The sequence below is a fragment of the Eleginops maclovinus genome, chromosome 15, assembly GCF_036324505.1.
Source record: "Eleginops maclovinus isolate JMC-PN-2008 ecotype Puerto Natales chromosome 15, JC_Emac_rtc_rv5, whole genome shotgun sequence".
NCBI lineage: Eukaryota > Metazoa > Chordata > Actinopteri > Perciformes > Eleginopidae > Eleginops > Eleginops maclovinus.
In genome coordinates this window covers 8,543,719-8,673,528 of record NC_086363.1, presented here as the reverse complement: position 1 = coordinate 8,673,528, position 129,810 = coordinate 8,543,719, and the positions used below count along the sequence as shown (strand labels likewise).

General features: G+C 40.6%; 2 protein-coding genes across 4 annotated transcripts in view; both read right to left on the bottom strand.

The window, feature by feature from the left end:
• Window positions 1–10,969: 10,969 nt before the first annotated feature.
• Window positions 10,970–90,307, bottom strand: stxbp5a (syntaxin binding protein 5a (tomosyn)). Of its 3 annotated transcripts, XM_063902493.1 has the most exons (28): window positions 90,096–90,291; window positions 89,827–89,971; window positions 87,676–87,773; window positions 59,652–59,733; window positions 58,300–58,400; window positions 51,038–51,172; window positions 43,597–43,660; window positions 42,975–43,058; window positions 35,306–35,429; window positions 33,505–33,583; window positions 32,867–33,021; window positions 30,491–30,563; window positions 30,102–30,249; window positions 28,567–28,634; window positions 27,378–27,418; window positions 26,838–27,058; window positions 25,275–25,438; window positions 24,800–24,925; window positions 24,233–24,384; window positions 22,205–22,267; window positions 20,179–20,232; window positions 18,255–18,304; window positions 16,885–17,167; window positions 16,315–16,684; window positions 15,452–15,617; window positions 15,077–15,188; window positions 14,747–14,967; window positions 10,970–13,805 (listed from the first exon to the last, which is right to left on the bottom strand). In XM_063902493.1, the coding sequence occupies exons 2-28, from the start codon at window positions 89,962–89,964 to the stop codon at window positions 13,764–13,766; spliced, it is 3,414 nt and encodes a 1,137-aa protein (XP_063758563.1). In that variant the 5' UTR covers window positions 89,965–89,971; window positions 90,096–90,291; the 3' UTR covers window positions 10,970–13,763. The 3 variants fall into 3 exon arrangements, with proteins under 3 accessions (XP_063758563.1, XP_063758564.1, XP_063758565.1); XM_063902494.1 differs by lacking the exon at window positions 20,179–20,232 and having other exon boundaries at window positions 89,827–90,307; XM_063902495.1 differs by lacking the exons at window positions 18,255–18,304; window positions 20,179–20,232 and having other exon boundaries at window positions 16,885–17,124; window positions 89,827–90,307.
• Window positions 90,308–100,652: 10,345 nt separating this feature from the next.
• Window positions 100,653–129,810, bottom strand: part of adgb (androglobin) — a 36,988-nt gene continuing 7,830 nt past the window's right edge. The window contains exons 7-35 of the mRNA XM_063901754.1: window positions 129,792–129,810; window positions 128,013–128,152; window positions 126,222–126,298; window positions 125,155–125,329; window positions 124,676–124,769; window positions 123,925–124,078; window positions 121,418–121,463; window positions 120,295–120,406; window positions 120,065–120,128; window positions 119,798–119,899; window positions 118,901–119,009; window positions 118,555–118,693; window positions 116,596–116,710; window positions 115,952–116,119; window positions 115,307–115,445; window positions 114,964–115,098; window positions 113,064–113,157; window positions 112,160–112,291; window positions 111,767–111,920; window positions 111,240–111,427; window positions 110,845–111,011; window positions 110,068–110,156; window positions 108,633–108,744; window positions 106,336–106,493; window positions 104,973–105,128; window positions 104,726–104,816; window positions 104,508–104,610; window positions 101,349–101,532; window positions 100,653–101,183 (exon numbers count right to left, since the gene is read on the bottom strand). The exon at window positions 129,792–129,810 is cut by the window's right edge and continues 68 nt beyond it. Of these exons, the coding sequence (XP_063757824.1) occupies window positions 101,001–101,183; window positions 101,349–101,532; window positions 104,508–104,610; window positions 104,726–104,816; window positions 104,973–105,128; window positions 106,336–106,493; window positions 108,633–108,744; window positions 110,068–110,156; window positions 110,845–111,011; window positions 111,240–111,427; window positions 111,767–111,920; window positions 112,160–112,291; window positions 113,064–113,157; window positions 114,964–115,098; window positions 115,307–115,445; window positions 115,952–116,119; window positions 116,596–116,710; window positions 118,555–118,693; window positions 118,901–119,009; window positions 119,798–119,899; window positions 120,065–120,128; window positions 120,295–120,406; window positions 121,418–121,463; window positions 123,925–124,078; window positions 124,676–124,769; window positions 125,155–125,329; window positions 126,222–126,298; window positions 128,013–128,152; window positions 129,792–129,810 (3,599 nt within the window). The 3' untranslated portion in view covers window positions 100,653–101,000. The remainder of the gene's footprint in view (window positions 101,184–101,348; window positions 101,533–104,507; window positions 104,611–104,725; window positions 104,817–104,972; window positions 105,129–106,335; window positions 106,494–108,632; window positions 108,745–110,067; window positions 110,157–110,844; window positions 111,012–111,239; window positions 111,428–111,766; window positions 111,921–112,159; window positions 112,292–113,063; window positions 113,158–114,963; window positions 115,099–115,306; window positions 115,446–115,951; window positions 116,120–116,595; window positions 116,711–118,554; window positions 118,694–118,900; window positions 119,010–119,797; window positions 119,900–120,064; window positions 120,129–120,294; window positions 120,407–121,417; window positions 121,464–123,924; window positions 124,079–124,675; window positions 124,770–125,154; window positions 125,330–126,221; window positions 126,299–128,012; window positions 128,153–129,791) is intronic.

The window sequence follows — 129,810 nt, the reverse complement described above, 5'->3', positions numbered from 1 at the left end:
AACCTCAATTATTTTCTAGTGAACATGTATCATATCATCTATACACCTATGATGTTGTTGTTGTTACAATAGCCTCTTGAAAATAAGCTACTGAAATGGTAGTAAAACACTTTTATGGGCACTGCCTCTGCAAAGCATCCATTAGGAGCTGGTTGGAAACATGTCATTAGATATGGCAGGTATAAAATATTCATAATATTACATCCACACACATGTCATAAGTTCTATTTTAAACAGATCACTGTCGTCAAGACTAATCGACACCGCCTGCGCTTGTCTCAATTAACAACATCTTATTTCAGTCTTTTAAGATGTAATGGCACGTCTTTACTGAATGTATACATTAATCAGTAGCTATAAATCCATTTGATAAACCATAAAATCAAACAACATAAGTTCGTTACGTGAAGAAAGCTAATGAACTCTTTTGTAGATTTGTAACAGAATGACATTTATGATACATTGACATGTCATTAAAGGAACCAGAACAAAATTATAATTAACATAATTACAAACCTTCTTAAAAATAGCATGAACGAACCTAGGGCTGTATGATAAAAGCATGTTGGCAGAACTGGTCAATGAACAACTAGATATTAAAAATGCCAAGCTTAATCAAATAATGTCATATTAACAATCAATATACTGAAGGTGCTGCTAATGTCTGTACTTTTAAATAAATGCAAATATTTCAAACACTAACACACTCGTGTCAGTGTTTTTTTTAAACCGTAGACAATCAAATGTATACATGTTATGATTATCGTATTGAGCTATAAATGAATATGACATTAGATTCAACTTAGACTAACAAGCCAAATGCTTCCAGCCATACAATATGTCAGACTAATGGTGACTTTAAATGGCTTAATTTTGGAAGCCATGTTGGCAGCCAAGAGGAACATGATCACACGGAGTGTAATGGGAGTGTCAAGGCAGACTGAGCACAATGGAGCCATAATGACAGCAGTAATCAACAACTTGGAATAAAATGTGTTATAAGTTAAATAAGTGCCATATAATGCAAAACATTGCTGTACTTCATTACTGTTCATTTCACGCACGTTTCATCAAATTGTTCATTAAAAGAGCTGCCTGATCACGAAACAGTGATCAAAAGGCATACAAAGTGCAGGATGACATCTGCCTCAATTAGCCCGAAAGCACTGGAAGTTCTCTTTATTTATCACACTGCCACTGCAACTCTAGAAACCAGCGAGCAGCCTACTACTCTTAATGGAATCCCGACAAGTCAAGCAAAATGCAAATTAATATGCCTCACCAGGGTGAAGACTTAATAGAGGCTTATGATTGACCCACATTTAACCAAAACTCTCGCAGGGTAAAATGTATCCCTGTGGCAGCGCTCAATTTTCCTCGCCGACAGCCACCATTCAAACCCCTTACCCAAATCACACAGTTGCCTTGGAAACACCAGCAGCTGCCAGGCAGTGGTTTAAAAATTCTAAAATGAAGCGCCTGGAAATTCCAGCAGGGGAATATCTTCAGCCAAAGACACATGGGTCCAAGGTGGGAGGAAAAGTCATCGCCACATACTGTTAATTTGTTTTCCAGGGCACCCTGTGTTGGGAAACAGCGCATTAAACAATTATCAAGCGTGATGTGAAGTGACACAGAGGAAAATTGAAGAACGACGAAGCAGGGCTAAGCTGTGTATTTAGTGGTTTGTGTTTTATGGAGTCCTTCTTTGCTGCAGATCATATGCCCTGTGTGTGCATGCATTATGCTGCGCTGCAGTGTTTGTTATTTCTATTAATTTATTTTTTATCACAGCGCCCAAACTGCTGTTGAGGGAGAACAGGGCAATTTACTGGCCAGACATGTTAATTAGACCCTGTGTGCCAATAAAACAGATAGGAGAAGTAAAACTCCCAGTGTGTACAAACCCTTCTAACTCCATATTAAGGGGGTCGGTCTGCTTAACAAAACAAATATACTGTTGAGAAAAACTTGAGGACCTTATTTAAAACAAAAAACAGGAACAGTTGAATATGCCGTAACAGTTGGTGAATAGAGTCTACATTTTATATCCAACAATAATAAGAATGCATTTGCCCACAAACCTTCAGCAGTGATGATCCCGTGTAAGGTTGAAAGCCATCAAGCATTGCAATAACAAAATGACAACATTTCTTGGTTTATATAACTCAAGCCACAGTTCAACTAAAGCTAAACGTAGGAAAGATGAAGATACAGTAGAAATACAATTACTTTAAATACAAATATCTAAATGATATTTCTTCATACTGTAAAGGTAGGGTGAAGTTAAAGTAAATCACCATTAACACACCAGAGCTAAAGCTCTCACAATACTTTCATCCTCCCCAAGCTTGCATATCAACTCGCCAGGTCCATTATAAAGGTTTGGCATGGGAAATATGCTCAGCAGATTTGGCTCTTCACACCTACAGCTCTGCCCTTCAGTAGTACTGTATGAAAATAAAGCAGAAGGTCAATACTTAAATCACAGCCAGCCTGTTTTTTTCTGCAGAGGCTGAAACCTAAATGAATGCCCAAGCCAGTCAATCACAGAGGGATACAGCAAGGCCTCGACTTGTTGTTGCAGCGTCAGAGAAATTGTTACAAAGGATGTGAAAAAAACTTTAACCAATATTAATTATATTTACACTGGTATAAAAACATTTGTGAAATGTAAGATTTGTATAAAATGGCCATCAATGTTAAATTTCAGCCCTCCTAGCCCTTCCTTACTAAAGACAGGAACATAAACTGAACAAGTGTCACAAATCCACGTTGTAGAACATGACCAGTAAATCTGACGGCAGCTCTCTGGTTGTTTCACTTTAACCTCAGACCACACCTCTACAGAGACAGGCCTGTCACCACAACACATTGAGGCAACAAGCCATACGGCTACAAATGATTGCTTATACTGCATTACTGGAGAAAAGCAAAGTCTGCAGTAATTGCAGCTTTTCTTAACCTCAAAGACCACAGGTTGCCTAGAAAGCAAGTTACTATCCAGATTTGGAACAGCCTGTCCTTGTGGAGACAATATTGGACAATGATGTGTTCCCTCCCGGTTGCGGATTGGCTTTACAGCATTTTGATTAAAAGGCACCTCTGACAGAAGAGGTCAGTGCACATGTTACCTTCCTGGATCACTAATGCTAGTGCATTAAATATGCCCCTCCTTTTACAGAAAGTGGTCTTTTAAAGTGGAGGTTCTGTAAATAGTCTTTGGTCTAAGAAAAGTTAAGTTACTTAGAGTTTGCACCTGTATCATTTCATCATTAATGGCCCATGCTGCAGTAGCTCACAGAAGAAAGAAATGTTCCTTAAAACAGGATTGTTCATCGTTAGATATTTCCGCTCTAGACCGAAAGGTTTGTGTGAAAAATGATAGCCTCTTTGTCAGACAAGGTTTCAAGGTTTCAAGGTTTCAAGGTTTTATTTGTCATATGCACAGCAGATACAGCGTATATGTTGGCAATGAAAATCTTATGTCGCGTGCTCCTCCAACAACTCAACATACATGGTGCAAAAGATAAATAAAATAGTGAAAAAGAGAGAAGAATATTTACAATATCAACAATACAGATTTGAGGATGTGAAATATATACATATGTGGAATACATTGAGAGTATTTAAATACTTTACTCTGTGGAATGAGGAGGTATGGACAGATGCATATATTATGTATAGCAGATGTATATGGCAGATATGTATAATATATAGATATGTTTACTATAAACAGATATGTATGGCAGATGTGTATAATATATATATATATGTCTGTGTGTACTATAAACAGATGTGAGTAGACATTCACACAGCTCAGGAGTTCAGTAGTCTTATAGCCTGTGGTATAAAACTGCCTCTGAGTCTGGTGGTCTTGGTCCGGATGCTGCGGTACCGTCTGCCAGACGGCAGCAGACAGAACAGATTGTTGCTGGGGTGATGGGGGTCCTTTAATATCCTACCGGCCTTCTTCCTACACCGCTGGGTGTAGAGGTCCTCCATGGATGGCAACTCCGTCCTGGTGATGTGCTGAGCAGTTTTCACCACCCTCTGTAGAGTCTTACGGTTGAGGGCGGTGCAACTGCCATACCAGGCGGTGATGCAGCCAGTCAGGATACTCTCGATGGTGCACCTGTAGAAGTTGCAGAGTATCCTGGAGTCCATGTTGAACTTCCGCAGCCTGCGGAGGAAGAAGAGCCGCTGTCGAGCCGTCTTGGATATGACCCTGGTGTGATGTGTCCATGTCAGGTCCTCACTGATGTTAACCCCGAGGAACCTGAAGCTGCTGACTCTCTCCACAGGAGTCCCGTCGATGGTGATGGGTGTGTGTGCTTCTCTCTGCCTCTTCCTGTAGTCCACAATCAGCTCCTTTGTTTTGCTGACGTTGAGATGGAGGTTGTTGTCCTGGCACCAAGATGTCAGGGCTCTGACCTCCTCTCTGTACGCCTTCTCGTCGCCGTCTGTGATCAGGCCGATGACGGTCGTGTCGTCAGCAAACTTGATGATGGTGTTGGAGCTGTGTGTGGCCACGCAGTCGTGCGTGAACAGGGAGTAGAGGAGAGTGCTGAGCACACAACCCTGAGGGGCTCCGGTGTTGAGGGTCAAGGTGGAGGATGTGATGTTCCCCATCCGCACTGCCTGAGATCTGCCCGTCAGGAAGCTCATGATCCAGTCACAGAGGGCGCTGTTGAGCCCAAGGTCCCTGAGCTTAATGATGAGCTTGGAGGGCACAATGGTGTTGAATGCTGAACTGTAGTCAATGAACAGCATTCTCACATAAGTGTTCCTCTGGTCCAGGTGGGAGAGGGCAGTGTGGAGGGTGAGGGAGATGGCATCATCCGTGGACCTGTTTGCTCTGTAGGCAAACTGCAGGGGGTCCAGTGAGTCAGGGAGGGAGGAGGTGATAAAAGTTTTGACTAACCGCTCAAAGCACTTCATGATGATGGAGGTGAGTGCAACTGGGCGGTAGTCATTGAGGCAGATGGGTTTTGTCTTTTTGGGGACAGGGACAATGATGGACTCTTTAAAGCATGTGGGGACTACAGACTGGAGCAGTGACCTATTGAAAATGTCTGTGAACACATCTGCCAGCTGAACTGCACACACCTTGAGAGCACGGCCAGGGATGCCATCAGGTCCCGGAGCCCTGTGTGCGTTGATCCTTTTCAGAGATCTACACACATCTGCACTGGTTAAAACCAGTGAGCAGGGATCCTGGGCCTTTGGTGCCTCCACAGCCGGGGGCTTCTCAAAGCGTGCATAAAATGTGTTCAGTTCATCTGGGAGAGATGCAGACACTTCCTCAGCACCACTCGTTGTCCTTTTGTAGTCTGTTATTGTTTTTAGTCCAGACCACATATTTCTGGCGTTGGAGCCCTTGACAGGGTCCTTGATAAGGACCATGGGTGTTAATTACTCCCAATTGACCCTTTTGACTGCATGTTGTACTGTAGGTCCCCCAGAAATATTGAAAGAGACTTAATTATTTGCTACTCTCCACAACTTAGTAGCTAAGACACTGTCATTATTTTTACATTGGAGCATTTGAAGCTGCTGTGCAGCAACAAAGAATGTCCTTCTAAATGTTAACCTCAGTTAGACTGTATCTTGTTGCCATACAGGAAATATAAACAGATACCCTGCTGAGACTGTTAATTATTGATTGGGTGCAACCGCTAGATTAGATCTTCTGGTATGATCAAATATGCATTATGGCATTTAGCATACAACCTTGATGAATCTGTTCTGGTAACCAGGACACATCAAAGTGGTTGCCAGATGGTGCGGTGCATGTGGCTGGGATTGCACCTCCGAGTGCGTTTCACCTGAGAGACCATCAGTTTTTAAAATCTGATTGCATTCACTTTGGAGAATTTGCTCCTTTTAATTATTATCCACTATAAGTCATAACACAACATTGAAGCAATCATTAAACATTAAATTACAAACAAAGAAAACAAAGTAATAAGGAATATTACATACATGAATAAAAAGAGACTTTCCAAACTCTCCTGATTGAAGGCTAATGATGGAACAAACTATCTCATGCAGTCGAATGATCTGGTGCTAGACACTGCAGCTCTGAGGCTGCCTTAAAACTGGCCATTAAAGTTTCATTCCTTTTATGCAGAATCATGGCATGTCTTGCATATCGAAACGTTCCCTCTCCAGGACAAGCCAAGTCACTGTTAAAAACACTCCTACATTGTAATAAATATTTTGACATAAAATGTTCAAGGAGCAACATAACAGAAGGCTAGACATGACTAGTGTACTATCATCTCATCATCTCTGTCTAAAAACATGTCTTCAATTCCTTAGTCATGGCTCTCAGAACCAGACTGATTAAACTCCACTTCAGGGCCTGTTGTAATTACACACACAAGACCTCAATTTGTGTTTATTAGTGCTGTGGTATTTCAGAACCACATATTACAGCAAATTGAAATTGCTTGCACAGGCTGAGGGTTTGGATGGGGGCCATTTTGTTTTAGTCGACCATCCATGACGTTGTAAATGCATGTGCACCCATTTCCTCTCAGATAAACGCGCATACATTGGTCTGCATTTTTCAAAGCAGTCCATTTACAGGCCTGTGAGCAAAAGTACAACACAATAAAAGACAGATATCATAGCCCGTTGGGTGTCTTTCCTCAAGGGCAGAGAGGAGAGCTTTTGACTGAGCAATCAAAGGGCAGCAGGTCACAGCTCCATCACTGAGCTTTCAAACTCTATTCACTCCAGCAGGAAGAAAAGTACTGGTTCAAGCTAACTTACAATTACAAGGTCAGAGTTCCAACCACACCCATGTCTCACACACACACACACACACACACACACACACACACACACACACACACACACACACACACACACGTTAACCAAATAGAAACATATGTATTTAAATGAGCCTTGACTAACAGCTGAAGTTCTGCCGCTTTATTATGAAAGCACCTTTTCAGCTGCAACTGGAAATTGGTTTAAACTCTATTTTCATTCTCCTTGTTAGCTTGTAGAAATTCATCCTTTCTGCTTTAGTATTGAGTCATATGAAGTAATCATACTCATTATGATTTTCCAAACTAGGTCTTCAAAACAGTATTTTGGAGCAGGCAGAGGCTGTAGCAGTGATCCAAATTGTAAAACAGGGGCTTGGCAGGTATTTGCAATTATGATACAAATATCAGAGCAACATGACTAAGACATGCTTGTAGAGGGTGTGGGACAACGGCCACGTAGAGTTTTCCCACGATGCTTGTAGCCCATTACTGGGAAACGAATATGCGAACATGTGCTAGTCGTCCGGTTAACATCCCTGTAAAGCCAATTTACTGTATACAATATTACCCTCTACTAACTTCCGAGAATGAGCCAACGGGACACAGCCAAACAGCCAGGGGAAATATGTTGCAAAAACAATTCAGCTCATAAACATTCATTACCCAAGCTACGATTCCTATTTCATCAAATCAACACCAAGAGAGCACCACGTATTTGTGCATGCCAATTTGCCATAAAAACGTCAGCAACGACAATACATAGACAACTGCACACAGGATTATAGCAGCAGCCTAAAAGCTACATTAAGCAGCCAACACCAGCAAAATCCATAGCTAGCTAAGTCATGCTAACCTTGTTATTGTGAAGACGCCATAGTACTTCAGTAGGCCACGAGAGGTCCAATGCTAACAGGATACTCCAACTTCTGGCTTGAAGGTTTTTTTTAAATTATTATTATTTTTACCACAACTAACTAATAATGTGACGAAAGGGGACAGTTAAAAAACGTTTTCCAGAGCAGACATTTGATTTAATTGTCACAGCCTGAAAAGCACAGGTGTAACTAATTTAGTTAATGATGGCTGGGTTCAATTTAGTGTCCCTGGAAACGCACCACTTAGCAACCATTCCCTATAGCAGAGCACAGACTTTGGCTCACATTAATGGGATGCAGCCTTAATTATTGTGATTAATTACACCTGTGTTATTCCTGCTAAGGCAAAAGTCAGACTGGCTACGGGTTATTTTTACACAAAGCACTCTTAAAGAGCAGCATGATGACGCAGAACAGATGAGCTTCCTATATGCTAAAGTGCTGAACTAAATGATAAACGAATTACACCAGAGTTTGTAAAGTGCAAACACACTAAGCAGGCAGGGCAAGTTTAAATAGACCGCCCTCTTGGAAAAGGTGTGTTCGATTTACTGCGGCTTGTAGTTAGTCATTCATACTTTTGAACCACTCTTGAATTGTCTTCCAGGGCTAGCTAGCCTTTTATCCTTTTATGAGCCCTTTGAACAGATGGTAAAATGTGCTATAGGCTAAATAAGATATGCCCCATATTAAAAGTCTTATATGTTATGCTACTTAAGAAAATAAGTAGGTTGGGGTCATTTCAAAAGCATATAATCAGGATACATAAAAAAAGTGACATCTAGCTAAATGGATGGTCCATCTGTCTGATCTAGGGTTAACCATTTTTTGCTTTATCTTCGGTTTCAACATGTCAGTATAGAGAAATATAAAAGGCATCCAATAACAAATAACGCAGGATATCCAAGCTTGAAATTGAACAGCCCTTGCCAATGAATTAATTGGGATATTATTCAACTGAAAAGTGATTTTTGTTCTTACAAAAATGATTGGTGTCATCAAACTAGATTGCTTTTGGTATTTCGCACAGGAAACTTAACATAAAAAGCAGATTCAGCTTTCTGTAACAGTAAACATCAGGTGACAGTTCATGCTGAGGTATTCATAAGAAACCTGCCGCCATAACCTGTTATTAGCTACTCTGTTTTTAAACTTATACCTTCTTAAATATTACACTGTGAAAATGAAAACACATGCAGCTTCTTATGTTTCTGACTACGGGGATGGTTTAATCAAGCAAAGGCAGTTTGTCCATGCTGCTCCTCTTCCTCCTCTTGTTACTCTCAGGTGTCATACTGGTTTGTGCTGCGCAGACATGGCTCTGGTCATTCATGTTTCCAGTCACCACGGCAACAGTCACAGTGACGTATCATTCGCTGAGCAGTGTACTCATCATCTAACCCTATACATCTGTGTGTTTGTGCATGCTCTAACAGGGTCAGAAGTTCAAACAGTATGCATCAACAAACATTCCTCCCCGGTGACCTTCTCTTCGTGGCTTCGGTCAAATTGAACGAATCAACATGAGGCTTTTTTTCATCCCCTACCCAATCTCCTTCCCTGTGTCTCTGTCTCTCTCAATCTCCCCTTAACTTACCCTTCAACCTCTCACAAGCACAGAACCTATTTATTTTATGAAAACACAGGCGTTGTTCGTAATAAAATTATGACAGCACTCTGTTTGATCGTTCTGTTTACATAAAAGGAGGGATGATGACAGGCCACAAGGCCATAGCCCCAATTCATTGTATGTGTTAAGATAATAGTACAAAGAATGGAGGCGGGTTCATGACCATTTCCTGTGTTCATATTTTTATTAATTCTATTATTTATTCTGGTAAATTGTGGATTCAAAATAGGTATTTTGCTTATAGTCTTAGCAAACTGCAATTCATTATACTGTTTAGAAAAGGAGGGACAATGCTGCTGCTGCTGCTGCTGCTTATGAATTTGTAAGCACAACTGTGATTAATTTTTTTATTACTTTGACCGACTTGGTTAAACAAAAATAGTAGTATAGCTGTTGGTGTTAATCATACAAATAACACATTCAATCATGGTCTGCTTTACACCGCCAGCCAGCAATCAATATTTTTATTTGCAGAAGGGTTTGTGTGTGAGAGTGAGTTTGAGTGTGTTGTTTTATGACTTATTCATTTGTTTCAGATTGTCATATTGTAGTTACTGCACAGAGAAGAATAGTTGTTATGCTATTGCTTTCTCTTTTCAGTCATAGTATATGTCTTTACTTAACTATGAGTCACCAAGCCAATGTCAGGAAGCAATGAAAATGTTAAGTTAAAATGTGTAAATCTTTCTCCAGAAAAGGAAGTAGTCAACCAAGCTGCTGCAGCAATTTATCCACACTTTGTTACTGCAATACTGTGCTACGTGAACTCAATGACCCAAATGTGAAGCTAAACTGAGATCGTATCTCTTATTCAATAATCTATTCCTAATAGCAGTGGTTTATTGTAAGGCAGTTAATTGGAAAATACAAGAGAATGCTTCCCAGTGTAAGATAATTACTATGTTCATTGTGAACTGCACAACATTTACCAAAATCACGACCAGGGTCACTTAGAGGTACTTTTGCTATTTCCTGTCTTTCAAGTACCAAAAGCAGAACAACCAGTAAAAAAAAGTATACAAAAAAAAAAAAATCCACAATCATTTCCGGAACTAAGGTGACCTTTTTGATCTCCACTGACCACTTCGTCTTCTGTGTCATGACTTCAGAGAAACCAGAGAGCACATTCGGAAGTCACTTAGTGTGATCAATACAGGATTGTGTTGCTCTAAGAAGGTGAGCAATACAGTAAAAGCACACAACAGATCATAGGGTAACAAAATGACCAATACAGTGACTATTAGAAATGCAATATTGTGTTTAACTGAAAGTTAGAAAATCATTGATTCCTGCTTTACAGTTGAATTTTATGACCAATGTCTATTTCATTTATACATTTATTCTAGTGAAATATTATCTGGTTGGATAACATAATGCTCATTTATATGATAGCAATATTGCATTGTTTTTTGTTGAACGATATATATTTTCCCTACTAGCTTTTAGAGACAACCATGTGTGTTTGCTGCCATCTAGTGTACGCATACAAATAGGAATACATTTGTTTTCAACAGCCTCATCTTCACAAACAGTATTTGTCTTAATATGGGCATATGTACAGACACTTTGTACACAATTGTAATTTCTGTCTTTCGATCCTTTCTATGTTTTTCTTGCAGCAGTATCTTTCCATTTTAAATCCTGTATACGACTCTTTTAAAGATGCTTTAGGACAAAAAAAATACATTTTCCACTTTTATTTTCCATTGCACAGTAATCTCTATCTACATAATTTTTAAATTTGTGTGGCAGCAGATAAAGTCATAAACATCCATGTGAAAGTTGCATAAAACTGTACAAGAAAATCGGCTACAATGAGAAAAATACTGCAACCCACTGATAACAGTTGAATCCAGGACAGAAGATGGCATATGGCAGATAGACAGGACTCCCTCTTGCTGCTTGAGTGTGTGGATTGTATCGGGTAAGAATACTGCATACTGTATGAAGGGACAAGGAACAAGTCACACAGAGATGAAAAACAGGCATGACATTGTACAAAATAAAAAAGTATAACACACAAATAACAGCTGGGTTGGAGGGAAAGACATTGAACAAGTTTATGGGAATGAACTCTAGCTAAAACTACTTATTTTTCCTGAAGTTGTTTTTTCCTATTCTTTACCTTGGGGATTAAAGACAGAGCTATCTACCAACATCCACACAATAATGCTTTACTAAACACAGAGAAGGCCATATCTGTCGCTGTGAACCCAGAGAGTCAGTGGAAGACTCCCTGGAGGAAGAGAGAAAACGCAAAGACTGCAGTGGAGGAGAGTCGAAGCATGTGTGCAAAGACCAGACATGCGGCATTTAAATAAAACCGGATTTTTAGAGGTCATTCTCTTATGCTCATTATCATATGGTTATCTTTTTATCACCATTGGTGGCTTTAGTTAGTGTGGCAGACACTCAACTGAACACGGCCTGCTGACTTGTACATCAATTATTAAACAACCAATATCCTAAATTATATCACCTAATTTACATGATCACACTCTGACACAGAGAGACATAGAAACACTCATTCATGAACACACACACAGATGAATGGTTTAGGTTTTTGTTTTGTTATCAACCGACAGTTAGGGCACTTCAAACATTAAACATTAGTCCAAAAGTTACATATATGACATATTGTGAAACCATAGTACTATAAATGGCTGAGTTCCATTGCACATTTCTCCATTTCTTGAACCCTGAAATATGATGAATAATATATTTCTTAATGGACCTGATCCTGTCTGTATGTACGATACCGTCCGGTGAAATGACGAGCCAAATCATAATGCAATGGAAAAGCTAAAGCAACTCTTTGGCGTCAGAAAAAATATGGCCTCTCTCCTCTTCTGCTCGAGCAACCTCGACATCTACTTTCCAGTTGGTCTTAGATTGTCAAACTATTTACTTATATACAAATAAAGGTTAAAAGCCAGGTAGACAGAGAGATATACCACATTTGAGCTTTACTGCAAATATGGAAATAGAAACAAGATAATAATGGAGGTGAACGTTTCTGACACCAAACACAACTGTCTTTTGCACCTTAATAAATAAATATAAACAAAGACAACTTTCTCATACAGACAACTGTCAGCAAAACCTGAAATGTGTTTTAAACATATGATTTTTAAAGGATTACACATCTGTATTACTATGATTCTGCATATATGAATACACAAAGATTTGTTTCTCCTCATGTGAATGTAATCGCCATATCGGTGTGTACTGCAGAACTTGGATACTCCACAAAATCTGGCTAGACTTTTGTGTATTTAACACTGATGTCCGTCAGCAATTGTACAGTCACACTCACAAACTATGGAAGCTTACGTCATTAGAGGTTGAGAGGCAGTTAACATCACATCAGGTAAACAATAAAAGTGTGTGGTTCATACGCACTTGCTTTAAAATTTCAGAGTAAGTAAATCAGATGTAGCCATGTCAGTGAGCACTAAATGATATATGCCTTTTATATCCTTGCCCTCCTTTTTAGATTCCAGCCCTTTTCATAAGGAGAAATTAATTTGAGTTGTTAGATAAAAGCCACAAAACGTATTTTTTCAACAAATCAAATATCATCCACTTTCACAACCATAGAAAAATAAGAGATTTTCCAATAATACAGACAGAGCAATAAACCCAACGAATAACAAATAGAGGAATGGCAAGAAAATAGAAATTAACACACACACGCACACTGTTGGTAACGATATGAAAGTCTGTAAGATACAGAGGAGAGTCTAGAGGTTGAGCGAGATGACAAAATACCCAGTGTACATCAGATTAAGTTGCTTTTATCCCTGTGACTCTCTGCATAGAGGAGGCATCACAGCCGCAGCTCTTCCTGTGGCTCTCCAACGCCGCCGTCACACGCTGCTCTTTCCTCTTTGATGAGTTTTCCTTTTCTTTTGTACTTGTCACTCGGAAGTGGATACAGTGTTGCACATTTATTAGATTTATGTATATATAATGATGTATTTAGATTCTTTTTCCTTCTTTTTACATTTTTAAGAATGTTTTTTAGTCTGTTTCTTCAATAGATACTTGTCTTTTTTTCAGTTATGTTCGTTGGTTTGACATGGCCCCGATGGGCTCAGAGTGGAGACAACATTAAACGACATTTTGGCAAATGAGTATGAAGAATCTCCAGGTGCGTGGGCCAATCGGCTACCTCGGAGGAGAAGTTGAACAGAGATAAACAAAGAGACAAAAACTTTAAAAAAAAGACACCGTTTATGTGCTCCCTCTGAGGTTGTCCTTCACCCCTGTCTACCCCTCAGTTCCACCCTAAGACTGAGGTAAGAACAGTATTCAACATTGTGCTAGGGAAGATAATCCCACGTGTCCCAGTGAAGAAGGCTTGGAGGGATGGATGTATGGACAGACAGATGGGTTGGGGTCACGGTGAGTCCAAATGAGCCAATGGAAGATGACAGTTGCGTCCACATAACTCTGCTCCTCCCCCGTCACCGTTCAGAACTGGTACCATTTTTTGTCTTTGCACTTCAGCATCATCTGGAAACACAGAAAATGTAGGAGTAAGAGCATTGCTTAAAATATAAAATAATATTTTCCAAACTTGTGAGTTAGACAAACCGTGATTCTCACAATGAATTCATGGTTTAAAAATGTCTAATTATTCTGATAACGCTTTGTTTCACCTGCTCAAATAACAAGCATTGCAGGGAACAGGAGACCTAACATTTTGAATCCATAGCTCTGCCTTTTATTATAAGAAAATCTTGAAGTAATACTGACTGTCTATATCTGAAAATAGACTCCCGATCCACAGAACTGCGTAATATACTGTATATACAGGCATATACTGCCCTCTGATGGTTAGTAAGTGTAAGTGATTAATATTTCTGGAAATCATTTTGGAAGACAGAGCTCAGTATTTAAGAATACATGAAGTATATCACTGCACTGCATCAAGTGTGTATATAATCTTCTTATACAGTGTGTTTAAGGAGGAACTGAATCTCATCTAATCATCATCTTATATATTTTAATAGACAAGCTTTTATTTGGTTGTTCATTGTTAATGTAATAAATTGAGCATCTGTTGTGATGCACAGATGACCCTCTACTTTTCAAATATATTTTATTTCACAAGACACCTTCCTTTTAAAATGAACACTAGGCCAGCCAAAGGTATTCAGTGCTTACATTTAAGAAAAACGTAATAAAGACCTTAGCCTTAACTCCATTGTGGTCCCTTAATAAGTCTACAACTGTTTGCAAAATATATTGGGACTAGGTCTGATGGTTGGTTCAGAAATCAAACAAATACAGCTGAAACCGGTTAATCCATATTATTAATTTTGTCTTCTGCCTTAGGAAAACTATTTCTCAGTTAACAATTTATTTTAGCAGACTTTTCATTCTGTGAGAGACTGTATAAATGTAGTTTCTTGCTAGCTCCAGATTTTACACTTGTAAACATTTTCTGTTACCTCATGAGCATGTTTGGAAAAGGAATCTGCGCTGGCCATCATGGCAGCTGTCCTCTCATCCAGCTCGCCCAGTTTCTGGCCTCTCTCGTCCAGCGCTATCCGGGCGCGTGCCAAATCTCCAACCACACCTGACGCTGCCCCTTTCATCCCTTCCAAGCCACCCGGGCCTGGGATGTGCTGGGCCAGACTTCGGGATGCCTTTCCAGAAGAGATCTCACCAACTGAGTTAGGATATGAGAGGAAAAGAATAAGGCAAGATGTGTAAGTGAGAAGATGACTCAACAAATGACTGAAGTACTGTAGATCTGGGCATGAGTAGGTTTGGCATACAAAGTTCCTCTCTGTCCAGCGACTGAGCTCCTCCGCCAAAAAGGCCTTTGAAGAACCCTCTGTTGGGGGCCTCTGGTGTCTCCACTGGTGTAAAAAGTTCCCCCAGCATCTCCTGAAAGACCAACACACATATCAACCTGCTGAATAAATTAACTATGTCAATAAATAAATTATAAGTTGTTGAAATAATTAACATATGAAATAGTGTTCTATGAATTGCGCTGTCATTAAAAAATAAATATCTACAGATGGGGATTATTGTGTAACCTACGTTAGTTTTGACCAATAAACACGTTGATATAATTGTGAAACAGTAGATAAACTGACTTGGTAAATCCACGTGTAGTTTTTCCTGTATGTTTAATGTTGACTGACCTGTAGGTTTTCACAGGTGTCCTGGCTGTAAGTGATCCTCTGGACCTCAGTGGGGGAGCAGAGGTACATGGCCTGACCCAGGTTAGTGAAGCAGAATGTCCTTGCTATCCGCATGTCAGTCAAAGGCAGGTAGTTTACGTCCATAAGCGGTCTCAGTCCTGGCACACTAGACAAAGACAAACAGAAAAAATGTATCTCATTTCTAAATACATTTTAAAGAATACCACAAGGCTTCCAATAAACACATTTTAAATTGAAGTCGAACACCCAAACACAAGATCACTGTGCTTATTTTAGTAACATTTAATTCCCTGAATGTGCAATATGTGTATGGCGGCATCTGTAACAACGTTTTACAACATAATTGAAAGTGATGTCTGTGGTCAGCTCTGAGTTATATTGATTTAAATGCTGTGAAATGTTAATAGTGCATCCAATACACTTCTCTCTCTCTGCAGCCTAATCCACTTTTCCATAATCCAGTTGTTTGCTCAGAAAGTCCCAATTACTCATATTGAGCCCAAAACAAGGCTCAAATGAGCTCAAAAGCAGGCACATGTTCCCCGCCTCCCATTCCTCTATTGGTCAGAGCCAATTTAGCAAAGCTCTCTTATTGGTTAAAATACACATTAATGCTGTACTTCTTTATAATCACTTTCTGTCCCTTTCTCAAGTATGTTAAATTAAAATCATTTGTGCGTTTGTCTTTGCAATTCTGAACCAATCTAGGCCTCAATTAACTTTGGTCTTAAAAACAACTTGCCTTAATACTGATCTTATGAACATGATAATTATAACATGACTTTAATTGATACATATGGATGAAATCTAAGTATTTCCGACTGATGCAGTCTGTTTCTCACCTGAGGGTCATGATGTGGCCATTGGCACAGAAACAGGCCAGACACACGCCTTGGCTCATCTGCACAACATCTGCCCGTAGGATGAAGGAGGCCTCTGTGATACTGTGTTTGTAGATGCAGGTCTGGGAGGGGAGGGACATGACTTTGGCCTGTTTCTCTGAACACACCACAGCATACTGGCTCTCGTTGAGGTCCTGGGAGGTGGAAGGAGACACTGAGACAGGCCGGCGCTTACGGACCTTCTCTCGTTCTTCCCCATCTGCTGTTACGTTGGGTTCAAACCAAGGCTCAAACGCAGGCGGCAGCATTGAACCTGTGGAGTCCAGGAGAGCCATCCGCATGATGCTGCCCTTCAGTCGCACCAACATGCCTTTTGAACGGAAGGAAAAGGCTTGTTATAGAAAATTGTATTTAATTTCAGTAGCTTAATCTTTCGTATATTATACAAACCATTGAACTCTGACTTAATAATAGAGAGTTGGCACACATACAATTATTTTTCATCTACTTCAGCATAATGCATCATTGTATTTTCCATCCCTTCTTTATTTTTGATGACCCATCACTCACCTGTAGGTGAAAGGATAACGGGCTGCAGTTGCCGTTGCTCCCCAGCAGGTGGCAATGTGAGCGCTAGAGCCAGCACGGTGCCCAGAGTTGTGCCCACATACAGGCATGGCGTCAACGTGCTGTCTCCCTTCCTGGCAAAGGTATCACTAAAGTGGAAGGAGCTGATGGCCTCTCGAGCTTCCTTGTCGATGCTGGTAACGCTGGAGGAGCGCGAGCGGCTGAAAGAATTGTCCCGATGGTCTAATGGGTTGGCACCCCGTGGCGGGCATACAGACAGGAGGACAGTGAGGAGAAAAACAGAGAGAGGTAAAGCACCTGCACAGCAGTCAAATCACAAGACATTCAACACAGATGTGGTGTCTGTACTGTACACACAAAGTGAAGCTTAACCGTTTTTGGCAGTCTTAGTAAAACAAACACTTGGGATGTAAAAGGTATTACATTTTACAACAAACTTAAGACAAACCAGTTGAGTAAAAGTCTTATTTAGTTAATCATTATCTAGTCAAGATATTAATGATGTAGAGTCCGTAAATTGAAAGAGAAACATTGGAGTATGGGCTTCCTTTCTTAACAGTTGCTAAATACATAACATGCTGGTCTAAAGTATCTCAGATCAGAACAGAGCACCAAAAAGTGACTTTGTTTTATACTGTACATACTGTATATATATTTTACAAGAGAAAAAAATGCAATGCAATACAATACAGGACGACCAACATTTTCAGATTGTACCACCCCAATCAGCAGTCTATTAGTATGGACGGACTGGTTGTCAGGCACTTTGGTTACATGTGTAAAACGCTGGAACTGCAAAACAACCATACAGGATAATGTATTGGCACTTGCACATTTTAATCGGACAATGTCGCCACCAATGTTCACGTTTTTTTAGAAGAATGTTGTGCACCCCTGAGGAAGAAAATGTCAAGTTCTTAGTGACAATAATTTTATTTGGACAATTTGTAAGGAATCAATCAGACTGAGAAAGGAAAGACATGAAGAACACAGAAGAGAAAGAGAAAGCTGCAAAAGTAACAGAAAGCGTTACGGTGAAATGGAGTTGCCATAGCACCACTGACCTCTAGTGGATCTCCCACCAAGGCCAAAAAGTGGGAGTCCGAGCACAGCAGAAGATTTTACACTGAATTTATTTCTGAAACTTTGCTTTAGCTCAAATGTTTCAAGTGGTCAGATCAGTGCTACTTTTGTCTCATGCAAACTTAAGAAAATGTCTGCACAGCTTGCCAATTTTGAGGCTAATAACCAGATCACACTGGACTTATTGGATGTGGTGGAGTCCAGTTGAAGTGAGAAAGATAAACTGCATTTCATACAAATTGTTTTGAGACACGAAGTCAAAGCTTACCCAAGTCTGGCTTTAGCTCAGTAGGCAAGCTTAATTTCCGTGACATCTTTGCTGGAAAAAAGAGAACATCCCTCTTTACAAACACACGTCTATGCTAACACACGATGCCATGCAAAGCTAGATAACTAGCATTGGGCGTGAATACACAAAAAAAGGACAAAAGGCTGTGGAACGAAGTGCCAGGGGGAATCTCTGACTAAAAGGAGCAAATATGCTTTAAACAGGAGAAGACACTGCGCAAAGACTCAGAGACAACTCTGTATATCACAGAGGCATGCTGTAGAAGACAAAACAAAAGAGGTGACCGCTTGTTGCACAATGCCCTGCAAGAGAGGACTGGTATAGTGAGATAGATCGAAACTGCACAGCCATTCAGGACCCTCATGCCACAGGAGCATGCACCAAGGAAAGGAAGGCAACAGGAAACAGAAAATACTGAAAAGGAGATGGAAGAAGACGGTGGAAAAGATGGTTACTGAAGTACTGCTAACTTAACTGTGGTCTCATTCTTTTAAAATGTATATCTTTTACTTTTTATATTAATAACTGTATTAGTCACAAACAGTGAACCTATAAACAGAAACGTCAATGAATGAAAAGGTTAGATGTTTTTTCCTTGTGTATAAGAGAAAAACTGTGTGATGAACAGGGGACATTGATCATGCATTCAGTTAGAAGTTAGGTTCACTAATGGTAGTCATGAATTAATTGCTAGCTAGCACATTTATACGGGTCCAAAAAAACTGACAGAAACACACCCTGACAAATGAAGAAAACCTGAGACATCCCTAATATTTACAAGCTAAAATTTCATTGGGTTTAACCCCCTGTTTTCCAGCCCTTCTCCATAATCTATGAGACATATCTACTGTTAACACATGGTCAACCCTTACCATCTTTCTACTTTAATGTAAGGCCCCTGCACTTCCACACAGGGGTTTTTGTTGGCTAATTAAACCTCTGCTCAGCTAAAAGTCTGGTGGAGCTATGGGAATTACATGAGGTCACCAAACCATTAAAATATAAGAATAATAAATGGTTTCTGACCCCAAAGGTGCAACAAAGGGAAAAAGAAGAATCTGGAAAATGTACTGAATATTTTAACACTTCAAATATTCAGGCTTAAAATGTTCAGGCTACTGAATTGAGGTCAGGCTAGTTAAAGTTATTTGACGTTGGTTTGAGAAGTACTGGTTTGGACAAGGTCAAAAATCCAGTCTCAGATGTGTCAGTCATTTGAAGATACCATCACCTACCTACTCATTGTCCCATGAATCAGAATGAGGGTAGGATGCAGAACACGCGACCCTCCGCGGACAAAGCACTTGATATTTAATCATATAATCAACACACACTGAAGGTACACAAAGACACAGTAGGACAGATGAGTTGCTCTCCACTCCGTGGTGTCATACTGTTACTATCATGTAACGTAAACAGGGAATCTGCTATAGGAGGTCAGGACAGATATCACACGCAGGCACGTTTACATATGACACTCGTGCTACATACATGTAGCATGCAATGTGTATCTAAGGCAGTTAAGCTGTATTTTATGTATACAGACAGCAAAATTACTGCCATGCTTCCAGGTTAGCCTCTGCTCCATGAGCTTTCAGCTTTCGGTGTATACTTTTCTAACCATATACTTGAGTACAGATGGAAAATATAAGCACCTTGTCATTTTAACCAAAGAAAAAAAAACTGTTTAAAATTCAATACAGTGAGAACCAAAAGATAGTGGAAGAGGAGCTAACCCAGAAGTGAAGCTGAACTTCGGCTCTCTATTCTCTAGTCTATTTCTTCTCACTGTGGTGACCATGACACGGAGGACAGAGACAGGGGTGGGGGCAACTAGGTGGACGACAAATCTGGACTTTGTCCTGCCTACACAGCCTCTTACAAAAGCCTTTGGCCAATCTTACCTCCTCTACCACCTCCATTGTAGAATTGCTGAAGATTGCTGTTTGACATCAACACTTTTGGTGTTGTAAGGGGGAAAGTAAAGTAGAGTAAATGTGCAGGTTAGAAACACCCTTTGGCTTGTTACTACACACAAGATATTACCCAAATAAATCCCATGTTTAAGTTCTGAGTAGAAAAACTGTCCTTTGATCTGTGGAGGATCGCCTTTGGTTTTGGAAACCCTGTAGAAATAGATTCCATGATGAATGAATACTGTGAATTATTATTAATATAATTGCCTGTTTTTTATAATAAAAACAATTGGCCAAGTAAATCTAATCAGGGGGAAGCTCTGATCCCTTTTCATTTTACAAATATCAAGGGTCTATATGTCTTTTTATTGTTTTTGCTGAATTAAAACCAATTAAATACAAATTGTAACTGTTTAAATCAGCACATATTCGACTGATTGTAAAGTACTTGATATTTAAAAAAGAACATTTAAAACACTAGGTTTAAGTGCGAGAAATAAAAAAAGAAAAAGGGGTCTTTGAAGCGGTGCTATCCTACTACTAATGTGTTTGTTATGCTGCCGGAATACATTTGCATAATCAAGTCAGTCTGTCCTTTAACTGTAATTGGTTAAGCATTGAAAATTACGAGCAGATAACATTTGAGTTATTTAAAATCAAACTTTTCCAATTAATGTCTTGAACAAAATGAGACTCCCCTGCTCCGATGGAGTCAAAATTCATCAAGCTGCAACTTATTTCAAGGTAGAACAGGTGGAACTGCATACAAAAATACATCTAAATTATTATCTTCCATTGGCAGACATTGTGATATGACAGGAAAAAAAAGCTCATCCCTAGACTACATGACTGGCAGATTTTTCAGCTGGGAGGCACCTCATCTCTTTCTCTGGCCTATGAATAATGCAGTGCAGACAGATGTATCAGACCACAGTCTGGTGGCACCAGGCGTGGGGGCAGGGACAGTCATCACACCTGCAGTAGCACTCCCGACTTTGAGATTTGTTTTTCTGTCTGACCTTCTTAAAAAGCTCCTTATTTTCACTGCCAAGTTACCACTAATGAGATGGATCTGGGCTGTTCCTTCTCCAAGCACCTTTAGCTTAAATTCTAATGACGTAGATTAAGACGGAGGCGAGTAAAAGAGCAAAAGAACATTTTTCCTGTTGCAACACTGTAATTATTTCTGTGGCAGTGGTGCATTATATGCTCAGTGACAACGGACTTTTTTGGTTTGCATTTGCTCATACTCGTGATATGGAAACTGCTTAATATTTTAATCTCCTGTACAGATCTGCTTTAGCACCCAGACTAATTTAAATGTTTAATTGAAATAAGATCCCTGCTCAAAATCCAAGTTAAATCACATCATATCGCAACTGATATTGCACATTTAACAAATAGGCAGTTACTGAGTATGTGAAAATACTGAAAGCCCTTCAGGTTGAATTTGTATTGTTTTAAATAATTCTAGGAAAGATGTAAACTAGTGGGTTTCTCTGAATGTTGTTTCATTCAAATCATAATCCTTAGACCTCACACTGTATTAGCATCACAGAGATTAGATACATTTACAGCCTAAAGCCCAGGTGTCAAGGATACGTGTTAAGATTAAAACAAATGTATTCCTGTCTATTGAAATCTGCAAAGTGGTTAAAGAATGCATGCAAAGATGAGAAAATATTCTCAAAAACCCATAAATGTATGGTAATAAACTCAAACAGCGCATTTCAAAAGACTGTGAGAGAATGAAATTAACAGCAAGACAATTTTATGGTTCAACAAAAACCTGTCTGTGTGGTTCCAGTTTGATGAGCAACAATTTCAAATAAAACACTATTAAAGGCAGAGGCTCTTTTGAAACACTGATCTCCCGAACCAATTATCTTTGTGCATTCAAATACATGGTTTAATAAGAATATATTTGAACTGGTTTACTATTTGGCTTTTACTTCTCGATAACACAAAGCCCCTGCTTCTGTTTTTCTGCCTTTAATAAAGAAGGACATTTTACCTGAAGTCGGGGACTTGCAGCGGTCCTCTGATGTGGCCGAGCCCTCGTTGATGTCGCACAGACCTACAGCAGAAATCACAGAATTCAATTCATACATCAAACAGCAAGAACCACTGAGGTATTCATTCACAGAGTATAACACAGCCCTTTTTCACTTTGTAATGAATCTCTGCAGAGAACTTAGGTATCAAATCTGTATTTCAAGGGAAGGAACTTGAACATACATACAGACATAAGCAGATTATGGCCATTTTGCTCGTGCACACAGACATATTAAAGGCCCAATCATTGTTGCCTTCATATCTTGCATCTGTTTTGTGTCACTTTGTAATTGTTGTCTTTACAGTTTTATTTTCTGTGGTTGTTTTGGCTATTTTTTCAGTGGCTTCTCTCAAAATGTATTTGGAATAATTATGTTGTGGTCTCTTTACAGCTCTTATGGCATTTTGGTTGTTGTCTATTCATGTCTTTGTAGTATTTCTGCCTCTCTTTCTCGTCATTTTATAACTCTTTTTTTGTCACTTTGAGTCTCATTCTAGTAGGTATGTGTCTCTTTGAGTGATATTTAGTATGTAAGGGCCAGGGTGGGGCCCTGACAATTTGGTCACCTTGACCTTATTCATTAGTCCATCAATGAGTACAAATAGAACATTTTCCACCAGAAACTCTGTGTCTGTTGGTTTTATCATATAAGAACATTATGTATCCTTAATGCTTCTTTCCATTTCTAAGTCGAAATCATTAGTTTACCGCATGGATTTTTGTCATTTTGTCGTGTGAGGCAGAAAGCCACGCACACAGCAGTCCCTGCTGGAAGAGAAACACAGCTGGACGCCTGATTACTGCTCTCACTCGCCAAGCTCTGACAGGTGCCAGCCCACTGCTCACAAGTCAGTGACACCAGATGCTCTGAGTTTATACACATTTGCACGTGCTTGTGTATTAGCCGGTGTTTTTGTGGTTGTGTGTACATTGGTTTTCCATGTGTGCCTGCATGCAAAGCTCATCGATGCTTACAAAATCACAAACATCAAAAAGAAATCCTTCAAAATCCACAGCTTACTAATTCATCCATCAAACTTTTGCTTAAGTATGGGCAGTGCATCGTCATGACACTGCGGCATCATCTACGTAGCTGCACTGCCATCATCTTACACAGGGTGGCAGTGTGTCCATAAGGTAAGTACCTTATTAGCTATCAGTGGTACCATGAGGCTGCAGTGGCAATGTGTGTAAAAGGGATGGGCTGTATGAGGGTGTGTGAATGAGAACGTGAGAGCGAGAGAGAGAAAGACAGAAGGAGAGGATGGACAGAGGAAGAATAGTGTGGATCTTAGTTGTGCATTCGCCTTGTGAATCATTTTAAAAGCATGTGTGTTGTTGCTGTATATGACTTCATTCATTGTCATATTTGATTCAGTTTACAGATCAGTTCAGGCCCTGTGGGGTTACTTATAATTAGTCATAATGTTTACTAAAATACTGATTATAATTCTTACCCAGAGCCTTGCTGAAAATAAACCCTTCAATACTAATTGTTTGTTCAATGCAATTTCAGTTCCAGGAGTTATTTTCCAAATATCCCTAAACCTGCCGTGTGTCTGTTGCTTCATATGGTTTTTGCTGAGTTTATTATGGTTGTTGGTCCCCCAATAGGTGACATTTGCCATCAAGACCAGAAGCAGGTTCTGCCTATCATGATTCATCTATCTCCGTATAGACTGATACCGAGACACAATTTCAACATAATGGCAGAAAGAATACTGAATAAATAACTGGAGGTGGGAGGGTAAACAATCATGTGAAGGACTTGTGGCTGAAGGATAAGCAATTTGAGCTAGTTGGGCTGGAAAAATAGGTAAGCAGTGTGTGTGTGTGTGTTTTATTGTACAGTATATAGATGTGGACTTCAAAACCTTGCTTTGTAAACGTGGGAAATAAAACAACAGCAATTTATGTCATGTGGCTGCAATGGTAAGAAAGCAAAAACAAGTTTATTCTTTTCTATTTTCCCTTTTCCCCATTTACCTCCAGAGGGCTGTCGTGTCTTTCTTGGCGAGCGGGGCTGTCTCTGGTAAGGGTCATTGGAGCCATAAAGCTCGACCGTCCCCAAGTTGAGCACTACCGTCTTCTGGACGTAGTCCACCACTGCCAGACCGTTACTGTTGCCAAACACCACACTGGGGAGGGGTGACAGAGCCGGAGACAAGTGGAAGAAGGATGTGAAGGAAAGGTAGAGAAAAAATATGAAAGGTCAGAGGGAAATGTAGAAGTGGATTTTAGATTTTTATATACAGTATGGTCATGAGATGTGATTAAGTCAGAGCTAAAAACACTGTAGTCAGGTCATAAACACAGCTGGAAACAACATTTTATTGGAATTCATAATTTGTATTGACAGGCCTGTTTGTCTCTGAAGCCTCGAGCAGTTGCTGCTTGAACTGCTAAATTACTTTTCCACTTTGCATATTTTGACTTTCTATTAGATTGCCTTTAATGATTTGAGTCATTTTATAAGAAACATAAGGACAAATAGTGGGCACTTTCAGAAAATACTTCTAGTCTTGAATAAGATGGTCCTGTATGCATACTTACAGACCGTAGGAGGAATTGAGCGCCAGACTTGTGATCTGCTGTGGAGGCTCTCCACTCACCCACACCAACTGGACCACTAAATCTACCTGGTAACCAGCAGACTGCTTTAAAGGAGTACTGCGCACTCTGGAGAGAAGATGACAGAGTGTAACAGAGAGTAGAGATAGCGAGAGATACAGAAAGGAGAAGAAAATGAGAGGAAGAGACACTTTAAAAAAGAATGTTTGACAAAGACAATACCAAGGGGTGCAGCTGCAGTTGTGAACCGTTGTGTGTTGAGAGTCTGGCATGAGAGGCTGCAAGGGGGATGACGGGGAGGCCGTGGCTGAGAATGCTTCAGGCGTTGACTAAGTCTTTGCAAGAGTGCTTGAAGCAAAAGCCAAGACTCTTGTGTGTATGAAAATGTGTGCAAGAGCTGCTGGCGCTTCTGAGAGTTTATGTAATGAGTGTGTGTGTACGTGTGTGTGTTTCATACTTGAGGCAGGGCATGTTGCCTCCGTCAGAGTTGTTGCTGCTGGTGGATGGGTGTGACGGTGGGCCGCTTGTCTGAGGGGAGGCACCGGGGGTGGGAAGCGCCTGTTCTCCACCGTCCGGAGACTCTATGTCGTTCAGCTCGTACTGCATTCGCACCTCTAGTAACTGTATGAGACAACACAAACACACATACCGAAACAGAGGTGCAGGTGTAAGAGCAAGATTTTAGCAGATTTTAGAAGAGAACCGTTTTTTAAACAACATTTCTTTATGAATTCCTCTGAGCATGATAATAGTAATGTGACAGAGAGTGACATCCACAGAGTCACTTTGATAATAGAGATTTGTTTGACGCGTGTGTGCTTGTTTGTGTAGGCAGATTGAGAGTCAGAGGTCCTCCAATGCTGAAAAATTAAGTTCCTTCTGAGTCCTCCTTCAGGCTACTTCTCTGCAACCCCCGCCTTCGCACAGCCACACACATAAACACACACACCACCTAAACTCACACATACACACAATGATGATAAGCTTCTCTATTTTGCATTCTGTCAGTCTCATTAGCCCCACTGACATGTGGGAGTGAAGAGTGATCAGAGCCGTTCTTCAGATTCTCACTCCCACCTGCCTCTGTCCTCCTCTACCTTCATTTCTGCGAGGTTATGGAGGTGTTTGACCTTGTGTGGAAGAAGGCTGCTCTCCTCATTACAGCTGCATGCAAGTGCATATCTAGACCTGATCCACGTCCCAGTCACACACTTGAAGCGTAGGAAAAAAAGCCTGAAATCTTCTCATATGCCTATGCATCAGCGCTCACTGGCAGTCATCCATAGAAAACACACCAACAGGAAGGTGGCTGATTTGAATCAGTCTACTGTTGCAAGACACTTGAACTCTACAGATTTTTGACCAATCTTTGCTGTGAGAACAATTTCTTTGGAAGAACAAAATAATCATGCTCACACATTATGGGCACCACCAGCTAAAACATTCAGATTCATTTGCAGACCTGCAGGGAAAAGCACATCACATCACTCCCACGCACTTTGATTGACAAGTGATCTCTGTCTCCAGAACATGGTGAGCATTAACACCATGGTTTGCGAGAAAAATGCTGCCAAAATTAAAGTATTTTAATCGATACCAATTTAAAACTTCACTGCTCTATTGAAAAGTATACACTCAGCATATACAGTACAGCATGCACGCACCTTCTCACTTCTAATATAGGAGCTGTGAGCAGCTTTCTCACGGATTAAACAGCATTCCTCTTTACAGTATGTCATTTAAAAACATCTCCCATCACATCCCCCTGAGCATTTACATCGCAATCAAGGCTGATTATAATGTAGCTTTGCTTGTTCACTGCTTCATCTGTTGGCATGGCAACCGTACTGCCTTTGACTAGGCAGATCTGACTTGGTGTTTGTGCATATGTCTCAACAGAAAAGCTCTAAATGTTTCTTACAATTATGTCTCTCTTTGTATCCAAACTTTGATGGTTGCAAGATTCTTACAATGAAAATGAGATGAGATGTGTTCACACAGATTATTCACAGTGACCCACCTGCACCACCTCAGTAGTTACTTCCAGTTTGCTGAAGCGGTAGATGATAATGTTAGCTGACACCCCGGCCACACACAGCATCCTGCTCTCAGGGCACCAGGCCATGATCTGAATGGCAAAGGGGTCTTCATCTGACGTCTCAGTGCTGCCCTTGTCCTCCTTGGACCTGTTTCTGTCAAAAACCTTGGCTGTTTTGAGTTTATAGAGCACCTGGAGCATTACTAGGAAAAAAAGAGAAGAGAGGAAGGCATCAGTGGCAATGCAGGACTACGTATCAAATATGAGTATACATAATATGAATTCAGAGTCGAAACGGTGGTTTGATATTGGAATAATTATTAATTCCGACTTAATCCAAGCAACCAACTTGTTTTGTTTATATTGACTGTGAAACTGGTGCTCCAGTTTAGTAAAGTTTAATGAAAAACACATTTCAATATTAGTTTTTAAAGTGGTTTCCTTTCCCTGAGCTGAAAAATACATTACAATATCTATAATTGTGTAAAGCATAAACATAGCTAAGCCAATGAGAGAACTCACTTGCAGAGGCATCCCAGAACTTCACAGTCCCATCAGCATGCCTGGGAATGAAAGAGAGGAATATAAAAAGACAATAAAGGTAAAGTACAAGAGTGAGGGGAATTTTCAATTTGTGTGCTTTTGTCTGTTTCCTTACTTTTCATCAAATCAGAACAAATATTAATTAACTGACACATTTTGTTTTGGGGGGGGGATTTACCTAAAGTACTTGTATCATTTTAGAAGGAGTTTTTACCAGTAGGTAACCAGTAAGATGCTATATGGCCAAAAGTATATTGACCTCCCTATCCACACTGCTTTTTCCATGATGTTGTCCTTTGACAATGTTGTGGAAAAAATGACATCCCGTCTCAAAGGTACAATGCCTACATGCACAATCAATGTGGAAATGTGTTCTCTCTTAAGTATTTGAATCTTAAAGCACGACCTTAACCCAATCAGACACCTGAGTTGGATCGCCAACTACAATACAAGCCTCTATGCTTTATCCCCCAACATCGGTGACACACCTCACTTAAGCTTTAGTGTGCGGATGGAAGCAAACCAATTCAGCCAGGATCTAAAAACATATTGGTGTAATGCTAAGATGTTATTTTTGTTCTGAGTGTTCATTGTCGTATTAACAGAACATCAACTTTGCCTATTTTCCTAAAAAGAATAGAATGTACTGAGGATTACTTCATAGTGGTGTTGAGTAGGGCAGCTTCTCCACTGGTGTCATAAACAAAGTGTATGTTAGTTGCCATTTTTTTTCCCTCAGTCCTTATCGGAGGTTGCCAATTCAGCTGAGTGGAATGAGAGAGGAATATTTGTTGTGTGCAGTGGCACTTTTAAAAAGAGAGAGGAGACCGTACAGAATAATAATAGGGGCATGTAGGGGTGAGGGAAGAGAGACAGAGAGGAAGGAGAGGAATGAAAGCCTCCTCCTGCCAAACCCATACCTCAATGTCACTTCTTCAGTGCGTGTGTTCTGTTAAAAACGCCCCTACTCCCCTTGTCGACAGCTTAGAGCAGAATAATAAACATTAAAATGGAGCGAAGTGCACATGATTGGAATAAATAAAGACCTACAGTAAATATTGTAAGACAAACCCTTTGCTGTGGAGTCTTGACGGTGCAGGAAAGGTGAAAGTAATTGAGTTGCAGCAGGACGATAATGATAATGCTAATGATATCAGAATTGTCTTACCCAGTGATGATGATCTCTGGGTAGCTCTGTGTGCCTTGACCCCAGTTTCCACCACTAATAGGCCATTCCTGGATAGACAGCAGACACACAGACAGAACATAAGAGCAAATGAGAAACCACAGGTAGAGAGTACTACAGCTATGTCAATAAACAACACCTCAACGGAGACATTGATTTTAGAAAGAGATGACATGATAAAGCTGCACATGGGTGAGTGTGCATAAAGAAAAGGAGGCAGGGATCCTTTGTGCCGCAGTGTCTCTTGCAATTATACATTATACACGTCAATGAGTGTGTGTTCGTCTGAGAGGGGTGTATGTGTGTGTGTGTTGGCGGGGGGTTTGGCTTTGAACACGTTGACACATACAAAGGTCATCAGGATGACTCATGGTGATCTTTATGTGAGAATGCCCCCCCGCAGCTCAGCCAGGCTTCTGCTTAACAAAAAAAGGGAGGAAATAGCAGCAGCCAGGCAGCCAGTTTGGGTCAGTACATGCTGACATTTCCGACAGAAAAGCTAGAACAAGGCGACAGGGAAAAGAACATAGGCATACATAATGGCTTAAAGAGCAGGGGGTCTGTCTTAGATAACATAGGAGCTGAAGAAGAGATGGGAGCAGAGAGGAGGTGTACAAAGAGAGGGCGTGATTGTAAGATGACACTAATATATTATAGTTTTTTTGGCTTTAGAGAAACAGTAAGTAATACATTTTAGTATGAAAACTATTAATGCTGCATGTAGCTAAAGTATGCGTGTGTATGTATGGGTCCTCTTCCAGAAACCTTGTTGTTCCTGGAGTACGGCAAGATGGTTAGAGGGTGTTGTGTGGGACATTTACAATTCTAATTTAGACATTTGGCTCTTATAAAACACTGCTATCCAGAACAACATTAAGAAAAATGTCACCCTTGGAGTACTTTACTGTTTTACATCATTAATATGCCATGAAAGGTATGCTGAAAGAGTTTTTGGATTGAGTGGTGATTACATTTTATTCCCAACCAAAAATTGTCTTTTGCTTAAGAAATAGTTTCAAAACAATGAGAAATATTAATTTAATTTGGTACAAACTATTGATACAAGATTCAAAGTCAACAGCCATGATAGCATCTGAACCTACAAATGGCACAGCAGTAATTTGAGCTAAATGCATCAGCATGCTAACTCGCTAATGTTTACCTTCACCTTAGCATGCCAGCATTTACTAGAAAAGCTCTAATCACAGCTGAGGCTAAAGAGGATGTCTTTAGTTAGTTTAGTTCTAGTAATATTGTTCAATTAGTACACCTAGTATAAATAACTTGCATTTCATTACCAGTGTAAATTAAAAAATAGTTCAAACTGAATACAACAGGTTGAACATGTGCCAAATGTGTCGACCGAAAATTACAATATTAGATTATTAATACAATATATTTTCTGGGTTTAAATTATGAATTTCTTTCCAATGGAACTATGTTATTACAGGAACATGTTCTATCTGATTTTAACCACTGATATAATAAATAGGTGAAATATATTTCCATATATTTACCTTTTTGCTGTAGCCCTGTCGTTTCTGCCGCGAGCCAACAGAGTAAAGTGCAGGTATGAGGTCCACAGGGCAGTCGGCAAAGTACTCGCAGCAGGTCACAGGAGACTCATGGATAGTCAGAGGATACGGGTTCTCGAATATGGGGTAACTGTTGGAGAGAGGGCACAGACAAAGTCACTCCTAATTCAATTAGTCTGTCTGCCAAGTATCAGTGCATTAATCTCATTCAGTCCTGCCTGCATACTAAAGAATAAGATTCATGAAGGTAAGCTATATAGACGCAATATATAAAAAGATAATGAGCATTAATAGGACAACTGTGACATTTTAGTCCACATTTAAGAAACAAAGGAAGATGAAGAGTTGTTTAAATTAAGAATAAGACTCACCCATTTTGTGCAAGGTCGATCACCACTAAATCCTTTTCTAGAAGGACCACCACAGCGTAAGGTTCCTGAAAATCTGCGAAACAGCGAGACAAGTCATTCATCACACTACGCTTCTACTGAAGTAATGTTGTAACTCATGAGAGAGAAATCCCCTAAAATCTGCAAAACCACAGGGGAAGAATTGCTCAGACTTTATATGGCAAATGTTATTATCATATCTGTGCCCTGAAGATGTGAGGGCAGGAACGCTTACTGCTTCAGACTCATTAATCTATTTGATTTATGTCTGTGGGGAATAATGCTCTGGTTAAATATTTGTCTGATTTGGGTAGAATAATTGTTTTATTTAACCTTGGGATGATTTTTTTCATGAAGTGGTTTTTAAACCTTTGTATTGAATGAAATGCTTAAACAAATTAACCAAAATGTCAAAGTTTTCTATTAGGAAATTGATATTTTTTGAGGTACAATCTCAAATACTGACTTGTAACCCGGCATTGTGGAATTAATCATTCTAAAAGTAACAAGTAGAAATAAAAGGGGACACATCCAGCAATACACAAAAAAACAACTAATAAATAGAGGTCAGGTGTAACAGAAAGGATGCAACATCATTCCTTACATCAGCTGCCCACTGCTCCTAGTACTAGGATGGGTTAAATGCAGAGGACCAATTTCACTGTGTGTGCTCTGCTGTGTGCATGTATGTGACAATAAAGAGGGTTTCATCCTCTGATTCTTCTTTTGCCCGGCTGTGTCTGTTATGTTGGCAAGGGTTAAATGCTTTGCTACGGATCACCTTTACAGAGGAAGAGCTACCCTTCTGACCTAAAATCCCCTGCAGCCCTATAGCTTCATCTCGGTCCATTGCAGTAAAACAGCACAGGCCTTCATGGCAGAAATTTAGACAGTAGCTACAATTCTGTAATATAAATTATAGATATATACTCCTTGTGTTTAGAGAACAATCTGTTGTATGGAGCAGCATGCCTGAGGCTTTCTAGAGTGCACAAATATTTAAACACTTTGACACCTGTTTTCACTACATCTCTCGTTGTCGTTCTCATGTAACTTCCCTGGCGCTGGTCTACAAGTGATTCACATTCTCTTTAGATCACAGTACAGTTTGTCCGTTTAGGCATTGGCAGCTGACAATAGCACAGCTTCATCAGTCGTACACCTGGCTTCGAAACGTTATCCTTTCACGAAAAAGAGTTTTGCCTCAAATAAATGTGCTTCAGTATACTTTGCACCAAATACTTGAACACTCTCCTTATAAATCTTAATGCTAGTATTGCGAAGCATTTGAAGCACCTCTTCCTTCATTGTAATAATGGCCAATTTCACGGCTGATTTACCTAAAGATACTAACTAATTACAAACAAGGCAATCAGCAAAACGAAAAATGCTTTTCTATGATGAAGAGATATTTTGGTTGCAAAAAGGGATTGGAAGTAATGTGTTGTTGTACGTTTTTCATCTCTTTCAAATGAATTTGCCTTTCTCAGTTTTCTCTGGGAAATCTCATCCTACTGAGGAACATTCTGAGACGTGGCTAAAAGCTGCAGACTAAAGAAGTAAGTGGACCTTGTCATGAGAATTTACTTATGAGTTGTATTCTGAATCTTTGTGTCTGTATTCTAAAGCTGTATGCTACTTTTACTGCCTGCCCTGCACTAGTATGTGTTAAGATACTTTTCTACAAATGACCTCCCATTGCAGCCAGATCATCATGGACCTTCCACCTCCACTACACTAACGCTGCTCACACACACATTGTTGGCCAGATATGCATTGTGTAATCCAAAGACCCAGTGATGTCCATTACCAGATGAAGTTAGTGGGTGGTAACATCAGGTTGCCTGTGAGAAGTCGTTAATATTACGTAACTGATATGTATACGTGCCGCACACAGAGCTTACATATTGGATTTAATACATACAGCATCCCATACCATTCAGTTCAACTTCAACTTGTTCTACATGTTGACTCCACAATACAGTAAATAAGATAATAATTGTATTTAGATGATAGGCGATTGTGTACAAGGAGATGAAAAGAAAATGTAATAGTGCGTGTGTCAGATAATGAAACTAGAACAGGATTCATCCCCTTGGGAAATTTCATATTTATTACAGAAACAACTAACACAGGGGAAAGCAATTCCACATAATTAAAAAGATAGAATGGTGTGTGTGTGTGTGTGTGTGTGTGTGTGTGTGTGTGTGTGTGTGTGTGTGTGTGTGTGTGTGTGTGTGTGTGTGTGTGTGTGTGTGTGTGTGTGTGTGTGTGTGATTAGATGACAACACAGATATAATGCTCAGACATGCACAATAAAATATGAGACTTTACGCAACTAGATAGACTCAAACTCACCGTTAGGGTATGGTGTCTCACACAGTGTGAGGAAGTCTACAATAGGATAGTCCATCTCCAGCACGGCGGTGCTCTTCCCATGCATTACTGTCAAACATGGCCGCCGGCCCACCGTGTCATAGGACAGACCACCAGACAGGATCATGAAGGGCTCACTGGAACATACACACACAAACTCAGTAAGTTAAACCTTTTACGGGCTTTTTACATATGCCATTCACAAACGACAACAGAAAACACAAGTTTTGATTGGTCTTCCGGGTATTCCTTGTAAATCTTTTACACCTCCAATATACTGTTTATGAGGCCAATTTGGCTGATTTCTCAGTTAGTATATAACAAATAAACAAGACAAGAAATTCAAATGTAATAGATTTTATCTTGGACTTAACACTGCCAAAAATATACAGAGGATTGGTGTTTTCTATTTCACGTTTTTTCCTTTAAGAAGATTGTGATATATACATTCTGGCTAGCTCCTTGTCTGAAGCATGTGTACATTTGTTACACGGTTCACGGCTTTTAACCCCTGCCAATAACCTTGATTTTGACATTACTGTGTTGTAACATTAGGCATATTAATGGTCATGCATGTGCGCCTGTGTGTTATGCGGTGTGTGTGGTAAGAGAGTGCTTACCCAATTCTAGTGGTTTTGTACTCTACTTTGAGAATGGGTTTACAAGGCTCTGGCTTCTTCCCGTCCTTGGGCTGTTTTCCTAAAATAGAACAAACAGAAGTTACGTTGGTTTGCCAGTTTATCTCTCTTCACCTCCTCTCTTCTTGTCATGTCTTTTTTTTCCCCTCTCTAGAAGCTGTTCAGAGCTGCACTTAAATAGCAGCACTGAACAAGAGCCAGACAATAACAGAAGGCAATTCATCACAGAGGATAAAGATAAATGCAGGGGCAGGGACATGCAAAGAGGGTGTGGCCATCAGGGTTGATTTACAGGACCTATTCGAACCTTTAAGGGAGGTCTGAGTGAAGGCAAATTTGCACATTCATCATATGTGTTGTTCTATGAATATTAGAAAGCAAAATAAGGGGCTGATTATCAGAAAACCTACTAAACAGCCAACAAAAGAACTTTTTTAAATACCTGCATCTAAATAACAGAGATCTAAAAAGACAATTAAAGGAGGACTTATAAGCCTTACTCAAACCTGTCAAATGAATTTGCATAATTGCCCATTAAATACCAAACTAATTAAGTATGCAGCAGTGGGAGAAACAACTAATTAAAAAGCCTGTGTGGTGAAATCCTTTATGCAATCCCCTACATACAAAACCAGCTTGAGCAACTGGTTAGACGATTCTCTTTCATTTAATTCCCTTCATTGTTCGTCTTCCTGACTCTAACGCTCTCTCGGTCCATTTGTGGCACTCTGTCTAGTTCTTCCAGGCCCTTCATCTGGGTGAGTTGTCAAAGTGCTCTGTGGGGTGAGTAGGTGTGTGGGCAGACAGCGGAGTATGGATTAAAATGCATCTTCAAAAGAGCAGACTTGCATTTCTGCAGGAAATAAACAGAGCATCGGCACTAATGTATGCGCGTGCAGAAACAAAGTAAAGCAAACAGAGGCAGGACATAATTGAACTGAGAATAATCCTCTAAATTAAATGGGGAAGCGATGAGGGAGCAATGTGTTGGGAGACTCTTGAAGGAGGGTTTATATGAGTAAAGAGTGGGTCATGTGACTGACAGAGGTAGCTAAAGGCATTGCAATCATGTATTGTACAACTTGTACTATACTCTAAGACCTCAAAGTAATCAGACAAGACAGAATTAGGGGCCTTTCTATGTTTTAAGCTAATAAGTAGTCTCTGTTATGAAATAGCTTTAATTACGCAGCACCTCCTTTACAAAAAATACATATTAAAAACAGATGCAAGAAATAAGAAAACTACAAACAGCAAAAATAATATTTCTAAAGAGAAAAATGTAAATAATGAAATAAGAAGTAAATAAATACTACTGGTGAGGTTATGAATTGATTCCAAATTGGGACATTTTACATGTAGCAGCATGTTAAACAAGTATTGCACATAATTAGAAATAAAAAAGAGTAGAAAAATAAACAATTATACAGGATATAAACATCTCAAAATGGGAGATAAAACAGAACCAAGAGAATAAAATATCTGACAAATAAAACCCTATTAAAGGGTTGAATTCCAATATTATTTACATTTAGTGTGCAAGCATGGCATATTAATTTAGATTCAAATCTAAAATGTACAGCGAGAAGTGAAATGGGAGGTCTAGTTGTGCAATAAGACCATCATGCATCTGGCAGTGTCTGAATCACTCCCTGTATATTGCACTATAGTTACGCTCTGCTGATTATATAAGGAGTATATGTTAGGGAGTGAGTTCAGACACAGCCTGTGTGCAGTACAGTATGTGTGTGTGTGTTTGTTTTTGTGTGTGTTTACTCCTTACCGTGCGGGGTGATTGTCTGTATGGGCTTGCCCTGGCCTCTGATGTTCCATATGGTCAGAGTTCCATCTGAGTGACTGCAAATGAACTGCTTGCCCTCGTGATGCCAAGCAACTGAGTGGATAGCCTAGGAAACGACAAGCAAAAAGTACAGAGGGAGGGTCAGTGTTTCAGCTAAGACTAAGCATCATGTGCCAACCATCTCATATCTCACTACTGCTACACGTTCATTGCATCACCACAGTACAATATTCATATGTGGGTTAAAAGCCACTGACCGGATAAAATAGTCTTGAACAGATGGTGAAAGTGAGATAAAAGAGTCTGACCCAGGATTTCAGATAATTTCCTGTGGCATAAATGCATATATTAGAAGAAGCTTTTATATTGCGATTTGCTGAATGTGAAGAAAAGCCAGAAATGGATTGGTCATTTTATTCAGGGTTGCCAGGAGCAATGTTTTATAACCATGGTTATACCTTTTAAGAAGTCTCTTTGACAAAGTGCAGGAAAGGAAAATCTTCAATATAATTGAAACATTCTGGTGCATTCAGGTTCATCCATTGTCATTTGAACGAATGGTTGTAAGATAAAAGCATTAAGTTAGGCTGTCAAAAAAAAAAAAGTAGCAGAGAGGGTGAACCAGAAACAGTCAGTCTTGAATTAAGCAAGTAAGTTTGAAACTTTGAAAAGAGAAAAACATTTCTTATATCTATAGGTGAAAGATTAAAAAAAATAATTAAAAAAAGAATCAAATGGATTAATAAAAAAGCTTGAATACAAATACTAAAATAAGGCAAGACAGGAAAGAGTTATAAAGATGGTGCCCTGGTAAGTCTGGCTCCCCACGATTTATCTACTGCCAAACAATCATCAAAAACACAAACGCATCATACAAAGTGTGCCGGTAAAGAGGACCATCCTATTGATGCCCTTTTCGTAGTTCATAATTAAACCTTGCGTACGTTTTGACATTAAGTAAATGCGATGGTGTGCACCAAATCTGTGGGAAGCTCGAAACAGCTTCCAAAGCAGTTTTAAGCGACTTGTCACAGGAGATTTCACAATGAACATAATCTCTGATATGATTGTTAGTAATAGGTATAACCTTTTCTGCAAACAGTGCTCGTTGGTAATGTTTATGTACATAGTTTGCACTTTTTAGTATTCAAGCTGAAGCGCCTCTTATTGTTTAAGTGTGACCTTGCCACTGGATTTCCTCATCCCCTTGTCTCACACCGCTCATCTGACGTGAATTATTTCCTCGCTGTCAATGCTGATGTAAGCACACCTTCAGGTTAAGTTAATCTCTCAAATGAAAGCTGCTTTTTTTAAGGTGTATATCAATTTTGCCTTTGGTGTGTCATTAATCATAGATGGTGCTTTTCAGATAAAAACTAAATGAGGCAGTTTGGGGAATGTCAGCGGGGGCTCATGTGACACCAGTGATAGGCTCACCACAAGGAATGTAACCGTATCTGTCCAAGATCATATTTTGATATTATTTAGGCCCATCAATTGATTGCTGGTTAAGTATTCTATCCATCACATACATGCAGGCTTGCTAGCCAGACCTTGAACTCACAAAGCGTAAACCAATGATTGGATGCTCTGAAGGACTTCCTGGGGTGGGTGTTTTCGGAACCTAGAGTTTTTCAAAGGTCTCATTATCCTGTTTTCTACTCAAAAGACTCCAGGTCACCATGAGCTTGATGAGACAGAGCTATGGTTATGTGACATCATGCTGCATAGACGCACAACTCACATTATCTCATTACACAGTTAATGACTCATTCCCTGTCACTCACAAAACGATGCACAAATGAAACATGACTTACGTTTCGTTTTTTATATATATTCTTTAGTTATGGAGTTTACTGATTTCCTGTGCATGAGTATAATTATCTCGGAAATAATTAGAGCCATATTCCAAAATGAGCAATAGCTTAGGTGTCTTATCTAAGCTGTTGGCGGATGTGAGTTCTGGTCGGCAGAGTGACAGGGACAGGTGGGATGCAGTTTGTCAAAGATTTGTTGCCAGAAGTGATTCACTGTGTGCAGTGCCAGGTGGCGTGGATGTAGTTACAGCAGGTGTGCTAAACGCAGTGTGAGCAAATTTAACATTTTGCAAAATCCCACACTGTTATTTCTTTATGTTGAAAGTATCACTTTCTTAGGAGTAAAAGCTGTCATTCTGTACATCCATTCAGAGAGGATTTGACAAACTTAATTCTGGAAATCTATCAGTGTCGATGTGACAGTACCAATAGGGAACAATATACTCTGCTTAATTGGAAAATGAGTAGGGTGATTGGAACACACGGTACTCATCATATCAAACAGTAGCAATTAAAAGACTAATTTCATGATTTATTACATTAGGTCAGTTTTCACAGATCGGTATTTTGGGGATTAGAGAATTACGTCAATACTGATTAGAGTCACACACATGAGCAAGTGTGTTCCCACACATAGAAACAAACACACTGCCACACATTCTAATTCAAGGCAACCAACACACAAATCAAGGCTGATGAAGGAAAATAGATATACACATAAATATGCACATTATGGTCCCAATTAGAATTGCTTATGCCAGCACCATGTCAAACTGGGACACAAAGTCAGCTTAGCCTTCAAGCGTCAAGACGCTCATGTTCTCAGAAAACTGAGAACACGAGAGTCTAATCTGCCAATAGATATATTACAAGTTTATATTTATTCAGATTTTAATATAAACCAGCAGCCTATGCATAATCAACATAGTGTTGACTTCTTATAGGCGAAAGAGTTAGTAGTAAAAGTGCAATCGAAGTGACTGAAGTGGTAACACATTAACCTCTTCAACATCTTTATTTCTGTTAGGAATTTTGTTAAGGAACAAAGAAAATGTTTCAAAATGAGCGTCAGGGAATCGCCTTTTCAGAACATTAGTAATATTAAAATCTTGATAGTAAGAGCCCCACAGAGACTGGCCATCTAATTAAGGAGAATGATATGCTATCCTTCAATGGATCTTGCACCAGATCAACAATGAGAAGTAAAGTAATCCATTTTATCAACATAAAATATATCTTTAGGGGTAAAAAAAAAAGTGTCCTTAATTAAGCCAGACTTGTGCCGGACAGAGTTTGCCAATAATTAAGCATTTGCTTTTAATCTTCTCAGACAACCAGATGGAAAGGATTTCCTGTATGCGGACAAATCAAATAGAGTTAACTGAGCTGTCAATCAAAAGAATACTTCAGGATGTTCATTCTGACAATGTATTGTCCTATGTCGGCAACCTCAACAGTTTAATAAAGTGCAACGGTCTTGTTTTGAAACTCAGTGAATCAGCATTCAAGGTTGCTTATTAAACAAATGTGTTGTTTAAATATGATAATAACTCAAACTCCTCCAGAGACAAAAGCTGTTATTTTTTGGTGTCGCTTTGAAACCAAGTTCTAATGCTATGGGATTATGGAAATAAATGTGTACTTTTACTTTGTTTTATTGTTTGCCTTCAAAATAGCTTTGAGAATTGTGTCTAGCTCAGACAAACTCCAAAGCTTTTGTTTTTTTGGCGTAGATTTAGACACACCATGTATCGAGCTGCTTTTGCACGCTAACTCTGCAAGAGAGTTACTGCGCTTTGTCAAAAAGCAGCTAGTCCCTTTCGATGATTTCAGAGATAATGAGAGAAACAAACAATAAAAAATAATATAATAATAATAATATAAGAGGACTTTAGAATAAATAAGTCCGTCTGAATAATAGGCCTTTAAAAAGTTTAGGATACAAAAATAAAATGCATTTAATAGGGCGAGAAAAAGCCAGCATGAGCCAAAGAGGAGAGGAAGGAAGGGAGACGAAAGTGATTTGGCTGTGATGTCAGCCATTCATCAGACCGGACACGGACCAAGGTGTTGAGTCAGACGGAGCAGAGTGGAGCAGGGTCAGAGTGACGGATGCTCTCTGGCTAGCCCTCACTGGAAACCCATACTGCTGATCCACAGCTAATAATAGACAATCCACTGAAAGACACAGAGTGGAAGGTGTGCTCTCTCAGCTCTTTGAAAGATTGTAAAAACAAAAGTTTTATCGCCTCTGCTGTTTGCCCAGAACTCTGCCAGAAACAAACTTTGTTGCTGCCTTTGAGCAAGGTTTAAGTTCCCGTTTGCTGACAATTCTGAAGGTTGACAGCATGTAGAACTGACAAAAGCAGCCTGTATCCGAGTCAACACCATTTAATTATTTCCCGTATGTGCAATTGCTGACGTTGTGTGAACAAGTTCCCAAGAGTTGTGCCAATATTTCGGAAGACAACATAACTCATATTCATCCAAGACCATTGTTTCCCTTTCATTTTTTTAAATAACCAATTTTCCATAGAACTATATGAATATTATTCAAGACATGCGTAATCCAGAGCCTGAATCCATCGAAGCATCGTCTGCTGTTGAAAAGGAGAAGAGGAAAAGCGTCCTTGTTCATTTCAGTCGACGACTTTCATACTTGGCATCAAGCTTCAAGGCAAATACTGTTTGAATGAAATCCCACAGCAGGAAAAAGAGAGCATAGCAGAAAGAATATAGTTTGCAATAGATGTAATAGCTGTGAAAATGTACTTCACCCAACAGGATTGTTAGCAGAAGCTATACAGAGTTTTTACACATTCACTGTGACGGCGAACATTTCCCAACTGTACCAACAAATCCTTGCGACAGCAACGTCTCATGGTTGATGTTAAATATATCTTTATTGGCAGAAATGGGCTAAGCAATGCAAAACATCTAATATCTATAAAATGAAGCACATGTTGCTATTCCAACCATCAACACATTTAGTTCTGCCACCGTCTCGTCAAATAATATAGCAAAACCCACCACATAACTCTTGAAATAAGATTTCCCACCATTGCCCTTCCATCAAAACACGATCAAAACATTCCTGCACACTGTAAAGTCGTTGAGTTATAGGAACAAAACACTATAAACTAAGAGGGAAATAGTGCACACTGTCAGTCGTGCTCTGTTTAATAAATTGACTTTGTTCGTGCATAAGGTAAAGTGTATTTGCCAAACATCATTGACACCGACAGTACTGCATATCACCTGAGAGCAGTCCACCAATAAGAGAAGGCATGACATATCTTATCACATCCATTTCAGCCCTTTCAGTTCCAAACAGGAGTTCATATCTTTACAAAGAATATTAGATCATTTACATCATATCATTATATTTACTGACAAAATGTTGTAAATTAATACAAAAAGTTCACAGACAGACCATACGTGTAGGAAAGAAATGTAGTTATATCAAGTTAGGGATAATGTGCAGCGAGGCGGTTATTGTGGGGAAAAGAACCCCCGACAGGCGGAGCAGGGAGCCCGACGCGAAGCTTATTACACGGCCAGATACTAAACAAACTAAGGATTCGTCTGCCAATATTAATTGAAATTATTTTATTGACTCAAACATGATCGTATTTCTTCCACGGTGCACTAACGGCTGGAACTTCGACAACAACAACAACTTCACGGCAGCATTGATTGAGGTTTTCTGTAACTGTTCAAGTCTGTTCACAGTTTCTGACCCACTCATAACTCCTTAGACACTGCAGAGCCCATACCGTGTTAACAATGTGTCACATATTCTGAAAGACCAACCAGAATCGAGTAATCAAGTAAGCCATGTAATAAATATTTATAATTACTTGTTATAGGTTTAATTATCAACTTAATACCATAACACCCTGATAAAAAGATATTCATTAATTACCTAATTTTGTCCATACCGTCCACCCTTTCCCTGGTCTATTTAATTATTGTTGACTACAGCTTTGTCAACATCGTTAACAACACAAAAAAGTAATAGGCTAACCACAATTCACTAGTGATGCTGCACAGGATCAGGAGGCTGGTCTGGGGCAACATTTAACTTGAAATATATCTTACTCCAATAACCATTTTGATGTTTTAGCCTGGGGAATAACCCCAAGACATTCCGAAAGAGAGCAAAGAACAAATGTGTGTCTCTTCGTCAGTGTAAATCACAGCGAGTGAAATGAGGAGCAGTCACCGCCCACTCAACCCCCGGTCTCTGGAGAGGTGTAACCGTAGGGGTTTGGAGAGAGGAGATGAGCTCCTCTGGGAGACTCAATACTAGAGACTGTAATGCCCTAGGAGCAGCGGGAGGATATTAGCTTATCTGGGAGAGGGGGATAGAGCAAAAGCAGCGAGAGAAGAGAGAGAGAGAACCGTGCAGATTGAACATAGAAAATCCACTCTCATTTTTGTGTCTATGTAGTCCTGAGTGACTCTTATCTCAGCGTGCTTACAGCACCACAGCACTGCCAATGAGGTGGGAAATAACATGATTGTTATAATAATCTCATTATCTTAAACCGCCAGTTCATCTAAGCACGATGGACACCACTGTATGACCATGAACATGTTGATCACGTGCGTGCATGTAGGTCTGCTTAAACCTCAATGACAGTCTACAGTATGAATGTGATGTCATAGTCACATTTAGTCATATAAGCAGAAACTACTGGATTAAATGCAATGATTGGGCTGCCACACATGTTGACACACCTCAATGATAGCAGCTAAAAACAATCCATAGCAATACAAAAGTGGAAATACATTTTCAAATAAAAAATAATCTGATAACAGACCACACATGCGGCCTAGGTTTGACACATGGTTCAGCGGGATCTAAGAAGCTCTGACACGCTGTCTCTTCTTTATTATTGTGTCGTCTTTTATTTATAGGCACTCACTATTGCCTCTGGGGAAGCCAATAAAGCCATATGACTCAGTGCTTTAGAAAGGTGGACCTTTAACAATGTGTTGCTTTTTATATGCAAGCGCAATCACCGTGCAACGCTGCAACATCAGTCCGGAGACATGAGCACAGGGCACTCCACTGAATGAATCATGACACTGTTAAAACAAGCATTTCACAATTTGTTGCTCTATGTAAATGGCACTGCTAATGTGAAACAAACAGTATCAGTTGTGAGTGAAACAGCAGACAAAGATTTGTTTTAATTTCTGAAGTGACTTTGATATCTTATGGATACATACTTTCTAAAAATGACTAATATTGTAGAACATTTTATGGAATTCAGCTTATTTATGACTGTATGTTAAACTTGAATCATTGCTTAGCATAAAGTCTGCAAACAGGTTGAAACTCAGGTGACAAATTCCATCTACAGGCGTCTTTAATTTACATATTTGCTGAGGAATTACTTTGTTAGGCCTTTCTTCTTCTCTGCAGTCCATCTTTATCTAACTGCACGTTAGAGCTGCTATTTCCTGTGCAGACTGACCAACTCCCTTCTTTATCTGTACTGAGATGGAACAGGAAGTAGATAGTCAAAATCTTCCAAGTCAGCAATCTCTTTTTGTACTATCATCGTCAGATCACAGACATTATGTGTATGTGCGTGTGTTTGTAATGTTCACACAGATTATCAACAAACAAGCCTTGTTATGTCATATTTTTAGTTTGTTCTAAAATAGACTCACAAACCCAAACACACACTATCATCAAGTTTTTCATGAATATGTGATTTAATTCCCAGTTTTAGTATTAGAAGATACTCTGTACAGACGTAGTAAGAAGAATGACTGAAAGCTGTTAGAGAAGAAAGGAAATAGTCTGTAGATTTGCCTACCTCATCGTAAGTGTAGCGATAGTCGGCCTTCTTTGATTTCAGATCCCACAGGACCACGATCCCAGACTCAAATCCAATTATAAGCTGGAGAGGAAGAGCGACAGGCAGTCAGTGAGATAGGTAGGAGAGATGACAGAGAGGAGATAGAATAGACCCCATGATGGGCGGAAAGAGGAGTAATACATTTGACATTCTCCCGCAGCATGAAAGGAAGTCAGGTGTAAGCTGACTGTGGTGGCCCAGGAAGAAACCTGCCCACCCTGGTTCACAAGAGATGATGATGACAGAAACATGCAACATTTATGTTTTAAGAGCATACAGTCTATGTTTCTAGGACTATGTGTGTCACTAAAGTAGATTAACAGAACACAAAAAGCTCTATTTTAGATGTGGCATGGGAATTATCCTACAAAGCTCTACTTTGTGTCTTTTTAAATGAGGCTGTATTCAAGCACAGTTTTATTAAGTCCAAGGTGATGTCTTTTTTTTGTTCTAGTCCGAAGCCTAAAGGTTTTAATTGACCTTGATACAAAACATAAAAAGCAGGACATCTCCATGTTTGAAAGGCTGAAAAATACAGTCATTATTTGCATGTGTGTTGACAAAAAGTGTTGTCCTTTACCTTTCCCTCATCCATGGGGTTGTCGCTTATGTGCACAACTGGTCCAGGGTGAGCCTTGGTTGACCTTATGAGAGACAAAAAAGAGACACATTTGTTTTATAATTAACTGTAATGCAGTACTTCTCAAATAAGGCAATACATATTTATCGTTCACATTGATAAAGTAGCATTTGCTGGATATGGTACATTGGTAGGGACATTTTCAGCACCAACTGAATTGTCCATAACAACATTATACTCCTTACAAACACTGTTTTATTGCATTATTACATTTTTATTCTCTTACAATAAATTAGGACATTTCCACCAAAAATGTATGCATACAAACTACCAGAATGCAGTACATGAAGGGTTTGAGGGCCAAAACGTCCTTAGGGAAGACTTCAAGACCCCCTACTTAATATTTTCCCCCTCCATCACTGGACTTAAACCTACGACCTTTGTGCACCTACATCACAGATTAAAGTACTGAGAGGGTTAAGGTCAGAAGAGTTAAAAGTGTCTTTGAACCTGCGGAAGAAGTCCATCGGGGGGGAGAGAGCTGCCAATCACTCCAAGGCTCTAAAAGGCTGTTCAAAGGCATAAGCTCACTTAAAGTTGTGATGGATGTCTCTGTCAGGCCAGACCGTCCCCAATGGCTGTGAATGTGTGTGTGTGTGTGTGTGTGTGTGTGTGTGTGTGTGTGTGTGTGTGTGTGTGTGTGTGTGTGTGTGTGTGTGTGTGTGTGTGTGTGTGTGTGTGTGTGTGTGTGTGTGTGTGTGTGTGTGTGTGTGTGTGTGTGTGTGTGTGACCATTTGCATGTCAACAGAGGCAGCACAAAATGCTCGGCTGCCCCCTCCTCTCCTCCTCCTGTCTGTGCTTTACCCTCCAGACAGCCTTATGTCAAAACCTCCTCTCTCTGTGCGCCACGTGGCTGCAGAATTTACCTAACTTTCCCTGCCTTACAGAGATGATGTGGACTGCAGAGCACCAGAGAAGGTCACGGCTGTAAAAGAGTGACTGTTAGCACCTGAAACATAACCACACCGAGCAACGGCAGGGATGCCTGACAAGGAGAGGACAAGGATGAGCTGCTTCCAAATGTAAGTAATACACAAAGGGCCCAGAGTTTTTTATTCATCTCTAAATCTGACAGTGAAGGACACGACATGCTGCAGATAAGATCAAGTTTTAAAACGGTATGTATTCCAATTGAAATACATAAGCAGAAGATTAATGTCAACTCAGTCAGTCAGAAGGGTTCCTCTTAAAAACAATGTACAGACGCATACAAAACAAAATCCCTTCCAAACATGACTTATGACCCGCTCGCACCAAAACGAGGGAATCTGGGGATATCTTTCACCCCCTGGCATGCACCCTTAACTGAAGTAATGGTGCATATGCTTGTGGTGTTTTTGAGTGGGTAGGTAGGGCCAATTTAGATTGTTGTGATTACAAAACTGAACTAACCAATCCTACTCATTCCGCCTCAGGTTTAACCCTGCACCTCTGCATGACGATATGTGCAAGCCAAGGGGCGAAAGAACGGAAGCATCTATGACTCTGTGTGTGTGTGTGTGTGTGTGTGTGTGTGTGTGTGTGTGTGTGTGTGTGTGTGTGTGCGTTGCCTGTGAGTGTGCGTGTGTGTGTATTAGAAGGTAGCAGTTAGTGGGCAGGCAGGCAGTCAGTCAGTTGTCTCTATATTTAGCCTGTTTGTGCCGGAGCCTTATTACCTAAGCTCTGCTGCAGCTGGAGCTGTTGATTTATCTAATCCCCCTTCACTGCCTGTCTCTCAGCAAACAGACGTCGTCCACAGCGGTGCGCACAAGTACCCACACACACTCATTTTCATGTTTCATGTCGGCACAATTAAGACACATCTTAACATCCACCCCATTAGCAAAACCTACATCCATAACAAACAATTACCCTCTCGCTGAATTACAAAATGAAACTTGCATAAAAGCTTCGCCGCCTGTCCCACGTGGTTTATCATCTCTCATTTCAGGATTTTGTGCGCCACGTTCTCCATCTCCCCCTGTGAGACTCCGCCGTAACAAATCGGTTTTGTTAAAACCTGTTGTTATACAGTAAACAAATGTGACACCGACACATTCACAAAGTCCACAAATACATGTTCAGGTTTGGAGATGAAGGAATCACCATGGCAACAGAGGCAAGATGGGCAGAGCGCAGACATGCTCCCAAAAATCCTCCATACCCTGCCACAAACCCGCCCACACAAACACAGGCAGGAGCGCACACACACACACACACACACACACACACACACACACACACACACACACACACACACACACACACACACACACACACACACACACACACACACACACACACACACACACACACACACACACACACACACACACACACACACACACACACACACACACACACACACACACACACACACACACACACACACACACAGACTACTTCAACACGCTCCTGTAAGCACACATCTCTGCCTACTGCTAATGACTCTGCGTTTTGCATACAGAGTTAAAAAAGGTATTCAGGGACAAGAACATTTGAGAGTGTGTGTGTGTGTGTGTGTGTGTGTGTGTGTGTGTGTGTGTGTGTGTGTGTGTGTGTGTGTGTGTCTCTGATAGTTAGTGCACTTTCAAACCAATAGATGCTTTAGTGTGCATGCATAACACACTATTTGTTTCTAGGCATTATTGTTAGACTGTGAGCATGGTTTTATCACTCACAGTTATGGGTATTACAGTCTCTTTAACTTTAAATGCCTCATTGCAAATATAACGCTTATTCGGTACGTCATCAAATCTTGAAAATGTTCGCCCCCTTGGCACCTTCACTTCTTAAAAGTCACCTTTATTGCACCGAATCCTTCTTTGAATATCAAATAGTCATCCCACCCAGTGATGCCCACAGTAGTACATAAAGAAAAATGGTCCATTATGTTGCAAGCACACACACAAAACTGAATGTCCACACACGCACAATAAAGCAAATGTCTGTGGGTGTGTGAATGACGCAGGGGGGGAGTTAGAGCAATAGGAAGGTTAACACCTGAGTTTGAAAACACACGCACACAGACACAAAATAAAGTGTATTTTCCAAAACTATTTCTGAATGTGTGTATGAGTAACACACAGGTTTTTCTTCAGCATACCTTTTCAAAGGCTTAACTACATAAACAAACACACGCAGAGTGAAATCCTGAACATCTGGTGTCACCACGGGCGACACTGTGAGGCAGCAGAGGCGCAGTCACCATGACGTGTCTCCGCCGCGACATGACTTGAACAGACCGTTTGAAGCAAGCCCATACCTCATGTGGCCTCAAGTCACCTTGGAACTGTGGACTGTGAAAGTGTGCGTGTCTGTGTGTGTTAATACATACAGTTTATTTTTGGGGATATTTGTTGTTTGTTTGAAGCTTGGTGGAAGGCTACAGTAGACCAAGGAAAGACCCATGACATTTTGGAATGGATTCAAAACAGGGGTGGGATACACACACTTATCATTATGGAAATAACCTTGGTGAAGGTCCGGCTTCTTTTAGTTTTTCTTAGTAGTCATACATAAGTTCTATGTATAGCCATTCTAGAATAAAAAAACATGTTCAAGATAAACGTGCTGCCCCAGCTGGACTGATCCTCCCAGCCTCAGTGAGCATGCACGGTTTTATGTACCGTACGTTAGTGAAAAAAAACATTCGTAGTACACATACTGTATGTTAGCTCCTGGTTAAAAGCTTACTAAAAGACAGAGCAAGAGCAACAGAAACTACCCTTAGGTGCAGTGTTGCAGTATAAAGAATTGTTAAATAATTTATGAAGTAAGCTTATTCACTTATCTGTCAGTTGAATATGAAGCTACAGTAGAAGCTGATTAACTTAGCATTGAGGGGGGAACAGCTAGCCTGTCCCCGTCATATCTGGCCCAAAATCCCAAAGTGTAAATGAATATCCTTCTTTCAATACGCAAAATGTTGTTTTTTGTCTGGCTTAAAAACAAAAAAGTAATAACATGCTAAATAGTGAGACTTAAAGGTTCTGCTAGGCAGATTTGTTCACCATTGGACAGAGCAAGGCTGGCTGTTCTGCTGCTTCCATTCTATATGCTAATCTAAAATAAGCTCAATGTATCCTGGCTGTACCTATCTTCATATTAAGGGGAAATATATAAGATGGGTATTGATCTTAACACCGTTCTCTTGGCAAGAAAATAAAATAACACTTGCCCTAAAATGTATTAATAGCCCTTTAAGTGTTTGATTTATCAACCTAAAAGAACCCAATAAACTATATATATAAATATAAACCTTATAACCTTATAACGTAGGCTTAGTTTTATGGCTAAGACATTTTTAAAGGCACCTTCCAAATGAAGATGCTTTCATTTCTACCCCTGCATGGGAGTTGGAAGGGTGTGTCACCCAGAAAAGGTCGCTACACCGGTCGACACCGGCAGCCTGGGGTCCTGGAGACACTCTAGATGGCTTTGAGGATAGATGAGGCTGTTATGTTTCCTAGTAGTGCAGTGCAGTAACAACTGAGGAGCTCTCATATGCATGAAAACACAGAATGCAGGAACATACGTAGAAGAAGCATGAAAAATTCAAACAAGTAATTACTGTAGCTCCAGGGTCCAGAGTGGGAAGAAATAAAAGAGGACAAAAGAGGCCTGAGGCCAACGCGTTCACGTGAACTATGTGTCATATAATCTGTTAACATTTTACCAATCCTGTCCCACTTCTCCACGGCTCTCTGTACCCAGCAAGCATCTAGCTGAATCAAATCAAACCCAGACAGACAAACGCTGCCAGGTACAAATATACAAATATAACACTCTTGAATACACAGAACATACATGAAATTATGCAGCATTTGAAAAACACAGATTCACACGTGGCCTTTTGGCAATGTCGTTAATGCCTGTGGAACTGAATGAACTACAGTGCCAAGCAGTTGGTTATGCACTTGAAGAAATGTCTGTCTAATAATCTGTACAGTAGCTTGGGCTGAGGTGTGAGTCATACAAACACACAGAGCATTGGGCCAGGCCTGGCCACTGGCACAGCTACTGCAGCTCGTCTCCAAATAGCAAGGCCCAAGGGAGGATGACCCTGGTACACATTTATGTATTTATGTATTTATCAGGGACAGAGCACATTAATCAACAATTCCACCTCAATGTGAATGTGTCAGAGGTAAAAAATAATGTAGCTAAATATCCTAGAATCATGACAGCAATCGTAGTACAACAGAGATGTAGCATCAGGGCTTAACATCCCGGATTTAATAATGCTTCAATAGTTCTACATGTTATATATACTTAATAGTAATACTGATGAACACAGAACTGCTCAGCTAACAAGACTAAATTATGATCTACTTTGAATATTTTTTATAAATTGTCGATTCATTTTCTATCTTCCAATTTAGATCTGGTGAATCCTCCTTCAGGTGAAAGCATCAGAAGGAAATACGGAGAGCACAATAGCTTTGGTATATGGACTGCAACCCTACCAACCCCACAGCTGGCAGAGAGACACAGTGCGAGAGAACAAGAGAATCCCCTCACACCTCTCTGATCTGCATCAAAGCAAATTACAGACACACACTCGTACGCTCGAACAGATATGCAAAACAAGAGCACTGGTAACAAATCCCAGAATCAATTCCTGGCACTGCCGCCATCTTCAAGACGTAGTATCCTACAGAAAGGGTGTGAGAGTGATTGAGACTTGAACCAAAAGATGAGGAAATGAAAGGAATGTACTAAGTTGGGCTTTACGTCGTTGTTATTCACTATTTATTTGGCACACAATATACTGTTAGTTGCTTGAATTTATACGTTTATGTCAATAAACTATTATATTGTTATTATGGACGAGCAATATAGGCATCAGAGAAGTTACTGCCATATACATTGTGCAATCTGTGATGTGGAGGAGGGAGCATTGAGAACATTTAAAGTACTACTTACAAGCTGTGTGACCTTTTGTTTTATGTAAGAGTGGCATAAGGTTATATTAATAATTCTAATACAAACTCAAGCCATTTGGAAAGGACTAATCTAGCTGTTAGCAACCTGCTGCCAGAGGCTATGTTTGATGTGGTCAATAGGATTTGTTATCTACTTGCGAAAACTACATTTTTAAACAATAACTGAAAGGTCACTTAATTAAATCTAAATGTATGAAACATGATTTTTTATTCCTCCATTTATTTGTTGATTTGATTTTGAATACATAGCAGCACATACACATATCGACTTGTTTTTTTATTTCATTCCAGAGATACATTCACTTTTGATAGGACAAAAAATACTTTATTGCCCAAAAATAGCTTGGGAATAGAAGTCACGTGTTGAGAATATGTGTTAATAACTGAGGTAATATTTGACTTCCAGGTGAAGCAAGGTGACAGGTACGGTAAAAGTGAAGCAAATAAAAGTGTTTCATTGTCCTTTGGTTAGGAAGAACTCCAGTATCTCCCTCTTTGTCTTATCGTTCAAATCTAACCTCTATCTTATCACTATCTCTCCCATACCTTCCTCTACTGCATTTTTTCTGTAATTGGAAACTCTTTTCCTTCTGCCTCTACATCCTCACTTATCTGCATGACTGCTGTTCTCCCCAACCCTCTGTTACCTGCATTTATCCCTCTGTCACCCCTCCATTCCTGTTCTCCATCACTCTTCCCCTTCTGCATGTCCTTCCCCTCAGGCGAAAGCCCTGTCTCATCCATTCGGCTCCAGTCTCCTCTCTGTCATACTCTCATCCCCCCTCCTCCCCTCCCGCTTCTCTCTCCCACCACTCACTCTCGCATTTTCTTCCCTGCAGCCCTGTCGAAGAGACGAGACGTCTGTGTGTACCATACACTGATCTCGGCAGACACCTGTTCCACCCCCTCCCTCCTTCCTCCCTCTTTTCCCTCCGTCCTCTCACACACTCACAGAAGGGGATGAGGGGGAAAGCGTGAAGCAAAACGCTCCAGTGAATAATTTAAGTCTCTACAGCAGGGAAGCAAAATGGAGCCTGTCACACTGATATATCCATTGAAACAGCGAAGAGACAGGTCGCTCACTACCTGGAGTCTGATACTGTGCCTCAGTAGATTACTAGTGATTGTTTTTCATTCTCTATATTTAAGAACAATAACCTTTTGAAAGGTACAATGCTCTTAAGACAGAAATACTTGCCTAAGTGCTGCAAGGGGAGTCAATAGTCCCTGGGATTAATGTTGCAGTGCTTGCAATATCAGTTTGATTCAGAGTTCAAACATTGATCAGCCATTCACTCCCCATCCACATGGCCAAAAAACCTGTGCTGGAGCTTGTTAAATTGTGCAGCGTTTGAAGACGAGGAGGAAGTAGAAGAGAGTAAAGGCAAGGAAGTTTCAGGGCATGAAGAGTGGGAGGCAGTATTATGGGGTGACAAGCAGGCAGTAACACTCACAGTTCAATGGCTTTGTTCCACATGATGACGTAGCCTGAGAGCATAAAGGACTCCACGTTGACGATGTGGATGTTCCCTCGTTCTGTGCCGATGTACAACCATTTACTCTGGAAGGGCAGGTGGCAGAAAGTTATTCTGGAAAAAAGAAGGAGAAGGAGAAGTAAGTTAAAAGAGTGTTAGAAAATGAGAAGAAGAGCGAGGCTGAGGCAGGAGGAAACGGGAAAGAAAAACACAGACAGGCACAAGGCAGAAACTTCACCAAAACACTCGATGTGCTATTATACCTGGTGACAAATTATGCAACATTTTGGGAGGATTGTTAAACACTCTATCAGGTTAAAGCAGTCAAAATTAGAGTGACTAATCAAAGGGATTTTTGAGACATTCAATCAGCCACCCTCTCCAGACGTACAGGACACATGAGGGCAAAGACACACCCATAGTCCTCTATTTTTCATCATCGCTCCCACATCCTTTTCTTTTCATCCATCCATCAGAGTTAAGTTTAATGAAAGGTTAGAAACCCTTCCCTTCTCATCCTTTTTTCATCTTTTTGTTCTTTCATCCATCCTTAAATTCAACCTCCGGTGCGTCTGAGGAATAATAATGTAACACCTCGGTAATCTAGCTTGCTAATATTTCAAGGTCATCCCGCTCCTCCAGTGATCCTTTTTCTTCTTCACGGTGGTTTGAGCAACACCTGTGGACTTTAGTGGCCTGGATATAAAAGACAACGCCTTCGGCTCATCAGCTGGGACACACCACCCAAGTTGTATCCATCTCTTTTGACAGCCTTTTCTTCTTTATCGCTATTTCTAGCCAGAAAGTCACACTGAGTATTTCCACTGTTAGATTAGTTAACACTCAGCAGTCAAATCACCTTGTTTAGGGAAGGGAAAACTATGATTCCCATGAGCATTACCACCTGTTTTAGTAACATAAAACTAACAAATGTAGGTTGCAGGACTACAAATCTTGTCTCGTGTAAATACTGGAGGAAATGCATGTGATTTGTACGTGCAAAGTGTAAGAATGTGACTCCTCCTGCAAAGAATTCAAAAATAATGCAATTGAATTGGATCGAATACTATTCCCCCTCAAAGAATGTGAGCTGGTTAAATAGAAACATAGTACAGATAGATATAGATATAATGACACAGGATTTGTGTAAGCATGTCCTTGCAGTGACTTTGAGTATTAATTCTTTTTGTTATAATGCTCAGAAAGCCTCTCTCTCCCCCCCCCCTCCCTGTCTGTTATCTCTGGGAGTCTCCCACTGCAACAGGGCTGTAGCATCTCTTACTACGACACACACACACACACACACACAGACACACACACACACACACACACACAGACACACAGACACACACACACACACACACACACACACACACACACACACACACACACCCCTTCTCTCTCTGCCCCCAAGCGCTGCATTAAAACATGAATATATTCATTTTTGGGAGGAAAAGAGGCATTGAGCTACTTGACATAAATCTTATTCACAGTCCAAAATGTGCACACGGAATCACAAAACAACCAATAAACACAGTGACATCATTTACATAAATACACACAGGATTAATGTCTGGGTTAATCAAATATGAGAGTGATAACATCTGCACATGCTTATTTAAGTCTCATCCGACCAACATCATTTTCTTGCAATGTTTTCTCCTACAAATGATTTTTTAACTAACGATGTACTTTTTAAAATACATTTTGACGGAAATATAATCGCTGTCTGCATTGCACTCACTGGCAAAGGTTTAAGGAAACCAGGAAGAGTCACATCTTTTTTTTAAAAGCACTGAAATATTGAAAAAACGTAAATACATTCTGTGATGTGCTTTAAGGCAGTGCATGTTGGGGTAAAAACTAATAAAACACAGATATGTTTAATACAAATGTTTGTTGATTAAAAACGTAATCCAGGCTTCATTGTGATTCCAACACATGTATTTGCCATTGCAGACGATGTGTTTTAGAAAGAGCTCGAGCATAATAATGTGGACGGTTAATCTTTGGGATGCGCACACTCATACAGACGCACTACCAATGAATAAGATTGACATGACAACTTGTGGCATCTTTCTATCCAGTAAGCAGACTGTCAACTGGATTAAATCTCCCTTTTCCATCTGCACTAACAGATGTGCCTCATCTATGAATATGAGGGCTGGAGTGTTTGCATGTGTCACGGTTATGATTTTGTAAACAACAAACTGTGTATAAACTTCTATTTGTCCCTCTATGAATGTGCCTGGACAAGTTAGATTTTGTGTACATTTGGAACATGCTTCAGCAACTGACATTAACTAATGTAATTAAATATGAACTGAATGTAAATGTATGTGGTGTATAAATGTTTCATCTGTGTCTGTGCGCACATAGAAGCCAACTGATTAAGTGTTCTGAGAGCCAGAATGAGAGGAGCCAACTGAGAGGCAGTGTCAGGAAGCATAATTATACAAATTTGCTCGCACTTAGAATTGTGTGTGTGTGCGCATTTTTTGTTGTGCTTGCCCCCGCCCAATTGTTTGTGAAAGTGTACTTATGTGGGTGTCATTGTGTTCACACTTGTTGTGCACGCACGTGTCTCCTGGTGAAATCTCGAGCTTGAAGTGGTCACGACACACAAAGGCAGCTGCCAGCTTGCAGGCTCAGGGCCAAATGTATTGCCCCGAACATGACAGACGCCTGCCACACACAACTCTGAGGCTGCACTGTGGGCTAGACATATAACGGCATGGTTCACTGCAGACGAATTGAAAAGGGGATACTTTAGGAACTCATCATTTGTATTGCATGGTTTATGTGATGTCCCCTTCACAGAAGATGATCGCTACAAATGGGCTGATATGTGCCTACTGTCATTAGGATGTCACCGGCTGCAACACTTTAATCTACAATGCCTTGATTTAGTAATACTTTCCTTTCCTTTTTATTAAACTGCCCTTGAGCAAAGCACTGACCACTGACTGCTAAATGGCTGACTAGACAATAATCAAGAAAAGGATATTATTAGTTTGCAGTAATGAGTATGTCACTGCTGAAGCAAAGCAGTAATAGGATTGATGATAGAACACTGTGTTTTAATATCATGCAAACATATTTATTAAAGAATTACATTTGCTGTGCACAAAAGTGGCAAAAAAAAAGGAACTGACAGAAAGAGAAGGGCTGGTTATTTAAAAAAAAGTACTTTTACTTTTTCTAATCCAATGCGGAAAACAAAAAATATATATATGTTATTCACGTTATCTTATTTTGCCAGAACAGAAATGATTTTTTTCAATAATTGGGAATACAGATCAAAACTAAGTCATTGATTGGAACTGTTGATTAGGTCCATGACAAAGCAGACAACAAAAAAAAAGGTGATTAAGTGGAGAATAGCCTTAAGATGTTGGAGAGACTTCCAATTAGTTTTAATTTAAAACAATTGAAACAAGAGAAATACTAATACAAGACCCATTTGGCAGAGCTACATGCCGGATGGTTGTTCTAATCTGAGAGGGCAGAGACCCTAATCTACCCCACAGGGTGTTAATTAGGAAGACTCTGATCTGATAACTGACTGCTCACACACACATCATCCCAGTCACACACTAAACACACACAAAGCACCTGTGAAAATCAATCCAAGCCAGTGCCACATAATTAAAACAATGCTGAATTAATTCCCCTTCACAGTTTCTTAATATACCTTTGCACGGTGAGAAGATAGTGTTGGCAACAAAAGGAGAACAACTTTTTTGCCCAGAGGCAACATAAATCAGCCAAATATCTCAGAAAAAAAGCTCTAATCTGCCTTATTAATTCAATTATGCAAAGGAAATCAAAGTTGCTACATACACTACCACTGTCGACAAATCAGGTATCATTTGTTTGTGTTTGTGGTGACCCTGGCTCCCCCCTCTTATTATCTCCCATCATATCATCCTGCATTAGAATAGCTTCCACATCTGCAGTGCATTCCTGCAAGGCCATGAGGTGACGAGAGCATCCTACGCCAGAATGACTCGGCAGGATTTCTTTTGCGCTCCCTCCATCCCCACACTCCAACCCACAGACTGACTCACTGCTCTCTGGCTGAGGCCCAGTCTGTCTCAACTCCTCCTCTCCTCCTTCTCTCCTCTCTTCTAGTGCCTATGATATGATGTGAATAGATGCTGACGCCAGAGGGCTTTCTGCAACACTGCTTTCCCCATCAACACAAATTCTGATCGGGGGAAGGAAGGGGAGAAGAAGGAAGGAAGGTGGAATAAAAGGATCTGATTGTAGTTTTGGAATTTGTTCCTAAGGTGATTGGAAGCTTAGAGATTTTAAAGGGTGATATAGTGCGGTGTAGAAAATAAATGCGTGAAAAAAGGATTTAGTGGGAAAAAAACAAACACTGCCTTTAGAAATTTAGATCAGCAGTGAACCAAATATAATCCTATCCTTGTTAGCCTAAACTGACTTGAGCCGTATTGTTCTCACGGTTAAACTGTTTACGTTAGCAGGCATGAAAAACGATATTGTTGCCAAAGTGAACACCTCCCAACAACAATAAAAACACTGAATCCCTTTCTGCTGAGAGTGAAGGGATAAAATTGATACTAATCTACTGTATTAGGAGGCTGTTGATATGGATCCAAGAGGTGATAAGACTATCTTAGCATGAAACGGACAGGCAGCCCAGCTCTAGCTAGAAAATAACAAGTTGTACTTTTTCAGTCTTTAATATTGTTGTTTTATGGAGAGTTACATGAGTGTTTCATCGTCTTGTGACATGTTGCTGTTTCTTCTTAATCTTTCGCACCCTGTTAGGAGGCTGTCATGGCATTTTTGCTTGGGTGACTGTCCTTTTGTTGACAAGAAAATGGCTGCCCTCTCCTCTATACCCTGAGAAATTAAAGTCAAGCTTTGAAACAAAAAGTCAACAAGGGGAAAACAAAGACGCAAAGGTCAAACATGTGAGGTGGGATGGAGTTGCAGTAGATGATAATTCAAACTGCAACAAGTATGTCTAATAAACAATTTACAGTTTCTGGTTTTCACCTCAACAAGCATTTTTACCTTCGGATGTCATTTCAAACTGTCATATACTTATAACCATTTGGAAATCCAACCGGCTGCTATTTCTTTTGACACCTACAAAAGGCCTTGACCCAAACGACAACCGTGTGTGCACACCTTTTACAAGAATAAACAAAGCAGAGAGACACTTTACAGCCAGAAACATTCTTAATAGCTTCTCAGGTGTTACATTATCCAGCATAACTGTGCGATTACATCCAAGCAGCAGTTTCACCAGATTCACATCCTCTATTAGCAAATCCCTGCTGCTGTTCTTTGACTGCTTTTCCCGTCTATATGACACATCCGGTGTGCAGCTATAGGTGTCAAATGATGCAACGATTTGAAGTACAATTGGTGTGTTGCAGAGTAAACTGATAAAAGATAGTAAACTGAGTGAAAAGGTGCAGAGCAGCGGCCTGGTGGGTAATGCACTCAGCATCCAGTTAGACTGTCTTGCTCATGAGGCTCAAGGACTATATTTGCATTTTCTGCTCTAGTCTCTATCTCCCACATTATGTATGGATGCAGATTGAAAGCCAGCATTTGTCCTTTTGAAATGTTAATGGGTTGAGGAAAAGGAATGGGGAGTTGGAAGTCCTGCTTGTGTTACTTCCATTACTCTACTTCTTTTTCCACTTCTTCCCACTGCTGTAGTTGAACTCTCTCTTTTTCCTGTTACAAATGTCTCATTTGACTTTGCAGCTTCTTTCTTCCCCATCCTGACGTCTCTTGCGATGCAGTGTCTCTGTTCCTTTCTGATGCCGTGGCTTGAGGTCATTGCGTTGGACGACGGTGCTTACTAAATGTCAGAGGCGGTCAAGCGCCTCCGCAAGAACACAACCCGCCCTTAAAGCTGCTGCCGGCCACCTGTCCATCAAATCAGCACCGTCACAGATCATCGACTTTGACGTTTAACCACTTCACCACTTGTCATTGGGACACATCACTGGCCAATGATATGATGGCTCTGATGGGTAAATGCTGCATCTGTGAGTGGAGGGGACAGGGGACAGGGGACAGCAACGTCCATGAGGTGAGGTGATTCTGCATATTGCTCGTCTCGTATCTCAGAACTTATTGGGAAGTAGAAACTTGAAAAAAAAAAAAGCTTTTCAGCCAAATATCAGTTCTTGGATGTCAAACCAAGGAGAGTTTTAAAAATGGTCTCAGGTGCCAACTGTGTGACCACGTTCAACTTTTGTGAAATTACAAACAGGAAAGAATGTTTTTAGATGTATCAAACGTTTTAGACTCTTGGTAACAGAGGTGGGAAGTAACTAGAAAGTACATTTACTCAAGTACTGTATTTAAGTACAACTTTGAGGTTCATATTTGACTATTTCAATGTTCTGCTAATGCTTCTATACTTTTACTCCACTACATTTATTTAATACATTTAGCTACTTTACAGATCTGGATTAATGATGTGAAATATAACCAACTCTTAAATAAGACTTTAGTCACACCTGGAGTAAATTCACAAACTTCCCTGTAGTATACAAAGTCATTACTTTTACTTGAGTAACATTTTGACTCTGGTTCATTTACTTAAGTACAAGATCTGAGTACTTCTTCCACCTCTGCTTGGTAACTTGCTTTTATGTCATATAATATTGTTCTGATGAATGTAAGCTGTATCTTTCATAAGGTTTATTAAACAATCGCAAAGTGTGTGTGTAGCTTTACTGCTTTTTTGTCTATTTTTCTGTGTTTGTTGTGTGTGCATGTTTCTGTTTGTTTGTTGCTGTGTGTGTTTAACAACCTGCTGGTGTAAACCTTCAGGTGTTTGGGTAGGTTCACACCTGTGCCCCAGTGATGGGTAAGCCTCAGAGGCAGAGTAAGTGACCCAAATAAAGCGTGTTAAGTAAGAGACCAACAGAGAGAGCGTGACAGAGAGGGGGAGAGCTTCTCTGTCACATCCTTTGCCCTGTGCACAGTTTTGCAGTCGAACAGACACAGTTGCCAAATGAAATGCCGTCTGTTTGCATACAGCATGACAGTCAGCGAAAATTAACAGTTCACACAGGCAGCAAACTGTGACACTAGCCCCTGCTCAGAAATACACAGTTAATGTTGCACCACAGCGAGTGTGAGGGCCTCATTGAGGAGAAAAAGAGAGTTGTGGCAAGACACATCGACTTAGCAGAAGGTATTTTTTCGTCATTTGCTGTATTGTGTGCCCCTCCTACCTCTCTTTGCTGAACTTGAGGGAGTGGAGGATGGCTGGTCTCTTCTGCCTCAGGTTCCACAGGTGAACACTGTCGTCAGCCAGAGCACTCACCAGCGCTCCCTGTCGGAGCAGAGGAGGGGATTTCATTTTAAATTTGAGGATAGGTAACATCGTTGGCCCACAATAACTGTGGAAACTACAATAAGCATATCGACAGGCTGCACATGCTCTCTGAGCATCACATGCATGAGTCAGATTTCTTTCCCTGGAAACTGAATTTAAATCAGACAGCTGTCTAACAGGTCACCACGATGATTCATAAGATGTATATAAGTCTATGTGCGCATGAAGGAAGCACTTAATATTGTCTCTGTGACAGTTGTTTTAAAATGCTGAGTCACAGCTTCACAGACGCTGACTGACAAACCGACACACACACACACACACACACACACACACACACACACACACACACACACACACACACACACACACACACACACACACACACACACACACACACACACACACACACACACACACACACACACACACACACACACACACACACACACACACACATGAAATACTCCACTTTTCGTTATATGAAGTAAATCAAAATTGCCATATGAATAAGAAAGTGCTGCAGGTATTAAATACTGATAGCATGTTTCCAGCCTGAGGCCTGTAGGTTTGATGTTTAACATTACATGTTAACTTGACTGCATACTTCAATATTTAGAGTTGGGTGAATGGTCGTTGATTCACATCTGAGATCTGTGATTATAAAAGAGGACAAACTCACACAACTCTTGGTCATGCTATGTAATTTCCATGACATTTTTTTGAAAAGAGAAAGTTTCTCTGGTGAGAATTAACTGACATTTCCGATATCGCTGTGGATGGGAATGTCATTTAGCAGTTATTCCCGTAACACAAAATATTTTTGAACAATGCACTCAATCAAAAACAGCAAGACAAATCATAAAAACCCACACACTGTAAATACATATGATTATAAGATTGATTAGTTATAGTTCTACCTGCTGAGAGTCAGGTGATTTTGTTTGGTATATATTTTCATTTTCTTGGTCAAAAGGTAAATACAATAAAATTAGCAAACATTCCTGATTTCCAGTTCAGATCAAAAGAAAAGTTAAGACTAAAGAAGAGGGCGACTAGCAATTTGTTGCCCAATTTTAATTGTTAATAATACTCAATACTATAAACACGGTAGTACTCGTTACTCAAAAGGCACTGAGGGTCATTACCCAGCAATGTATTGGCTTTACTAGTGACTTTAGATGCCTCACTCAAGCAATTCACTTTTTATTCAGTCTGAATTGTTCCCTTGTATTTTTTGTGACTTACCTCATTGATGAGAAACTGTAGTTGGATAACGGCTGCTCCACTCTCGTGTTGACAGTAACACTCCACCCCTGGACGACCAAACCTGAAAGGATCTCTGTCAAGGAACATACAGTGCCAGCAAAGGTTTGTTTCACTAAAACACTGCTTGTTTGTTTTTGTGTAAGCAGCCAAGTGGGCGCTGAATATGTATGAGGTGTTTCTGGAATGTGCCGCAGCTCAAAACAAGTGGGCTCCGCATTTGAAGGTCATTTGTTCCTCGCTACGCCTGACACAAAGGTCATGACTTCTATTACCTTGTAAGCTACTAGGAAGTAAAATAGGAAACCGACAGTGACATTACTAGAGTCAACAAACAGAGCTTTGACCATATATACCATATATCACAGAAAGATTGCTGGACCCTTACTGGCATCCCACACACCTCTGAATCCCATTCCTTTATCAAATGTAAAACCTTAAAATGATACACAACCGGGCTGTGGTGTACCGGGGAGCTTTTTATTTTTTTATAAGAAAGTTCTTGGAAGAAATGGCTGCAGCGAAGGAATAAAGCTGTAACAGGATTGAGGGGGAGAATTCAGATATTCAAATACAAGCAGAGAAGAGGTGGATCTTATGTGAGCAGATGAGAAAATAATAGCAGGGAGGAAGAGAGAGAGCATTGAACTCTGATAAAAGAGTAGAGAGAGGAAAACATCCAGTTTGGGGCACGAAGATGGAGGCTTGGTAAAAAAAAAAACAGAGGGATGAGGGGAGAAGGGAGTGACAGAAAATAACTGGATCTTTTCCTGAGGAGAGTGAATGGGTGAGCTTACTGATTATATCCATTCATTCAGGGCTAAGGGTGGTGGGAGGTGATTTTTCATACAGGGGTCACATAGAGGTGTAACACCCTGGGGGCGACGGCGCTATTGCTCATCATTAGTTAGTGTGTGTGTGTGTGTGTGTGTGTGTGTGTGTGTGTGTGTGTGTGTGTGTGTGTGTGTGTGTGTGTGTGTGTGTGTGTGTGTGTGTGTGTGTGTGTGTGTGTGTGTGCATAATGACCAGCTATTGCCTGCAGAGGTTTCCGACTAAAAAACAGTTTGAACTGCACGCTAACTTATGAATACAGATTGAACATACGATACATCTTTTTTTGCCAATAGGAAGTCTCTTTATTTCGTAATCAAACAATAAAACATAACTGAATTTCGCTGTGTTTCTTCACCAGAGTTGATATGATATAAGACAGCTTCAACAAAACAAGTTTATCATGAAAAAATAAAAATGAAACTGGATAAAACATCCAATTCTGACAGATTCTGGCAGACAAAAGCAACACTCCTGATGTGCAAAGGAGAATAGACATTATCACAATAGAGATAATGAAGCTGGCCATTCATTTGAAAAAATAAAACTTAAACATTAGATATTCCTTTGATTTGCCATTAATCAGGTAAAACCGCCTCACATACTGGTACTGAAAGTAGAAGCAACAGAAAAAAAAACAGAACAAGCTGATCTCTAAAAATCTTATTCCAACACCAATAATCAAGTCCTTCTCCCACAGTGCAAAGTGCGTCTTCAGCACCTACACAGGCACCACTGTAATTTATTAAGCCCTAATTCATGTGATCATTACTGAGGTGTGCTGTGACCATTCTAATGAATAAAGCCACCACAGCAATGCAGCAGCACAAAACACCTTGTTTCCCCTCAGCTAGAAGTCCCTTACTCTTTCCGGGCCTTTTTGAATTAAGATTTTAAAGGCTTTATGAATATACAAACATAATAAATGCATGTTTTTCCACATGATTTATCTTCAATCTTTGGCTATTATTCCATTCATAGTTATATCTGACCACAGGGTATCAGCGTGATACAGTGGCTTTTGTGCGGCGTGAAAAGCTGCCCTTCAGCTCTTCAGGTGGATTAGGCTTTGCCCTCGCTCTCCTGGACAGGCAATTAAAGGACTTCAGCTTTGAGCCAGTGATGCCCTGACCAGGAGAAATCTACATGCTCCACTGGATTTCAGACACTAATCCTTCAGGGAGATTGAGCAAACCTAAACTATGACACCTGGAGGGATCCACTAAGTCAATGATGATCTGAATCTTTCCCTATATGACATCTAGCTTAACCTCAAAAATCTTGAAACTTCTTATGTTCACAGTCACTTTTCTTTAAGACCTAAAGGGCTCACTCCCTCTGCTTAGCTTTTTCTGAAAGGCCACTTCATGTACGGTATGAGTTGTATCAGACAAGCCAATAACAGGAGGAAATAGATTCTCCTTAAAAAGTACATATCAAGTACTTCCAATTTGGACGTGTGAATAAAGAGGTAAACTGCAACTGTCGAGAGAATAGGCTCTCTTCATCTAGTTTGCAGCTTCGTATTTTTGTTCAAGAAAGCAATAACACACCTACAGTTAATTCCAAGGGGATGAATTGAAAATAACTTTGTGAATAGTTAGTCATTAACAACCGATAGGAACAGAAAATAGAAGAAAAAAAAGCGAAGACAGTTTGTTGGAAAATTCCAAGAAAGCTAACTCAACATTACATGCCTCCTGCTCTTAAGAGAGAGGAGTAGCAAGAGAAAAGAAAAAGGCTGTTGTTTCTTCATCGACAAGTTCGTCTTACCACAAACAGGACACCGGTTTCTCATATTTAATCCCAGCACAAAACACTTGTCAAACTAATTTTTGTGTTTTTTTTAAGATAAGGTGCATTCAAAACATTGCAGCTTCGTCAACCAGAAACCTCACAGACTCAGTCAGGGTTTCAGACTGTGAAAGCTGCACTCAGCATTCAGCGTTAAGAGTTTAATAAACAGAAAATAATTAAAAAATGAAAAGGTACTCTGACTAAAAGAGACAAGCAAAAAAGGTCACTTGACCCAAATGGCCAAAATCCTGCAGGATACTGCTGCTGGCTAAACTGTCACTAGGACACTGACCCCCATGTAGGTTAAAAATGTGCAAGTAAGAGAGTACAAGCTAGCTCAGATCAGCTCATGTAATGAGGATCATGATGTATGATGCGCCTAAAAGCTGTAATTATGTTTCCTAATTATAATAATAATAATACATTTTAGATAATTGTTTCGGTGCTCAGAAGGGGGAAAGTGATGAGAGAGAAAATAGCGCCTGCTTCATTACTATCCGCCAAAACATAACAGATAACAGCCACCTTGAATGTCAATTGCATTACTGATTGTACATGAAGTGTTCCTTAAATAACGGAAAGATCGAAATAAACTTGGACAACGTTAATGCAGCAATGTTATTTTTAGTTAACTCAGCTGACGGTTTTATGCTTGTAACCTTCATACATGCAACAGAGCTTAGGCAGTTTACGTTAGGGTGGTGAGGGCCCGGCAACACTGAATTCCTTCTCCCCCCAAAAATTACTTAATTGAAAACTCCTTCCTGGAAACCAAAATCTTTCAGTGCCACACACAGAGACAGGGGAGGATTTAACGTTGTGCTTTTTCAACTGCTCACGCTGCCTTCTTTCTGGATGAGGAAGCCATCCCACGGTACATTATCATGAAACAAACACGTTGACACAGACGTAATCAAAAAACTTACCGCAACCCAAATTCAAACCATTAAATAAGAAAACTGTATTTTGTTCATGTTTCCAGAGGATGTTGGCTAAAAGATTATCGTAAAAATGCAGCAGGCCACAACGAGAAACCAGCTGGAAGAATACTTCGTATTAGTACACTCAATTTCTGCATTCCTCTGTTTACGTTTACATATACATAGCTATAATTTAAAGGACACTTTACAGAAAGGAGGACGTGTAGTTGGTGTAAAATATCTAAATGCTGAAAAATAATGTTATTTGCTTATAAAGTGTGTTTACCACCAATTGTTTTTAATACATATATGCATAAACTAAACTCAGTCCTTTTCTGACATTTTGGATCTGCAATTCAGTGTTTTTTTCAGCCCCTATTTTAAACTTGTCTTACATTTTTGTATCTCTAACCTTTACCAAAATGTTTCTCTGTTAATCAGTGTCTATAAGTTAATTTATATAAGATTTTCCATAAATTGTCAATGTTTACAAATGGTTTGGTAATTAAAACATTTAAATATTTAGCATTTTAAATATATTTGTTTATGAAGTTAAAAATGGTAAATTAATTATAAGCTCATCTTTGATTTCAGGCTTAAAAACAATTAAACCTGTAATATGTGTTGTGAAAAATTGCCATTCTGTCCTAAAAGTAAGACGCTGTGTTATTTATTGGTATGTCCTTTCTGCTGCTCTCAATAAATCTTGGTAATTCAATCTTTACCCAGTGCATGAAAGCTTTTACATTTGTTTTTGTAAACCTCCAACACTGAGAAGCTATTTACCACTGTTGACTGTGTCAAAGTGGGTTTCCTATAAAATACATGTTTCCTCTGGCAGTGTGTCTTTGCCTCCATTTCACACCAGAGTGGGGAAAAAAAACATAATTTCAATTTCTGTAGGTTGTTTTCACATCATTGGCTTTTGACATGCTATAATAACATTTACAAAATCTTTCAGGGGATTAAAGAAAGGCAAACAGGGAGAGACTCAAAGTGTTTATAATGAACATGATCACAGTCTTTAAACCAAATGGAAGGTGCGTTATCGTGTGTGTTATTAATTGAATGCGTTTTCCCCTCACTATTTCCTCAGAGACAACATGTTGATACACTTGGAAAGATCCTCCTACACAGTTATTCATTTCTTTCAGAGGCAATGGTTTTTTTGTCAGGAGAAAAGAACCAGGAAGATGGAAATGAGAATAGAAAGATGTCACATTTCTGATCAAAAATCTGTCCACAACCTTTCCGGAAACTTAAAATGGCACGCATCACTTCACAGCGAAAGTTCCTAGACATCTCAGTTGCCAAAGTCACATTGTTTCCAGTGTTTTAACAAACATGACCCAAAGTTACACTGCAGTGCCTCGCCTCCATACACACGGGACAGGCTCAGTAGGAGATGTGTCACAAACGCTGACAAGAGCATTTCTCATTCCATTTTAACCAAGCGAGGCCTGTATCTCTGTCTGTGGCCCGCTCACCACACTGCACCAACTCTAAAAGTGGACGAGCTGACCGCAGGCAGCGATGAGAGTGAGACAAGAAGACAGGCAAAGAGAGGAAGACAGAGAGCGAAAGCTGAAAGTGGGTCAGCTTCACGTCTTGTCAAGACGGATGAAATTTTCCCGAGATGTTCTTGAAGTCAAAGCTGACTGATAATTCACTTTTATATTTCTCCTTGTATATTTATTTTTGTCAAAGCCAGAGGCAACTTTCCTGACAAATGAAAGGTGAGTCACTGGGCATCTGGCAAAGCAAAGTTGTCGTAGAGAGAATTGGCTGGGTGCAGTGGGGAACAGACTGCAGGTTTTATGAAACCACATTATCCAGGAATAGAGTTGATCCTGATAAGTGTAATTGAATAGGGATGAGCCTGTATTTCACTTGAGAGAAGGGTTGGCTCGCTGCTTGTCTGCTTACTTCAAACATTTCGTGCCTCTGTAAATTTGGATGTCTGTGAGAGGAATAAATAGAAATATGAGGACAGGATGCAGCGTTAGATGAGAATAGAAAGCCTCAGAAGGATGGGATAGAGAAGGAGGGTGGACAAAGAACAGAGGCATATTTTAAAATGAGCATGAGCGATGAAAAATGATGGGCAAGATAAGGAAATGGATGTAGAGAAGAGGAAACAGTAAAACAGAGACAGAAATAATAAAAAGAAGATAGAGGTGGTTAATGGAAGATAAAGAGGAGAAGGAATAAGGGAGAGGCACTGAGAGAAAGCACCAGAAAGAGCAAGCCTTGGAGCACTGAGTTGCTATGACGTTGGCCTGAAGTGACGTCAGAGCTAGCCACTCATACATCACCCCCCCGGGGAAGGAGGCGGGGCTCCGTGCACAGGCTGCTCTGCACTGGACCCAGAGACAGCAATGAGGCGATGCAAGCTGGGCAGCAGAACACAGAAATGACGCAATGCTAAAAAAGTATTCATAGGGAAAATGAGAGAAAGAAAAATACACAAAGGAAGTAAATAAGACGGCTTCGTTATTTTAAGAAAAGGAGGAAACAATACAGAGTAAGTCTCTGCAAAGACCCCCTCCGCAAGCACAAATGACTCTGTTCAGCTGCACACATAATTCAGATCCCAATTAGTCCTGATATCCTACAAATCATCTATAATTCTGCAACCCACCTTGACCTCAACCTGCCTAAATGCTCCCATGTCACCCCTCCCACTGCCTGCGGCTGTTTACATCAAATTTAAAGGCTGCTGAGGGAGCTGCACCTCCATCGCTTCAGGCCATGATGCATCCCTGCACTGTGGCCTGCACTCTACTATTAACAAGCACCACTCCACATCTTAATGGAGCTTTTTGTTGCTCTACCATGACTTGGCATATTCTTATCTGTAAAAAAATAAATAATAATAATAGATTTTTGAAGTACACAATGTAAAAGAGATAATTATGTATTAAATGCCTTATAATAGATCTAATTTATAGATTTTAGTTTTAAAAAATGTCTTCCAATCATTCAAAATGTTTTTCTACAACACACAGTCTTGGAAATGCAATGCATGAGAATAACGATGCTCTTTATTTTTTCTCCCTTTACAGCACTGGAGAAACGAAAGCATATCTTGTGAGCACCAGGAACCCCTCCTTACCATGCTGACATGCTTTTTTGATTTATACGGAATAGTAGACATGCTCTGGGAAGGGTATTTTTTGCGGTGAGCCCCACACCGGTCAGTAAAATTCGAAAATGTCTCAACTTGAGCAAAAATACCCTTTAAACAGGTTTTCAGCTGTCGCTTAGCAACAGCAGGAACAATGACTAGCATCCTACCGGGGTGTTAGTGCACATTGCAAGATTAAAAAGCTCTCTGGAAGCGGGCCTTCAACCTCTGACTTTTGGTGATTTACACATTGTAGCTCTAAAGGACCCCTAAGACTTATTTGTGTTAATTCCTTTTTCCTTTCTCCTCCCTCTGGCAGAGCATTCAGGTTGCAGCAAATCCATCAATGACAGAAGAGCGCGAGGGAACCATAAGATTCGCACTCACTCACTTGAAAAAAATAAACACGGTGTATTGTCATGCAATCATACTGAAACTCAGGCAAATACCACACAAAAGCCCCGCTGCACAGCTTCACACACCAAGGAAAAACCTAAAGTCGAGCAAACTGGTGATTCATTTGTTTAACACAGCCCTTGTATAAATAATCTCCCTTGACACATTTGATTTATTACGCAGGCAAACAATTAAACTGCGATGGGGCTGCTGAGTATTTGTCGCTGCCTCAGCTTCCACACACTCACCTTGGTAAGCACTGCAACAAACACATATAGACACACACACATCTATTATGTCTGCTTCATCTAGATGACATTCTTGACAATGGCAATTTGCTGAGGTGCACAGTTCAATGTTGCAGTAATCCAAATCCACGCAGAAAATGTTGTTCTTAGAGTTTGCAGGTAGAGGGCTGGTTAAGGGGCAAAAAAGAAGACGCTGTTTAAATAAGTACAAGCTTCTATGCGTCTACAAGATGTGAGAATACCAACAGTCACACATGTGATCCTAATGACACTGCACAGTGTCAAAGAAGATTAAACGGATAGCTTTTAACAAAGCAATTAGGAAATATTAGACGAACTAGCCACCATCCTCCAGAGCTTATTTGGTCCTCCTCACTGACCTGTGAAGATTGCAGTGAGTCACGATGATGAAACACAAAGAGCTAGGTTTCCAGTTACTGTTTACCACAATCAGAACTCTATTAAGAAATATTGTCTATGAATTAGCGTGAGCCTGAGCCAACAGAGGCGAGGCAGGCACACTGGTGATGCACAATTGTAACCCCCACATGCTGTAGGGATAATGTGAATTGTTGGTGTCTGGAGCCGGGCCAGCACTGCCCAATAGCATGGTGTTAATAACCCATTGCTCAAATCGTCTATTTTTAGCAGGACCATTTAGCAATGAGCTACTGTATACGACCACTGCGAGGCGAATATTTGAAAACAGATGAGACAGAGGAAGGGAGGAGGAACATAATAAAAGCAGGGAAAGAGCTTTGGAAATTCACTGGCTGTACAGATCGAAGGTGGGAAAGAGGAAGGGAGGGTGTGAGCAGAGAAGGAGCGAGGATGAGATAGAAGGAAAGCAGGATGGAGTAAAGGGGTAAAAAAAAGCCATGAGGGGGAAAAAAATGTTGAGTCAGCAGAACAGCTTGTGGCCAACCCTCCAGCAAAAGCATGCATATCAAAAGAAAGAAAAACGAGGAATGTAGTGGGGATGAAATAAAACGGGACAGGAGGATGGAAGAGAAAGAGAGTGCGACAGAAGGAAGAGATGGAAAAAAAAATAACTCCCCATAGAGGGTGAGATACAGAATGATTAGAGAAGAGAATTACAGGAATATTATGTTTGTTTGACAATCCCCAACATCTTGGACGGACATGTTGTTGAACGGGTTGTTTCCTCGTCTCATTTCCGGTGTGTGACAGACAGCGGCTTAACAGAAATCGTAAGTTCTGCCGTTGTGATAGCAATGCAAAGCCAGTTAAAGGATTATGTGCCAACAGGCGCGAGAGCTAAAATGTCTGCAAGTGACAAGTGGCTGCAATTACTGCTTAAAGCGTGGCTGTAGTGTTGTTGTGGTCTGTTCTGATCCGACCTTCCAAGAGAATATTTACCAGTTCATGCATTTAATAGTAGCAATGAATGTTTTCTTTTACAGAAAACAATTCTAGTGGAGCCAAATCGAGGTAAATGACCTGTTTTGATTGAGGTATGATTTACACAGATTGTGTGCATGTTCCATTTATTGGTACGTTCATATCTTTATAAAGTGCATATAAATACAAGCTGGGTACAAGGTGAGTATGTATTAAACATGAGTTCTGGCCTGTGGACGACAGCAAGGACACCGATTCCATCTGCTGCTAACACGCTAGCGCTCTGAGCCCCGCTTGGCCAATTACAGCATGACCTGTGGCAGAAGTGGAGGCTCTCAACTCCCTCTGCAGTCTACATCAAATCTGCCCTCTGTGATTTACAACTTCACTTAAGCTCAGCTATGAAGCAAACTTCTGTCTTTTTCTGGTATTCCTGCTAACTGTTGTCAATGAGAATATGTACTAGTTTATTACAAGATGGATATTTAGCTGAAATAAATCAGTCTATAATGTGAATTACAAAATAATTCTTTATTTTTAAAATGCCCCAAGACACAGCAAAGGGGAAGAGACCAGCTACCTCTTTAATTTAATTAGGTCACTTACCGTGGTGTACTTACCTGCTATTAGTTTTTTTACTTATTGTGCATATTTATTTATTTATATATATAAGTCTATTCTCTTTACTTTATCTGCACTATAATTCTGCTGTTGTAATAATGCACATTTCCCTGTGCGGGACAAATAAAGGAATTCTGATTCTGAGACTATCACGTCTCAGCAGTGGCCAGCCCTGCTACCCAGCTGGACCACAGCAGCATGCTGCAGCTATCCCTTGCTGAAAGCCTGTAGTGGAAATGCATGTCATCACAGCTTGGTTTGGCACGGCGTGGCTCAAGCGGTCCAACCCTGTCTAATGGAAAATCCTGTGTGTGTGTGTGTGTGTGTGTGTGTGTGTGTGTGTGTGTGTGTGTGTGTGTGTGTGTGTGTGTTACTTTCCCAAAAAAAACTTCACAAGTTGGCAACAATACTTGTAGTCTGCTTGAAACCTCAGCAGATACCATCCATCACGTAGCAAAGGGGAATCAGTCGGATCAACCTGTCTGTTTTAGAGCCACACATTCACCTGCTGGCCTCAGATTAAATCCCACCTGAACTATTTCCCTTGTTTTTGATCATTCTCTGCTTTCCAATGTTCGTCATCCATCATCTGTCAAGAATAAGAATCGGGAAGTCCAAGTAACGGTGAGTCATGACTAAATATCCCTTTGTCTTCACTGATGTTGAAACTTAACTTGGATATTAAACAAGGCTTTAGAACTACTGTGATCACAATGCAGACAGATTATCAATATAGTTTTAAACTGCTGCATAAGGGTTTCAAATAGCTCTTTAGCTGTAACAATGACTCCATGTATCACTATAATAAAACAAGTAACAGCTGTAACAGTCTTAAATAAAAAGCTTTCAAGTGTATTTTTAAATCAGCAAAGCTTTTCTTGGTGTATAAACGTCTAACTTGTTATGCAACAAGAGACACGTCTATGATATAAAAGAAACATGAACAGCCAACTCTCTAAAGGGATGCTTGTACCTTGCACCAATATCTCTTTTCTCTATCCCACCTCACACATTAAGTCCACTGTTATCATTGGATTACACATATTGAACATGCTCACAGATAAAAACACAGCACTCAGATCTATAAACAGACTATCAGATAGTCCAAACAATAGGGTATGTAATGCCAGCGGAGCCCAGGAGAGGAGCCGGTGCAAAAATCATCCCTGACATCTGATCAATTTCCCCATGTAAACACAAGGTTTTACACTGATAACGGCTCGTTATTGGATATTGTGGGTGGGAAGAGTAGCAGTTTAAAGGACAGATAAGGATGAAATGCTTGTACTTTATATATGGCATATGAACATCATCTTCCCCCCAATTACGATCAATGTCTACCTTACACGACAGACATTTATGGACAAGGATCATGGAGTAAAAACAGGTGTAATACTTTGAAAGACAAAACCTGAGTGGAAATTTAAATGACAAGAGGTGAAATAATTGAAGGAGAAACATGGTTTGGCTACATACAGAGAGAGAAGAGTGAGAAAAAGCAGGGAAAAAGAGATGAGAGAGGAAGACACCAGCGACTGCAGGACGAAAAGTCTGTGACTGGGCTTGCTCCTGTCTATGAATAATGGATGTGTGCAATTGGAGCCAGCATATGCATTTAGATGGCTTTATGTATTACTTTCTCAAAGTGGTAGGAGGAAAATGTTTTATTAGAATGTAACTTAATGCCAAATTAACCTTTAACACATTCACAGTGAGAGATCATGGGTCTTTGTTGTAATACACGCTCTAAAAGGCAATTAAATGCATCTGGACTGAGGAGCTTTCTCATTAAACACTAATCTAATCTGAATTAAAACAGGGCCAGGTACTGTACTGTACTGTACCATAGATAAGCAGTTGTTGGAAGACGTCAGAAACAGCAGCATTAGAATGAATGTTAACATATTAACAACGCTAAACATGTTTTACAAACCAACAAGGCCATTAGGCATTTCCTGAAGCTATCCTCATTCCCAACACTATACACTATCTCAAAACAATCAAAGTATACTGTGTGTGTGTGTGTGTGTGTGTGTGTGTGTGTGTGTGTGTGTGTGTGTGTGTGTGTGTGTGTGTGTGTGTGTGTGTGTGTGTGTGTGTGTGTATGTGTTCTCTTGTTCCTACGTCCTTCCTCTACCCAGACCCAAGCAGGCATTCACATGCACCCTCTGGCACTGATATCAAACAAATCTTTTCTAAAGGTAGGACCACGGGAGATTAGCCACCGTTGGCCTCGAATGCGTTTCAATGTGCCAATCAATGCAGAGCCAGGTCCTACTCTCAAGGACAGGTACTTGTAAGCTGCCAGCGCAGCAAGAGTCAGTGTATTGCCAGCCGTGCAGTAACACACGATCGGCTGTACACTACACCCCAAAAAGAGGTACGAGTTTGCAAGAGACTTTTAATCTAAAACTCGGTGCACAGAAACGAGGGAGCGAGCAGGATAAACTTGGACCTTCAAGGATCTTTCGCGGACGGACTAGTTAGACTTTGTTTTGTTACTCTCCCACAAAGTTGAAACTTTTGTATAATTAAGAAGGTCAATTGAACCTTGACTCAACTAGAAGAGGAAACAGTTCCATCAGGGGAAAAACGTACCAGATCTCTGATTGCTGTCCAATTTTCCTAACAAAATAAGGAAGAGATTACGAAATATGTTGGTGGAATACAGCTACAGCATCTATAGATTTTCTCTGATGGATTGAGCTATCTATACAGCACTCCCTGCTGGCATGAATTCTGTTGTGTCTGCTTTAGGACTAATTAGACACACCAATGGTACATTGTATGGTTGTCACTTTGCCAATAGCACGCCGGAAGGGGCATCTTGCCAAAAGTGTCATGCAGCATATAAAATATTAATCGGAGTGCTGTCCTTTGCTCTTTGATGAAAGCAAGACAGAAGGCCAAATAAAACCAGCAATTGACTGGAGGCTGTGAACTACCACACACACACACACACACACACACACACACACACACACACACACACACACACACACACACACACACACACACACACACACACACACACACACACACACACACACACACACACACACACACACACACACACACACACACACACACACACACACACACACACACACACACACACAGTAGGTGAGATGTCCTTCAACTACAGGACAGAGGTTGTGTTGGTGAACATCTGCCCTGATGAACTACAGTGCTATTTTGCAAAAACACATGAGTGCAAGAATGAAATGATAGAAATACATATATTTGTAAAGTGTGAGGAACAACATCAAAAAAGATTGATAAAGGGAAACATCATACTATAACTGAACACACTGCACACAGGGTAAAGGAGTTATTAAGGTCAAGATGCTTTCTTCTTGTTGAAACTTGAAGTTTAAATTAAATATCGTCTAAATAGCTGCTGGGTTTTCACAACTTATATAACGCTGGCGTCCTTTCTTATGGTCGCATTTAGAAACAAAGGAGTAGGACAGGGAAATAGACCAGGAGTGGATATCAGAGAGACTGATGGATAAATGCAGGAGGGGGTGAATCAGATTGGATTAATAATTTAGGGCTGCAGAAAGAAAGGCATTCTGTCTGAATGACAGGATTAATAAAAAGAACACGCATTCACACAGAAAAACACAACATTCACCTCGTTAAACAACAGCACGTTGATGACTCACTGGTCCATCTGTGCAATGTAAAAATGTACGCCTATGAGACACGCATAAGCAGCACAGTGTATATTTGTGTGTTATTTCTGTAGTGTCTGGGATTATAACGGACAGGTTGATATAGGAGAGAGAGTATGGGGAAGAAACAGACATAATCTCACGACACACACCATATACAGGATTTCAGTGGGAGGGGTCTACAGTGAGTGCATAGTGCAACAAAGGCAGTTACATAAGAAGAGAGGACTGTCCCTGCTTGTGTGTGTTGTATGTTTTTATAGACATGTGTCATACAGCACAGAGGGCACACAGGACAGGACCTATTCTGTTTTATCACTTTATGTCAGGCAAAGTGCCTATAGTGTGTGAGGGGAGACATAAGGAGTGAGTGCAAGAAAAAGAAAGCGCGTCTTCCTCGCTCTGCTACTAATCCCCTCTGTCGCTCTCTCTCGCTCTTACAATCTCTGTCATTTTTATCTATCGCCTCTCTTTCAGATCTTTCTCTCTTCATATTTCCACCTCCCGCTCTTCCCATCGCTCTTCCAGAATGCCTGCAAGGTAGTCCGACCGTGACGGCTGATATTCAGCAAGCACATACACACAAACATTTAACTCCACCCCAGCATGTGAGCTGTGCGTACACATGACAAGACACTATGTGACTCCTATGTGTTGGCACCTCACAGGTTCTGTCCTCTGAAACCAGCGCAAAAGATGATGGATGTGTGCACATAAGTGTGTAGTCTGAGTGTGTACATATTCATTTGCAGCATCTATCGGTCTCGCCCTGTCTTCTCATACATTATCAATCCTAATGTCTCCAAAAAGGGGACGTAGTAAAAATGTATAAGGTAGCAGTTTGTTGTTTTTGTATTGGAAATAAGAATACTGTAAGGTTAACTAATATTTTGCCCCTGCAGATGTGCACTTTAAATTAGGTGGGCATAAATGCTGAAGCAAATAATGAAACATGACATATTAAACACAAAAAAAAACCTGAACTTTTTGACATGATATCTAAATCTTGTTCCCATTTCTGTAGTCACACTGTAATTCAAAAGGAGACCACGCAGTCAGGAAATACTACTGCCTTCAAGTTTTATGAATCTATTTGTCCCCTGCCGTCATATAAACAAAATAGATTAGGATTAACAGATCACACTATGAACTGGCTAACACCTTAAAATCTGGATTAATTAAAGATGCAATGCATATTTTTTGCCTCACTATTTACAGTTGAGATGATGGAGCATCATGAGTTATTCTAACCTGAAATAGTCTTATCACTTGTATAATACTACGTATAACACAGCAATGGTAGAGGATTAATTTCTAACAAAAACACAGATGTGAACCGACTGGGTTTGTCATCTTGTTTTGTCATTTTTCTATTTTTGACAATCTTTTTAAAGCATCATATTAAGTTTGCGTAGATGCACAGGAGTCATGGAAGCATTAATGGAGAGACCTCTGGGAATCTGAGCCCCACAGTTCTTATTCAAAATGATCCAGGGGGTGAGTCTGAGAAAAGATGTCGCATCATATTGGTGTCCATAACACTGTTAGCAAACAAAGCAATGTAGGAACATAAATTGGAACAGACGTATACATGTACATACACACACACACACACACCCACTCAGTCAGCCGCAAACAACTGCTTCTTACCTGGCTCCGGTCCACAAAATGTAGCTCAAAATACCTTATGTACAAACCCCCATGAACACACACACACACACACACACACACACACACACACACACACACACACACACACACACACACACACACACACACACACACACACACACACACACACACACACACACACACACACACACACACACACACACACACACACACACACACACACACACACACACACACACACACACACACACACACACACACACACACACACACACACAGCTTGCTACAATGGCCTAAGCCATTAAAAATTCATGGCAATGCAGCAACAGTTTCTAAAAATGAGCATCAGGGCCAGCTGCTGATTGGTACACAGCGGACTGCCTACCAGCAACTAAGGTGAAATAACCATCATCAGAGTATCAGACAATAGAAGACACACAACCAAAGAAGTCGTTTACACTAAAACCAGTCCTGGTTTCATTGTAATTTATTTGTCAGTGAAAGGGTTAACAGCAGTTATCGCTATGCATGCTAATATTGACAGGACTGCGACAGTGCCAGCGAGGGTTAATGCGCTCACCGCTGTCCGCCCTCATCGTGTTATCAGCAATCATCAACACCCGCGTCTAATGTGAAAGCAAAAGGTTTGCCAAGCACCAGACAGGAAGAGAAATCACACCAATAGTCCCCAATCGAGGCTTAATGGGGGCCTAGTGGCGCGGCTATCTGAGACCCCTCGCACTGCCTGTTCATCATTCACTCCCGCTGGTGTCTGGTATATGGCAAGGGCTTGTGGCTATCAAACAAATTAGCTGCTTCATCACTAGAAGGAAAGCGGTGATGCAAAAGCTGCAAGGTTGTCCTTTCCTACACAGACGGTCCTTGTTATGAATCAAAGAAGTAAAAAGCATTAAGTGAAGATGCTCCGGATGTGGTTTAGTGGAGACGGGGAGATCTGCAGTGCCCTGTGTGCAGGGTAAAAACAAAGGTGGGCGTCTCCCTCCCTCCTTGTCGTTTTCACACAGCTGGCAACATGTGGTGGATTCTTCCTGGACAGCGGTCTGATTACAAGTGTGTCAGGAGTCAATTGTTGCCCTTCCAATCTCTGCAAATCCTACCCACACAACACCAGGGCTCTGAATCACCGAGCTGAATGGTTGCAACCTCTTTGGCTCCACTCCATGTGCAGACACTCCTACAGCACACTCTATCTCCTTATAATTTCTCTTCCTCCTCTTCACTTTTCTAAACTTAGAAGCAACTTCGTCAGTCTGCAGTGATTTCATCCCCCCACTCTTCCTGTTGCTTTTTACTCCTGTCCCCTATACAGTAGCTTCAAGTATTCAGACCTACTGGTGCTGCACTGAATGACAAACCAGGGATGAATATGCAGCGCTTTTAGGTTTATGTATTTTTGCAGATTTGCACTATGTTGAGTCTATTCTAAAAGTCTCTGGAGTGTTGTAAAAAAATCTCAGCGTACATCAATCGTCTCTAGATGCTGCTAAAGCAAACAGACAAAATAAACCATAGAGATTTGTCTGGCCAAACATACCTAGTACTCGCCCATACTCCCACCTTCCCAGTTGTCCCCTCAAGTCCTGAGAAGTGTGTATCAACCCTGCCCCTCCCCCGCTGTTACCACATCTCCCATCACAATATAATCGACATTCTGCTTCAATCGGACAGAAAAGCACTAACGGCCTCTCGGCGAGTCACCTTCCACACAGAGACACACATGATGGACAAAAACACTCATAGGTACCTTAATATGTTTTAGCCTGCATCATATACAGCAACAGGCTGAGAGCAGAGGAGAAGGGAAGGCTCTGCACAAAACAGCCATGTGGCATTAATGCCTGAGTCATCCCGTCAGGCAACACATGTGTGTCTTCCCTGCAGGCACTCAGCATGTCATCATACAAAAGGGCAGCCTACAGAGGAGCAACAGGAGGATAAATATCATCGTATACCAGCAGGGCGGAGGATGGCAAACGTCAAGATTCACATAGCTCATTGATAGGCAAATATGCTGCCAAATTCTGAGCAGAATCACAGCTCCAACCTTTAGATCATGACATTGGCTTAACTCAAGCATAGTCCAAAACAAAATGTCAGACCTGACTTTTCTCCAAACATTTGTTTGTGATGCCACTGTCAGCCAGTGTTAGAAGTATAGAAATACCACAGGCCCATGATTTGTTGTCAGTTAAGAAGACAAGTGAATGACAGATCTGACAGTGATGAGACCTAAGCTGTACTCGCACAAAAAGTTTTCATTTGTTTGGTCAGCCACACACACACGCACGCACACGCACACACACGCACACACACGTTACGGTTGAAGCTGCTTCAAGCATCATTGTCTATGTTTGTTTATACATCAAAAACTTCTCAGATAAATATCATTGTATAACATCCTTGTGTGACGAAAGCCTGGCACCGTAAGTACTAAATGCTTCACTATATTCATCGACTAGTAGCAAACTTGATCTGTCTGCAGTTTAGCGCAAGAAAGTTGTGGTTTTCTTGCAGATAAGAACTGCCTGGCTCCAGTTGAAAAGGTGATAGGAAAGGTGAGCTCGAACCAAAAGAATAATTATGGGAGCCAGAAAATCTAGAAAAGACTCAAAAACATACTAACAAGCTCCACAGAACTCAAGGGAATGGCAGAGTTGGTTGATCCTCAGTGGGTTTAACACTTTGTGATCCAATGTTATTGTAATAGTTTAAACTATTGTAGCTTGTTGTTATATAAAGCATAGCTAAAGAATTTGACCACAAGTTGGACATTTCACTGTTGATGAAAACTCTAAATGCCTTTGTCTGGTTTGGTGATGTAACAGATGCAAACTGTAAAGATGACCTGACCCAGTTCGATAACATGATATCAAAGATCTGTAAGAAAAAGGACTGACCGGACTCGGTTGGGGTCAGGCTGAAGGGCATTGTTTGATTACTTTTAAAATGCTGTCTCAGAGCTTTTTCCACCTTGGTGACAAATATGTCTGTGATTGTGCCAAACATTATCTTAAGGTAAATATCATAAGCACCTTCGCCGGCTGGTGTACAAATGTAAACACTAGCTGACATTTATTGTGTAACAAGGACTATGTGCTTCAATAAAGGCTTTGTCTCTTCATGAAATAATTAAGCGCAGTTCAAAAAGTAGCATGTAAAATATCTCGTTATACTATGTATACCATAACATGCCCAGAAGCAACACTTCCCAACATGGCCATACTGGCAGTGTAAGCTTGATAGCTACAGCAGACAGAGACACTAATACTCTCCAGCTGGGGTTGGTTTAGTTGAGTATGTAGAAATTAGCCTTTAGCGAAGAAGGTAAAAAGCATGAAATAGAACAGTCAGACTCCAATTGTGTAATTCTACATTACGTCTGGGATTTACACTTTTACACAATTAAACAATAGAAAAATGTGTGTTTCTGTCAAACCAGATGGTTTACCTAGCTGCATGCTTTGTTGGTAATTAGGACCTTTCCGAGCGCAAATAAATATAGAACCACTGTACAGTATGTGTGCAGGTGAAATCACATACAGCTCTGTCTCTGTCTGTAAGGGCCTTGGTACACACAAACAAACAAACAAACACACATACACACACACAGACACACACGGTGACAGGCAATTCCTCTAAATCTGGTACCTTGGGAATCTGTCTGTCTCTCCTCCTCTGTGTGTGGCTCTGTGTGTGTGTGTGTGTGTGTGTGTGTGTGTGTGTGTGTGTGTGTGTGTGTGTGTGTGTGTGTGCATGCGTGCGCGGAGGAGCTTTCAGACGGAGACAGAGTGCCTAGATTTTAGTAAGGTCATAACCAACCATTTATGCAGCCCATGGCCATTAGATGCTCATGGTTTGTCGTCTGTACGCCTTAAAACCATAACAGTCTCTGTTTTACTACAAACATACAGCAGCTCAGAAAGGGCTCGTTGCAATTGTTCAACGTACACGATTCAGGTTTGAACTGTGGGACCACCTATTCATTGTTGCATTTACAGGAGTGGTAAGGAATGGCTTGACAAAATGTTTCACGGTTAAGACGGTAGATAGAATTGTTCTGTAACTGAAATGCCCTACAATGATTCCAGACGGTTATCTGAGGAATAAGGAGGAAATATTTTATAGAGAAGGCAGTATTCAAATAGAAGAAAGAGAACTAAACATGATTAAATGACAAGGCAAAAAGCTAGCCAATGGGAGGAGGCAGCTTCAAAAGCCAATGTGTGTTTGCTGTTATCTCCTCAAGCAGTATGCAGTAAGCAGTATGCTCATGGATAAGCAGCCATTGCTCAATTCATTATGCTCATCGTATCTACGGAGAGCATCATGATAGCACATCCTAACAGCTGCACTATAAGTACCCCTACATGTATAGCATAGATGATCTGATTAGACATTGGCACACCTCACTGCATACATTTGTGCATTTAGAACAAAAAAAATACCGTCTGTGATGCTTTATCATCAGGAAGATGAGGGTTATTTTAATACCCCAGCTTTATGTGTTGTATAAAAGATCAAGTTGGCTAATTCATTATCATTTATTTATCATTTTAGGGCATGAAGTGCATGTGGCAAACATTAAAACACACAAAGTCTAATGTAAATATGCCTTTGTATAAGGATAAGGCCCCTGGGAGAGGGGAAGGTTACAAAAACAATTGATAGAAAAACGTATACAACATTAAAATGGGGAGGGAGCCGAGCCTCCTGAGATAGAGTGGAAGATTACCTACAGCAGCTCGACAAAAGTAATGAGCTGCAGAGAATCAGCAGGGGGACCAGCAGCACAGAGAATAAGTAAATCCCATTAGGAAAATCCTACAATCATAAAACAACGAAACAATTATATCCCTTGGAATGTGAATTAATAAAAGTGATTTTACCTCCAAAGCAGCATGCCGTACAACAGTAGATAAGTAAGAGAAAGAATAGAGGAATGTGTCACAGTCGTTTCACGGTATGGCCCTGCAGAGACCTGGAGGTCGCATGAAGGGTAGAGAGAAAAGCGAGATGACAAAATCTTTGTGCTTCGCTGCATTCGGAGAGCCAGTCCCCGTACAAGCACCTTAGCGACTGTGCCAAACAGATAGACCCGACCCTGTCACACTTCCACACCTCAAGCAAAAACCTCAAGTGTCAGCCATCAACACTAATGTGAATAAGTTAACAAACAACAGTAAAACACCACCTTTTCTTTTGTCTTTAACCTAATCAAATGCAGTATTTTCCTTCAGTCAAGCAAAAAAGCCTTTAAGTCAGGTAGGTCACCTTGAAAATAAACCGACGCAGCTATTCAGTTATCATGTTTGCATACATCAATCAACCTTCTACTTTGTATTTCAATTCCTTCTCAACACAGCATAAAACACAGAAAGCTTGAGTCTCGGATGTGGCAACGAACGCATGCTTATGGACCAGATACAGAAGGTGATTCAAAGACACCACACTCTCATTCAACCCCCAAATGCATTTAAATTAATCTCATGCGGTGAGTCCTCTGTCTCCTCTGTCGCTGTCATTTATGATTTGATCAATGACAGCGACATTTCACTGAGACGCTGAGATTTACAGCGTGTATGATGAAGCGATATTTACATAACTGGACAGGAGAGCTATCAGAACATGCCGTAATCGGCTCAGGGCAAGACAACAACTACCCTGCCTTATTTATAGACAAAGGGCCATTTGTTTCAGCTGGAAATGAATAGCTGTTAATATAATTTTAGAAGAACTAGCTTTTAATCCTTGGAGATTTCCCCAAAGTGTATCATGATAATGGAAGCCTCAGACTTACAAATGAACCACAATTTGAAATCAATAGGAAGTGTACTGTTACCATGTGTCAATGTACAGTACATATACCATAGCTCCTGAGTCAGACGCTGTGCTCACTGACACCAAACAAATTCAATACAGTGCACATGCTCATTTACTTTGGAAACGTGGCTCTTGATGATGAGGGAACTCTGTGGTATGGAGACTGGGCAGTGGTCAAAGCCTTTGTTCATGAGAGCACTGGTAAAATAGAGAATCTTATTGACCAGGACTAATATGAGTGCAAATCAATAGAGCAGGTACATGGTCCACACAACCCCCAGCAGTGCAGGAAAAGCAGTTTTATGAAGTAAATCCTCGACATAAATCACAACCGGCTGACAGCACTGTGTGTCCCTCGTTGTCACCGTCTGCAAGGTCGAGGGGTGCAGCAGATTTGATTCAAGAACACTACACAAGAAATGATGACATGAGGCTTAACTCACGGATTTGATGTAAAATCCTCCCCGTCATCACTATATCCATAAAGCTAAGGCATATTTCCCTTTTGTATTCGTCATAAACCATATGAATTCACCAAAGACACTGCTAAGATCTGGGATTCAAGGTAACATTGTAAGAAATACATGAGGCAGAACAGAAAAGTCAGATTATCAGAAAAGTAAAAATCATGGCATCAATAAAGCAACATTGTCCAGATAGCTTTAGTCGTAGCTAAAATGGTAACACAGTGAACATGAAATCCTGTTTATAATCCCCCATTGCACAGGAAAACGTGTTTTTAAGCTTGGTCCTACAACTGCTAAAGAAGCAGTATACAAAGACTAAAGTTTGAAGGCAAAATGTGTAGATGGAATTGCTCTACATAGCTAGCTAGTTACCTAGCTAAAGTCATGATTAATAGAGAGAGAAAAATGGCCGAAATGTCCTAAAAATGTAAACTGATCATACTAAGTACTACCAAAGCTTCTGTGATCCTGAAAATGAAGTCAACAACTCTTATGTCTGTTTATGATGAGCAATTTTGGGAATACTTGTTTTGGCTTATTATTTTCAAATACACAGCTCTAGTTCCTGACCCTTTCAGACTCCTTTTAAGCAATGTCACTTTTTGATTGCATCAAATAACAACAAATAAATAGCTTTATTATACCAAATAGGTTTGATGGCCGAATCTATGAAAATAAGATCCAAGTTGTTATAATCTGAAAAGAAATATGAATACAAACTGGAGCTATTTTCATGGAAACTCAGTTAAATTCGGCTGCCAATCACAGCTGGAGATGGTTCGTTCACCATCATCTGTCACACGCAGATTGGACTAATTTCCTCATTTGGGCTGCCAAGTTGAACACTGCCTTTCAAAGTCTAACAGTTCTCAAAAACTTTTATCTGCAAAATAAACGATGCCTACAGAACTGCAGCACCTGATGCATTGCGTTTGATGTCAAGTTTGAAAGTGATTCTTAGATATGTTGTTTTTACTTTCACATAATGCCATCTAATTAGTGCTTCAAAACATAATGACAAGCGATCCCCGAGCAGCGTACGCTATATAATTAGCCTGGTCAAAACATTGTAGCTAGACTCGTCCATAAGCAGTCAGAATAGAGCTGACCATCAGCCAGTACAGTAGCTACGCCCCCTGCTCTGAGTGTGTGTGTACAGATCTGAACCCATTTATTCTCTCCAGCCCACATGACATGTGTGTTTACGATGAGCCGTTCAAGCGTTGCCTGCCGTCTGTTGGGAATAATAAGTGCGCAGGTTGGTGACCTCTCAGGCAACAACACGCATGTCCACACACTACTCTGAAGCTTGCTTTCTATTATTGTTGTATGCAGACCGATGAAAGTTAAAGAGGAACCCTCTGAGCTTTAATTCTTTCCTCCTATCAACGTTGGATCAACGTTAAATTACTCTTTTGTTAATGGATGATCATAATTTACAAATAAAACGTGAAACAGGAACAAGATCACACAATGTTCCAGACGAAACGTCTTTAGTATTCATCCCCAACAGAAGCCAACTCTTTCTCCAGGTCATCAACATTTGATGTCCTCTAATAACATTGAAAAAAATCACATGGCTTCTTGATTTGTGATGACTCACTGGAGAAAGAAAATGCTCCGTGAATGTGTGCATGGATGGGTTTTGTGGGGATTTTTTTCATGTGCATGTTTTCATTAGTGAACTGTTAACCATTAACATAGTCATCCGTCTCTCTTGAACATGCAGACATTCTCACGCATGACTGAAACTTCTGTGAAGACAGGAGCAGGAGCAGATAAGCGACAAGGAGCAAGAGGAGTAAAAGCCGAAGTTAAATGTGGACTAAATTATTGAAGTGAAGCAAAATGGCAGCAAAACTTAAATCGCCCTAAACCTGTATCCTATTCTGGGCTTGTCAGGGCTAAAGGGCTTAAGCAGAACACACAGTCAGGATATTGGACAGAGAGAGACAGAAGCTACATTGTTGTGGCTCTGATGCAGCAAAATTTGTTTTTCCATTTCTAAGAACCGATAGAACAGAGGAAGCTGAGTGCTTTTTGGAGGGCATGAAAGATGAAACCCGGTACACAAGGGGTCTTTGATTAAGAGTACTTCACTACAGTGAACCGGCCCACACGCACATACTGTGTTCCGGTTATGGTGTAAAGTTGATGTGCACTGAACTGACATGAAAGCCACATCTCACAGCTCCCTGGTGACCTCATCACGGACTCTACTTTGAACCATGCCATCTGGCAGGCACAAGTCGACTCTTCCGACCCCACCAGCAGCTCTTCAAACATACGCGCCATTAAACTTTCTCATCAGACGCCATAAGATGACTTTCATTTCCATTATCTCGTCTTTTTCTTTCCTACATTAATTGTTTGAAAAGTAAAATGAGGTCAACTAAGATAAGATTCTAATCCGAGTCGATTTTGTGCAAAACCTCTCTCTTTCCTACTCTTCATCCTCCATATGCTGGTGCTAGCTAAATCGCCAACCACTGACTCAGGGTAGACAGTAATGAGTTTCCTAGAAATCACCACGGGCAAAAATGCAACATTTGCTACTTGTAAATGGTAAATGTATTGATCACACATGTAACACATACAACATGCTGTAGTGTAACACAGAAGCTGAAGCAGCAGCTACACTCTTCTGATGAGACGGATGCTGTTTCAGTCAGCCAAGCTTCAGCACATTGCATAACTGAACACAGACACAAACACACAACCCCGGGCCTAGTCTGCACTATGGAGAGCCATCTAGAAGAGTTAGCTTGAAACTGTCAACCGCAATGAGGACAGAGCAAAAATGAGAAGGAAAATAAAGATGCAACAAAACAGATAGAAGAATAAATGAATACACAAATGATCTGTGACCCGAAAAGAAGCTCCCACACTCTTTAAGCAATAAACTGGAAAGGGAGCAAATGCTTGTTCACCATTTGCTATCCCTCTGTCTCTGTAGATGCTGAATACATGCAGATAAAAGCCTCTTTGTAATCGCTGATTACAATCCAAATCCATTACCATAATCACACAGATATATACATGAAATGCAGTCAGTGTTCTGTTAGAGGCATATGTGAACTACCCCGTGAAAACAGCTTATATCACATTGTGATCCTTAAGGGATTTCTAACATACATTGAAATTTCCATCAAAGTTTGTTAACAAAGGGAAATATGCGCACACACACACACACACACACACACACACACACACACACACACACACACACACACACACACACACACACACACACACACACACACACACACACACACACACACACACACACACACACACACACACACACACACACACACACACACACACACACACACACACACACACACTCTGAGAGATTGGTAGATACAATCTCACACTTTCATTTGTACATACTGTACCAATGAATTTCTAACATCTAGTTCTGAGCGACTATTTCTATTTCAACACTTTAAAATGATTCCCAATCAGAAGACCAGTCAGAGAACTGACGCTCAGTGAGCTTCGTCTGTGACTAGAGACAAAGCTGGGAGGGCAGCAGACTTTCTGAGTGAATCAGAGGGAAGATTAATGATGGAGATATGTCGTAGTCAATCTGTGCTACAAGCAAATGCTTCATAGCGCCACTGCCCGTCTCAGTAGTGACTGCAAAGCCTCTGTGTGTGTGTGTGTGTGTGTGTGTGTTTTGAATGTGTAGGTACAACGTTTTCTCTGTGAACCACTGTCCGCCTGCATGTGCAAATGTTTGCCCCCCTGTGTAAGACAGTATTTGCTTGTGCACACCCACTAACATTTGTACAAATCATCTCACATCATATGTTGTGTATGTGCATGTGTGTGAGAGCACAAATGGGTGTGTTACCTCTGCCACCTCCAAATGTCTGATAAGTGTGTGTGACTATGTGTGTTTGTGCCCCCATTTGTATTTGTGAGTCCTATGATGTCCTGCGCCTGCCGATGAGATAATCTGCCAGAGCATGGAGTGACAATTTGATCAATTGCCGGCTCACACGGAGTCTCTGAGTTATAGTGCTGCCATCTCTCCTGGCCACCACCAGTAAAGAGCCGTCTCTCCGCAGAGATGAGCCGCCACATTGTTACACACACAGCTGCAGACCACCCAGCAACACACACACAAACACAAATCTGTACACATACAAATGTCTATAGGTTGATGGCGGTAAGCTGACAAAAACATCCAATAAGGCCCCTGCCCCATGTTTTCTGTCTGAGTGACTGAATCTCTCATTTGACAGTGCTCTGGAAAGCTTGGTAATTTCCACCCACATTTGGATTGCCTTTAACAAACAAACGGGATCGGCGAGTATATATTTCAATTATCGAGGGTGGTGAGTTTTGTCTATTGAAAAAAAAGGTCCTTGATTTATTCTGTCCAAATACTGTACATTTTTAATTGGAAGTATGGGATACAGGTTGATGGAAAATGTCAAAAGCAATGCTATAACATTCGTTTTACCCAGCCTACTAGGTTAATAACTGTGTTTATAATTCCCCCCTTTTTATTATAAATGGTAGCAGAGACGTATCTTTGTTTTTACATGCTGCCTAATCTGTCCAGAGGCTGATCAATATTAATAACATTATCTATAGCTCTGATGAGAATTCATTATATCATCACTTTGTTGATAAGCGGATGCAGGTCATTATGTTCAATTAGCCCCACCTTTTTGGTGAGCTGTCACTGGTTTTATGATATCAATGCTGTGTGTCAACAACCCTCTAGTGATGTTTAACAGAAAGTCAATTTAAGTGCTGGCCAAATGTGTAGGGTTTGAGCCATATGAGATACAGTGACATGTGGCATCAGTGCAACATCAAGAGATAAATGAAATAAAGAAGGTTCCTTTTCTTGCAGTTCAAAAAGACAAATCCAAACCCAAAAATGGCTTTTATAATTCAGCATTTTCAAACACAGCAATTCTGCTTATTTTTTAAACTACACTTCTAATATCTTTGCACTGCTTGCAAAGTGAAATCTGTTTTCCAAATGCTCACAACTTATTTTCTCTGCAAAGAAATTGTAAAGAAAACAATTGACAGCACTGTGTGCACTTGGGCATATCTGTCTCAGTGCATTACCACACACAGATCAATAAGGATTCTATTCTTGGCCATTAGATCTTGAAACAGGGGGATAGCCTGCCTCTCTCACTCTTTCCAATCTATTCCCCTTCCTTTACTCTATCGGCCTGTCCTCTTTCTCCACCGACCTCACCTCTACTACCCTCTTCCCCTACACCACAAAATACCAAAGGGACATTGTCATCTTCCCAGCTGGACAGTGGAAGCAGCAGCAGCAGCAGCAGCGGGCAGCATCAAACACCGTACAGTTTTGGGGGATCACAGAAGTGATTGGCTTTATGGCTAGAGGGATCAGCCGTCCTCTCGGAGGATTCAGGCTTGCACACTGACATGTACGCACACATTCACTTCCACACATCCACACACACACACCTCCTGTTCCTGCTGTAATTCTCAGTCCTCTGCCACACTGCCAGGCTGAGGCCCTTGATCTGCCACTTCCTGTAATCCTCCATGGGAGAGGGGTGCAGCCAAATGTCCTGGCAGGCCAGCCAGGCACTCAAGCACACATACACACAAACATGCATGGACACCGATAGCTGCGAGTTGCCAAAATAATGACCTCCAGGACGTAGATGTGTATCAGTGCAGGAGTCCAAGGATGTCTCTCACAAAACATGAAACCCGTTATACCAAAACACATCAGAAAACACACAAGCTGCAGCATAGCGATGTAAGAAGAATGAGTTTTGAAATCTCCACTACGCCCCCTTCATCTATGCCATTTTGGTATCATCGTCATCAGATAAAGAGGCAGGGCTGACTAAACAGCATAGACAGGAAGAAAGAGAACCGAAGAATAGATGGATGACCCAATTTCATGTGACTCTGATAAGACTATCTGATCCACATCACTCAAACACAAGAGATTCATCTGTTTATTCAATTTCAAAGTGACCAGTTTCAGCCAGAAGGAACAATCTGACAAGATCATTTCAGCCAAACTCTGGATAGTGTTCTGATGTCCAAGCTGATTGGTCAGAGGCTTCTTCTACACCAAAAGTAAAGTTTCCTTCTTGTACATAATTTACCCAGGCTGGAGCTCACAGGAGTAATGTACCAGCCAGCAAGTCATAAGCCCCATTAAGCTTTTTCATCAATTCCTCTATCAGCTCTAAGATAATACTTCGACCAGAGGGGGGATTTCATCTCCTATCTTCTAAAACATGTGTACCACTAACAGAAACCATGCATTTCTTTATCCAAAAGCAGTAAAGCTTAAAGAACATCATCTCCAGCAAAAAAAAAAAAGTGATCCATCGTTATCTCTTCAGTCTCCCTCCCTTTTAAGAGCAGAACACTTTTTTTTTTTAAACGGTGAATGGACTGAACGCTGATGGCTCTGTGGACTCTCACTCTCCTCTACCTGTGAGTTGTCTATGTTATCCTCACATCTTCATTGCAGGTACTGAGTCACGGCAATAGCTGCCAGCAGGTGGGAACAAGGGACAGCCAGGTGGACAGCTCTTCATCACACCATAATGAGCTGGCAAAGGTTGTTGGACAGGCATGAGAACACATAGAGGACCTGTAAAAGCAGCCTGACACAGGCAAGCTTGCAGGCGTTCTCTGAAGCTATATGACTCCCTGGGGTGCCTTTCCACCACAAGCTGTTGTCCCTGTTTTTGTAAATGTCCTCATATTGCAAGGAAGACGACGCAAGCTACCTCAAGCCATTGCTTCTTCAGATTAATTGCAGCATATACTTGAATATGTGTTTAAATGTGGATTTCTCAATGACATTTCATCAATAAAATATGGGATTCAAGGGATGCTGAGTAAAGCTAATACTTTGTCCATGTATTAAGCATCATCTTACCTTGTGAAAACACTGTAAAAGACCCTGAAACCATACCAATGTACATCAGCATCTGACTATGGCACATCAAACATCAGTTCACTTACCTGCTGCCTCCCAGGGACGTAGGGACCCAAAGTAGCTGCCACAAGCCACAGCAAGCTAGAACAATGACAAGTGAAAGGATACAATCTGAGAGCCCCACTCTGGGTGCCGATGGCCAGTATCTTCTGCACGGGGTCGAAAGCCATGGACGACGGCTGGTAGGGGAAGCCATGACGGACAGTCTGAGAGATATGCGAAAAGATGAAAAAAGAAGATGTGTTATCAACTTGCATTTCACAGTAGGGGTGTTGTTTTGTCAAAAGATATTACGCATATGATTTTGGTAAACAAATGTCCCAGATGGATGTGAAAAGTGTTATGAAGCAGAAATGTAAAGCTTGAAATTACCCTGAGAAGGCATAAAATGAGAGAGAAACAAATGCTCTTTCTATGCACTGTCCCTCTGTTCTTCACGATAGTTGATATTTTAGCTTTCGCTATTTAGGATCCTTTTATAATCATGGTCCTATTTTGAGATTTCTTGTCTCCCATTTCACCCATTTTATGTAGTTTTCCTTCTCTCACTGCCTCCCACATGAAGTCGTGATGACACTGAAGTCTGGAAATAAAAACAGAAAACAAGCCAATAAGGAGCGCTTGGTTATGATTATTTTGCAGGGCCTTTCATTGAAGTGAATCGTCTCAAACGGTGTTTCAGTTTTTTTGTTCACCTTGTATATTTTTGTGTGTGACTGAAGCTTTATGGCATCAGTCAGCTGGTGGTGGGCTGTTGGATTTGTTTGCTTAGCGGCAGAAGGCTAAAGGATGTTACATAAGAAGCACTCAGAGTGCAGCAGAGACACCTGCCTTCTCCGCAAAGAACCATTACAGATGGTTTCTGTCCAGACAGACATCGAAGGTGCAGGAGGGATGATGGAGTCTTGTTAAAAGAGACTTCCATCAGACGCCAAGCTGAGGATCAGCGTCTATCAAACCTACAATCTCTGAGCTAGTCTTTTCCAAACACAATATCCCCTAAGCCCTCGGGTGTGTTGACTTAACTCTAGATTATGTTTCCTAGTTATTACTTCGGGCACTCTAACGTTATACTCTTCACAAATGTTGAGATGATTGCAGTTGTAAAAGTTTAACCCCCCTGGACTGAGCTTATGGTGGTGTTTGGATGGCTGTGATGTCTTTAAAACATACAAGGTCAAAGATCACATGATTCTTCCATGACGCTGAGATCTGGACGTATACAAAGAATCTGGCATGTAAAATAAGATAAAGCCTATAAATGACAATGGACTTTAGTAGTTTACAGAACAGGTTTTGAGTTAAATGTCGTCGCAATAAGAAAAGCAACAGCATAAGAAAGCCATTGAGAGCTTCAAATACCTAATATAACAAAAAACCTACAAAAACATATCCACACAAAAGCCAGATACGATTGTGCATGTTGGGAAACTCAATAACACACAAGTAAATATAGTATGCTGTATGTAAATTGTATTTTTTCCTTCCTAACATCAGGCGCCATCAGTGCCTAATGGATCAATGATCTGGGGGTATAGAAGTGAGTGTGTGTAGGGGGGGTGCATGGGAGAGAGGGGTGTGAGAGGAGAGAGGTGGGGGTAAGAGGGGATGAAGAGACACTGCGAATAAAAGAAAACGAGAAGACACACTTACATACACCCATTGACCAGAAAACCACCGTTTTGCTAATCCAAACCCAGCAGATTATGCAAGAGGGAATCAGTTTGGCCCAACCCCTCGATATGACAGTTCATGCCAAGCACACATACAGCAAACGATGGTATTTTCACAGGATGATGTGCTGTATTTACATAACGAAAATATATAGTGCTTGATAATTATCCGTGTGCAATTACGGGACCAACAGATGAAACCATTCAGGAACTTACTAACGATTATTGTCCTATCCTCTGAGCGCATTCGCCATACAGTATGCGCATTGCTGGTACGTTGCAGGAGGCTACGTACCATGGCTTGGACAATCACATAGCGATTTAATGATTCTATTTCTAAACGGGATTAATGGCAAAATACTAGTTAACATTCAATCAGCAGATTATCGTTGTAGTTTAGACTGAACAGCAATACTCTTTGCTGATTGATTAATTAATTGTGTGGATCTCACTTGCACCTGCTGAATCCTATAATGGGCTACGCGCAGTAGGCTACAAACTGAATATTATGTTCATAGAAAATACATGCTAAATGGGCTAACTGGTATGAAACCATCCGTATAATAAAACCATCAGGCTCGCCCACCTTGCAGAGCTGGAAGTGGTCGGACTGGAGGGTCTCCTGGATCAGATGGTTCTCCTGTGGCCCCACTTGGACAGACGGGGTGGAGGAGGAAACCTCTTTCAAGCCGTCCAGCACCTTCCTAATGTTGAACTTCTTCATTTTCAGACTGCAGAGCACAGAATTGAGATCACCCGCAAAAGATAAAGGAGATAGCCACTTTCGCTCTCTCTCTCTCACACACACACACGCTCGCTCTCTTTCTCTCTTCTGATTTCCTCTGTAAATCTCACATTTTAGTGCTTGTTTTTTAACGCAGTCTCCATGCTGGAAGGATTCGGCGCGCACCGCACAGGTCGCTCTTTGACTGGAAATTCGGAGACGGGCTGCTGGGATGTCAGTGCGTCGGTGTGATTCGCTCGCAGTCCGTGCTGTGCCCCACTGCGTCTCCTTGGCTCTTCTTCTCGGCTTCCCTCCCCTCCCCTCTCGGCTATGTGCGCCGCTCAGCCAAGGCGGAAACGCAGCGCAGCGGTGGTGTTGGTGCTGCTGCTGACGCTCTTGCGCATGTCTGACAGAGCACAAGCTTCAACACAAATCCCGCCACCTTGCCAGCCCCCTCCCTCTCTCTCTCTCCTCCTTTCATCTGCGCCCAGCGACAACGCCCCCTCCCTCCTTCCCTCCCTCCCTACCTCCCCTCTCTCTCGCACGCACACTATAGTAGGCTTTGCTCCACTGCACCTGGTGATGTTGGGATGCTGCGGCGTTGTGAGTGTCTGTGGAGACAGACGAGCAGACAGACGGGTGCTTAGTCCCATTCTTTCCACTACACGGTCACCCTCTCCAGTCTGCCTCTGTTTATGTGTTTGCGTGGAAGGTTCGACATATTAAAAGGCCATCCCAAACCATAGTGAACATGGAAGTGGGTAATAAAACCTTGTTGTGCCATACTGGGTTTTTGGAGAAGCATGCATAATTGTGCTGCATTTCCATTCACTCGATGTGTCATGCTGGGTTCAGGAAGAAATCCAAGAAAATTTGATGCGATAAAAAAAAAGGGGGAATATAAGCTCCATGTTGTCCCTGAATTGATTTTATATTTGACTTGAACTTTACATCTGTAAAAAAACAAAAACGTATGATGTACTGTAGGCCGTGTATAGCACTCTGAGCTGGGTTTATTGTTTAGGGACGTATAAGCCGGGAAACAGTGCATAAAACAAGCCAACAGCTGAGCAAGCAATGCATCTATCAGTATCCATGGTAATGGCTGCTTCTTTCCAGTCATAAGGAGTCCCACAGCTTACCTGTTATTTATGCCCTTCCTCTTAATATGGAGAAGCACCCTCTGCAGCTGCAAGTGTGACTTCATGTGGGAGAAACACTTCATAGTGAAGAGCTACTGAGGCAGGATTGATTTGGGAAAAGCCTCCCATGTTCCGCCTGACAGGACCAGAACACATCATACAGTATATCCAAGGAAAAAAACAATAATATTTTGTATCAAAACCCTGCTTGGGGACCACTTACATTTTGTCCAACATGATTTAAAACAGGGGGTTCTGGTCAACAGTAATTGACTTGGTTTGCCATTTTAACAGGCTGTAAGAGTGGGTACAGGAAGATACATTTATACTGTAAGCCCCATATAGACCTCTGCCCATGTGAAAGTATACTTCTTTCATTTGTCCGTTTTTAGACACGCCAAGCTAATTCTGATTCTGGGATATACATTCTTTAATCTCAAACGTTTAAATCAAAACAGAATAAAATAAGGAGTAATCTATCCTGCAGATGTGCTGAGTCATGTCTCTTGTCTCTAAAAGGACTTTTATATTACTTGGCAATAAATGGATATTTAGAAAAATGGCATGGTGGTGCAGTTCAAGGGCACTGTTGTCTCACAGTAAAAAGGCCCTGGGTACAAAAATGAGTTGAATGTTGCAAACTTCTAACAGTCCTTATATACCTGTATTGGTTGATCCTGTGGGCTCCATTTCCTCCCACAATTCAAATGATATGCTGACTTGCTGACACTGAATTGCCACATGGTGTCATTGGCAGTCATTGTTTTTCTGTCAAGCACTGGCACTTTGTCAAAGGTTCACATAGCCTCTTGCTTAGCTGAGCTCCAGACCACCTCAATTTGACAAAGCATAGTCAGGTGGACGTCTGAGAATTATACATCTCTCTTTACTATGTTTACAGTATGGCATTAATTCATACACACTACTAACATTTCAGTACTACCTGTCTTACTGCGGACCCTTACATTTATTTTTACCCGGCCAGCCACAGCACTGAACTCAGTTCATAAGTTCACATTTAGGCCCCCGAAGGGCAAAACAATCCTAAGTGAGCTTATGTGAATAGATTTCAGAACCTCAGGGCAGCGGTGTATGTTGTTAAGGTCACAGATGAAAGTACCAATCTTGACAAGCTCAGCTGAGGCCGCTCACGCTTGAGTGGCACTGACGTTGCCACCTGTTTGGGCTGTTTGCTAACATGCTCGTCTTCGACAGGTTGCTGCTGGCAGAAGGGGAAGGGGTGCAGCGGCGGAAGTAATGGCTGTGTTTGCTCCCTCGCTAACAACACCTGATGCCAACCCCGTCCCAAACCTGGAGAAAGTCCAAAAAAGGGCATTTCCATGTCCAACATGTATGTGCAATTTGTAATAATCAAAGCTGATTACTCAAGCCTGCTCATGGGGTTCCACATAAGCAGTCCTTTGTTGACACGCAGCTGATGTTACCTGCATCAAGAAAATGAACATGCTATTGAATAAATGGACACAAAAAGATATGAAGAGGACCAGGGAGCATATTATTAATTCAGTAATCGTGCCATGGATGCTTAAGAACAATTGTTGCAATTCTGATTTGCATAATGAACTGAAATTGACGCACCTTTCAACCCCAACTGATATTGCCTGATTCAGAATACATTACGCAGGCAAACAAAGAGGTTCTTATTAGTCAATCCTTGCATGTGTGTGAGTGAGTGATGTTGGATGGGAGGGCTTTCGGCGACTCTGACATCAGTGATTTAATTTAGCACCATTGTGTTGTGGCGAGGCCATTCATCCTGCTGCATTGTGTGTATGTGTGTGTGTTGTATTTTGACTGCTGTGTTTGTGCTCTTTGATAAGGCTTTCCACTGAGGCAGCCCTGTTTTAGTGTTTTTTGGTAAATAGCCAAAGTGTAAAGAGAATATACGACAGACAGAAAAGCAAGAGGGGGATGGTTAGGCAGAGGTGCAAATCTCACTTAAAGTCATGATGTGGTTATATTTGTTTCCTTGACCAATTTTTGGTCATACGGTATGATGAGATTGAAAGTGTAAGCAACAGAAGCTCAACAATGTAAATATCCTATGATTAAAATCGATTTCAATACATTTCTATTAAGTTATTCTCAAACAAACAGAGGAAAAAGAAGAGGCAAAATTTACACGAGAACCCCATCAAAAATGGCTGTTTGGTGAAATACTGCAATTTCCCGACACATTCAAAGAGTAGTAAAAGACTAGGTTGTTTTTGTCCAAATTAAGTCAAGTAAAACTATATTCTACAAGATTAAAAACCTTGTTCCTAATAACTGTAAGTAGATCTATTACAACACTGTGCCCCTGCAGCCCATCCATTACCTGTGTTTTATTATTCAACACAAGAACCCTGGGAAATATGTACATTGAACCCATTGAGAAAGTCTATTAGCTGTCATGCATGTGAGCAGAGCACTAATCTAGTACTAATCCCAGTCAGAGGTGAGGCTGTATGCGCCAGCAGTGTCTACAACCAACTATGACTGTATCAAGCAGCTGCTGCATAAGCATTATACACACTGGCTTTGCTCAAATGAGTATGTACATATCAGCATTGGCAAAAGCCTCTAAAATGCAGTTAATCAGTTAGGATAAAACCAAATACACTGTATCCATACACAGACTTAATTTAAGTAAGTTAGAATGATATTTTATAATTTGTCGTCTTTGTGTTAAAGACACAAAGTGTATTATTGGTAAGAACATTGGAGAGTAGTGAAAACGCCTTCCTACCCATGCACATTTGCATACATTACACAGATGTTTGCATATCGAAAGTGATTATGCATCTACGTTCTTCATAAACATACATGCATCTCATTACTCTGATTTTACAGAATAGGATTGTATGTTCATTGATTATGTAAGAATGTAGTAGAATTGCATAATATTCCCATTTGAGTCTTTACTGATTTTATTCAACTGTTTTAAAATGACTAAACAAGACTACACAAAATGAAAGTGGTTTGTTAATGCTCACAACAATTCACATGTATGCAACAAACAGACACAGTATTCCCCTCTTGGGGATTTTGGCCACTTAAAATCTTACAGATGACCTAACAGGGATAGACCTTGTCGCACTCTCACACTCTCACACACAGCCTCTCACAGCGCCACACTGTGCCGCCCCAGAGCTCAGCATCACAGTAAGCCCTGTGTGACCCTACAGCAGCAAGTATCTGTGCTGTCTGAAGTAAGTAAGGAAAAAAAGGAGGACACACGCGACAAAGGCGGGTCGCAGAGAGTCAGGGAGTCTGCCTGTCATGCAGAAGGACTGGAGGGACAAGGACCTTCCGCCCTCACTGACAGCTGCAGTTAATCAAGCGAATCATAGCACACCTGAGTTTAAAGCGCATGGCCCTGCAGCTCCCTGCAGCATCCAACCACTGTGTCCTCATACAGCAAGTTTACGCAGTATAGCACTAGCTAACAAGTGAGAGGACATACAGTTCTGTATCATCACACATAACTCACGCACACTTGTGCTTGGGGCTTGTGATTAAAAGAAACATGCAGAAGATGCTCACGCAAGATGTTTGTCACAAGAATTCACACACTCAACCAAAACAGAGGGATGATAGAGGAATCACACAAAGCTTACAAAATGTGCATGATACGAGCACATACAGACATTAACACACACGTCCCAGAGGGACTGCAAGTTAATGAGTCAATGCCCTTGAGGAACTTGATTGTCTCTGCCTGGTTAAATAGCAGGATGTTTTCAATGTCAAACAATCCCTCTGCAAACACACATGTAGATTTGTTGCATTTGGACGGTTAGAGAGCTTAAAAGTACATTTGTAAATGTCCTACAGCATAGCCCTCCGCTCTCCCCCTTCCCAACAGTCCTTATGGTTACAGGTGAGCTTATAAATATTGATGGGCAGATAAAAGACATGAAGAGACGTAGGGTGAAGAAATTGAAAATTACATTAAGCCTCCATCGCGACCACAGTACACCTATTCAAAAAACTGGAGTCCAATACATGCAGTGTTTATGGTTCTGGCATCCCATCTAATTTTTGACAAATGTGTGAGAGGAGAGAAGCCTACAAAGATCTGTTTTCACCATCAAAACAGTTAGGTGTTTTGTTAGATCAGGCTTTTAAAAGTCTCAAGGAAAAATGTCGCTTACAAGCCAGAAATAACTAAAATTGCATTTATTTTTTGTGAGTTTGCTCGAGGGATGGACGTGACCCAGCGTGAGCTTGTCTCTACCCGGGGCAGCACAGCTGGTATCAATTCTAATAATCAACCAAAGCGATAAGCATCTCCACACACACACACACACACACACACACACACACACACACACACACACACACACACACACACACACACACACACACACACACACACACACACACACACAGACACACACACACACACACACACACACACACACACACACACACACACACACAGGAGCAGATGGATGCCACTATCAAGGAAAAGGCAATGCCAATGTCACCATAGCAATGACACAGGACCTCTGGGAGGACAGATTCTTAGAAAGAAGTATAACACGAACACCAAAATTAAGTTTACTTAAACCAGTCATCCGGAAATTGAAGAGTGAGACATGGAGGGTAATACCATTGTGTGTTCAATGTCACTGATTTAACTGTTCAAGTCCACTACTACCCAGTCGTCTGAAGAAGCAGAGGGGAAATCCAATACAGTCAATGCAAGGATACCTTTATTTTACTGGTATAAAGGGAACAGGGAAGTGTGTGTGCGAGTTTGAGAAAGAGAGTAGATTGCGGTCCTGTTATCTAAGATAGCAATAATCAATTGCGAGCACAGGACGGGTTATCGATGACTCCCTTGCACAGCCACCCCCTGTTGGTTTAAGCTCTAATCAATTCACACTTTTTCAAATCAGCACTTCATCATGACCACCTCACCAACCCCTTTCTGTCTACTCAGCAGAGGTAAATGTCTGTCAGGTAAGAATTATTACCTGAAAGGAAACTGAAGCCGTACACAATGGTTCACAGAAATTAGCACTGAAAAGTGGATTCTGAGGATAGTTAAAGGATATTCCTTCCAACACTACAGCTGTGCAATGTTGAGCCGTCTTACTGCTGACTCCTCCTGTTCTAAGTCGAACAATTATCCCCTGTGATTGGCAGGGGCTATTGCACAATCCAATAAAGTGGGATGAAACTTAGACTCCGGTTTTATTGGCAACCTGACACCTCCCAGCTCTGCTGTGTAAACCGAGTCTGCACTGCTGAATTAATGCAATCATCTCCAACACGAGCCAATTAGGTTACGATTCAAGCAGTCGCTGTGATGCTATTTAAGGAAATTGTGTGTATCCTCCCATCTATCTATTACCCTTGATCCCTGTATCGCTTTGAAGTGGTGACATCAAATGATGCATGATTGGTGCTGTGCTAAACAATAGTGTTCCTCATATACAGGTACAATCAAACACAGAACCGCACCTGGGGCGGTCTAAATCACCATTCAAAGATCTTTTGAAATAAACACTTTGGAAAGGCTGTGGCAAAACAGGACGTTACATGAGCTCCATCCTGACAGCCACGACGGCTTTTCTATAATACCTATGGACATATGCAACTTCCAAACACACAGCGGCCACCAAAAGCAGTTCCCCGATATCAGTAGTTGTTAGTGTAACTGTCAGGGGATGAAATTGGGATTTAAATACCCCAGAAGCTCGGATGGAAAAACAAGTTTTGACTAGTATGTATTCACACACACATGTAGAAATGTGCCCACACAGCAAACACAATCTCATGATCCCTTCACTGTAAAAGTTGTGTAGTGATGTGCTGAGCTGTCAACCCAGGCCCCTGCTTTGAATCGCAAAGCAGCCTATTTCTGCTGTCACTGTCAAATCTTTAAGTGTACATAGAGCTGGACCAAAGACTTTTATCTAGACATGGGATTCAGCCTCAGCCCTGCTTAAATATTGATTGGGTTTGACCTTCAAATAGGCATAGGCTTATCTTTACACAGTATTAACTGGTAATCCAGGGAGGATCTTGTAGACGTTGATAAGTGAAAACCATAGGGAAATGAAGTAGATACAATTAGAAGCCTATCTGTATAAGTTACAATAGTACGTTCTTACACAGGACATCCCAAGCTATAGGTCTCTTATTGCCTAAATCTGATGACAGGTACTGTTTTTCTATGGTGATGATGACCTTGTGTTCAGTGATTTATTCGCTCTGCACCTTTAAAACTGAGGTGTTGCAGTTTTTTTTTGTGAAGTTCTCCAGACTCATTATTTGATTTTCACATCACCCCCGGTGTCTGCAGAGTTGCCGTGTTGGCTGAAGAGAGAGGTGGTGTTCTGGAGGCTGGGCCAAAAAAAAAAAAGAGTAAAGAGCGAGTGTAGCCAGAGCAAGGTGAGGCAGGGGAGCAAATTAGTTAGGTTACAGCAACCAGGTCAGCATTTCTGTGTCTGCAAGTCTGGGGTTCCGTGTGCATTAGAAGTGTAGGATTACTGCAGTACAGGCTGGACGTCAATCTGTGAGCCCTCACCTTTTCCCCTTCAATGCTAGACTTGGCGTTTGCTCCATTGTCTGAGCTACTGAAGCACAGGCTTTTTTCTCTCAAAGTCTTTCTCTCCAGTCTTTTATCAGCATAGCAGGTACTGAGGAGGGACCTCTAAAGACAGTCCCAGAGGGAGAGAGAAAAGGCAATGTGACAATGCTGCAGCATGTTAAGCCAATAAGCCAAAGGACCCTGTATCAACCCCGTGCCAGCTGGGAGTGCATGTTTATGTCTGGGTGTGTCTATGTGTGTATTATTGATGTGTGAGGAATGCATGAGGCTGTGCAAGGCAAGGTGAAGAAAAGGTGAACGAAAAAGCAAAAAGAGCTCACTGAGAATAAGGCTCTTGAAGAGTTGAAGGGCGCTGCATATTCTTTGCAGACATTACAGATTTACACATTGACTTTTCCATGGAAGAAAATCACTGCGTATTGCATAATGCAGAAATAGTTCTACATTTTGAGAAATGTGCGTACTTGCTAAAAGAATTAGATCAGGGGATCAATACCACTCTCATATCAGTATGAACAGCCAGAACGTGATTAGCTTAGCTTAGCGTAAGACAGGAGCAGTGGGAGGATACTAGCCAGGCTCACTTACACATATTATTTGTACCTGCACACTAAAATGATGATTTAAAATGTCAAGTTGTGGGTTGAAGCAGGATTGACCTGCTCTAACTATTTCCATGGCCAGGCCAGTGAACTCTTGGAGTCTGTGTAACTGTCTTGATGATAAGCTAAGCTAACAGGCTCCTGGCGCTAACTAATCTATTGCATTGAAGAAGTTCAGGCTTAATTGTCTGGCGGTAAACAACTTACTGATAACGTACAGGTAATTTAAAGTAGTCCTGAGATGTTATGAAGTTGTTGACATCTGTGACCTGACAATGAACTACATGCTCAAAGTTCAATGAAAAAGATAATTGCATACAAAGATGTTACCATAGAGACAGAGGGAAACCGTTAATACGCAGTCAGTTCCTGCAAGTTGAAATGCCCTTTTTGTCATTCACAAAAGTAACAGCTAAGAAATTGATTAAGGCGTTCTTGAATTATTACCTCACTAAATGGAAAGTAAATTAAAGAGCCACCACAGTCTCCACATCGCCCGGGAAATGTGTATCTACTTTCACTTAATTTCATCATCCCTCAGTGTGGGTCCATTTAAGGATCAAATGTTTTCTTATTACTTGAGGGAAGTCAAATGCACACACAATCACACACACACGCATGCAGGCTGATTGTCCCCTTGTTTTCAAGGTTACACTAGTTCCTCGTTACTCACAACACATTTGCATCAAACTACCAGCCAACAGCTGCCAATTAACATACAGCCTCTCCGTTAATACACACATGTCAGTGCCAATTACAGTGTAGGGTGATCTCTCTCTCTCTCTGTGTAATGGTGCAACACATATAAACCCAAACACTATGCCTCATGCACAGAGGAGGGCGGGTTTAGGGGTAAGGAAAACAGCAACTAACAGATGTTTTCGATGGGGAGGAATAAACTGGGCGACAGAGTGCAGAGTCAAGAGGGAAGGTTTTCTGGATTAGCTCTGTCATGCAGGTACAAGTGTATAAAATAGGGATCTGCTGAATGATGCCTTACAATGACAATGTGTATTCCACACATCTAGCATGAGCAGGAGCAATACAGACATTGTGTTGTGTACAGACATAAGTGTATTTGCAGGTATTCCTACAAATAATCGACTGTAATTCTTTCCTCGTGTGTAACGCATCTTGTTATAAGTCCAAATAGGATGTAGTTCATCAAGTTGTATATTCATAATTTAAGTTCAATAGCAAAGCAAGGGGGAATCATTTTCTACAAACAAGAAATGTAATTAACAAATTGTCAGCAGTATGATACACAAGTTTTATAACAGGAGTGGATTACTGCAGGATGACTTTGCACATGCACACACATACAAGCAGGCACAACTAATACCTCTCACCCCTTTATCTTGTGCACACACACACACACACAGACACACACACTATAACACACGAACAAACCGCAGTATAATAATTTCCTTCATGCAGCAGCACACAATTGAACTATTCATTATTGTCAAGCATGAAAACAGCATAGTGCAGTAATGAAAATCTATTAATGTCGACAGCCACTAGATGGCCCCCTCTTCCCTTTCATTTCCAATTTAACATCCCATTCCTCAGCTAGTCAGCTGACTCTGTAGGATGGAGACTAACTAGATGCTTTTTCCAATAGTAAGCTACAATAAAGGGCACTTACTTTACTATATGACACTCAATCGACAAGTTATGCCGTTCAGAAGACTCTCCATCGGAAATATAGAAGAAGAAGAAGAAGAAGAAGAAGAAGAAGAAGACATACTTTTATTAATCCCTTACAGGGAAATTGCTTTCTCTACTCTGTTGTGTTGACACACATTAAACGCACAGAGGATATACATGCACAAACACAGAGGACATACATGCACACACAACCACATGCAGAGGAGAGGTGGCAGAGCAGAGAGGCAGCCAGGTACCCGGCGCCAAGGGAGCAGATAGAGGTAAGGTGCCTTGCTCAAGGGCACCTTGGCAGTGGCCTAGGAGGAGAACTGACACCTCTCCAGCTACCAGCTCACTCCATATTTTTTTTGGTCCGATCGGGACGTGAACCCGAATCACTTCAACCTTGGGGATTATGGAAATAGATGCTCACCTTCCTATGTTGCATTTTCCATATAAAACACTTTGCCTTGGAATGGACTCTTGTGGGCTTCTATCGGCGGGAACATATCAATTAACCAATCAATCAGTACCACTCAGCTAGCAGGAGGTTTGCTGTATCCATCATGTCTCAACTCATATGATCAATACAGCGACCTTCAAGAAAACAAAAGATTTGCGGAATACAATCAGGCACACCGGGCAGCGAAAAGTCAAAGCAGCATTGCAAGTGAGAGAGCTTGACATTCTACACAGTGCAATAAAAAAAAAATGCAGACAGTCAAACGACTTCTTTTTCTTTATTTAAAGCGTATCGTATTGCTCAAATAAAATGAACAATTACTACAAAAATCCCTTTTGTAGGTGAACAGTGTTATTACAATTCTAAATGAAAGATCAAACGTGTAGAATAACAATATTTCATAGTGTCATACAGAATACATTCTCTTAGAGTTCTTAGTGTCATATTTTAAAAGACTCTAAAGGCATAAGCCCTGAATCAGGTGCTCAAACAATCTTTGAGTTAGCTCTTATATCATCAGTTGCAGGCTACGATGTTGTGGTTAAATGAAGAATCTTCAGTATTGTTGAGAAGTGTCTGTTGAAGGGAACTGAGAGGGATGCCAATGACCATCATTTCTTTTTGCCAGCACTCTTGGCACGTTTGTTGGGCTGCTGGGTGGCAGCAGAGGTGGGGGTTGTTTTTTCTAAAGCTGCCTGCTGGGCCTCCTCCAGAGCTTCTTGTTCCTTTTTAATGTTTGCCATCTGACGGTTACTTAATGCCTCACAAGCATTGAGGAATATCATACGGTGCTGCTGCAAGAGCGGTAAAGAGACAGATGTTACAGAATGATGTGAGGGAGAGGAAGCTGATTACATATCTACCTCACTCTCTCTTACTTTGATATTCACAAATGATGATTTTTACTGTCTGCACCCTCACTCTTAGACATCACACAGTGCCCCACTGTCTTCACTGACCTTCATGTTCTCATATATCTCCGGGTGGTGTGTCCTCAGAAACTTTCGGTTGCGCTGTTGCTGTTTCTGGTGCTCCAGCACATTGTCTCGGACCAACCGGTAAGTCTGGATCTTTTCTAAGCGCTCCCTCTGCTGGATCTCCTCCATTTGGGAGTCCATCAGAGCAGGAAAATCCTTTTGGCGTCTAAAGAACGTACACAAGCACTTGATACAATTTCTATATGTACACACTATTCCGTATTATATCACCAGAATGTAAATAAGTGATGTTTTCTTTTTTCTTTGTGAGTGCTTAAGGATTTCTCTGAGAAATATAGTGTTGGTAAGATATGTTCTACTGTGTGTTTTAAGGAATAGATAATAAACACATATCACCAGCTCAATCTATACCAAACGTGGTAACACTTGACAATAAGGTGCTATAATTAACATTAATTAATGCATTAATGAGCCCTGACACACAGCTAATTACCAGGTCACTGAATAATAATTTCAAATTGTGTAAATGTCAACTATTCAACTGTGGTATTCCTGTATACATTATGTAATTGTTTCTCAGGATATTAAAAAAAGGTAATACAGTTAAAAGCATAACTAACAGTTAATAAATAAGATAATAAGCATTTAGTTACTTTAAAAATGTCATGTTAACATTTATCAAGGTTTTACATGCCATTTAAGATCTATCCAGTATTTCCAAATGATGGATGAAGATGTTGATTGTCAAGTATGTAATGAAGGTTGCAGCTAAGTCCTTTCATGAGGAAACTGCAGAGAAGAAACACTCCATGGTCCATGTAGAGTTAAGTTCCTTATCTTAATGTAGATGTTCCTCTACCCTTTCTATAGCTATCTAAAAACAACTACGTATTTCCGTCTGATAAAGTTCTTTAATTTGATCAGTAGAGGGCGCACCATACTGCTCTAGTCTAGAGGACAAGTTATTCCATTATTTTTTGGTAGTTTGACATTAGTCATATTAAGCCTATCTATGAATGAGGGACTGCTCCACATGGCTCTTATAATGATCTCCCATAATTTGGAATTAATTATGTTGATAACAGATGATGGTCATGACGAAGTGATCTACAGTTAAAAATGTTTACAATTTCATAGAGCATTAATGTCACTTCAGAGATACAGGTGTTCAACTTTACAATAAGAATATCTACATTACATTACAAGCAAATCTCTACCTGAATACTATGGAGTGTGTCTGCAGATCTCGACCATTGTATTTGAGTACTTTCTCATAAACACACACACATGAATTTGTGTGTGCGGAAAGAGGACAGATATACATGAAATGAGTGAAGCAGTCAACATGTGATTGAGTCATCTGAGGCACACGCACAGAGGGATGTTTCAAATAAAAAGTGCTAAATATGGATGTCTATTTCCTATAGGATGACCTTAATGAAGAGGGGAGGCCAGTGGGGGTGATGATGGAGTTCATTTAATTTAATGAACATTGCCTGGTTCAACCTCTTTCATGGACTGTCTTAAAATGGCATGCATATGTGTGTGTGTGTGTGTGTGTATATGTGTGTGTGTGTGTGTGTGTGTGTGTGTGTGTGTGTGTGTGTGTGTGTGTGTGTGTGTGTGTGTGTGTGTGCATGAGGGGGAATCTAAAATGTGCCATGTTCTACACCTTTGTGTGAAAGAGGTGTAATGCAGACTAATCAGACTCCCCTAATAGACTACTCCTCTGGATCCCTCTCTCAGATTGCAGGCCACACTGTCAGCAGCCGTTAACAGCTGGACACAGAAACACACGTGCAGGCACACACATGCACACCCACAGCAGGAGAGGGTGGACAGGTGATGAGCGAGGGGCACATCTCATTGGAGCAAGGAGCTCATTGGGGTCCTGAAATAGCTATCTAATTAACAGACCCAAATATCATCTCATTTATCATGGAGCGGGACAGACAGAGGGAGGCAATGGAGGGAGGAGAGGAGAAGTGGTGTGAGGGAGAGCAACAGGAGACAGAGGGGAATCATGGAGGGAGAGTCTTCCCTTCAGAATACTGACAAAAGTCAAGGGTTGACATTTCACCCATAGATAACAGGAAACTCACAGTAGATGCTTAAGGAACTGTAATGATTTAAGACTTTCTCAATAATTCCATTGCCATTGTTGAGTGCTACTACTTTACTTTAAAAATTATGCTGAAATGAAAGGTTTAATTGACTAATTATGGAGCTGGTGTCCTGCATCTTAAAATGATGTGGATTAACTAGACCTTGATGCAGGTGGATCAAAGAAGGAAAGAAAGTAAAGAAAAACTCCTAAGCATCAAAGCAACATGCTGTTCACTTCATTTCTGCAGTTATAAATAGGATGTGTTTACCATTCTTCCATTCAGCAATCAGGTAAAGAAACAATTATATTCCTTGAGAACTCATTTACAGTATATTCAATTAAGAAATGCAGTTGTTTTGTTTAAAATAGGGGGATTTCAAAGATCTATCCTTAATATCTATAAATGACACAGTATAGATCACCGTCATCTAGAGTCTAAACATTGCCCTTTCAGGCCAGACAGAGCCCACAGTCTTATAACCCTGACATTCACTGCACCAATAGGAGCAAAGGTCATAAACACAGGAAATCACTAGCAATGTCCTGCAGACGCTGAATGACCAAACTGGTAAGGATGCTGAAGCTTGTATTTCCACCAACATATCAACATGCAGACTGAAAACACACAGATATACACACGCCCCTGCCCTCGCCCCCTCCTCCAACGAGGCCTTGTAGATAACTCAGGCCTACAGACTAGAAAAGCACAGTAAACAACATGAGGCAACTGGAGTGCAAACAAAATAAATAGCCTTTTGGAATTATGCAATGAGATGATGAGGCTGTCTTAGCTGTTTATGTCTTATTATCCATTGTTGATCTCTTTGCACATATAAATGTGTCTGTTTGTACAGGCTGAATTACAGAGGTGTCCAAACAGGCCACCGTGATAATTCTGCAGTGTATAGTTATGTGGCTATTCAACTGTGTTTACACAATATCAGATCTACAATCTGCTCTAATCAGCATTCTATCTTTTATACTTATGCTGTTGGACAATAATAATGATAATAATGATAATAATAATTTTCCAAACAAATGGAAAATATTGAGTGTGTGGGGGGAGGGTGTACCTGATGAAAGGAGTGTAGTCCGTGGAAGGACAGGAGCATGAGGCATTGGTTAGCTTCTTATTGGATGGATTGAGAGAGATGGCAGGACCAGATCTGGAAGCAGCTGTTAAAAGAAACGTGAATTGGAAAATGTCTCATCAGAACCTACTGTATATGACAGGAAGTGGAAACAAAGTGCCTGAATATATAAATAAGTATGTGTGTACAGAGTATGGTACCTGGCTCTCTGTTTTCTGTGTCATCTGTAGAAGTCTCATCACCTGCTTGATGTTGGAGTTGGTTACAAAACTTGAGACGAGACTGTAATGCCTAAAGGAAGCAAAACGTTCAATCTGTAGTTGTAGTACTATTATAATATTTTACACCATTGTCTTAATCATACCTTCAGCAGATGAGTTTGGAACCCAAATATTGGAATACATTTAACTGATGAGTAACTACATTGAATCACAACTGCTTGGTTACCTTGGCACAGCGGCCTGCTTCAGCCATCTCCCAGGCATTTTTAGTGGCTTTGATCCAGTCCTGCCTCTCTGTGTCCTTGGTCACCTTGATGCTCTCCGTTTGGCCCTTATCACTGACCACACGCAGAGTCCAGTTGGCCTTAGTCAAGTCAAGGCTCTGCACAAATATGTACACAAACGGACAAAAGCATAACACACACGCTCCAGCACAAAAACATCCTAGCTGAAGGTCACCGTCACGCGGAACATTATTAGCATGTCTCTTTCAATAAGCCACTCAGTCTGGTACACAGACGGCGACCATTTCCCTCCCCTGTTCAGCTGTTTTGTCTTCATTGTTAATAATAGATCAATTTCAGTTCATTTATGCAGGGATCATTTTGTCCTCTACCTCCACCAATGTTGTGCTCCCGATGCCAAGAATATATTCACAATGGAGATGTATCTATCATTATTCTAAAGATGTCGTTAGGGTTTGAAAATGTAGTGCAGAAGAGAATAAAAGGCACTTGTTATGCAGCTCAGACATTTTTCAAGCAGCTGTGTTTCTGACTCCTCATCAAAGACAATTCTACTGATTACACACCACGAGATTGTATTATGTGATAAGCATCTCCTGTTCAGACACGCAGGTCATTCTAGCAGCTGTGGGATTGGATGATGCCGGCTCCTATTTTTTAGCATGTCGTGGTTGGTGGACACGAAAATATACTGAGCAGGATAGTTGAACACATTTTCAAAAAAGAGATGTCAGGAGTGAGTTCAACAACAATCTCATTATGTGTGGATGATTTGAAGAGGAGTGAAGTGTGTACTCAACAGAAGTGCCTCTCCTCTTAAAAGGTTAGCGTTACTAGTTTTGCTTATTCTGACCAAGTTTTACACGTCTCTGCGGTTTGTCTAAACAAAGGATACTGTGGAACATACACTCTGGAAAAAAAATTGCAAGGATAAAAAATGCATTGCAGGGCCTTCAGTTTGAGGGCATAATATGTACTCTATTTGACTTGGCAAGAACTTTGGTGAATTAATGGTTTTCATAGATAGTCTTGTAAAACAAATTTCACTTGCAATCCAATATTTAATCCAATAAAAGCTAATGAACAAATTGGAAATGCAATTTGGCAGATATGAGGAAAAGCTTTTCAGACTTCCCCTTAGCTAAAGAGTCATTTAAAGGATTATGCTCCATCAACTCACATTTACATAATCATATTTATATACTCTATATATTATTTGTTATATATTTGTTCATATGGAAGAAAATGGAAGCAACTAAAAACATACAGATTAACCATAATAAAATAATGTGCATTTTGCTGTTGAAGGTGTTTGTTGCTTTGTGTGCTGTGGTGAAGTATTACCGTTTGTTGTCTGGAGAAAGATTTAGAGCTGGTCACTGGCTTCCCCTTCTCCTTGTCACCTTTTCCTTTGCGCTGGGCTTTGGGTGTGTCAGATTGTTGTACATGGGGTTGCGGTGTGTCGGTGGTGGATGATCTGTTCAGGTCCTCAGGCTGGCATTCTACATTAAACAGAGATTAGGTAAATTCACTTCACCTAAAGAGTGTATACTCAAGTGATCTATACTGGCAACATGATGTTTATAAGTTGATGATGTCAATGCATTATGGTTGAATAAAGACATATTCTACATTTAAAAGGGATTTGAAACAGTTACATTTTCCCTTGTTTAATATTCTGAAACAAGCATACAAGCATACAGTACAGTGTATAGGGGAGTACCCTCATGCAATTCATTTGTGCAGAATTAACATTTTTGTGCTAACCTTTTGACAGGTTTATACCATCTGATTATAGTAGGAACGGCTGAAACACATATTAATGTAGATTCTTCTTCACACTGAACCTTAGCTATGTACATAAAGCTCATCTGAAGTGGGAGTGAGCAAAAACAGCATGTGTTGTGTGGCCTCATGTGTGCTAGATGGCACTGTTGCACTTTAAAGCTAAAGTGAAACAATCCCCAGTTTAGATGAGGCATTAACTATGAGCCTCACTGAAATAGAGAGGCGTAATCATCCATCATTTAGCTGACACCCTGCCATTCTGCCTCAACCGCTTTGGTGTAAGCTTTTGAGTTACTCTACTAGAGTCATATAGAAATGGAATGTTCAGATTGGATCTTGATTCCAGTCTGTGTTGTAATTTTAGGCTCACACCTTTATTGAAAACTGATTTACTGCTGGCTTGAATTCAGCAGTGTACAATAATATTTCAAAAAATAAATCACCGTTGTTTAGACACAGGAAGACGTGTTCAGGATCAAATAAAATGTCAATGAGGTTGACAAGGGACTGAAGACGACTGCCACAGCTGCACATACAGCTACCACTGCCGGCTCTAACAGTATACTAGGGTATGAAGCAGAGATGGAGTTAGAAGTAAATGTGCATACATTAAACATGCGCAGTACCGTATTTTGACTGCAGCTTGTTAAACAGCTTGTTAAAGCGGTTTCAAAGCTTGGCGTGGCATGTAGTGCGTGTGTATCCATGTAGCATGTAGGGGAGCATGATCAAGGGCACAGCCTCACCACTGAGACAGAGTTAAACTGGGTGAAATTAATTCACTTTCCTGCTGAGATATTTCCCAGGGCACCAGGGGGCAAGAGCCAACTTCATTTGACTTCCCATTGACCCACTTCCAAAAGCTTATTGGAAAACCACAGGAGGTTTGTGTGGACATTGGAATACACGTACACACGGACCAACCCATGCAAGCGTTGGGGGAAAAAACCCTAACATGCGCTCACATATCTATGAACAGAAAACACATGTAAATAAATAAATGGAACACACGGAATATCCCAGCAACAAATCATTACTGTTCATCTCGCACATGACCATTACTGTAATGAGAATCTAAACAGAGGTTTGTCTTCTTCTGTATTCCAAATACTTCTGATATCTGGCTTATTAATTTAGGAATGCCTCCCACACACATGAGCATGTACACACATGCATGCATAAGCACAGACACACACTATCCTCAGATTTCCTGCCATGCAAACCGAATGGGTAAATACAGGATCTATTGCAGAAGTGACGGAGAGAAGAGAATGATTATTTAAAGATAGCATGCTGGCCTTTCTTTTCAGGCAATCATGCAAATTGCATCCATGCCGCGCCACCGTCACATCAACATCCACCCGTGTCGCAATTAATTCATCCCCTCAGAATTTTTAGGAAGCATCTGCAAATCTCAAAGCCCTGATTTTGTCAATCGATCTACTTTGTGCTGCATGATTAAAGGCAGAGACGCAGAGTTGGTGGCAAAGAACAGGATTATTCCCTCAACTAACAAGCAGTGGGCAACAGAACTCTCACTCTGTGATCTGCGCAAGCAGCAGTATTCATTTGGCTTTCATTAGGCCTGTGATTAACAGGCCCCTGGCTAGCAGAAGCCAAGAACAAACAGCGTCTGCTTTGGCCCCTGACACTGCCTAATGAGTATCTACCACATTTCACACAACACAAAATAAGCTGTGTAAAAACAAACATGAAGACCTTGTTAGAAAATTCATTCAGAACCCAGGGCACAAATCCTGAAAAATGTCTGTTCTGTTTAAAATCCATTTATTTTCCTTGGGCGTCTCAGTGTAAGTGTTTGATGTTGGATGGTAATTGTCTTAAGTGTCTACCTCTCATTTCATTCTTCTCCAAGTCTCTCTGTTTATGGATAAAAGCCAGCTGAGATTCATCCAAATCCCAGCTATTCTGAAGCACCTCTGCCTGCACCACATACTTATGACCCTGTGAAATACATAAAAGCAAATCAATACACAACCCCCACCTCACAGATTAGACCCAGCATTACAAAAAGAATCATAGACAGCATACCACATCATAAACACACAGCCAAAATAAGACGGAAGCCATTCTGTTTTTTGTGAACATACATTTGTAACCTGCTGATGATTAATAGATGCAGAGATCATAGGGAACTACACATTTTACAACTAGCACGTGCATTATATTGTCTGATGTCATAGTTGAATTGAGCCTAATAAATATAATTTGCGTGAAAAGAGAAACCAAATTTGCAGTGTGTTTATCGTTGTAGCACCTTTTAATATTTCTTAAATGAAGCCACAGCACTTTTTCTTTTCCCATCATGCTGATTTGAATAAAAAAACAATAACACTACGAGAGCCTTTATCTTTAATTTACCTTTACTGAGCATCAACATGTCTGGTGTGAATTCCTGCGGTGCTTTAATCACCGACCCTTTGCGCTAAGTCTCAATCAATGGTCTTAGTTCTGATCAATAGCTGTTGATTATGGTCTGCTGCTGATCTAATCTATGGGATCTGCCATGATCCGTCTCATTACTATTGATGTCACTTCACTGTTGGGTTAATTCCAAAGCGCTTTATAAATGACAAGTAATCTACATTGATGGAGCTTTTTATTATATAGTATTTGTAATCTGCAGGATGTGAAAAAACTAAATTCCTAATAGGTTTATTGCAAATAGAAAACACTTTGGTTTTTAAATGTCTGAAAATGGACTGTGCTTATTTATGAGGGTAAACGGAAGTAATATTAAAATGATTAATTATCCTCCAGATTTTCTGCTGATATAAGTGACTACATCAAAACAAATAAACCTCAGTTAATGTTTATGGACCTTATGTGTGTTTTTCTGCGAGTGCCTGATGGTACACACATAAAGTACTCACACTATACTTCGGCAATCACCAATCTAGGACAACAGGTCTGTAGATAGAGGGTCTTCAGACAGTCGACTGACTCATAAATCATGTGTAAATCACTGCTCACTGACAAGCACTGATAAGACAGACAACAAAACCACCCCTCCAGTTTCTGTAGCTCTCCTCATGCAAATTTTTGACTGTGTAAAAATGAGTGTGGGTGTGATTAAGTTCATGTGTGTGCATGCTTGCAAGTAAGGCGTTATGTGTATTTGGCAGTGAAAAATTGATATCAACACAGGCAGCAAGTAAGTGGGTGCGAAAGACAGAGAGGGAAAGTGAGATGCAAGCTAGTGTGCAAGTGAGATTAGTAAAGTGTTTGAGCAACAGCAGATACCACGCAGGCAGTTGTCAGTGATACCATAGTCTCTGTGGGAGGCTGGTGCTGGTCAGACAAGGAGTCTGAATTCCCAGCTGTTTTGTCCTCCTCATCTCTTTGTTCGAGGCTGTCTGTAACAGAAAGAGAGATATTAAACTAAGCCCATATCTGAGAGAAAACTTTTGTAATGATGGTAGCGTCAAATGAAAAGTAAACTAAAGAGTTTGAGAGAGTTTTGTAAAGGTCTTGTGTCTAGTGCCTCTACTGTCAACCTGTGCATCGGGCTAGCATAGAAAATGGCCAGTTCAATATGACTTTAAAGGGTCAGTTTATCAAAAGTACTTTCTCTCGGTTGTATTTACCAATGTTTTCCTCCAACCCAATACAACAGGATTTTTTTAAATGGTGAAATAACAACTTTTAAAGATTTCAACAGAGCGTCTGGTAGCCGAGTGATACGACACCAATGATAGCCTCAAGGCCTGTGGTTTGATTCTGAACAGAGACCTTTGTTGGATGTCATACTCTCTCTGTGTTTGAGATGGGTTAAGTACTGTAGATCCAGAGGACACAACTCTGCATAACGAAACCGATTTTGTGTCTTAAAAAGTCACGTAGAAAAACTGAACTAAAGCACATGTTGAAGAGTTAATTTGATATATTTTCCCTTGAAATATACCACTTTTATAACTGTTGTTATCCAGCACCTGATATAAACATAGGAAACTACGGTATAGGTAACTCTGTTATATTCAAATAGGGCATCTACTGCCAGGATCCAGAATAATTGTATGTATTACTTTAATTAATAAACCTTACCTTTGTTAGCAAGGAAGCAGAACACTGGGATTACCACATGACCCTTCCCGTAGTTGCTAGCTACCTCCTTCTCCTGGTCCAGGATGGACAGACGGATCAAAACATCTGGCTTGGAAGTCTGAAACTGAACAGTTCCTAAGACCTCTGTTGTCACCTCCACAAAGTAACTGTGAAAAAGTTTCAAATGATTGGAGTTACAATCATTCCGTTATAACCCATTGTGTTTAATATTTATGATTCATGTGTTGTAGTGTAAGTGAGAATCAGTAATAGCTATGGGACAGCATGTGTTTTCTTGATCCATTTAGGAAAAAAATGATTTCAATTTACAAGATTAAATATATAATTCCTATTATAAATATGAGAATTAAATATATAGCTTTTAATTCTCTTACCGACATATGAGGTTCTTCTCAAAGGGAATGTAATAATCCCTGACTTCCTTCACCGAGAACGTGTTGAGTGGATTCTGACGAGACAGTTTTGGCAGGAGTTCCCTTGAGCCAATCAAGCGTATCCTCCACTTTGCACCAACAGGGGGGCATTCAGGCATGAAAGCCTCTGCTACAAAGGTATAACCAAGCTGCAAGGGATTTACAGAGACTAAATCATTTGTTTTTTCAGGTGTGTGTGTGTGTTGGACAGATGTAAAAAGAGAAAAAGCACAACTGGTTTACTGTTTTCTCTTTAAGGCTGTGTTTCACATCTTAAAAAAGTAGAAAGCTTTGCCAACATTATTTCACTAAACAGACACACATGGTGGCAAAACAGTCAGAAATGTTGACCCCAGTAAGGCAGGAAGCATTACTAAAGTCAACCAATATATCTTGGTAAGAGGAAAACTGGGAAGATATGCAAATATTCCACAGACAGGAAAAAATATAGAACATTTGAAGTGCAAGTATGTATAGCATCCACAGACCTTGTTGGGTTGATAGACATGTTCTGCTACACTGCTGAAGAGCGTGTCCAGCTCTTCTCCTGTGTCATTATTTATGATGTGCAGCAGACAGTTAGGGATTGGGGAGTAGATCTTTGGTACTAGCAGCATCTTTTTAGAAACCAGGAACACCTCTCTGCAGAAACAACAAGATATAAGGTGTAATCAATTATCTATTTCTATCGTTTTTGTTGACATTCTAAAATGTAATGTTATAGAAATATCTACATTTCCCCAAATGAATTGTTCGTTCTGGAATAAAACCGGAGTTTATTGCGTAAAGGCAACAGATTGGCAATGTTGAAAAGGGGATGCATTTCAAGTTTGGTCACCGTATGTCACTGACAAGCCTAACAAGTTACAATGTTCCCTAACCTAAAGACCAGGACCCAGGAATTGTCTGTTTCTTGGAGAGGGACAGAGTAATCAGCGAAGGAGACTCCGGTCCATTCATCCTGCTGACAGGGGTAGAGCTCTGCTTTACTCTCAGAGCGATCAATGATATACCTGTGCAGAAAACACAGAAGGGAGGAGAACATTCACTACATTTATTTTGGAGGATATCAACATTTTAAATGTTAAAATAAAACAAATAATCTTTAGTGAAAACACTTTGGGAATGTTTGTTTGGAGATAATATTCACACAAACCTTTTGGAATAAACATACCTCTATTGTAGCTGATTATGAGTGGAATCCAGGTAAAAAAATACATTGAAGTAAATGCACTTCACGTCTCAGCGTGAACTTTGACTGAAGTGGATGTCAGTTAAAAAAAACACATGCTCAAAGGAAGACTACCAACCCCCACTCCGCCCTTCCCACATGCACACACAAACACACACACGCTGACCAAGCTTTTCGATGCTCTTGCACACACATACTTCCCCAGGCAGCGGGTCATTCGGCAGACGCTGCTAGCCGATTGGAACGAGGAGAGGATAAACAGCAGATGGTACCACTGGGAAAAGATGGAACACAATGTGGAAAATGCTCCCTGCCTGGCCGCCACAGGCCGCCACAACCAGGAGAGGGAGCAGATTCTGGGCATGCGGTGCAACAGGGGGGCTAAAGGCATGCCATACAACGTAGACAGCATTGGCACAGGACTGCAGTAGGAACGCTTGAAATCTCTCAAATAATGAGATGTGTGTGAATGAATACCTGCTAGGCTAATAGGGATGACGTCTTTGTATTTGAGTATGCAATTCATACATTGTGTGCACATTATATATTGTCATTCAGAGTCATTGTGTTTACGCATATTATCCTTTATTTACCGTAGCAAGAGGGCAGCATGCTTTTCTGCATCTGATTCAACCTTCGGCCACATGTCCGAAAGGATCTTAGATGCACTGAGGTTCTCCTTCCTGCCTGAATCACATCAACACACACATACACAACACATTACAAACAGTCGTAAGACAATCCATGTTGTTGTCACACACATGAAAAAAAAGAATGTAGCTGACCTAGTTCAGGGTATGAATCAGAAATTTCAAAATTGCATTCTTGTCTCATTCAGTAAGAGGTGATAGGAGGACATTATTCACACCTTGACATTAACTGTCACACTCATCTCAGCCGATAGTTACCCACCCTGATAGAAGAGAACATTAGATAAAAGATGCAGCACCGTGTTCATGAAGATGTGTGTGTCAGTAAGTGTTTGTCTCTGCATATACTAAGTAAAAGAAACACTCTGAAGAGACAGCTGCATGACACAAGTTAGGTGTCCTCACATCCTCCCTTCACCCCCTCCCTCCAGATCAGCTCTTGCTTTTCAAATGCCCACTTTTCCAAATTGATACAGCCATTATAGCAGGCTATTGAGAGATGAAGACCTCCTATCATCTTTAGAATCACAGACAGGAAGACAGACGGAGATAAAATTATGCAGCAGGAAAGAGTTGAAGGAGAACAGTTGAAAAGAGCAGAGAGGAAAGAGAAAAAGAGTGGGAAATACAAACATATGTGGTACAAATGTGCTGCAAAATAAAAAAAATAAAAAGGCACATTTGAAGCTAGACAGGCATTGTATTTCAAATATGATTGGTGTTTTGACATTACTGAAAGTGCCACTCTGAAAGCTGCACTTTGTCAAGTAAATGAATGCAATGTGTGTTTATCTTTGTGTGATCATGCCTATGCTACATAACCACCACAATTCTTTTTACATTACTGGCAGATGGATTCAATAATGATGTGGATTTTTGTTTTTGTTTTCTATGATCGAAGCAAATGTTCAAGCCATTAAAGAAATAGACAAATTACATTGAGGCAAATGATCAGCCCTGTTTTATGCAAATACTGCATACATGAGGCTGTGTATATTCCCATGTCTGCGAGTTATTCAGAGCGTGACAGTGTGAAGTGTTGCATCTGGAGAAGACACAGCTAGCTTCAGGTCTTGGTAATAGCTACAGAATGTCGCAATGAAAAGCTGCAAACAGTAGTGCACCATCACAGTGAGATAATTACCCCTGAATTGTAGAGACAATTAGATATTACAAATAATGAATTGGAAGTAGGTAAGAAAATGAAAATAGGCTGCAAAATACAAAAGAGCTTAATTTGCAGTGAAACAGTATAACAACTTTATTCCAAGCAACATTATTGAACATGTTTATTGATCAAAAGCTGCTCAGTTCTGTCTCTTATTAAAATGTGCATTCTTCCCTACAAGCTGTCCAGTCTTTCCAAGTCTTCACTTCCCCATCTTTCATTTGCTGTCACTATTGAGAGGTATGGCTATTGATGCAGGAATGTTGTGTGTTTATGCATGTGCACATTTCCGAGATATGTGTGTATTTCCCCTCTGTGGCTACCCCTCATCTGTCAGGGTGTATTAGTAAGATTGGTAGTCTCATCAATACATATTTGTGCCTCGGCTCGGAGACTCAAAGCAAGCCACTGGACTAAATCAAACAGTGAATGATGTGTGTTTTTAGATGTAAATAATAATCGACAAAGGAAACATGTATTCTGTCTTTTCATTTATTTTCCCCTCTTTTGGTCCCTTTAGCTGTCGCATATGCTGTAGACGTGTATGCTTTTCAAACATAGAGTGTTCAATATTTGGTGAGTATTTTGGACTTCTGTATGACTTAAAGATGTTTTTTAAAGCTGACCATGATACTTGAATTACTACATTCTCTATGGGTGCATGAGAGTGTTCACCTGGTTTTGAGGCGTTTATTATTTCTCGCACCAAATGTCCTTTAAACCCAGCCTGAAGAATTGTGACTGCCTTCACCTCCCTGTCTGTTGGCTCCCTGTCTCCCCAGCTTCCTGGAGGCTTTGATTCTGCTTCCGCTTAAAGGAGTAACAGCAGAACATTGCAAATTAATATTGAAAACTGAAAGATGAGAATAGTTGAATACGTCAAATTAAGGGAATATTGTAATAACCATAGTAATTATATCTAATTACATTTACTTAAATCATTGTAATGTAGTTTTAAGTATTTACTTACAAACTTATGCAGATGTTCAATATACAGACACAAACAAATGGCTCTTACATGTATCAGAGGGCTCTTTGGGGTCCATGGTCAAAAGTGAAGGGTCAGCTGTGAGAGCACATAGAGCAAAGCGCTCTTTGGATGTCAGCTTCCTGCCCAGAGCCTCACACAGCATGTTGTACACTGCAAAGTTAAACACCTACACACACAGTTAGAGTGCAGGAGGGTGTTATCAATTGTGTCTGCATGTGAGCGTTGAGTGTGTGAAGATGCTTATTTTCCGGGTGCTCAGATTTTTTAATTACATCCTCAGGAGTAGTTGGCTGAACAAGGTAATATTTATTTATGAACCTTCTAGACAAGACCCCATGTTGCTCAAGTAGGTGGGTGGTTAGTCTGCACATAATTCCACGTTTCCAATAGCAATATAGGCTAGTGTGTATACTGTATCTGTCTTTTACCTGCAATCAAAACCTACAGATATTGATAAGTATGAACTTTCGAGCTTGAAAAACTCAGTTTTACAGTTTTAGTATTAGCTTAGCACATTGTTAGCTTCTGACCAGAACTGACTATTGTTAAATGGCCATTTCAGTCTTTAAACTGTAATATATGTTCCATTACCAAGCTAAACCGTGTTAAGCAGGGTGAGTTATCCACTAAATTTACACAGAATCCGTGTACAATCATAGGTAAACAAGCTACCTTTTGATGTTGCCCTTTCCCCAGGCTGGTGTGGATGTTTTGCGGGCAGTGAGTCTCTTCCAGGATTCTTCTGGCTGTTGGCTGATCCTGCTCATCGCTAAAGGAAGACACCACTCTGGACAGGGCCTTTAAGATGGACGACGCCTGCTCTATGAAACGAGCACTTTCCTGTTTATCAGGGAAACACATACATAAAAGTTTTAAAAAGGATTATTATTTTTGAGAGGATTGTGCAGCCTTGGCAGAGGTATTAATGCGCCAAGTGCTTTATAGTTCATTTGTTGAGCACACTGTATTTCTCAGTCACAACGTCCCCCTGAGCTTTTAGTGAGTGAGGAAATTACTTTGGGGTTGAGAAGGAAATTAAAGAAATATGCATATCATCCCTCATGTTAAGGTGTAACTATCTTGTGGCATGATTTGATGTTTAAAGAGATCCACTTCTTGATTTGTCTGTTTATGAGGAGTATAAATTTCACGTAGCTGTTAAAATGCATCCACAGATATAGAAAATAAATGTAAATGAACATTCCTTATTCAGAAAACATTCAGTAACATTTCCTTTCAAATCCTTTTATGATTTGATCCCTTTTGGAGTTTTGAAAGTCATCTGATTGTCAACTGATAACTAAAGCCCTCGTTACCTTGGTGAGGTATGACATGATGGTTTCTTCATCCCCAAAGATGAAAGGTGTCTTGCTGTACAGGTGAACGTGGTAGCCCAGTGCTGCTTTGGTCTGGAAGGACAACACATGGCGACTGTAAGGGAAAGAAAGCAAACTTAGTATTTTCAAAACAACAACATATATCCTGGTGTACTGCACACTACAAACTCTTTAACAGCGGGGAAAAAATCTGTTTCACCAGTGACCCTTGAAAGAGAGGGAAAGTCTTGTCATGAAGCCTTTTTCACTGGACGAATATTTTGCTACAAGGTCAATGAAAGAGTGATGTTACCTTCTTAGATCATTTCACAATGACTGATCTAATAAATAATCTCCAAACCACTCAGATTTGTCTCGCACCCCCCCTGCAATTCCTGGTTGGGCTCTTGCTAATTATTCTCAATTACTAAGTACAGAAATGTCAAAAATATTAGGCTACTAAAATTAGGAAACCATTAGTAATCAGCACATATAGAAACCCTCGGCCAACTTCCCAGTGACTTATCAGTTTTTGGTAATGTAACTGCACTATCATGGACAAAATGTGTGAAATAACACTGAATAAAATCCCTTCCTTGACTTAAAAGTAGAATTATGTTAGTTCAAGTAATACTGAATGGGTCAAACGGTCGGAAGTGCAGTAGCCTAATGTCCTGTGTGCAAATGCCAAGTTGAGTTCACAGGGCCTTGTCAGCCATGAGAGAGTGGAACCTTACTTCCATGGCCCCATTAGCTTTACATAATTCAGCCATCACATCCTAACTAAATGGATGAGCACTGAGGCAGACCTGGGCTTATGCTGAAGAAGCAGAGGACAGCATAGAAAAGGGTAGGGGAGAGAATGGAAGTGGAGTGGAAAGGGGGAAAATTGGGAGGTATCTGAAGGAAGAGAACAAAAACCTCTTTAAAATTAATTTACATACAGGACAGTAATGTATGTTCAAAGATTATGAATAACATGCACAACATATGGGCAAAATACTATATCACATACAGTTAACATGGGCTTAAAGTGACATACAAAGATTTAAAGATTATTGCTGCTCAAAAGCCTGGATGTCAGCTATTCTCTCTTGGAGTGAGTGTACTATGGGGCATCTGGGCATAATAGGTTGAGTGCGGTGTGTGATTATGGCTCAGTGGTAATTGCACTGCTGCATACCTGCATCTGACCCCAGAAAACTAGGCCCTCTGCTTCTAGGCCAAGTAGCACCCATTAATAGAGAGTAGGACAGATGCTTTTTACTGCTTTTCAGAGCATCTAAAGTGGGCAGAAATCCTCTGCCCAATTTAGGATAGCTTTAAGTAGATCTCTGCATAGCTGTATGAAAAAGATCACAACAAGAGTGAAAAGCTCCCTTTAATCAAAAACTCTCTGGGGTGCATTTCAAAATATGCTTACATTTTTATAACAGGTTCCCATGATAAGAATTAAAGCTGTAACCTTGCCATCATTATTGCAATGCAGAGGAGTGCTTAGGGTAATTTACCGTTAAACAGTGGAAGCTTGAAGATAGAAAAAATTAATGGGAAGAATTGTGAGAAAGGATACCATTTTGTGGAGAGAGAGCTATGTGAAATATAAAGAAAAATACAAACATGGTTTAGTTTAAATCAGAGAATTACCTGGTTTTATAAGGTGAGTGTCCATCAAAGTTTAATAGATTGACTGGTCACAATGGAAAACATTAGCTTTCTACAAGCAGAGAGAATCAAGTACTCCCATGTCAAATATTGAACCTATGAATTGGCATACTAAACCGTTACCTACTGAGGTAGTACTGTGGTACTAGGTACTTGGGATCCACGTAGAAATTGTTGAGCATGCGGTTCATAACATAAATGTGTGACTTTCTAGTCTGTTGATTAACTTTATCCAAGCCTTTAATTTTGATCAGTGTAGCACACATTTCTCAGTATTCATTAATGCCGTCTTACCCCGGGGGTAAGTTAAGCACGGCTGCTTTTGAGGAGGTGGTCTTGATGGTGAGAATTGGCAGCTCAGACTGCAGGCTTTTCCAGGAGTAGGTCTGGGCGGTGAGAACTGCAGACCTACATAGTGCTGATGCTTCCTTTTCTATGAGATGTTGGAGAGCAAAGACAGAAAATGTGCATAGTGACAAAGCACAGTGAAATATCATGAAATAAAGGTTCATAAATGTTGACTGTTTTAAGGAATATTATATACCTTTACTGTATATCCCATATATTTAAGTGAGCGTTTACTCAAATGCTTAGATATAGAATGATAACTGCTTTTAGAGATTGAGTGCATAATCCTTACTCTCCTCAGCCGTATCTCCCCAGAGAAGCAGAGCAGAGAAAAGGATGTGGATCTGGGGATGTTGCATGCTGTCCACACACAGGTAGTGTGTGCCTTTTACCTCTGGACTCTGGGGAAGGGAAGATACCCACACACACACATAAGCAAACACCCACATAAGTGCACTTACGACACACGCACACAAACAGACAAATACACACTGGCCTTAGATATCAGTATGAAGGCAGGCAAGTAAAAAAAGACAAGCAAAAGAGAGGAAGAGCAGAAAGTCATAGGGAGGGACGATGATAAACTGATAGAAGAGTGTCTTAAAGAAGATACAGAGGAGGGGAAGGGAGAAGGAGAGGTGGGTGAAGTAAATAGGAAGAGATGAGTGAGTGAAAGAAGCATTTGAGGAGGCACCTGAAAGAAAGAGGCTAAGACGGTAAATTTAGTCATGTAGGAAAAAGCAGCTGTGAGAGAGACAGTGAGAAAGACAAAGCGGGAGACAAAAGAGGAGGGGGGAAGACAGATAGAGAACAAGAAAAGATGGAAAGACTGCATACGTGTTCAGAGTGACAAGCAGACTCAGCACTCTATACACACAGGCGTATAAACACACACAGACATTTAAGACACACACACACTTGCATACTGTCACTAAGTGTGTTTATGAAATTCATGTTTCTTTAAGAACTGAATAGATTCCCTACTTGCATGTTTTGACATTGGAAATATTAGCTTGACAATAACTAGCTGATTCGCCCAAAATGTGTCAAAAGTTCCACACATGACAACTGAGCAATCTCCATGAGAACTAGGCAACCATTAGTTGATACCATGAACACAGTTTGGTTGAATGTGAGCTTATGTGCAATTGGTGCATGTGTGCGTTTCTGTGTGTTTGCATGTGTGTACTTCAGGGCTTGCTACAGTAGATATCAAAGGCAGGGATCCAGAGAAGTTAGTAGCTGACCCAGTACAGTTGGTGCCTGTTGCAGTTTTGGGCAGGACGGTGCTCTGTGAAAACAACAGCTACATTAATAACAATACATACAGCATGTGTGTGTCAAAGCACGAACGCACCTAAAATCATGTGGGAAAAAAATGAAAAGCTTAATAAGAACCAGCACTAAATTACAAAGATGCAGACAGTAGGTTGTTTTGTGATGATGTGAACTATACCTTAAAATTAGATTTGTGGATCTGATGTGGGAAGCATTGTGGTTTATGGAAAACCAAGAGGGTCCTGGAAGAAACATATAAATAAAGGCCAGTTATTTATGAGCTGAGTAAATAAAAGCAATTAGAAACCGTATCACACATTTGTTAGGCACCTCAACCATTTTACAACGTGTTCATTTGTTTCTCCGTTTACAGTGTGTTTGCAGTACATATTTGTGTCTGTGACTCACTGAAAGCATTTGGCAAAATCCTCCAGGTCCACCCAGGTCTCCTGCAGGATGGGACTGACAAGAATCGTGGGGTCCTCAGTTAAAGGCTCCTCCAATGCAGTTTTGGGTCGATCTGGAAGGGAGATTCATTTGTGATTATGTGTAAAGGATACAAACATTTGTTTAGTTAGACATCTGGTGTAGCAAATGTATTTTTATAATGTATTTATATGTATACATGTATTCAGTATTATGCATATCCAATACAAATCTGCAGTATCTAAATAAATTAAAAAACATGTCTTCATAATGCTGAGAAGAATCTGAGTTTAACTGGTGTGTTTCATGCCACGCTTACTAGATAGACATTGAGTTGCCTGTGAAATCTCCTTTATAAAAATGCTGCTAGTAACAAAATGCCTTTCCTCTTGTGACTAATAGTAAGTTATCCGAGACTCACTATCTTAAACACAGTGAGTCGAATTGGCCAAACTCCCACATAATGGCATAGTTTAAGCGCACATGCACATCCATACTCCCACTCACTGACTCCCACAATCTCAATGCATGCAGAACAAAGTCATAGACGTGCCCACAGTCACACACACTCCACCAATAAAACACACACAGACACACACTCACACACAGACACAGTTGCTCTGCCCCCAAGTGCTTCTCGAAGCAAAATGTCTGATCAGAAAGCTGAGGCGTCAGGGGCCAGTGTCTCTGCTGCTGAGCAATGTGGTACGCTAGCTCAAACTGCAGGTGTTACTAAGCAACTAAACGGGGGCAGAGAGAAGGCAGGGAATTGGCTAGTTGTCATAAGGCATAATTTCACAGTCCCATCTTCTTCAAAGTGTCTTGGCCAACTGATGGAGCATGGATAGAACGATGGAGGGAGTGGAGGCGAGAGATGAAAATATTTTCAATCACAATAGTTTTCTCACACAGAGGCTGTTCAATGCAACTAATAATGAAGATAGTGCCTGCATTCCTCATAAAGCATTATACAAAATTAATGACCATCTACCCAATCTGGCATCTTAATATTTGACCTTGGGTAATGCGATCTTGTGTACTGATACAGCGTGGATTACTTTCAATATGAATGTTGGGACCACCAGTGCAAAGAAACCGTATTTACCATTGGATATGTCATCATTGTCCTTCTGCCTGTCCTCTGTAGTAACCTAAAGGGACACAGAGAGAGAGAGGGATGAACAGGGAGTTGCTGATGGAATAACACTGCCAGAGAAACGCATCCGCCCTCTAGTGATTCTATGCCAGCTGTGGTGTTGAGCCACTCTCGCCGTACACCACAGGACATGAGACCCGGTTTAATGTGACAAGGGCTGCATCTCTGACAGGAAAAAACTGCTCTAATATACTTCCACTGTCAGATGAAGAGTTATTATGTTGTTGAGCATGTTACTTCTCTTAGAGGGGAATTACTCAACAGCTGTGATTGCATGCTTGTCTGCCCAACACAATAAAGAAAATAGCTAATAAGTCATTGTCAAATCCTTCAGATAGCACGATGATCTGTCTGAGCCATGCAAGAGATGACGTTACCTGGTAAAAGGCTTCACTGCTGCTAAATTCATGTGCAAGTAGTGCTACACCTGTATCGACTAAACAAACTTTCCTCCAGGACGTTATATTTGAAGTTTTTCTCTTAAACAAAGCTCCCTTTAGGAAAATCCCTGGTGAATGTCCAGTAGTTTAGAATAGGAATTATGGCTTTGTGTCGTGTAACTTTGCAGCAACCCCCGCCAAGACTTTCTGATGAGTCACAGTGAGTTTGTGTCTGTGTGTGAGTCACCACTTATTTGAATAAGTACCCAGAGACCCAGACGGACGGAAAGAGGCATGGAGATAGGGAGGCGCACTTGACCTTCCCTCAACCACTACAGCAACATTTTCACTGCATACAAAACAAGTAAAAGATGTGTTGATATAGGAGTGTACTCTGAGTCAAGCTCCAAGGCATGATGTGTATTAGATCCCTTACCTGTGTACAGTAAGGGGACACTCAGACTGATGTTACACACAATGCTCCTGGGCTTTTAATATGTTGCCTTGAGGGGAGAAAGCTATATTTTTATATATTACTATTATATTTTTTTAGACCACAGTTTTGGTTGATTGGTGGATAAAGGCTCATTTCTATAATCCTTCACTTCACTTGCACAGCCAGAGTGGAGTTATGTCTTTGCTCTACAAAAGAATATTTCCATATTTTGGACTTTCACCTGAGGTGTAGCCCATTTCTTACATGAATAATATCAAATGAAATCAAGTTAAAGATATATTTGGGGCTATTCACAGCTAACAGGCAGAAAGATTTCCATTGATCTCACAGCCCAGACATAGTGTTGTTAAAGAAGTGTAGATGTCTAGTTATCTGGCACAAGTAAACTTAAACCACGGAGGGGCTTTAGCGATTAACCACATTCCAAGCATTTCGGAGGTTAAAACAGCGCAGTTTCACCAAGGTCTAATTCTTTTACCCACACTAATGTTGAGTAAGTAGGCTAATGAGGGTATTAGGGACATCATGTGACACCACCTGCTGATATTCTAGGTGTGAGGCCCAGAGGTTGATACTGTTGGCCAGTGTAGAGACAAACAGCGGAAGGGGTCAAAACAGCAAAAACCCATCTCACTTAATGTACAGTGCCGTCAGCATGAAACCCACCAAGGGCTTGTGAAGAGCAGGAACACACCAAGCAAAAATGTGGCACACATATGACACATCCACAGACCAATACACACGAGTGCATGTGCACACACACATCTAACGACAAATCAAATTAGTGTGTCCATACTGCCCTAGCCTAACCGCTCTATAACTGGTCACAGTTACACAAGAGGCCGATTAATATGAACTCTATTTTTTCTCTGTATGCTAGGAATGAAGTGTAATAATGAACCCCCCAGGAGACGCAGACACTGATGGCTCACCATCTAATTGCACTGCTTTTTTCATCAACGCAGTACACGACCTCTTCCTGTATGAAACCCACGTGCCCCGTTCCCCGTCACCACCACACCAGAGATTGTCTTTTCCCAACTCCCTCTGTTTCCTGCTCCACTTTCATCTCTCCTTGTCCAACTGCCTTCTTCTTTCCATTTTCAATCCCAAATTTTCTATAGAGTTGTCTCCCTTCTTCCTCTTTATCTTTCTTTTATCCTCATCTATGTCTGTATTTGTCACGCTTCTGCTGCTCTGAACCCCCATCCCTTCTCTCACTGGTTCTGTCTTTAGTAGATGTGCCCCTGGTCAGTGGTGGCCTGGCTGCGAGACAACAGAAGTGACTTTGAGACTGGGGGATGGCAGCCTCGTTGTCACTGACACACAGAGCTACTCAGATGAGCCTTCGACTGCATTCTTACACAGTACACGGAGGGGGGAGAGAGAAACATGAAACAAGAGAATAAAAAAAGGGGGGAACCAAATTTGGCAACAAGAATTCCGACATCTGCTACTATCTTCATTGATGGACAAATAGCACAATGGGTTTCACAGATCCCAATACCTATTTAAATAAATGGCGTAGGGTTGCCACAACAAGAAGATGCTCTGTAACATGTAAATCACACACAGGCTGAATATAAAAATCAACCCTAGCAACCAGTTATTTGATGTACCTCTATTTTGCCTGTTGTGCTCTTTGCTTTGTTAGTGGTGCGTTCAGCTGCATGAGGCTCAAGCCCTTCTCTGCATTCAGTCTCCTCTCTCTCAGCGATGGAGACCAGAGGGGATCCATGGGATTGTTTCCCCTGAGCGCTCTTCCTGGCCTCTCTGTTACACAAAGATATAATCATGCTCTATTTGGACATGGGTCATTTCATCAACATGACATACACACATCTCATGTCATGGTAACACATTTAGAAGGACTAAACCATATCATATACAAATGAGTCATGCATGTCACATTATAGGCATCAAATGAAACCATAATAGCATTATACCGTCACACTGCTGCGTTTGTTATTATTTATGTTTTTATCTCTTTCATTGAGTTTAGTAATAGTCAACTGGGAATAAACCAATCTTAATGTGTAATTGTTAATGCGAAAATGTTTAAAAAATAAACTGCACATATGATTTCATGTTTTGAACTGCTTACTGTAAGTCATTCCTTCAGGGAGAACAGGGGGCAGAGTTGGAGGTACAGTGGTACACCATAAATAAAACTAAAGTGATCATGATAATGTTTTTTTTGTTCCCCAGATATACAGTAAGCAGTATTGTTGCTTTCCTTCCTCTGCATTGAGCTCAGTAAAGGGTTAGCTAAGAACAAGTAAAACAACTCCGTAAAACGAGCAGAACTACATGAAGACAGAAAAGACTTGTGTAGTTTCTTTTCTAAGTTTTAGTTTTAAGTCTACGCACAGCTCCAGGATTGAGTCAACGTTGCTCTTGACACTGTAGGAGAGAAAAGGGCTGGCCACCTCAATGAACTGCTCTGGTTTGGACAAAGGAAGCTCTGCAAAAAGAGAAAAGGAAAAAAAAGCTCACATCACACCAGCACTGCTTTTTCACACTCCTGAATACATTTTTGTTCCACTCAGAGATCAGCTGATGTCAGATATGCCCGAGCCAGCAGCTATTTTCATTACAGAAATATTGTAGCTATCCTCCTTCTTTTCTCATTTCAACATGTGTTGCTGAACGCCCTCTGTACTGCAGGTTCGACATATCCTGCATTAGCACTCGCTCTCCTTTCTGGTCATTTTTATTTAAGACATTCACCTACACAATTTGTACTTTTCTATTTGTTTGATAGCCTCCTCTGCATCCTCCTCCTGTTTTCTCCAAACTTAATTTGAACATTTCTTCATTTCCTGCCTCCTTCTCTGTCTCTCACTTACTCCTTGGTTCATCCAGGACATTGATCTCCTTTGGCGGGCGGATGAGTTTCCACTGTGGTACGGGTGGAGGTTTGGGTGGTAGCTCAAGCGGGCAAGCCCGGGTTCTGGTCAACAAGACAATGTGGCTGCACAGCAAGGAGAGACCGTACTGACGAAGACACTCTGAGGAATTAGCCTGTGTGTGTATAAATACATATGCAGTTATAACTCATCAACATTTAAAAATTGCAGTTTAAAAGTTATTCTGTCATATTAACAATTAGTGTCAACAGTCACCACTACAAAACTGCTAAAAGGGGATTTTGACCCAAGATCAGAGGGTGGAGGTGATGCAACACCTCCACCCTCACAAAGGAAATCCTGTCCACCAATTAGCATTAGCATGGGTATAAATAATAAAACAAGTGAAGCCTGTTGAGGCGAAGCATCCAAATAGAACACACCATGCCCCCCGGTCACAAGCCCTGTTATGTTTCATCTCCACCGCCCACTTTTACTTTAGGTCTTCAGTACATTTTTCACATTACTGTGCTACATAACAGAGCAATAGGGCCATTGTAGACTAAAAAAAATATTACAGCGAGACAGTTGGATCAACTTCACACAACACTGACGCTTGCCGTGCATTATGCCTGCAGTGGATGATCTAATCAAATGTACTTTGGAATCAGATTAAGCAATAAGGAAAGACTCTGGATTTTAGCCCAGAAACACCTTGTTATCATAAGAAAAAACATTGCTGTGTAACAAGCATATTTAATGGTGGCAATGGACAGCCACTGCACCTCTTCACGCACACGTGCCTCTGAGACACGTGTTAATCTCAGAGATTATTCTCTTAAATTTGGGATATTTCCAAAACCTACAATGGCCCCAATAGGTTGGAGTACAGAGGTGACATATATAGTTTCAAAAGTTTGTCTTTATATTTATTTGTATCTATATGGGCAACATTAAAATGTGCTCATGCAAATGTGTCTCGTTTCAGTGTGACTGAAGTAAAAATCAGTGTGAAATAAGCAAGTGTATGCATACCAGCAGAGAGCAGAGTTAGAGAAAAGACATACCATGTGTCCAAACCCAAACGAATTATGATGTGGCTGTAAAGGGTAGTAGCTGGCACACACCACCACCTCAGGGGGACCTGAGAAAGTCACAAAAAAAAGACATAAGTACAAGTAAACCCCACATGAAAACTCACACAAACACAAATAAACACAGACAGTCCAATATGGATGCAAAATATATACAGTATACTCTGATAGTATGATATTTCGCACCTTGCAATGTATCAGTTCGCAGTACAATTTACTGAGACTTAAATGATGGACTGACTCCGATGAAGTGCATTAGTCAGTGAAACTATGAGCCATCTAAAAGTAAACCTGATAGACGATAAAAAGTGTAATGAAATGTGTAGCCCTGGAGATGTGAAAGCACTATTGGCCTCCACACGTATAAATAAGGCAACAACAGAGTATGTAGGTTATGTATGGATGGCCCTGCCCCTATGGGGCATCTTAGAGTATGTGGTATGAAGAGCACATCACCCAGTAGACATGGAAAATCAATTTGAAGGACCGTAGAGAAGAGAGCACGGCTGGACTAATATAAAGGCTGTACATTAAGTATTGAACAGAGAAGTGCTTCTTATGCTGCATAGTGATTTATGCATTTCAATTGATTATCTCAAGGGAATACAACAGTGGGCACAGAAACAGTGAGAGAGAAATTCAATGTTGTTAAGTAATGCTTGTTGTGAATACCTGTCAAAGTGTTAGTTATACTTTATATTCCTGTACATCAGCAGAATTGAAGGAGAGACAGAGGGACAGATTGCAGGCAAACAGAGCAGGAGGGTAAATTTGAGGACAATAGAGTGAAGAGAGTGGAAAATCACTTCCCACTGGGGCCCACTCATGCTGATGTAAATACTTTGACTTTTTTGTTTTGTTTTTCAGGCCTGATGATTCTTTAAATCAATTGTACAACCTAAATAAAGCCTAAACGGCATCTCTCTACCTAAATGACCTGAAACATCTTCAAACTACTCTCTGTTTTCTGAGGAAATGCTTCAATCCTGCCTTCATCACATTTAACTTGGGAGGCTCTTCTGCCCTGCGGGAACACCAAATAATTCACCCTGCCACTGCTCCCTCTGCTGGTTTATTTATAGTCCACCATACACATATTAACCCTCCCTGCACTCCATAATTGATGAACTTTAGAAAACAGGAAGTGACGCTTGAAACAACAGGAAAGAGTTAGCAGAGCACTGGCTCCGAATGCAAGGTGTGTGTGAGTGAGTGACCTTCAGCCAGGAGCGTTTTTCCAAATCTTACAGCAAAACATTTAACAATAATATGAATGTTGCAAAGACATAAAGTCACTGCTGCAATAATAGAATGGTATCATTGATAGGATTTAGTTTCTGTAGGACAATGAAATATTCATTCTCACACTCCATAGCTGTTGAATTATGGATCCAGAGGGAGGAAATAGAGATTTACACACAGTGCATTCTCAAACTGTACATATATACAAAGACTGCATACAGTATAGCGCTGCACATATAAACAGGTGGAGACCTATATCAACAGCCCACTGATGGAGTAATAAGCTGTATTTAAGTATTATGTGCACACCAACTCTCTCAATCTAATGGATGAATGATTTAACTCACTCAACTATTGTGAAAGCAGCGTGTAATAGAGTTGTATGTTTCCAGGTATGCATGTTTGCATAATTGCATGTCTTTCTGTGTGTGTGTGTGTGTGTGTGTGTGTGTGTGTGTGTGTGTGTGTGTGTGTGTGTGTGAGTGTGTGTGTTTGTGTGTGTGTCACAGTTCAGTCCTTTACTTTTCTCATGCTTCGCAGGATCATTCTTGCTGTCCTTAAAGCTGGAATCTGCAGTCTGAGGTTTTGAACTCTCATCTGGGAATGTAAATTTCGGAATGTTTTCTTGTAAGAAATCCCAGGTTTTTCCCAGGTTTATAGACCTGAAAGGAGGTAAAAGAAAATAGGATTAAGAAATAGGCGACAATATTATAGTTTTGTGTTCAAAACATCTGCATTCCTGAGCTGGTTTTGACTGTAATGTCTTTGTTTTTCCACAATACAAAATCGTTTGAGCAGGCAGAGAAGCATTCAGCTCTAACAATATGACTTCTGCTTTACCAAATAAAGTCTACCATTTCTTCACACTGTTTTAGCACCGGGTCTATTGCAGTTTCTGTTCCTGTTACTGTGTATATATCCCTATTTGCAATACAATGGGCTGCAGTTCTTACACCAGTCTTTCTTTGTTCCTTGAAAATCATACAATCTCCCCCCCGCCACATTCTTTAGAATACATTTTGCTATTGCAGGCAACGCAAGTTTATATGTAGCACATTTCCTCCACAAAGGCAATGCAAAATGCTTCACATAATGTTTTTATAAAACTATTTTAAAACATGAAGACCTTCAAATGCAAATTACAGTAAAGCAGAAGACCTAAAGAATACAGAACCTCACTGACACGACCTAACATCTTGAGAAACCAGTGAAGAATGAAATTGAAACAGGTTCCTAGCCTCGTTACGATGCCATATGTATAAGTCCTCTCAGTACACTGAGAGCACGGTAAAGCCAGTTAGTATACCAGAATCAGTGAGCAATATTGTTGTGTGATAAGCAAGTCAAAGGTACAGTAATAGGTCATGTTATTTACTGTGTTAGCTTAGAGGGTTACTTTATGGATTTTCAGCCTGATCCCATCATTCTAATGTGAGGAGGACATGTTTGGATCTAATATTTAAAACGCTTGCTCTGTGCTTGAACTGCAGCCTGCACTTCTCCTTTTTTAATATGTCTATCTGCATTAGAGGGCATAGAAATCTTGTTGGTAAAATAGTTCCTCCATCTTGTTAGCTCAGCAGTTGTGGAAGGTAGAGACAGTCCAGTGGTTAATATTGATGGAGCACGGCATCATTTTTGAACAAAAACAAGTTCAGTTTTCTGAGTTACAAAATCATGTCCCCTGTGCTGATTGTTAACATCAACCAGAATAATGAATTACCTTTTGTCTTATGCTAACCAGCTGCCATTATATCACGCTAGTAGTACACAAGCAAAACCTTCAATACCGACACTCAACATTTTATAGAGCAGAAATGTGATTTGTGTGGCCACAATATAGGTGAAATTGGGTTTTTTTCAATTGAAATGGTACTAGATGTTGTAAATAGAAATGTATGTAAGACCAGTCTGTGTGTGATGTGTGGGGGTGGGGTGTTAGGGTTGTGATAGAATGTGTGTGTGTGTGCACTGCAGACCCACTAGTCACGAATCAATCCGTAACAAACATGTACAGTGCCTGAACGTGTTGCTGGATTCCCCAGGCACACTCTAACACCAGCTAACCTGCTGAGCTACAGAAAATAACACGACCCAGCTTCACTCCTAAACACTGTTCCCCATTAAAGTTCCATCACCTCCTCCTCCTTTATTATGAATCTCGTTGTTTCTCAATCGTTTTAGAAGCAAAGAGAGATTATCAACGGCATTAACATAGGTATAATTATGTAAGGCACTTATCAATGAATTGAAGAAGTGATAGAGAGGTACAAGAGGGGATCAGACCAATGAGGACCTTACTTTAAAGGATGGATTTCTG

Bases quoted from the DNA above. Each gene is read 5' to 3' on its own strand.
- stxbp5a (XM_063902493.1), bottom strand. From the start codon at position 89,964: ATGAAGAAGTTCAACATTAGGAAGGTGCTGGACGGCTTGAAAGAGGTT. The intron at 87,774-89,826 runs GTGGGCGAGCCT...CATATCTCTCAG, and splicing joins ACCACTTCCAGCTCTGCAAG to ACTGTCCGTCATGGCTTCCC. The intron at 24,926-25,274 runs GTATGAAACACA...TCTTCTCTCCAG, and splicing joins GGCAACATGCCCTGCCTCAA to AGTGCGCAGTACTCCTTTAA.